The sequence below is a fragment of the Hylaeus volcanicus genome, chromosome 8 (genome assembly GCF_026283585.1).
Source record: "Hylaeus volcanicus isolate JK05 chromosome 8, UHH_iyHylVolc1.0_haploid, whole genome shotgun sequence".
Lineage (NCBI taxonomy): Eukaryota > Metazoa > Arthropoda > Insecta > Hymenoptera > Colletidae > Hylaeus > Hylaeus volcanicus.
In genome coordinates, this window is record NC_071983.1 from 8,788,008 (window position 1) to 8,909,903 (window position 121,896).

Here is a 121,896-nt window from a genome sequence, read left to right on the forward strand (position 1 = left end):
GGCTGTCGCGTAACGGCGACACGTTTACTCGTACGCACTTTCGTTAATGGCTGAATTGGTTACATCTACTAATGGAATATAGGATCATATAAACACTCAATCGATACTTTTAATCTTTATTTTATTTATTTATGAAAGCTTGGAAGAACGATCTTTATTTAACTATAAACGAAAAATAGAGACAAGAAAATACTGGTGAAAATGATCAAGATGAGAATAACAGAAACGAGCCTACAATACGTTTATTATGAAAGATACACAGGTCTGAATATAGTTAAAAACCTATCGATTTTTAAAAACCTATCGAACAAAAATCGAAAAGAACGATCGCAAATATGTGCGAGACGATAGGTACACCGCCTCTTGTAGAATAATTGCTTGTATCATTGGCGTACCCTCACATCGGCGACCATTTATCGCCAACCCTAGCTTCGAGGCGGTTTCCATCAATGATCCCATCGACCGCGGAAGATAGGCGAGCAAATAAAACCGGGCGTAATCGAACATATTTATTACCGTTCATCCATCGACTCTCGTACTCGACTGTGTACCGCGTTTATTAATTAACGAGGCCGGTCAATTATTCCGAGTAATTATCGAGGGGCAAGCATCGACAGGCCGATAAGCTGTTTCTCTCGAAGGCGACGAGTAGTTACGATTCGAGTACAAGCGGTAGATTGTTAAGGAGTCGATGTTGACACGCGAAAGATCTCTTCGTTACCTCGTTTGAACGAACGACTCGACGAATGCGGTCTTGTCGCGGCTCGTGTTGCGCGTCGCGAGATGCAGGACGAAAGAACTTCGATGATAAAAGGTAGGACTTTTCAAGCTCGAGGATCCCGAGTGGCAACGGCCGTGAGACGAAGGACGCTCTCTCCGCGTCTATTCATCTAGCCGTGTCGCTCGTTGCAGCGATCCTCGCAAGAACCACTTGAAAGTCGCTCTTCGTCGGGCAAGAAAACGACCGAAAAAAGTATCCTTCGCTCTCCAGTCGTTGGTCACCGCGAGATCCATTGTTATCGTTTCGTTTGCGTAACCACGTTTATTTTCAAGCGTACGGCGGGAAACACTCGCGCGTAATGGTCGACTTTAACCTCGTACGGACGCAATGCATCCAAACTGCATCGGCTTAGTGCTCGTTTGTCTGAATCAAATTCCAAACTCACTGCTTCATCACTCCTAATAAATTTACACTAGACCTCCCACGACTAGTTAAATGACCGTTTTTATAAGTGCATACAAATCTAATAACAATGAATAAAGTACTATAGTGTCCGAATAATAATACGAGAATGACACGAAGTATTATTATATGTAAAAGAAACCGTATTATTATAATGATTTAAATTCAATCAGTCTCCAAGTTGTCACCTCGGAATACAGGAACAATCGCTCTCGACAGGTTCGAGCGTAACGTTCGAATCGCGTTCCATCGGTAATCGTAATTATTTCCAAAGAATTTGCGAAGGGAAGGAACGCTTCTCGTCGCTCCGAACGAACGGCGTCGAAATAGAATCGTTACCGCGATCGTTACGCTCACCGTTAACTGTCGTTCGAGGAAGAAACTATAAAATTTGTTCCAGTTTCTTTTTCCACGGGAGAGAGAACGCGGCCCGCGGTGGAGATTCAATTAGCGGGATTCGTTAGGACGTATTCGTTAACGAGGGAAGGGAGAAAGCGATTAAAAGTTTCAGGGAATTCACGGTATTCCCTAGATGGGCTACGATTATAGATCGGCAAGCCGTTCCGCGAGAACGATCCATGAATTAACTCGGTAACGATCTTCGATGTTTCATAGTTGCAGCGCTTGCAAGCAACTGCCTCGTTTAATTATCTAATTTAATTGAACTAAAAATTCGGTCATTTCCGTCGGAATGTCACGAATAGGTCGCTCGACGATGTTTTCACTCATGGATATGAGCAAGGACTTTATCAGTTACACCAACAGCCTAGAGTGACGCCGCTGTTTTTTGCGGTTTTAGAAATCGGCCTTAAGGACGGCCGTCCGAACAACTGTCGATTTCGAACGGATGGATTTTCTCGGTCGCGGTAAACGAGAGGTCCGTACGATTGTTCGACAGTTTTGTTTCCAATAAAAAGACGTTAACGCATTCGATCGATTCGTGCCAACGGAAACCTGGTACGAGGAGGATATCAGAGAATTTTATTTGTAAGGGATATATATTATTCCTTAGTAAGTTATTCGTCAGAATCTCTTCAAACTTGTACATACAATTCAATTACAAACACCTAAAAGCAAACGACATAAGTCAGTTTTAATAAAACTTTCATAAATACTTCTTTCTTACACTATACGTTAAATTTGTCACATTGGGATAAGTTACATTTCATCTCCTTGACGTTCATTACGTCGGCCAAAGAGTGCCGATCCATTAATCGATAAGTAACCAGAGCGTTAACGTCAACCCTCGAAGGCTCCATTCTTTGTACATATATTAATATCGAGCCCGGAGAAAATTGATACTCCGCATCGCATCTTTGCTTCGCGATCCGAACCTATAAATCATCGTCGAGAGATCGATAAGTGGGGCGCTTCTTAATTTACGCCTCTCGAAATCGTGGGTCCCGATCAAGTTTCGCTCTCGATCGATAATCGGCAAGCGTCCAGCGAACGCCTCTATTACGCTACCTTCTTTCTCTCCTTCTCGTCGTCGGCCCACCCGTCGTTGGTTCGCGCTGTCAAAACATCCTCCCAGGTGTCGCAGCTCTTTTTACGCGCCGTTTGCGATAGCGTAAATCATGATATCGACCGGCGAGGGATTAATGGTCGACGTTACTTTCGCGGTTCGGATGAGACGGTCAGTCAATTATTTTCGCACCTCGTCGAACGAAAAACTTATGACCGAATACGAGCAGCGGTTACTCATCGAGGGACTGGCCAATCCTTTGGCGACCTGTCGAGGGTTTCCACACGGATGATCCGAGATCGAACGATAACGATTCCAAGAGAGAACCCTTCGACAGGTTCGAATAGTTAATTCGCGATGCGACACGGTCAGTGAATATTGTTAACAGAAATTTAAATTTTATTTATTTAACGTACCTAATTTGTAACGAAACAAACAATTTACGAGATAACGTATTATTTCTGCGTCGCATTAATATTCAAACACTTACCGAGCTTCGATGGTGTACTTAAAAAGTAGATTGAATTATGGTCAGGTGTACATTGCAACAAGGAATAAAGTACTATAGTGTCCGAATATTAACACGAGTCATTGTATATTCGGTTGATGTAGTTTCACGGAATTCGCGGAACGAGACCTCGCGAGCGGCTCACCGTCCACCGTCGCGTCGGGCTGCGAGAAAAAGGAAGATGCTTTTTAGGTCAGGAACGCGGCTTATCCCTCGTTCCTCTCCTTCCTCGGCGCGTCCTTCTGGTTCGTTCCTCTCCCTTTTAATTGAACGGCTGACTCGCTAGGGATGGGAACGAAACGCTACGAAACAATCTTGTTTCGCCACGGCAGAACCCATCCTTCTGATACTCCAATAATACTGAATGACTCCACATCAAAATATTTTCTTAGCCTCAACGCTGCGTCGACGGATGGTCACGAGATTCGAAGATATTCGCGAGCTCGAGGATTTGGCAAAGCTTGTAATACGCAGAACATGAAGCCTGAGAGGTTCTAAATTTCAGGACTGAGTGCGTCGAATTCTCCTAGCGGAGATCAGAAACGCTTTCGAGAGCGGTTCAAAGTCTATCGCGAACCGATTGGTTCGGAAGGCAGCGAGAAATCGTATCGAATGGCCATCGCTACTCGGGTGCACTGGCAACTGGTTTTTGCCGATGCAACCAAGTCGAGCCGAGAGAGCCAGATGCACGCGGCTGTGTCCTCGCGGATGTCGGTTAGCAGTTTCCTGGGAGAGTCAGCGTGTATGCACGGTCGTCCTTGAAGCCGTTACACTCCCTTGCATTAAGGCTCTTGCCAGTCGGCCCCCGAGTTCGCCACACTATTACACCCACCAACACGCCTTTACCGTCTCCGTCTCCGTCCGATGCTGATGGACTTGTTCGGCATCGATTCATCGAAACTGTTCGAGGTGGCGTCACCGGCGATATTCGGTAGAGAAAAACCCTCGTCGTCTTCGAATCTATAATAAGCAATCCGACGTTCTGCGTGTAAATTACACTGATACGATTTTAACGAGCGTCCCCGTTTTGCGTTTGATCGCCGCAGTGAAAGTAGTAGAAAGCGAAATAATAGACATGCGTCGCTCGTTGATGGAGCAGAGCAAAAAATTGATCCGCACAAAATCTCGGACGGGATGTACCAAGTAGAGAGGAAGTGGAAAGAAAACGAATGAAACCGGCACGGAGAAACGACTGGTGCAGGGTCGACTGAATAAGTCGAGTGTATAATTCGTGGTTCTACGTACGGACTAAAGATCGTGAGGAACATCGAGAAATAAAGAAAAAGGTAATATAAGAGCGAACAATTAACGAATAATTTGTCTCTCTTCGCGAGAACCTCCATCTGATCGAATGAAACGGAATTTGGGATTCTTTTCTCCATAGTACTCTTAATCGTGGTACACATCGGACTCTTTTCTCGGTGGTATTGCGTAACTGGCACGATGCACCGGCGCGGAGTCAAGGTGAGCGTTGAAAAAGCTATCGAAAGGGGAATCGCCCGGGATCGAGCAAGAATGGGAATATAAATTTCATTTCCACGGATCGCTTTCGAGTCGCGGCTACGGAGATAAGCCGATATGCGCATAGATTCAGAACCGTTCTATGGAGAGATCCCGCGAATTCTTGGATCGCGACCGATCGATATATGGGCGTGACGACGTTACACGTCGGCTCTGTTATCCTCGCCTTCCTCGTGTGGAAGATCTGATTTCCTTACAATGTATAGTGCGGATCGTGTTACACAGTATCGTACCTACCACGGTGCACATTCGTTATGGTTTATGTAAATTGGCTAGTACATAGGTGACTCGCGCGTTAAAGCGCACGCAGCCGCATCCGCGCGATTAACGCGCGCCGATTTATGGTGTCATCGATTCCACTACCAGACGATAAATTGGACGCGAGCGGTGGTTTCCTTTCTAAACTGAAATTATTATTGTAAAAACGATATAAAAAACCTCGTATCACGGTTAGTATTCGTCGGATAAAATTGCGAAGGTGCAAGTGGAGATCGATAAATTCTCAGTATCGATAGCGCGCTCGTACGGAAAAGCTATTAGTAGATTGTACAGTTATACAGAAATAGATGAATTATATAGAAATGTAGAAATATGTTTAAGCGTATAAGATATTTCTTTCCTAGTCATTCAAAGATACCGTGTTAATAGCATCCGTACCGCGCGTTTTAATCTCCAAAACCTGTGCTAGGAGCCGCCTATACTATCTTTACCACGTGTTGAAATCTCTCAAACCACGTGCTATGCGTCTGTACTGTTCTTGACACGCGTTGAAATCTCCGAATCCCCATAACCATGCGTTGAAATCTCCCAAACCCCATGCGCTCTACGGTGCGCGTCGAGAGACTTCAACGCGTGGTAAGAGCAGTGCATTCGAGCGCGGAGCACCAGCGCCTCTACCGCTGTGCGCGGTAACTTTGACTGTCATATTTCAAGCGTTGAAACATCCATCCAGAAAAGGAAAACGTCAAACGAACAGTAGCAATGAAACCCGATTGATCGCGAAAAATGATTGACTTGTTGGCATCTAATTAACCAAATGACGTCGGCTAACAGAAGAGGACAAACGTCTGATCAGATGCACGAGTAATTACTGCGTAGCGTGTATAAAATGTGGTCGCGCGGTCGTTTCGTAAAAAATTAACAAGCGGCAGGAGTGTTTTACGAGGAGCAAGATTGCTTTCGTTTCACGTTCTGGGATTTCACTTCTGACGTGATACGAGAAAATCTGTGTTTAATACGTACACACGCATAAAATTTACGGTCAAAGCGCGTCCGTGGCGACTCGTTTTTAATTTAAACGCGAACGTCTCGTCGCTAACGACGATCATAATTTTCGAGTAAAGTTCGCGTGCAAGAAGAAAGAAATCTCGTGTCGTTCCTTTAAAATTGCAGAGGTATTCTATCTCGTTATAGAGTCTCTAGTATCTCCATAGTTAACGAGACGAACGGTCCATTTGTACACAAAAATGTCGGGAAACTCAGGTTTACGCGATTTAAATGCGTTCGAGAGCATCGGTTGGGATACATTATTCATGGCTATTAAGTTTACCGTATTACGGAATGGATATTCCGGTCGCGAGCGAAGCAAATAAATATCGACATACGTTATCTTTCCTTAGAGGAGGGATACGCGTAAGGTACGTAGCGGGACGTTCAATCGTGCGTGTACGCGCCGCTTCGCGTGCAATTTCCGATACCGAAAGTTCGATATGCAATTTCGTGGCCAAGAATAAATCCCCGCTTGCATAAATCCCGGCACCTTCGTGTCGAGCTGCAGCACACGTCGCTGAACTTCTCGGCGCGGCGGAGAGAACGAGGGAAAAATCTCGCTCTCGGTCTCCTTCTTCGTCGTCGTCTTCGCTCTCTCCGGTGATCTCGAGCTAGCGAGAACAGGACGGATAGAGTGATCGAAGAGAGTCGGTGTTCACCTACTCGCGAGGGTGTGTACCAAGGCGTGTGCAGCGCCCGTACAACGAAGAATTCGCTCTGCACGAGACTGCGATACCGGTGCAAGGAGGTATCTATCGCTTGTGCAATAGTGAACGTATAGCGGATGTCAAACCGCCACGCCGCTCCGCTCCGCGCGGGCGCACGTATCGCGGGTACACCCCTGCACCGACCGCGCCGACTCTGCATGTCTGCATACGTGCACACACACACATACTCGCGTATTTGCATCGCGGTCTCCGCGGGTTGACAACTCGCGTGCATACGCGTGACTTTCGTGAACTCGCGCGCGCGCTAATTTGCAAACAGGAAGTGGAAAGTCCACCGTCGCGCTCTTCTGTCCGCGTTACTGGAGAAGAGACTTGTACCCACAGCAATTAGGGAGATGAATGGAAGTACTGTAACTACAGTCTCCTTTCTTCTGAAAGTATATTCTAAGAGGGACCATGCTTCGACCTTGCGTCCAGCTGATCCCGACCGAATGGGCATCGAATACAACTGCGATAACTTTAAGTTCTATCGCGTCTTAAGCGAGTAGATCGCATGCTACAAAGAAGTTAGCGTTGAATTCAACAAATATAAAATACCGTGAGCCTTGGTTATGGTGTGTTCATGTTACGCTTGGCTGTGCTGAATGGTAGAACGCCGAACACGAGGACTAGCCTTAGCGAATTCAGTACAGCTTTGTAAAATTGTCCTGTGGCACTCGTTAATCGCAGGTAACGCTGCGCTTCGTTATCGGCGAATCGCTAATTAATCGGCAACTTCGTGAGAACGTTCCTGGAGAAAGAGTCTTTCGTAATCGTCATTTCTTCGGTGTGCAACAATGCCGAGGATAGGCCAGAGGCAGATCGAAGGCTACCGAAAGAATCGCCACAATAGGATAATATTTTACGGGTGCAGATCACGATCGGCCTTGGTAGACCGATCGAACAAGATCGACGAATCGATCGCACGGCGTTACCTCGAACAGATCGCCCGTGTTAACGACTACACCTTTAGAGCATGTTTACAAATATTCCTGCTAATCGTCGTTTCTCGGTGGCTTCGTCGTTGCTAGACAAAGCGTTTTATGCGCGTCTTTCAATTACGGGAAGAACGCATTGCCGAGAAGGATCGAGCTGCAACAGAGACACGCGTTTTTCAGCGATCGATATTCGAGAGGCCATGGGAGGCGCTTTCTACCTTAAACGATCGCGTAAACATAATTCCCGTCGAACGGACTCACGCGCTCCGGGGGCACCTTAATTCGTCGATGCAAAAAGAGGACGCGGGCAAAGAGGTTCGGCCTCCCGTGAATTGTTGAGAAGATATATGTACAGCCGAGCGATGGGATCTGTTTTCGCGCGAGCGGCAAGGACGACTTGTTAGCCAGAAAAAACGTCACGGTATTCTCAAGATTTACGCTCGAATTTCGGCCTAACGAATGCACCGCCGTTTTTTCGAGCGTGGCGCAACCCCGCGGTATCAACGCGTCTTGCGGCTTGGCCGATTTCGCTGATGAAATTACTCCGAATTGTGATTCGGGTTGCTAATATCGGTGTTATGTTTGTAAACAGAAGAGAAACATTAAGAATGTTAAAGAAGAAAAGGGTTAGACTAACAAAATTACAAACATATCTCGACTAAGAGCGATGGTTTCTCGCTTCAAAGATCGACAGATTCGTCCATTCTGTCCCGAATAGAACGCGAAGACGAACGATCCGGCAGCCACGTATAAATATCTACGAGCAAGGTTACGATTCCGATTAATTCTAGATCGAGGACAATCTGTGAGTGCCGGTTTCCGTAAACAGCGCGAGGGATCTTGCTTCGCAATAAAAAAAAATGCGTCTCTGGCAACCAAGAGAGATTAATTATTTAGCAGCGATTTCGCGCGTTTCTTCGACCTCTCGCCGCCTCGCACCCGTAAAAAGAGCCGGATAAATTGCCCGATAACGCGACTGATATATCGCGGCCAGCGATCACGAGCTTTGCTGCTTTACGGCCGGTTAAAAGCGAAAGCGAAAAAGGCTGCGATTAATTCCGTCCGCTTGTCTCGTGCACAGAATGTCCTCTTTCAGCGATTGTTTTCCTCGATCTAAAACATTCAGTACGTTGACGTCGATCGAGCCAAACGCTACCGACACGCGTGGATCCTTGCGTACTCGAGAGGAAGAAATTCATCTCGGTGTCCACCCATTCCCTTCGTTTTCCTCTTGCTTTGCGTGGAAACGCTCGCATTCTCAACGATTGCGCAACGATCCGCGGCATCGTTGCGTCGATCGATCGGGATCTCCTCGGTTCCGACTCGCGGCTGTCTAATTTATTCCGAGCGATCCGGCGGAAACGTGAATAATTTCATTAACGCGCGAGCGACGATTATCGTTTCGCCACGGCGGCGGGTCAGTCCGCGTTACGAAAACCGAACGGTTCTCACACGGTTCGACGATAAACGGCGAGAGCGGCAGAGCGCGTGTAAATTCCTCGCGCGATAAAGCCACGCAGCGCGGAACGGGCCGCGATCGCCGGGATTACGAAAGTTCCGCGCCGCGGAGCTGCGACCTTTGCACGCGACACTGTCGTCGCGTAATCGTATCAAAGAACGGGTTTCCGGTCTCCGCGAAACAGGGTAAAGTCCTCGCCACGGTAAACATGCGCCTCTTTTGTATCCCGCCGCGCAGTTCCTCGATTCATCTCGTAGCCTCGATCGTCCTAATTTGGATTTGGCGGGACGCATAATCGAGAGTGCTTTCAGCCATTCAACGAGAACTACCACAACATCCGAACCGATACCACAAAAAAACTTGTAGAGTCAATTCCAAGACGATTACAAGCGATTCTTGAGACTAAAGGAATGCATCCAAAATATTAAAAATATATTTTGTAATTATAACCGTGAACAAAATTCAGTGTGTTGCCAACCTTAATTGTGCAAATATTTTCTTGACTACGAAATTTTCGTTTTTCTAAAATTATTTTCGAACAGTGAATTATTAACGTTCCTATGTCAACAAATGGTTGCTGTCTGTAATGAGGATTAAAACACGTACATTATATTAAAGTACTATTTCTTCTCAGGCAGTTTTTTTTAAAAAAAACTGAGTGTGCAAATACTTTTATTACCCCTCTATCTACGAGAAGGTTAGGTAGTAAAATGCGTAATAAATAAAAGCCTAATAACGCTCATCGCTCAACCTCTTGGTTACGCTCGACGTGATTATCAATTATCAGTTATCGAGTCGCATCTACGTCAACGCGTGCCAACCTATAAGAAAGATACGCGAGATATAGCTACTAGATACCGCCAAAGGATCGCTTTTGAGGTGATCAGCGAGATCGAATAGAAACATAGACCGTGCGATTACCTCGCGGTGGAATCCGGAACAAAGGCCAGACCTCACCCGGCGCCGACGCTACATTTTTTCTTCTCTGCGGGTGTTGCATGCGGCGTTGGATTTCTCAAGCGTTTCACCGACAAAAGAGACGGCTGGAGGGGTGGGAGGATCGATAAGCCGATCGATTATGATCGGGAGCGCGTTGCAAAAAGCGCAGCGCGCACCTCGGTGACCGCGCAGCCGGCGTATCGTGTGTATCGGTAATTGCATCGTGGCTTGTCGACGCTTATCGCGGTTCTCTCCTTGGCATGAGCCCACGTACGAGGGCGTTGCGAGTTTTCTCAAAAGGAACAGTCCCCGAGCTCTGGTTCTCATAGAAACTGACTTGTCTACGAAACAATTGGGATCAGTACCTCTTCGCATTTTTTGAATGGTTTTAATTCTGCCGAAAACTTGTCCGGAGAGAAAGTAACTTGGGCGTCGAATGGAAGTCGTACTTAACGCATCTCTTCTCGATCGAAGTTGTAAGCGAGCATAATTGTTATTAATTATTCGCTTGGCTCGTTACTTCGGATCAAGCTGAGACCCAATACTTATCGCGGAATCAATAATCGACGTGCACGCGGCGGATGGCCGATCGATTACCAATTAAAAAGCCGAGGATCGAAAAGAGCAGCGGTCGGATCAACCGACTGATTTACGAGCTGCCGGTTCCTACCCTCCGGGCATCGATGTCTCCGCGACGTTCACGCGGTAGCGCAGATTAAGTACTCGAACAGGAGTCGATTACTCGATCGAGAATCAATTATCGCTTTAGAATTTAATTTATAAAGTAATCCTGAAGCGCTGCTCGCTGCCGAACGGCTGGAACTTGACATTCAAGCGACCGTGAAAGTTTAAAATATCGAATCTTCGAGGGATGAATGTTACCTGAATAGATAAGAAACCAATTTTACATTTCCATTGTTAGAGAACAAAGACGATAGAACGTATCTCGATCGTGGAGAACGTAAATCGACATGCTGACCGTTCGCCTGACGAATCGAAACGTAGCTTGAGTAACGAAGCCACGCAACGAACTTTCTATCGAGAGCAGCATTAGACGTAAGGCTCGTCTTTAATAATAAAAAAATAAAACCAAAAAAAAACCGACGATAGGTACCGCTTTCCTTGGCAGTGAAACTGAGAAGAAGCAAAAAGGAGGAAGTACGATCGGAATTAATCTGAGGCATGAGTCGACCAGTCGATTAACGAGCAGGTGTGCTTCGGCCCATAATCGAACGTCCACGTGGTATTTATATTCCGAGCGAAGCCTGCATCCGGTAAAGAGATTCTAATCGTCGTATCGCTCTTCCAAATTGGCTCTACAACGTATACGATTCGCGGAACGGAACAAAAGCGATCGCTGTCCGCGTAAGGGAGAAAAATGTTGCGTTAACGGTGGAAAGTTTCAAATCTCCACGGAAGCGTTATCCATGTTTGTTAGAAGGAAGACGTTGCGAAAGCGACAGTCTCCGTTCTTCGAAACTGGTCGAAAAAGAAACAGCGAAATCGTCCTCGCGCGTGGATCATAATTTATGCATTACAGGCAGTGATCTCGTTACGATTGCACAAACTCGGCAGAAATACACCGCGGCGAGGAACTCGAAAAGAGAGTTAACGAGGTCAACAACGTCACTCGCGCCGCGCCGTTCCGGCCTTCGTGACTGGACGTCTCGAAACGTCTCTCAGGACTGAATTAAAACGAAAAGCAAGGAAGCTGCGATGAAAATACTCGTTAAAAATCACAGCCGACAATCGCTGGTAAGCGCGGGCCAACGATGACTACGAGAAAATCGAAACGGTACGACGTATATCTCTCTTCTCGCTTCTCCACGATGCTTCCAACTGGCTCGTTACGAAATCTCAAATTTTTCTACCATGGAAAGCAGTTAACGTATCGCCTTAGTCTTCTAGTAGTATCTTGTATTTTATTAAAGTATATTGGAATACTAATCGTATCTCTAGCTTACGTTACATTAGGACCATATTTAGGGCGCTTTAATATTTCTAACCTTTTCTACTATAATATGTAAAATCTATAGAAATACATTTAAATCTCTTTGTTTAACACATCTAGTAATTCACAATAATTTTAAAGACTATCGCCTTAGTCATCCGCGGACTCAAGGCATCCTGAGACGCTAAAAATATTATACTCTGGTGCTTCTTTCGTTATTTGTCCATACTGGCTCTGCAGAAACTATTCAACGCAATCTATTCGCGTTACTTATCATATTTGCTATTACGAAGACATTAATAACCAGTGATCGAGATCCTCTAGTGGGGAATCATCGACAGACGCAAGGCGATCGGCCGATCGCTCGCTCTCCATCTCGTTCTTCCTGCTCGCGACGAGCGAGAGTCGCGAAGCTGACACTCTCCGGGCGAGTTTGCGCAGCCGAACGCCGAGAATTAATTCGATCGCAAATTAGCTCGAGCCACGAGAGTCTGTCGGCGCGGGATAATTGACACGTTGTCGGGAAAAAGAAGAAAAAGAAAGGGAGCGAGAGGTCTTCAAGGATGTCCACTCTTCCAAGTGAAGGCGGTTGCAAGAACGCAGGAACGCCCCACAAATCAGTCGCGGTCCGAACGTTCCGGATTCGGTTCACCGAATTTCACCGGAATCTCTGCGCTCTCTTTCATTCCTCGACAACTTTATGACTACGCCTCGGGAAAATTCATCTCGAACGACAATAACTTCTTCCCTTGCGCAATCGTCCAGCGCTAAATGAACGTTTACGAGAGAACCTTCTCTCGTATATCAGGTGGCTCGATCGAAACGGAGCTTTGATTTCTCTGTATAAATTGTGAGATTTTTCACGCTTTTAAAACTATTTACTTGCTTTATGTAAAGACAGACGTCATTTTCGTTTAACCTTATTTTCTAAGGATGTATTTTGCGCAAAAATGAGATCGAAAATTAAGGTCATCTTGTGAAGGAATTAAGATTATTTGGTAAAATGTCGATATATTATCGTGTGACTTGAATGTTACACGGTCTTATACAAGGTTACGATCTCTTCGCTTCGATTCGCTCGCGCTATCGCGTGATAGCCGATCGGAGGATATCGCATGAATTTTACGCATCGAAAGCGAACGTTTATCACGTTGAAATGTATTTAGCGTAAAAACCATTAACTACGCGAACATCCGGACGTTAATTGCTAGGCGTCGTTACTGAAACACAACCGCGTTTAGCTTCTATTAAACGCTCGAGCTTCCGTATTATGAAAATTGCCGGGTAGTAACGCGGAGGCTCGATTCGATTACACGTCCTCGAGATTGAAGCCCGGGGATGCACTTTCGATCCCGGCAACGAGCGCCGGCTACCATGCCAACGATATTGTTGCACAAAAACGGGTTTGCCGCGCTTCGCTGCTTTCTACCAACGACTCGATTGATTCGCCGCCGTGGTTTCGCACTTCATTTTCCAAACTGCAACGTATTGTACGACTAACGAGCTAAAGAGCTAACGCGTGGCCTGTAATTTTCTTCCCGAATAAATCATTACCCGAACGAGCCGACCCGCCATATATTTGCTCTGCCGCCGTTTCAACATGTGTTCTTCGTCTCCCGAGGTGTGAATTAATTTACAGTTGTTTACAGTGTGCAGACGCATACTGTTCACGCATTACATTTTCCGATTAGTTGTTAAATTTCCTAAACTCGTTTCGTTTTCTATGTTACTATTGTAAAGTGTGATGATTGTGGAGGCATTCGAGGTTGATTGTCAAATTAGGCGGATTTGGTGTAGAGTGTGAGAGAATGAGTTCGATAAATGCACAGACGACGGGAACCTGAGGTTTGAAAGAAGACTGTAATCAAACAATCGTTATTTTATTTTGTACGTCCATACCGACAATAGTTTAACCTCAAACCCGCACCACTGTTGTAACAATAATAACACCCCTCGCCATTATCAAATAAAATCCTACACTGTGTTCGTTTGCTACCACGCTAATTTATAAAAAATAATATCGAATGCGAGCAGAAGCAACGAACAAACCGGTTGTTTTCTCGAATCAGCCAAGAAGGGAGCCGCAGCAACAGACGGGACTGTTGCAGCCGATCGATTGCGAATTAGCAGCGGCTCCTCGCCGGTTAGGCTCGCGGGTCGCTTCACACTTTCCGTGATTAATCCGTCGGGATCGTGCCGCCTACTTAACGGCCGGTACGCTCGTTCGAGTAGCGATCTCGACGTTCTTCAGTGGCCTCTTCATGTATCGTGGAACCACACGGGTCACTGGTGTCAAGTCGTGGCTCGGCAACCTCGACCAACTCGCTGCACCCCTCAGCCTCTTCCCACATACTTCCTCCACTACTTGCCCCAACCAATGCACCATTACGTCACTCATTCCGACACTTGGTAGCCTCTTCGTCAGGGAAGAATCATTTATCCTACTACCACACAGTGGTTCCGAGAAGAATGGCTTTCTGAGACGTAAAGTCTGACTTTGATCTTTCTTGCTAGAAAAAGAAACTGCCCTTAAGTAGGAGGTTCGTAGCCAAGTAGGACCAAGTATCAATTTTCAGCTCACCGACAGAGATGATTAACAACTCATCCTCGGTTCTTGGTCTTTCGTGCGAACTTGAACGGAATCTCTGCGAAACTTGGAACACGCGATTGGCTGACCGGAACGGAACGTATCAGTCCCGGCGTTCTCAAGAAATGCTCTCGTGCTAGCGGAGGAAGAAGTCGCTTGGCGAGTCTTGTTTCTAGATACAGTTTTCAGATAGAAGCCGTCGGCCTGGGAGTCAGACAACCAGATATGCGCACGCGTGAGAACTGGGCCGGCAAATAGAAGACGAGCGCGACAATCTTAATCAAACCCGTTAAATTGCATGCGCGCTATCATCCTTCCTTCGATTAAACCGATTAGTCGAGCTGCGAGTACCGTCCACGATTTTTCAACCGTTCGATACCTTTTTGATGATTTTCCAGAGTCGAACAGCAAAGAACTAGTAGGCGTGTCTTATACATCGCGTCGATTAAACTGTCGTTCCACGGAAAGTTGGCAAATATAAGGATGTACATGGAATAATTAATTTAGATAAAAGGTGATTTATTCAAAGAACTTATGTAGCAGTCGGAGTAAAAATTCCTGGAGTGCCGGAAGCTAACGGTTCTCTACGTCTGGGTACCAAAATTTTTCTATCGCCAACGAAGGAAACGTTGATCTATCGGCAAGGTGGCCAACCTTAGCATACCATGCGCCAATTTTGTTCGCAGACAAGTTCAGATGTGCCATACAATTCAAGCACCTTTTCTACCTTCTTGCGTTCACGGTAGTGGTGAAGCAAATAAGAATAGGGATAGGATCTCTCTGTGGCTAGGCTCTGTCGAAAATATTTGGATAGGATGACTTTAACTTCTGCAATGGTCAAAAATATTTGCTATGACATCGCCTCATGAGAGTCCTTATATGTAAATATCTCGACCATTACTCAAAACGAGTTGCAAAGCAAGTACCCCCTCCCTATCTCTCGCACTGTTAATCTAAAAAGCGTTAACGAATCTCATCCACGTTCTTGCCCACCCTGTCATCATCCATCCTTACTAAAATACCAGAAAGGGCTACCACCGATGCATCGACATGCAAAGGCACCGCGTTCGAAAGCTCGGCTCGTCATGGGAATCGAACAAAGCGATCCCCGGCTCACGTGTGCATGATTTTAGACGAAGCAGGAAGACGAAGAAGCAGCGTTCGGGTTCGAAGGTCTCGACGTGAGAATCGGAACGGCTGATCGAGCCACGCCGCGGCGCGGCGCATCGAAGACGCAGCCGCCTCTATCACTCGGCAGGAATACATCAAAGGACACGGGGACAGCGCTCTTCCATCTAGCGACGTCCGTGGTGCCGCGAGGTCGAGAGCTCGTGGAACATCCGAGAAATCGTTCGGGACTCGGGATGTCGTCCAACGGTCGACCGCCCCTCGTCGTCCGGGAGAAGCAGAGGGAAAGAGGGGGACTTGCGTGGCGGGTCAACGATAGCGTGCAGCTTATTTTACAACTACAGTTAGAGATAACGAAGATGGACGAACCAGTAGGCGCGAGAGGACAGCGTCTCAGGACACGTTATCGAGTCGTCCTTGATTTTTCCACGTCCTCCGCTCCGCGAGTCGAGAGATTCAGGAGGGCTGTCGCAAAAGAGAAACACTATGCGGATAAATCGTGCTTCATCGTCTTTTTTCGCTCGATTATCGAGACGAAATACGGTTTACACTGTTCGGTTCGGTGAAGCGCGCCTTCGTACGCGTCGCAACAGGAACGATACGTTTCGTATCGAACATTGATACGTTCGACTCGAGCAGCGGTTGCTCGAGATAAGTAGATCTACGTAAAGAAAGTCCGCGAACGTGTCATTGTTAATTCGACGTAAAGTTTACGCTGTTAGGAAGAAACACTCGGCTGTCCGTTGTTCTATTATTTTTTTCACTTTCTCCTTCTCCTCTTTGTCCACCTTGCGACTTTCTCTTCCTCGACCAAGCGGTGGCTTAATAACAACAAACCGTCGTATCGCTCGTTCCGTTTGGTGCATCTGGTAAGAATAATGTCGCGACGCGTTGGATGTTTATCGGTCCGACGAAAAGACACCGGGGCTCCTGCTGGCAGGATAACGCGAGCGTATAGCTCGGCCGCGATAGCGAGTGGAAAGGAGCTCGACTCGAGAGCGCGGCGATATCACCACGGGACTATAGGTGCTTCCTCGATGCAAAATGCCACGCCTTTCGTCGACACGACGCACACGAGTCCTCGGTGCAAGCTCTGCGACGTCGCTCGTTATCGAACGATGTATTCGCTTGGGTACCGACGGATCGCGATCCTTGTCACTGCGAATATTTAACGCGGACAGATTTCGCATGGATTAACGAGGAACAACGTTGTTGAAAATTGGACGGATAATAGGGATACGGCGAAGCTCTGATAATTGCACGAAAGCTTCGTTCTTGGCACGATGAGGAGTGATGATTCTACAACGAATCATACGCCTGGACTATTATTGGATTGTCCAGAAAGTTCGTGCCAATTTTTAAGAGAAGTTCAAAGGCACCGTTTCCCTACTTCTTGTGTTTTCTTTTATTTGACGTTACTCTTGTGACTGCGTACAACCCCCTACCCCCATTTTCAGCAAGTATCTTGTATTTATTTAACGTGATTAAGTATACAGGCATAGTTCTTACACCAATACATAGTTCTTACTTATTTCCATTCTTCTTATCATAACTTTGTCTTACATGACTCCTAAATTGTTTCAATACTGTTTGCAGTATCTCTTAAGTCTCATACTTGTGGGGACCTGGTAGACCCCTTATAGCTCGGGTAGTTCGGGATAATATATTGAAACATAGCTACAGCCCTTGAGGGCTTTCATCAAGTAGCCTGTATTTAGGTCCTAGCCCTTGGATCACTTCCTCTATATACGACATTTACTAGCGCACTGCAGTGGCAAAAGTCGAGCCACGAACTCGGTCTTTGCTCGACCACCAGCGGGTGGTTACGATTGCGCCTCGAATGAGTCGGGAAGGGAGCGTTAAAAGTCTCGGGTGGCGATATCATGTCGGTGGTATCGGTGCTTCCCGATGCGAACGGGAGAGCAGAGAGCCACGCCTTGCGAGCAGCGACACGGCGCACAATGCAACGCTTGCCACGGCGCGGCCCGGCTCGGCTCCGCTTGCTCGGGGCAACGTGAAACGCAACCGATGCAACGTGCAACTTGCCGGTGCAGAACGTACAGGAGAGTGCCCGTACCCTGTCTATAAAGCCAATAGATGCCGGCAGGATATCACTGCCTCTGTGTGTGCCACTCGACGGTACGTGCATCGAGGCGAGCGCACCGCGCGTGTGCACCGCACGTTCACGCTCCGAAAACAATTTACCGAAGCGAGCGAGCTCGTGGTCGTGAATGGGGCACCGGTGACTCCTCCTCCGTCGGCTGAAAGATCGACCAGGCCAGATTACTTTTACAGCTAAGACAGGCACGCTCGTACCTCGCGAGGGAAATAGAAAAAGGTGTTCGCCCCGTGTTATACACGATACGTGTCCTTTCGTTTGAAATCGTACAAAGTTCGCTGCAGGCTGTACTCTGAATTTGAGACTTTGAGGCTTTGAGGCTTCGAGACTCTGAGATTCTGACTCTAATTTCATCCGAAACTGGTGTCCTCCTCAGGTAATACTGACCTTTGTAATAGGCATTATAAAGCATATGGTGCTTATTCTCAACAGCTTCGAACGGCGGATATTGTTGGGAGTCAAGGTTCGAGGAGTTAGATTCTTCTAATTTATAAGTCCATTGTAATGAGAGACAGAGACATATATCCTTGTGCAAGAAGCATCAGGGACCTCGAAAACTGTGAACATTAGGAGCCCTTTCTATTCAAATAGACGGTTAAGCAAGAATTGGCGAAAATTATTGATGGAAATGTGCGGGTTGCATTCGAAACTGAGACGTATGCGCGTAGACGTACGCATGCAGGTATATAAGCCCGCAATCATGCATTCTGCTTTGTTGGAGCGACAGCGGCGCGGCGCGGCGTGGCGTCGCGGTGCTGCACGTTCTCGAATCGCTCGAACGCGCACCGAGCGATTTTCCAGACGATCTTTTATCGGTTGCCACATCGTGTCTGGATTTATCTGCATCGTTAAGCGGCCGCGGTGCGCCGATAATGCCGCTCGGTGCACGACACACCGTGCCGCGCCGCACAGTCGTCGAAATGCGCGATTGTAGGTGGACAAAAATCCATCGGAATCAAAATAACCCATGAAATGGATGATTGTACGTTCGGGGGGCAATAGAGAACCCTTGGACTTGTTTCACTTTTGGCCAATTAGGTGTTTTCAAATTTAATTTGGAATATAATGCAGAAGTTGGAAACGAGGGAAACCTTAAGTTTTGGTTCTCAATTGCCTTCGACGTTTTTTAATGAAGAATCTCCACGCATAACTTGGATCTATCGATCGTCGCCTGCGAGGTTATCCAGACGCCACGAGACTCCGCACGCGGTTGCCTACGTTTCCGCTTTGTACTCCGTGCAACGAATTCAGAGCCAATTCCTCGTGAGTACTTTTTCAAAAATACCAAGACTTCCAATTATCGCGATCCTGAAAAAAACAGGGCAAGTTTTGTGAATTTTAGAAAGACCCCTAATGGTATCCAATGCCGTCCCGCGCCTAGAATACAAAGCATGCTTGTACGTCTGCGGTACCGAAGAAGTTGAAATACCTCTAGAATGCCTCCATCAAGTATGGAAAGTTATTCGAGAAATGGCGTGTTCCGTTGATAGTAAAACTGAACACGGCGAAGGTATCGATCATTAATGATCGGCGGTAACGCGGCTAGATAAGATCGCCAAGCCCCGCAACAACGTTTTTCAAGTAAAAGCGCGGAAAACGAATCGCGGAATGCGAATGCCAAGGGAGAGTCGCGAAGAGATCTATTGCGTTTCGCTCGCGTTCGCTGTCGGTGATCCGCGACGAGAGGTCACGATGTTTCTGAAATTAATTTATACGTAATGCATCCGTTGGCAACCTTGCGCACTTATAACCGGGATCACGTGGAAGTGTTGCCGAGACACGAGTTCGGAATTTTGATCGAGAAATCGAGCCTCCCCTTGGAAAAACGATTCTTCTATCGGAAACTGCCACTGGAAAGTTTCGTATTCCTCGAATCAAGTTCTATCGAAATTAGACACGTGCAAATTGAACCGACACACAGTGTCGAGAGATCATTGTGCCTCGAGAGACCATTGTGAAGAATATCATCGAAAAATTATATTCCCCATAATTGTTCAACTACGTAGTCTAAACACAAATCAATCATTCATCCGATAAAATTATTCACCGTTCGTCTTCCTTCCTCGCAGGGCGGATAGAACGGTTACACGGGAATGCTCGTTGTTCTCGTCCTTCCTGGACAATACCACCTTTTGTTAAAAGGAGCAATAAACTGGCGAGCCGTGGAGCTGGTGATAAAGAGGTCCGCTCGATGCTGTTAGTCCTCCAGTGAATGCATCCGCGCGAGACGCGCGAATACCGCTCGTAATAAAGTAACGCTTCGCATTTATCTGACGCCTCTACCCGAAGAAGTAGCTCGTGCACGGTAGTCCGATCATCTCCGACGCGCTAGTCGGCAATAATTCCAGACGTCGGAATGCTGCTCCAGATAGGCGTTCTGGAACACACAAATTTCCCGTAAGACGAGAGAAACCGAACCGTATATCTTGGGTTTGGTCTGAACTCTAACTTAGACCATAGCCCTAACTCGATTTAAAACCATTCGAAATTGTCTCAGGTCGCATCCTTTTATTTGGAATTTTGAGAACGTGGTTTTAAGAATTTCTAGATTTCTAGATTAAAAAGTGTTGCAGTGATCAAAATAGATGATTTGCACTTAGTGCAAAGTCCAGAGTGTATGACGTGATAAATGATTCCATTTACATTTTTCTTTTTATTGTTGTCCTTGTTATGTGTGGTCTAATAAAAGATGTCTGCATGTGCTGCAAAGTGAGAAAATTATGGAGCACAGACGATCGATCGATAAATTATGTAATCTCGTTTTTTCGGCTTGGAGGTAACCCACATACGATCCCGGAAAGCAGTCGTCCCTCGAACGAAGCCACAGATGCGTCTTTCGTTAATTAGCGACTTTCTTTAAGAAAAACCGTGGGCATGAATTATTCGGTTAATTATCTGTAATTGCCGACTCATTAATATTAGTCGGGTATGGCCGAATCTCACCAGTCCACAGTATCCGTAAATCATTATACGTTCCTCTCCCTTTTCTTCGTGGATCTTTCAAGGTACTCGGGGGATCGATGAAAATCATTCGTAACACATCTCTTACCGCGTGTGTGTGATCTACATCACAGCGATGACTTTCTATTATCAAACAAATAAAGCTTTCCAAACTTAACGATGGTAACGAACATGTTTAACAAAGACGTTACCTACATGATATTCCTACACTAAACACACAATTGAGCCTACCTCGGACCCAATTCATCGCGATGATCGTTGCACCCGCGAGCAGAACAACATTGCTTTGTTATCTATATCATCATTATTTCGAATGCATCGATGACGCTTTATCGTCGCGAACGTTAGATCAAGAAACCGGAGACATCTCTCTCACTAGCAACGGGACGTCGACTTCTTCCAAAGTCACGTCTGCGAGATCTGTGAATCACGCGTAACCAGGATCTCCCTTTCCGGTAATTCGCCACGAAACAAAATAACACGACTCCTCGTGGACGATAAAAACGCCCACAAATCATAAAAAGTCGAGTCGCGGAATCTCGTGCTGAAATCAAAAGCGAACTGTTCGCGTTACACAACCAAAAGAAAGGGGAAAGAAGCGAAGACGCTCCGAGGATCGCGTTACCCAAAACGCTTCTCGTATTCCCCCTGATCCCCCCTTGCGCGAGTTTATGGCAAGATTCGTAAATGGCAAGATTCTTATGCAAAAACGAGGCGATCCTGGGAGAGGGAGTTGCCTCGCGTCCAATGGTCTGCGGACACCCACGTGCTCTGGACCGACATACATCTCCGGCGACTGGCGTAAATCATCTCCGTGATGAATGCGAGATCTATCTCGCCGCGTTTTCCCTATAAATTTCAGGGGCGCGATGCGCGTCTCAGACAACGCAACCAGGCCTCCGCTGTGAGCGCGTGGGCGTGAATGGCAGAATTCAACGGTAATGGATACGAATATTGCCCAGGTCCTTCCGAGCTTCTACGCGAGCTGGAAGCAGCGGAAAGAGAGGGACGGCTCCGGCGAATTCACGACGCTATTAGTCTTCGCGTGGAACGAAGCCCTTCACGAGGTGGACGCGTCTCTTTGATAATTCAACGACTGATTTCAAGCGTGTTTCTAAAGAGAAATATAAATCTTTTCACTGCAAAGTGGAGGTAATAAGTTGAGTTTTTAAGAGTACAGCTAAGTGGTCCATCCTTATAATTTGTATCGAGTTGATCGATTTGTGCAGTGAACGGATCAAAATCCTCTCTCGTGCATTTTATCTTGAATACACATCGTTGAGTGCAAATTTTTTCTTGCAATAATAAAAACAGTAAAAAATGTTAAGAAAAATGACTTTAAAAATTCAAAAGGATATTTATTTTGCGTGATTACTTATGCAGTTCCGACTGCACATCATCGAGAGCCACGTTATTATTATCCTTGAAACTGTCCGCGCGCTTTCGTTTCTTTTTTGCCGCTCTTCGAACCTGGGATCTCTCGGCACCGTAGGCATCTTTCCGACGAATACCCAGAAGAAGGACCGAAAACTTGCGTGCACGTCGATTCCAATTAATGACTTTCGACTTTTGATCGACTGCCAACGACTGCGTTCACCTGTTACACACCTGTTAGCAATCCGCCAACCTCGCGGCCTACCGAAAACACTGTCTCGAAGACTCTAGGAAAACGTTCCCTTGGAATTTCTTTTTCATCGCGTATGATACATTGTTGTTTGATATTGAACGTAAGGACACTTTACATGTGACTTATATGTTCCTTTGAGTCTCAATTGAAATTTAGTTAATGGCAACCAGATATATTCTCTGGGATATATGTCCCACTAGAGTCAAAAGGAATAACATTAAAAATGACTTTGATCTATACTCTCTGATTCTTAATATAGGACTGTATTTCTACTTCGGTTAACTATAGAGAACTCATTTACGGGAGTGTTGCCTGTGAATCTATGACAAGTATTAGTGTTAAAGTAAGGCCAGCGTACACGTAGTAGAAAGAAGGTAGATTCATCAGACTTGCAACGGTTTGTTTTCAATGTAGAGCACGATAACGAAGGTTTCCGAAGCGTTGCAACCAAAGGTGATACTTCCAACGATTCACACGTTATTAGTTTGACACGAGACGTTGACGCGATCGCGTGTAGAGATTCATTGCGTCGCGGAATTCCTTGGAATCACGGCTACGTATCCGTGTCGGAACACGCCTCATCGCGGAAGGAAGGTTGAACGGTTACGACAAAAAGCAGTTGTCTTCGTTCGATCTCCGCGGAAGATGAAGCGAGAAAGGGACGCTGAAAAATATAAAGGCCTCTTCGCGGAGATTAATGCAAAACGACGAGCGACGCTCCGGATCGTATAATTTCAAAGATATCGATCTGTGTAACGCCTTTAATTTTACCTCCCGTGTAATGGAACGGGTTCAAGGCACGGCAAGGACCCGTCTGGATTTTTCATCGGCACGAAATCGAATCGTGGGAAGCACGCGAACCGGACACGCGCTCCGCCACACGAAAAGAGACCCGTCAAGGCGATGCACAAGTCGTCTCGCGTTTGCACTTCCTAAATGGACGCGACGCGATGACGTACGGGAGCAAAACGCCGATCATTATCGACGCCGATCGTCCCCGGCTCTCTCGGCGTCCTTACCTCCGAGTTCGGCAGACTTTTTGCCAACGGGCACATCGACATGCAGACTCCCTCTCCTCTGGTCCCCAGTTCTGTTCGGTCTTCTGATTCTGTCCTTCTGTAGGAGTTAGTGCATGATCAAAAATGGCCCCTAGACCTTAGAAGCTGTGGTATATTCAAAAATGTAGTATCCACGTTTCCTATACCCAAGAAGATCAGTTCAGTTATTGCGCTCAATCTATACATCATCATGAGACAGTCAATATCCCAGAGCGCCTCGTGCGCGGAACACACGAAGGTGGCCAAGACGAAACCGCGGCGATTCAGCATTCTCCACGCTCCTCGTGTTAGGAGTTCGAAGCGCGGGCTAATCTCGGGACAGGAGTGTTAATTTAATGCTGGATCAACGGTAAATCGATGATATTACTCGTTTCTGGAGGAGACGCCTCTCTCCGGTATCGTTGCTGCGCCGCACAGAGCTGCACACCCGCGGCGTTGGAATTACCACTGGCGCTGGAATTACAGCGATAGGCTACAATGTAATAATGCGTTATTAAAATAATTGTTTGATCACGGCCGTACGGGAGTTGCGCGCAGTTTGGCATTATCATGGCGCACCGCAGTACCCTGCGTCTCGAAGCGATCGTTCTTCGTCCACGATTTCTGATTCGACGCGCGTTAATTATTCGGTCGGGGGGAAACGTGGAACTTCTAAAGTGTCGGCGTTTGACGGGGGGTGAAATCGCGTGGCGTGCTTTCCCGTCGATGGACAACGCGTAATTTCGACGCGAAACGAATCGAAACTCGACTCCATTATCGTTAGTTGTTATTCATCGAGTAACACGCTGTAACACAGTTTTGCAAACTTCTTGTACTCGTTGTTTAAATTTACAAAGCTAATATGCTTTCACTGAACTACAGAAAAGTATGAGGGAAGAGAAAGAGGACGGCTGCGTCGCGTCGCATCGAGATTCGCGGCCTCCATCGGTTAATTTTCGCCGCAAACCTACCGCGACCTTCCGATCGCTGGAAAAATCAATACTTCCATCAATGCTTCAATACGTCCTTGAGACGAACGAGTACGCGATCCCTCATTAGCTCGTTAAACTCATCCGAGCTACATATTCGACATCATCTTGGTCCTGTTGGCGCGTTGCGTGTTTCGTAATTCGATGGAAGGATGTTCGAGCCGACGAGGCGTCACGACAGAAAGGAAGATGCGAGCCTAGAATTAAAACAGTGTCCAGGCGAGGGAAACACTATCATCTCGGTTGTATGCAGCGTTCAAAGACAACTCAACCCTTGATTCCCTGTGGACACAGTGCGAACGTAGTTGTACAAATAAAAACCTTCAAGAGTTTCTCTAAAAAAAGTGTTGTCAGTTAATTCCTTTCGCTCGGAATCTTACAATACTTTTTAACAGCAGTCCACCCAGAGGTCAAACCAGAATCGAGTCGAAGAGGAAAGTTGCGCAGCTTACGCGGAAGATCGGGCCTCGCTACCGCTTTCAATTAAATCGAATTCGCATCGTTCGAAGCAGTTAACGGTCCGAAGATCGTTCAGCGTCCGCAGCATTCCTACGCGAGCCCCTTTCCGAGCGATCGACCACGTCGATCTGCCACAGGACATTCCACGACATTGTCTTAAAAGTGGTGCTCGTTGACAATGGGTCGGTTGGGAACGCATTTAACTGTACAGCTGGCCGTCCGATCGGTTTTAGCCGATTATCCGCGGACAGCACGATGTGCCGTTTGCGCAACCGGTCCTACGCCGTCCTCTCGGGCGCAGGGAGCGAGCCACGACCGTTAGATCTCGGACACATGAGAGCGCCGCTGCCCCACGCCGCGCACCGCCTCCTCCCTCTCTAACAAACAAAGTTAATAAGCAATATCTGGCGATGTAGCGGCGTGCACTGCCGTTACCGATAGCACGGTGCACCGTGCCGCAACATAATGGTGCATGTAACGATCGCAGCGGCGTGGCGTTCCCTCCGACGATTGGCTTCGTGTATCAGTGGCACGCAAACCGGGGCCTCGTTACGCGTGATTCGTCGGCAAACGTCCCTAATCGACGATAAACAGGATGAAAATGGGACGAGAACACGCACTCGATAGGAAGAAGACAACATATGAGTCGTTGTACAAATCGATTAACTCGATAAAACAAAAAGTTGACAAATGCGATGAAATAATGTACATTGTTTTTTAAAATTTCCTTTATAATTTAAATTCGAATAAATATTGAAAAAAGTTCTCCCCTTTTCAGGAAAGTTATTATAAATATAAAAAGTTATACCTATGCCAAGTGCTTCGACATTTAAATTTAAGATTTTTCAAAAAGTGGAATTAATTGACTTGTGCAGTGAACGGCTCGTATAATCAGCGTTGAGAAGACTATATACCGATTGAGACGACGATTACAGGGCTGAAAGTGAAAGATCGACGCTTTCCTGGGTTGCATCGAGTTTGACAGAAGCGTCGTTGGTATTGATGCGAGATAAATCTCGATCTCGTCTCGATCTTGTCTCGATTTCGAGATGTGATTCGAGATCGAGATCGTAGAAATTTCGTCTCGTCTCGTCTCGTGCGCATCACTAGTCGTTGATTAACGAGAAGCGATTCTTTCGAGCGTCGTCGAATCGAGACGATAGCAAAGGTTCTCCAGGGGCCGATATTCCCTCAGCGAAGATTTAAAAAATTATTAAACGAGCGCCGTTAAAAGCGAGGTACGCCAAGTTGTCAGAAATAATGCGGGGTAATTGCTATTTATGATGGGATCACGGCGTTGCGTAAAGCGTTCTTAAACACGCCGGGAGAGCATAATTACTTCTCACGATTCCATTGTAACGATGACAGTTATACTTCTCTCACACCTGCCCCGGCGATTATTAGATCGTTCGCTAGACCGTCTCCACCATCGGGGAGAACATTCCTCCCGACGTTGTTGCTTAAGTAGCGCTAATCGACGATCCACGAAAAAGGATCCTTTCGTACGCAAAGCGATCGACGCTACGAGATGTCTAATTTCGATGAAAAGGAAATCATTCCAGGAAAACGAATTTCCTACTCTACGCTACGTAGCATACCTACAACACCACCGAAAATTTTAAATGTTACATATTTAAGCATTTTCTAGGATTTTAAATAATTTGCTTCTATTGGTTTCTATTTCTACAAATTTTCAGACGAAAAAATTCAACATTAATGGTTCTGACACGTTCGATTCATACGGTTCTATTTCGCACCAACTTAAAAGTTCGTAATGTTTAAATGTGGTGCGATAGTACGTTCCGCAGTGTAAAATCCTCGAGTTACCTTGTAAAACTCTCGGAATTTTTGGATTCTTCTCAACTTTGAGCTCAATTTCGATGTTCGTCGCTTGTTTGTTTCCAAATCAACCAATCGCAAGGAGAAATTTGAGTGCCACTGCGAGATAAAGGGTCGCAAGGAGCCAGCCGGCTGGCATAGCGAGCGAGGTCCACGAGAGTGATTGTACTTATCCGCGCGCGCATAGCGAGGCGGACACGGACGCGCACGACCACAGCCGCGGCCACTGTAGGCTCAATACTCAATAGTTAAGGAACGATGCGGATGGCAGGAGTGAAAGGCCCACGCCCGTGCCTCAGGCTCCTCGGCAAGGGCGACTGGCCCCTCAGCACGCGCGCGTACCCGCACAGAAACACTCACCTACTCGTATACACGTGCTGGCACACGTGCAGCAGGCCATCCGCGAACTCGGCCGCGAGCAGCTTTCTCTCTTTCTCACTCCATCTCACGTTTTCTCCTCTCCAATCTCCAGCTCTATCCCTCTCTGTTCGCCATGGAGCCGTTCTCCGTTCACAGAATCCGGCGCTCTCTCGTTACACGCTACGTGCACGCCTATGCACCGCTCGCGTTCGGCTACCACGCTCGTGGTCGACTTTTATTTTTGGCTCCTCGTCCTGGCCCGGGGCTCCTTCTTACGACGTTTTCGTTACGACGAAATTGCGTCGACGTTCTGTAATCGCTGGTACCAGCGAAATCTGCGCCGGTACGTTATCGGTTTCGTGATTTTGATTTTATATTATCTTTGCGTACGGGGATGGCGCGAATGGTGTCGTAGCGTATGCTGCAAGAGAGTGGACTTCGAGTGACCTAGGTTTTCGAAAATCCTGAGGCTTAACCCTTTGCACTCCTATATCGAGTGTGACTCGACATCAGTTTTTATCTCGGGAGCTTCTCTAAAAAGCTAATAGAATAAAAGGAGGTATCGCGAGGGGCATTCGAGAATGCAGCTATTCCCGATCGCGAGGGGCATTCGAGAATGCAGCTATTCCCGATCGCGTAGGGCTTTCGTTATGATTACATGTTACGTAATCCGCTCGTGACGCGTGCATTTCTCGACGGTTTGTGACGTAATTGTACCCTTTAGCTCGACGTAAGGTTTCATTCTCGCCGGTGTCTCGACAACCACGGGGAAGCGACGAGGAACGCGGCGTGTGTGGAACGGAACGGAACGTATAGTAGGCTCCCAGCAGATGCGCCTTGCGGTTTCGCAATGGCGGGAGCAGATGACGCCCGATGCTCGCGTAGCCCGATCGCACTGAAAGGCGAAGAGGACACGTTCCCAAGGCGTATTCCGTACCGATCCTATAATACAGTCGTCCGCCCCGGTTTAACCCGTTACCGGACACGGGCAAAAATCGAAACGCGCGATCTCGCCGCGAGGAACATCTGATTACCCGACACGACGTCCGCTCCCATCGATCAGGATCGAGCCCATTTTTATATTTCTTGACACATGATGTAAATCGTCGTTATTCTTTGTTTCTTCTTGGAACGATTTAGCTGAATTTCAGGGTGCGTTCAGGACTTTATATCGCATTAACCCTTTGCGTTCCTACGAGGCTCGAAAGAAGAAAAGAAAATTTTAAAAAGAAAATTTACGATCTCCTTTTGCAATAATTCGAGACTCAAAAGGCTATAAACTTATTTCTTGAGTAATTACAATCAATTTGAACTGCAAGATATCTCCTATAAATTCCTATGAAAAGACCTACAAAATCTACAAAATTTGTATTTGACGATTTGTTTTGTATAACAACGAATACTCCACCTGTTTGAAACAAGATTTGCTAGACTACCGTGCATTCCTCGCCGATGAAAAATTTCAGCGTGTTCTCGCGCGTACCAGGACAATCGATCGTCGCCGATCGCGAGAAGACGGAATCAGACGAAACAGAACGATCGATCGATCGACCGATCGGGGTCTCCTTGATCGCCGAAGGCGTCTAGACCGGAGGTAGGATGAGAGTGGGTGGAGCAGCGGATTTGTTGCTCAATGAGCGTGAGAGAGAGACGATGTCCTCGAGAGTTATCTCGATAAGAAAGGCCATCCTAAGGACACGCCTGGCTCCGGGAGAAGGATCCCGATAACGATCGACATCGTCTCTCTCGGTTTCGATCGACGATATTCGATTTCCAAACGCTACCACCGAAACCGCTAACGTTTCGACATTTTTTATCCTCGTGTCTTCAGCTCCCAATGGTCTCGAATACTTGGGGTAATTATTCGTCCGCAACCGTCAACGAGATCGCCCATGCGTCGTATAAACGATCTCAATAATCGCTGTATCCACACCGTAACATATTCCTTCGATCTGAAGGATTTCGGATGAATGATATCAAGAAAAAACCTTCGTTGCACTAACTCACGTGCATGCCATTACATTTAGCAGATAAATGTTCAAACAGTTCGCAGTGTTTCGACTATCCCACATTTGAAATCGTTGGGTCTTCTTACGCAAATCCGAAGACGGCAGTCACGATTTTAAGTAGCGTTCGTAAATTATCGCGTAGGCCGACAACCGACGAGACGAACGCGCGAAATTAAGAACATACTGCGACCGCGTCGACTGTCAACTGAAACGCGACCGTTCGACAGCATTCGTGAACCGACGAAGTATCCGTAGAGGATGCGCGCAATCGAACATGGACTTGGATGTATTCAAACGGGATCGTCGTGGAATTCGGAGCGGTAGATCGAGCAGCCGATCGGGCAGACGCGATCCAGACGAATTCCGATCCTCGAATCGATACGTGTCCATCTGTCCGATCGGATCCTCCACGTCTTTACGCGGAAGTAACGGAACTCTGTCCACGGAATCTTAAGTGATTCCTCGTGGATCGTTGATCCCTAAAATGTAGATCGCTCTCGGAGAGCATCGGCCCATTAGAATGCGATTATGCCGATGGGATTCGGGGCATCGACGTTACGCGTACAATACGCGACCGCAGGTGTCTTTCCAAACGCGTTGTGCCACTGAACGGTGACTGTGTCGAGGTGTCCACGGAAACAATGAGCGGAATCGAGCAACCGAGCGATACAAAAGGAAAAAAAAGTTCCGTGTAGCTGCGAATATAACGAGATGCGAGCCAGCGACAACAGCTCGGCGTCAGCGCACGCGTGTCCTCAAAGAAAATTCAACTGATCTACTTCCTGCTCTGCGTTTGTCATATTCGTCTAAATATTCTGAAATTATTACATCAAGTCTATCTTTCGATAAAAGAAATTAAATCTTGTGTTTACTTTCTATCCCGTATCCCGTTTCTATAACTTTCTCCATTTTTTAGTTGTCATTTTAATTCTATGTTTTCGAAATGTTTGAGGGTTTGATTTAAAAGACTCATCTAGTACTGAGTTGACGTGATCAATAATGTTCCGGTTAAAAAATGTCGCAGTGATAAACATAATGGTAGTCACTTAGCGAAGGGTCCAAAATGTATGGTGGATGGGATAAAAAAATCCATTTATATTTTTCTTTTTATTGTTATTCTTGTTATGCAAGGTCTAAACAAACATGACTTTATATAGTAACGTAAAAGACGAAATTACTTATGGGATGACCTAATACAACCTCTTCCTTGCGCAAGTTCAATTCTACATTTTCTTCAATGTTCTGTTATCACATGATTTTGTATTCTGTATTCGCCTTGCCCGTTCCATCGTTTGCAAATCTTGCAAAACAACGCGACGCTACGTTTTTACATCCGCGTTCAACGATTAAAGTGCACAGCAGCTTCATTTGCTTTCGTTCGAGATCGTACAATCGATTCACGCTCATCATTGTTTTTTATAGGTGTTCTTTGTTCAATGGGTCATTTTTTCAATTTCGCGGTCATGCGAAGCGAGGGAACGTCACCGATCGCTTCCTTGTACGACGGACGACATCGTGCGATTATGGCACAGGGCGTGTAGCGCGGCTTCGCGCAAAAACAACACGGATCGATCGCTCCGCGCTCGAAGGAGTAGAAAGTTCGCGATGTTCGTGTCATTGTCGAACATTTGCAGGCTCCGATCGCGAAATCTGGTCTCGTTCGCGGCTGGGTTCGATCGTGTCAAAATTCGCGAGCGAATCGAGCGAGCTGTTCGAGTAAAAAGGATTAAAATTTCTTTTAAACGATACCTTGAAGAAATAACAGATAAGTTTCGTTAGCTTAGAGGGAAAGAATACCGTTTTCCATTTGTTCTTCAACACACGTGGATGGTATCAATCAAGATCGTTCTCCGACTCGGCGCGGACCACCTACAGAAATCAATTTCGTGGCTCGATCGATCGTTTTTGCGCCGCTGGGAAGACGATCCGGTAGAGACAGAAATTTCGTCCATCTGCGTCCAGGACTTCTCGGCCTTTCATCTTCCGCTAGGCCGACGTTGAGTCACCGCGGGATCCACGACGGGGGATCTATTAAGTTTTTTTTCGTGACAATGCGTCATTGGGATCGCAGAGACGCGCCCGATCCGGCCGGCGAAACGGGCCGAGGCCGTTGGCGAGATCGTTTTTGTCGTTGGAACCGAGAATCCTCGCGGAATCGCGCGGCGCGTAGAGGCAGAAAACGAAAAGAAGGAAAAAGGAACCGGTTCGATCGGCGCGGCGGCCAGATACAGAAAAGAGATTGTCTCGTGTGCCCTCCTCGCGAGCACTGTGTCCTCAAACAACCGCATAATGATAGACTGTCCCGCGCGCTGTTATCCTCGAGCAGAGTTTCTAGACAAGGCCGAGACCGAGGGAGGACAAGCTCCGTGTCGGAGAGGAGACATGGAAGAGGAGCGGAATTAAGCGAAACGCTCCGAGCGACGCGACGGCGACGCTGCCATTTCTGACGAGTGCTCGGTGAACGCAGAAGGTCGTCGTGACGATGGTTCACGGAAATCGGAGCAGGTTTCGACGACCTTGACGTCCTCGACGATGACGTCCCCGCGACAAAAATCGTGATTCGAGACGGCACGGTTGCGCGCTAACGCCGAGATGATTTCTCATCCTGGAGGATTTTTTAACGCCACGGTTGGCCTCGATCCAGCTGACTCGCGACGGATCTGTTCGGCTGAATCTGGATTACGTCAACTCTAGGCCGCGTTAGATCGAACATTTGCGAAACGTGGACGGTTACGTTAACGCTGGCCCGCGGTCGACAGTCAAGATTTGGATTCTCGCGACGTCAGTGGATCTAGAACAGGAGAGAGGACCCTTATGACACTGCTTGGCCATGGGTTCTTTAGAGAATTCATCTAACGCACGGGCCTGCTTTTCGTAAACGTTTGCAAGAAATTTGTGTTGCTGCAACCGAAACCAATGTCCCGACTACAATGGTCCTCGAATATGCGGCAATTCGTCAAATCTCGACAAGTAAACAAATAAACTAGTTTCCTTGCGAGAAAGATCGAGGGAACAACAAATAAATCCAGCGTTTATTATCAAGTGAAAAGAGCGGGCTGCAGATCCGAGTCATGCGACGAGGGTCGGCGAGGTCAGTACCGATTGGATCGTGCAGTTTCCACGTAGAAAATCGATCCGCGTGCTGCAACTGCAACTGTACAGCTTCAACGGAGGCCCTGTCGCAAACCAAGAGAGCCTATTACCGTGATCGGATCGGGTCGGAGCCGCACGATCGACGGACAGACAAAAATCGGGAAACCCATCGCTATCGTCCGTGCCCCCGACGATCTATGATTTAGAGTCCCTTCGAGCGTCCTGTTCGATCGTTAATGAATCGCCAAGCAGGAACGAAACGATGTTATTCAACGTCCAAGGAAGGTTTCCATGCGATTCATTAGAAACGATACTATTATTTGGTGCATTTTAATGCAGTGCATCCATTTGCTTTGAATATAATTTCTCCAATTCTCAAAAGATAATCAAATGAAAAAACTACGGTCTAAAATTACTAAATTTCTGTTTGTCTAATTGCTGATTTTAAGAATGCGGATGCACGAATTAAAGGGAAACCCATGCCGCGACTTCGTGGAACATCGTCGATTCTTGCTGTCGAAACACCAAAGAAATATTCAGTTCCTGGCTCAGCCTCAGCTGAAAATTTAGTTCATCGCGCTTCCCTTCGAGCGATCACTTTCCCCATCGTCAGCCAGCTGACCACAGAAGCGTCCACGTAATACGGTCTAGGTACGGTACATTCGCCAGGGTAAGGCGATCCGAGCTGGCGGCAGAGCAGCCTCGCAGCGATCCAGAATCTAATCCAGTCGGATGCCCCTGGGCTTAGAAAGGCGTGGTGGTGCCACCACGAACGTAGGAGAGAAGGTGTCGTCACAACCGAAGAGGACGCCAGCGAGCGTGTAGGTGGAGAACGCTATTCTCCACGTCGCGTAACGGATGTGTCCTGGCGCTCACGATCACCGGCTCGCAATTAGGTCGCCTCTGCTTAATGGACTGCCAAAATAATCGAGGCTCGCGCAGATACCCGTCCCAGAATCTTCCAGTTTCGCAAGCGCACGTGACCATTAAGGTCACCCCTGGAGGGATCTGACCGATTTCGAGACCACGAAACTATCCAACGCGTAACCAATGTAACTTACAAATGCCTGATCAAATGTAGTTTACGATAGTTTAGCTCTCTTCAATTGAGAACTACAGTCAATCCCACAAATATTCGTACCCTCCATGTCTACCGAAGAAGTTCGACTAAATTTAATAATACTTTTGATAACACCAAATGAATTTTTCAAAATGGATTATAAATATGTAATTATAAATAAGCTTATACGTGTATATATTTACATATACATCAACATATTTATAGAAACTTGCACTTGGAAACATCAAACTTATCATTTAATTTAAACAAATTTCCTCAATAGATAGAGAGGTAACGAATATTTAAGGGACTGACTGTATTGTTACCAATCTTTCCGCCATTTCTTTAGACTAAACAATTTTTAGCCACGACTAAACTGGAATGTACTCCGCTAATTAAGACAAAAGTAAGTTCATTCATTTCCGTAGGTAACCAGGCTTGGAGTGTAAGAATCGAAAGCCGCGAATTCTTACGAAAGTGTGATAAATACAATTACAGACTCGGAGATCTACCACTTTTTAACGCTCCTCGAGAAAGAATTCGCGCGGAAGCGTATTTTTCCCGCCCACGAACCGCGTTACGTAAAGACCTGTGTTGACAATTTGCGAGACGTCGTTCGATCGCTCCGAGAGAAAGAAGCGAAAGAAGCTTGGACGCGGAGAGGGCCCGGGGTTCGTGTTACAACGGGTTACGTATGTTGTGCCGCGTACTTAATAGTTATCGTTTATTACGCGCTCGGGGTACCGATCGAGGGTGAAAGTTCCGTCTCGTTAACCCGGACCCGAAGGAGCTTTATGCAAAACATCGGAGCGGTAATCGGAATAAAGCGAACACGTGGCGGCCGACACAAGACCCGATTGTGCTCGCAGGATCGGGCAACGCATCGTCATCGGATGATTCGTCGCAGGCGCAGCGTCCTGTCATCGGAGTCGCGCGGTACGGAAAAGAAAAGGACTCGCCGCGACGGAAAGAGGGCGGAGGAAGGAGCGAGAGGGAGGCTGCGGGTACCGTGGCACGGTGATGCAACCCAACTCCGCCCCAGTTACTCGCAGAGATCTCGCCATGGACCGAGAGCTAGCCTCAGCTGAGAGAAAGAGAGAAAGAGTGAACGGAGAGAAAGACAGAGAAGAAGGACAAGAGAGCGCACGGACGTGGTTTATTCGCGAGGAACGAGCCGATAACTCCGCGAGATCGTTGCTACCTATTCATTATTTTGCTAAACGTCGATCGTCGAGGCGCCAAGGCCGTCGGTTCGTGCCTCGAGCTCGCCATTGTTCCGAAATATTTCTTCGGTTCAACGAGCACGCGTGACCGACCACGCAACCCTACAAACACGAATGGTTATGCTGAAAAGATCGAGTCGCGGGGGTTGGACGTTCTCGCACCCCCAAAAAGGCTCGCAATTGTTTCCGTTGAGAGTCTCGACTCGAGTTGCGTCAAGCTTCGCGCGATAGTGTGACACTCGTCTCACCTCGTTCTCGGGACGTCTATGAACCAGCGAGCACGATAATCCATTCTTTCGACTGGATCGTCTACTTAATTAAAATAGACGTATAAATAGGCGCGATAGCAGCGCGAACAGACGACTTGCTCAATGCCGGATCTAACAATAAGAGCGACACTAGTGTAGGAAGGTGATTCTAGGCTGCGCGAGGTACAATTATCTTTATTTGCGCTCACCTTTAGCACACGACGCGAAACAGAGGACAAATTCGATCGTTCGATTAATTTCAATACCATCCAGCTCGACGTCCTTGCGTCGATCGAAGAAACGAAGCTCGACGAATCATTGTTGACAAAAATATAAATAAATATAACAAGACTACAGTGTTTTGACACTTAAATTTAAGATTCTTCAAAAAGTGGACTCAACGCTCAAATATCAATGATTTTTTTATAGCCAGAAATAGAATTTGAAGTGTGGTGAATTCACGAATGTGTTGAAGTATTTCTTTGTTCTTTTTTCAAAACAAAAATTCGGTGGTAAGATCAGAACGCGAGTCTGCGTTTGTTTCGCGAACGCAGCAGAGACAAATCGAACAGCGTGACTTTCGCCTGGACGTGCAAAGAAGCCGTTTCTGGTTCGTTAACGTGGGTTACGTCGCGGCGGGGCGAGGATTACGCAGCTGGAGGACCGAGAGGGCGGAAGACGGCAAAGTAGCGATAAATTTAGCTGAACGCTAGAACCGAATCGCGCGTCAGGACTAGGTGTAGGCGGTTATATTGCCTGCGCGGCGACCCACTATAGACTATTGCACGCCGCGGAGCAGTAAAGGAATTTAGCCTTATAAATCAGCAACATGACTGCACCGCGCCACACCTTTCCCTTCTTGGGGCAATCACGAGTCGTCACCGTATCGGCACCGCATCCCCGGCGCTCTGACTTCTTGCGTCGTCTCTTTGTACCCGAGGGGACCTGCCCGCCGCCGATTGCAAAACGCCGGATTCGTTTACGAATTCTAATGAAAAATGGTTGAAACAACGGGTCGTAGACTCGAATAAGGAAAATACTCCTTACTTTCTTTACTAATACTAACTTTTTATTTTCTTTAGCAAGCTGGACTTATACTTCAAGGACATTTACAATTTCCTCGTTGAATAGATCATCGAGGTACTCCTGCCAGATAATAATTTAACGTAATGCAACCAGCTCGACGAACATTTCAATCATTTTCGAAGATATAAGTCAACAACTTAGACGCAGTGTCCCAATATTCCAGTGCCCGCGTGCTCGAGCTATTGTACTCTGGATCTAAGATTCTTGGATTTTCTTCAACGTAGGTAGCGCACGGCTCGGTGGTACCACTCGCCTGATTTAGCATAATAGAGCTCTGGTTTGATAATATTCCACGCGAATGTATTGTTTGCGCAGCTGTTCGACGTCGCGAACACAATGAATCTCGTAACTAGGCGTATCAAGGTATAAAGGGTCATCCGTTAGACCACCTTTGGATTTTCTTTGGGTCTCCAAGTATGATTACAATTTGTCTAGTAACGGACATTTGGTAACCCGTGTTACCAGGGGTGAAAAAATATTATCACGTAGATGATTCTCACTAAAACTCACCTATTGTAACATCATATAATGTGTTAGGATAATAGGTCCCTCGGATGCTTTTTGTTTAATCTTTTAGGTATACAGTTAGTCCCATAAGTATTCGTTCCCTCAGTTGAAGTAGTTTGCCTAAATTAAATCATAGATTTGATGTTTGCAAATAAATGTTCCATTATGAATATGTACACGAATAGGCTTTACGCATGCATATATTTATAATAAAAATTTATTTAGAAATATCAAACTTGACATTTAATTTAAACAAATTTCTTGAGTAGACACAGAGGGTACGAATACTTATGGGACTGATTGTATGGTATACAGATTTTTGGCTAGTTCATTGTAGGGAGTTGAGGGAGTTCACCTCCCTCGGAGGTAAACTGTGAACTCAACGGAGTTTTCCAGTGAAATAGATTGAGGCCGCGACGAATGATTTGCAACGCGAAAATTACAATTGCGAGACGTCCCTTTGGGCGTCGAACCGTGAATCTAGGACAAGGCGAAACGAGGAAGAGAAGCCTGCCGCCCGAGGGACGCGAAAGATTTAAAGAGTATCGGTGATCGATGCACCCCGAAGGATGCATGCGAGCACGAGCCAGTTTTTGCGAAGAGGACGTTCGAGACACGCGACGATCGTTCGCCTTTTATAGAAGACCATCGTTGAATCGCAGCGTAGGAACACCGAGATGTTCCCAACGCGTCGCGTCGTAAATTAAATATTACAAGTGAACTCTAAACCAACCTCGCAACGATAACCGATCGTCAATGTTGCCGCAACCTTGATTTATGTCCGGTGAACCTACGGGAATTGGAATGACTCGCAGACAGAGGAGATCTAATCGAAGATGAACCTCGATGGCTTCGACATACCTTTGCTGTACTAAATTCTAAACTCCATTTAAAATGGGATGACTTCGTGGTCGAAGCTGTTAACACGTTGTTGCGCGGCAATTTTATACAGACGCGACTTCGTGGCACCGGCTATTATTTCGTAATTGAATGTGAAATTCAATCTAATTAAACTTCAATAAACTTTATTTATATTTTACCAACATAATGGATTGAAATGAAATATTTTACATACACAACACGATGAGAAAAGCTTTTGCAATATTCTATATCGCCCTGGGTTTCATAAATTGAAATGGATAATGCTAGTGGAAACACGAGTTTACTCGTGACCGGTCAACAATGTGTAAGTACACCGACTAAATAACATTTAGCCATTCTAATCGCAACGTTTAGTTGGATATTATCTTATCGGAGCATAACACTCTAGCGTTTTGATAATTCAAGGGATCCTTTGATACCGAACAGTTACGTATCCAATAGAAATCTGTTCGCCAAGTCGGATCGTTTCGATAAAGATATCGACGTGCGTTATTCGACTGCCCCCGGGGCAACGCGGAGAGTCACGAATAACCTAGCCGCGAGTATCCTGTTAATAAGATGCGGGGGCGGCAAGGTCTCATTAATAACCGATTTCTCGTTAAATTCGCCGAAGGGCCAACAGAGAGAGGACCGGTTCGATCGGTTAGAGAACTCTTGTCTTAATTGGCTCCCGGGGAGAGCATTGTGCGCTCACAATGGCCACGAGGAAACGCGAAGAAGAGGGTCACGCCGAAGAACGAGAATGCGTAGAGTCCTTTTGGCTGCGCAGGAATCGCGATCGACGAGACTTTGTCCGGATAGACAGAATTTTAACGAAGTTAAATTTTCTTCGCAACTTAACTCGGGAGGACGTTATATTACAATCCGTTACCGAGTAATATTACGTAGCACGTAGCACGTAAAGCCCGACGATGACGATATGTCGTCGCCATGTGTAGGAACTAGCAACCAGCTGGATTCGCATGCGTGACCTGTCCTTAAGTCTAACGTAAGTTGCGATTCAGGCTGGGCTAGGGGTAAATGTTAGGCGGGAGACACGCCGGTCGGGCACAGTGATCTGCATAATTATATTCGCGCGTTACGTAACAGCCGGTTATCCGGTTATCTGGCGCGGTACGTGTACCGTTTCGAGCTGTGAAACTTCGTCGGCATCGCGCATCCCGACCGCCGCGAAGCGTGTGAAAATCATCCGCATAATTCGCTGATAAGGGCACACCGTGGAATTTACATTCCGATTACAATGTTGCCCGCTGCCGGGCGGTTTCTCTCGCAGTTTGCGTCACAGGTTGTTCAATGGGATCGCTCGTTACTTGTAAAGAGTACGTTTCATTGCATTGCGGAAATGTACGATCACGACGTATCTTTATTCTTTTTCCGCTCCGCGCGGCACTCTCGATTTAAACGATGAACGTTTAAGCGAGATGAGAATCTCAAAGGTGTGCTGCGCGATTTAAATGTTCATCGAGCAGCTCTGATTTACGCGCGCTTTACCCGAAAACCGGTTACAAAAATGCAGTTGCGAACGTACCCGGTGAAAAGTGTCTTTTCACCAAAATCAAGTAAAAAATTACACCAAATTAAGATAGGGTAAACAAAGTCTTACAACGTCGACTTTCGCGACTTGAACGTAAAGTTAGTGTCGGTCACCGATGACTGACGTGGCACTCAACGCGTTAAATTTGGGGTAGTATTAAATATACGATTGCCATTCGGTCGATATTCGAGGAAATTAATACGTAAGGATTCTTATACGCCTGCTTTTATGAAAGATAAGATCAAGTATACTGCTCTCGAGTAAAACGTAACGGTAAGGTCGCGATAGAAATATTTTTGAGCTGCATAGTGTTTCGCAACGAGTATGTTCAGCTATTGGGTACTGCAATATTTAGTTAATGGAATAAATGTCGCGTCTGAATCCGTGTACGGTGCTTTTATTCGCCATTTGTTATTCGAATAAAACGTTGCACGTCTCTGCGCGGACGTACTTATGTCACGACTTCTCACCGAACGATTCGGGTTATCGGAATAAGCGAGATCGCGCTCGGCATCGACCCGCCAGGGAAACAGAACACTTCCACACAGCCTCTCGTGAGCAAAGCGAAAAGTAGAGGGAGAAATAGACGGAACGAACGGGGATGGAAATAAAGAGCGAAGAGCGAAGGAGAGAGAAGCGGATTCTGGCTAACGGCAGAGACAGTCACGTTGTCGGTTGTCGGCTCGCTGCTGGCTGCTTTCTTGGCGACACGCCCTGCCCTGATAACACCCACACCAGCAGAGATAAGCCGGTATTAATAGATGTGCGTCCCCGGCGCTTTCGCAATTCCGGGCGCGCGAGCACACGATCACGCGGAAACGCCGCGCCGATTCGAGGCGCGCCAGCTCGAACCGCGATCGACTCTCGAGCGATCTGGAGGGTGCGTTTTATCGAAAAACTCCTGACAACGGTTACAGACCAAAGCATGGAGGTTATTCGCGCTTAGGAATCGCAGACTTCTTCGAATCGACGTACCGGAGGAAATCACTCGAATGGAATCGAACAGAAATAAAACGAAAGCAAGAAATCTGGAAGTAAAGTAACAAAATTCTTTCCTCTTCCTTATCTTCCTTTAAACGCAACCTTTTAAATCGACGCGATTGCAACCTTGTTACTGGATTCGCATGGAATCGCGAACGACCATAGGAAATCGCATGAAATCATTTTAATTATGACGTTACTGGAATCACACGATATCGACAAAATCTAGATCGACTCGTACCCTCTAATCTAGAGCGGATAACTCTCAGGGGGTTGGCGAGATTGCGACGGTGAGCGTAAATCGCGGAAGCCGCGTATGATTCGAGGCGACGCGATAATTGTATTTAATCGCGATAATTTGTAGCGGACTGCTTAACGATTGCCGATAACGACGCTCTTGCGGCGATCCGCGTCGTTCCTTCTACCTTTTCCTGCCAGCCTTATTCAATTTCAGCTACCAACCAGTTTCCTGCGTCTTATTACGAGTCGCGATTACGCCGCGCCGTGGCGTCGTCTCGCTCATCGAACCGTCCACGCCTAATTAATGCGAATATTCGATACGGTTCCGCGATGTGTACGCTTATCTCCGAGCATCGCGATCTCGAACGCGCCCATCTATCATTTACTTTTCGCACGGTGCTAGCATAATACGCGTACGCTCGACACGTTCCGCGAGAGGAAGTAAGTCGCCCATCGGAGCTGTCGCAACTCGCGTCCAGAAATCTAAAAAAAAAAAAATGTATATAGTTTGACCGCCAACATGCAATTAATCGAAATACTCGACCGTAGATTAGATATACGTATGGTACATACGTATGGAGGAATGTCGCGATTAGTTATAGAATTAGTGGGAAAACTCGATCGTTTTATTCGTCTACCGCCGATGATGCTTGTAGCAACCGTATGAAGTCGATCGTTATATTAATATATGTATGTTTGCAAGGAACATTTTCATATCCTAATTCTTATTTGCATACGATTTTTCTCGGAACTACGTGGTTTTTTGCGACATCCAAGAAAGTTCAACTTGAAATTACATAAACAACAGTTTTTTTCGGTTTCTACGTGTGCGAGACCGAGCATAAAATTAGCGCGTAACGAGACGAAACTGGAGGGAAACTAACTCTTAGGAAATTATCAATTAATCCGCGCCCGCGCCTTTCTCTGCGTCTAACGCGTCTTACCGAGGACGACGTTTTCAAGGTGGTGCTCCCCGGTGTTTGCACCTGCATGAATCAGCTTTCCTTCCAGTTCTTTGCATTTTCTTTTTTCCATCTGTTCGGTGAGCGGATTTGCGCGGCACCTCGTTTCGCAAACGGAACTGTTCGCGTCGCGACGTCGACGCGACGACGACGTTCGTTTCGCGCCTTTATCGATGGAATGACAATTGTAACGAAGTATCTGAATATGGCTCTCCAACGCGTGAAATATTATCAAGTAATAGAAGAACGGAGAAGAGTGATTTGGAGTATGCAGCGAATATGCAGCTACAGTACGGGCTTAGCAACCCCGAGGTACCCTAGCTAGATGAGGGTCAGTGGCCTCCAATAGACGTGTACAAAAAACAAGATTAACATACATGTAATGTAGAGAGTTACGATAACGCGAAATAAGCCAAAATTAAGGAGTTATATAAAGCAAAGTAACGTCAAGAAGAATAGAAATAATTGTATCGTGACGTATGGATTCAGTGCAACAACTGAAGTGACAGTTACGCACTTAAAAAAGCCAAGCAAGATTTAGAGCATGTCTTCTTCCGTTTTTCTGTAGATTTCGCACTTTGGTTTGTTTGTCCAGTAACGACGCGTCGCCTCGTATTTCACAAATGAAACTCGTTATTTCGTTACTAGGTTTCCCTGCGATCCATTCGCGACGCGAATGTTAAAGGGTCTACTTGTGATTCTGTGAACGACGTCGAAGGATCGACGCCGAAAGAAGAGCACGTGCGACCGTTTTGAGCGATCTCGAGCGATAGCGTTACGTCGCGTCGCGTTGCGTCAATTTCCATACTCTTCTTGGAAAAAAGTAAGAATAGAAAAACATCTCCCAGTTCTAGTTGATCTCCATGAAATCCTGACGCTACCGCAAGTGGATCGTAAAATATAATTTAAATATTCGATGATATTAAAAACAGAGTCGATGAGTAGAGGAAGTGGTCCAAAAACAGGCTAGCACCTTCATTTTGGTACCTACTGGTGTACCTACATATTCACTCAAAATGGATACTTTTGGTGTTACTTCTAAACGCTAATAGCTGCTAATCACTCTTCCTCTACCTTTAGCTATTTTTTTGTTGGTACCATTCTCGTGATTGCGTACAACCCTCTTCCCCCATTTTCAGCAAGTAGTCTGTATTTAGACCCTAGTTCATTTTTGGACCGCTTCCTCTCTTCCGAGATCACGAATGTCATCGACAAATGTGAGAACAGTGTTCATCGAGTAATTGAACATGGTCGGTTCGAATAATACCGAACGAAAAACCTCGTTTCGCTTTGGGTCGGATTACATTCGTTACGTTGCAATTACAGTTATGCGAACGATCGGGTGAACGTGTTCGTCGGATCCAACGATCCCCGGAGCGTGCATCGTCCAATAGACAATCGACTCGGAGCTATTGCACGTGGGATCGCGCAACCGAATCCGATTAAATCAAAATACGCTCCCGGGGTCCGTGGGCTCCCGAGGTGCACGCCCCTCCGCTCAAATTAAGCAGCTGTAAACGCTGAAATTACGTTGGAATTGCCCGCACAGACCGGACCGATTAACAACAAAAATTACCGCCGAGGAGGAGAGGCCGTTTTCGCGAAGGGACGAAGGTAGCGCGAGGGAAACGAGAAGCTCGGCCAGGCCCGTTAATCGGATTACTCGTTTTCCGTGTAATGGAAGGCCGTCGTGAACCCGCGGAGGAGAGCCTTCGCTCGCGATCGAGGCGAACGGAGTCATCGTGTTGCAAATGACCTCTGCCTACCGCCGGAATTAGCGGATGCTCTTCAATCCGTGGGTAATTGTAGTGCCGGCGTAACAGATGCTTACGCTCTCGGCACCGATTGCACAGCCGGCCGTGTGCAAATCCCTTAAATCGCGAAAAGAAAGGTGCCAGCTGAGATGCAGCAGACGGAAATGTCGGGAACGCGGATAACTAATTTCTCGAGGCCCCCCTTTCTTTCGCGAAATAACATCCCGAGATGTAAGCAGTTACCGTTGCAACAGCGATTGTACGTGTGGATAGAGCAGAGATCGAGGGATAGAGAAATCGAGCGAAGATGAGCGTTTTAAATTATACTCGATAGTTTTGGTGGTGTGCAAACTTTAGAAAAGCCAATTACATCGTTAAAGGCGTTGAAAAAGATTTGTAAGAGATATAGTTTTATTTTGAAAAAATTTGTTTAACGTAACTGATGAAATAATCAATACACCATCGTACACACCTTTAAATAAATAATATATAAATAATTCATATGTAAGTAAGTAAGCATCGTAATTAACGGGAACATGCGCTTTCATTTCCTTCGAAAGGTAAATTATTGTCGATAAAGATGTATGAAAAAAATTATTACCAAAGAGCCACACGGACACCTGGATCAGCTGAACAATGGATAATCGAAAAGAAAGAAATTATGTCCAGTCATATGGATAGTTTGCGCCCAATTCGTTCGAGTTTACCTCGTTTTTATAAGATACCTCTAAAACGAACTAGCTCCAAACAAAGTTATGGCATTAAAAAGGTCGCAAGAGTGGTGGGACATGAGAAGAAAGCAATTTCGATCAGCTCCCACTCAGTCCAACAGTAAATTTAATGAAAACTACGTCAAACCCAAAGCGACGATGAATAATGTCGGTGGCTTGCCAAGTTACGCCCGCGTTGATTAGCAATTGCACGGATTTCGAGCATGAATATTGCAACGAGGAAAATGGAACCTTGAAACGAAAGCGGAGAAATACGGGTCGTGCGAATCGAAGTTAAACGAGAGACCGGTTTCGCCTTCGTGAACGATTACTTTCGGCAATAATTTATTTGGCTGGTAATTCGATACCAGAACGAATACGCTGGAATTGTTTATTATCCGGCGAATCGAACGTTAATTTCCACAAACAGATATTGGAAGAATTCGAGCGGCGATCGTATTTATATCCACGTAATGTACCGATTAATCGTACCCTGTCGCCATTAGTAATCAGTGCCATCGATAGACACCTTTTCATGTATCGCTGCGGCTCTTCGGCGCGTGCATTGTCGCCGTATCGAGTGGGAAAATATTCTTTTTGGGAAACACAAGTCTCTGTTTTTCAAAAAATCTCAAAGCAACCCTTCGTCCAATTTAGAAAAAATTCAGCTCTGCACCGATGCCGTAACCAGCAACGAAATAAACGAAGTGCGTGGAAAGGGCGAACAATCGAGGCGTGGAAGGACGATTTTTAAAGGCGACCTGCTCGCGTATCTGCGTCATAGATCGTTATCTACTCAAATGAATCAGGTGCCGGGTGCACCTTCGGCTTTTTTTCTCGCTTGCTAGACCCGCAGATCTGCTTTCGCAATTAGAACTCGTTATTTCGTTGCGCCACGTTTCCGTGTACGCTCGCGTCGATAAGACGAATGGTAAGGTGGCCGATTTGCGCCATCGGCATCGGCCGCCACCTTCTCGTAAAAGGATCCGAACAGAATCGAAACGAACCTCTCTTAAGCTGGCAGGACTAAATCGGCAGAATCATATCGGACTTTGTGGTACAAATTAGTACAAAATAAGTATTAAATATTCCACTAACAGTAATTTTGTACCTGGTACCGTTATAATCGGGACGATGTATTTGTAGAAACCATAAACAATCGGCGAGATCCCCCTTCTCTAAATAATTACTGAGGATTTAGTACAATCACACGATGTACACTTTACCCTTTACGCTTTACACTTTTTATATCTAAAGATCTTATTACAAATTTGCAGCCATTAGCTCGATATTATTCGCGACGAAGGATTGTTCGTCGCGGCGTACCCCCTTTGCAGTCGACTAAATTCGGAGTTATCTATGATTTCTGATGCTTCAACGCGAAATATGTAGATCCAGCTTTTAAATTCGATAGCTCCTGTTATTGGTTTTGGCTGATAACTCAACCCAGCTTATCGTCGCGTGTCGTTTATCGTGGTTATTACAATTCGAACACGATCGATCATTGAGGAGATCGCAATCAAGTAGTCACATGATTCATGATTCTGTACTTCATTGAAATCGCAAAAAATCGTCCTGTCGCTAATCAATCGGATCCGGTGGTGGGGAAGGCTAACTCGCCAACAACGATTTTTAGCCCTGGTTGTTGCGTTTTTACGACCCAAGACGTTATCGGTTCGCGTTTTACCAATACCGGACAAGAAGTTTGTTATCGCGTAATGTGTCTAACGGGTCCGCGAACACGTAAAGATAGTCCATAAGCTCGGCCATCGTTCCGATCAGCGTCGCCATTAGCGATGATAATAGATTTATGTATAAACTCTAACGTTTAGATCGAATTCAGTAGAAAAACCTAGACTCTGAGCGCTATCGCATGTAATTTATAGCGTAGTATACATGTTTATGTATTTATTTTCGTTATGAATGGATAGTATGGCGAAATTAATGTCAACATATTTGTCGCGACCAATGATGTGCAACTGCGTATATTTCTGTAGCTCCGTTGACTAAGCATCTGAACTCTAAACAAGTCTATGGAATCGCGTGGGTGTAAAGTGAATCGCGGGTGTTATTAGTATCGTAGATTTACTGCGAAGATAATTTCAACGATTCGATCATATTTTAATAACAACGTAACAGCAAAAATGTATTAGATAATTAAAGTTAAACATATTTACATATACCAAGAAGCAAACCTCGGTTAAGTTAACATTACTTATATCTGTATCGAATCACCAGCAACTCTCCGTGAGTTGGTTAAATCGAGCACCGCACAGAACTTATCGATCGTTTTATCGCGTGAAGAATCCAGCGATTAAAGATACCAGGATGAAAATGCTGCGAGTATCGTTTAGAGTTTTAAAAAAAAGCCTGGCGATATTGTGCGAAAATGCTCGGAGCCAGTCGATACCTGGCGAGAATTATAAAGAGGAAAGATCCTCCTGGCTTATCGTTGTCGGCGGGGTTTATGGCAACTTAACGAGTTACCGACTGAGAAGCAGATCGCCGCGCGATAAACTCTGCTCTGCTATTCCTGGTATTTGATAAACTAATTGGCCGTTCTGGTGGCGATCCACGGTTCGTCGTAGCGTTTCAATCAACCTTCCCGTTATCGTCGGTTAACAGGTTTCCACCGCGGACTCCGAACTTCGTTCTCACACGCGCGGCTATCCTCCTTCCTCGTTCGTCCTGCGACCGTTTTTCGATGCAGATTCCCGCGATCCGCGGCTGTGCGAGTCGCCGTCTATGGCCATTGAAAAGATCGCATTTAATTGACCGTTAATTATATGGTTACGGGCATTACGGTCGCTTGGCATAAATAGACAAAAAGTTATTAGGTAGAAGTTACTCGATAACATCGCGCGTATTAAATTCAGCTTTGAGGATTTAAAAGTGGAAACAGAAACGTGTCCGAGAAACGTGGATACATCGCGATGGACACTAATACTCGCAACGACGCGATGTCATCATCGTAAACAGTTTTCTTCGAATTTTCTGCGTCTAGGAGACCGAAGTTGCAACAGGCAACTCTTAGAAACATTAATGAAACATAACATGTTGGATAAATTATAATCAAATTGTAACCATTGACGTAGTCGCTAACAACCTTGTAGTTAATGTGATGTTAAATAGAAAAGTTAAAAAAGAGTCGAAGAAACATTCCAGTTCACCTGGGATTATCGGCAACAATAATTTTATTTCGACTATGCCAATCCTTTGCAAACTACATCCCACGCTTGAATTAAAAATTCTGCAGCATGATCCCCGCCGAATTCGAGCTTACCGCGTAAACATGGAAACTGCGCCTCGGCCACGTTTCCGGATGTATCGCGGCCGCGGACGTTGCATCGATTAATCCTGCGTGGCGGCTTTCACCTGTTTCCATGTGACGCGAAACACGTGCCGCGGCAACCGATTCATAATCGAGCCGAGCCCGAAATCGAGCCGAGATCGTTAAGCGATCGATCGACTTTCTACTCCGCGTCGCACCGCCAACGTCGAGGTTCCATTAAGTAGTTGCAGAGGAGCGTAACAATTCGGACGATTCTGCACGGTCTTTCCTCACGGAACGAGGAAGAGTTTCTGTCTCTATAGGCTAATGGATTCGTATCGTAGCGACGTATTGTGGTCATCGAAAATACGAGGCCCTCGTTTGAACGTTTCCGGAGCACGCGGTTACTCGATACCGATCGCGTTGCCCAACGAGCCACCGCGAGTTTACCGATTCCTACTCTCTTCGTCCACTTCGCGCGAACAGATAACGTAACCCCTTTGTCACGACCACCATTATTGTCAATCGGAAGCACGTTCTCGAAGCACAAAACGGTAACAGCAGCGGTAGTAATCGGTCTCAATTTCACAATGGATGCATTCAGTGGACCGATCATGATCGCTGATCCAATCGCTAGAAACCACCATCACTGTATACTAGACGATTTCAATATTGACATTTTAGATAACGGCAGTAAAAACCTGATAAATAACTTGTTATGAATGTTAATTGTTCACAGGTTTCACTATTATTAATTTTTACTCTTCAGTATATACTTATACTCTTATCTGCCATATCAGCACGCAATAGCGAGGGACATTCAAATGGAGGAAGTATAACCCTTCGCCCAAAGTGACCATGCGTTCGATGCTTATCCCCTCGCGTCGAGGATCGATCGCGAAGGAGGCGGCACAACTCGCGTTTCGTATTTTACGATAAACAGGTGAAAGCCACGCGAAACGACCTACCTCGCGAAAGAATCCCTGGAATCGCGTTGTCTAATCGCTCCTCGAGTTCCCTGAGAGCTCCTCGCTCTGCATCGCGACTCCAATACTAAGTTCGTGGCTCGTAAACCGAAAGAATTCGACCGGGTATCTACTCGGGTTTCGACAGTTTAGCGGCAGGCCCCCATTAAAGTTCTTCCGCGTACTTTTTACCAGACGCGCCTTTCGGTCGAAGCGACATTTAAAGCGGTCCAGGATTTACATCAGAATAACGTTTACGGGGGCGCGTTTTACGAGGGAGAGAGTGTAGCTGAAATGGAACCCAATCAAACGATCGAGCCGATCGATCGGCCGTACGAAGAGAATTCCGAAAGAAGAAAGATATTCGTGGGAAAAGTATACTCCAATTTTGTCCTGGGAAATTCTGAATGCTATAGAGTACGCATACAAAGCCTGTAAACAGAAACGTGTTCAATTGTTAGACTTCCTAGTCCCAAATGCAATCCAGAAAATTTCATAGGATCGTTTCTCCTCGGACCAACGTTCCAGACGTCTGATATCCCGCCGACTAAACAAACAAACAAGTAATTTGCATAGCAGACAAACGATTCGTCCTCGATATAGCGTTCGACGTCGATACCTCGAAAGCGCGTCGCGGGTGTTCCGTATCCCGATCGATTATCTCGATATCGAGCCAAGAGGTGGCAATTAGTCGCTCGTAGAGCACGCAGCCGTTCCTCCTCGATTTTCTTAGCGACCTCTCCCTGGTTGCTTTCAGCATTCCCATCTAATTGCGCTCAGGTTAACGGTGTTAATCGGTCGGTCGACCGCTTCGACGCGCTCCACCTGATTAATGTTCCACACTCCCGCGGCCGCCACCGTGTGGGAGTAGTGCCCCGTCAATTTCAGGATCGTTCGGGTATTCGTTACACCGGCACCGACGTCGCGCGGGATCGGTTTTCGACCTGCCTTTTATACCGCTTTCTAAATCACGAATTTCACGCGATAACGAATCATTGATTAAATGTGCCCGTGTTAAGTGCCCCCGATCGAACTCGTTTCACCGATTTAACTGTGCATACGGCGGAGTTCGGTCGACAGCTCTCGATCGAGCCCGCAGATTCGAAACGGATACGTGATATTATTCCGAAAGGCACCGGTGGCCAATTCATATGAAACTTGGAGGATGTTACGAAGAATACGGGAGGATACCAAATATAAAATTTTAACTTCGGGAATTCATCCGCTTAAAAGATGCAGATACGTTAGAGGAAGTTGCTCACTCACTGTGATCGTTTGCTTCGCATATGTCATTATATTGTTTTACAAATTTGTTTAAATAGAAAGTCGTTTATCGTTTATCGTCGATACGACGAGACGAACGCATACGTTCTTTATTTCTGTTTTCTTGTTTCGAAAGAAAGGAACAATCGCACGAATCCGCGAAGATGAACAATGCTCTTAGGCTCGAAGGTTGTATTTACATGTGCGCCGGGGAGATGTCCGTAGATGGAAAGCAAGCGTGTAGCTAGATAGGCAGAAAACGTTAGGACGGTGTCAGGCGTCGGGCAGCACGTAGGCAGATAATGAGCAGAGATATACGTATCCACGCAAGCATGTATTCGTACGTATTACGGGGATGTAAATGATACGCTAAATACCAACGCAGGAAGTGCCCCGTACGGCGCTATGCATCATCCGCGGCCAGGTGTCAGGCCTGGGACGCAGTCACTCTCCCGTAGCAGCACGACATTGTGCGTCACGACGTCTCCCCGGCGCGGAGCGGCGACTTGCCTCGCCACCGAATCGTTCTTAAGGTCGAGCGACCTTATACGCCCTAGTCAACCTTAACGGGCCGCCTAGCGTATCGCTTCGCCTTCCTTCCGTGTCTTCGGAGCGCACGTGATAACCTACCGTTTCAGGGTCGACTCTGTTTCCGTTCGAACAAACGCCGTCGCTAAATGGGAAACTATTCCGGGCAATTAGCGGAGACGAACGATAATTAATTCCTGGGACCGATATAGGTACGCGGTTGGACCTTTCCCGAACCGATTTTTGAAGAAGCTTCTCAGGCTTCCTCGTCTCTTCGTTACGCTTCGACTAATCGCTTCCCTCGAACGCTAGGCGTAATGGACGTCGGATGAGGAGAGAAAAAAGCGATTCCACCTGTCCATATATTCCAATTAAATCTTTAATGTCAAATTTTCTTCTTTGAACGTACCTTTATACGTAAGAAATGTTTCAAGAACAAAAATAAATTAAATCTTAAAATGATATGGAGTGAAAAAAACCTTGGGTGTTTCAAGGAATCGTAGAAAACGCAGGAGGCAACTGTGTTTAGAAATTCAGCGTGACCTCGTCGTAAAAGGACGACGGACAAGTTCGAAGGCGTTAAACGACCGACTTGTCACGCATCGATGCCGCATCGCTTCCGAATCGATTCCGCTCTTAATCTCCGGAAAAGGATTCGAAGCGATCTGTATACGTATCCAACATCGTCTTCCATCGTGGGAGACGTTTCGAGCGAAATGAGACGATCTAGCCGAAACCGTGAGAACAGACCCTCCGTTTCTTGTCTCACTGCAATCTTCCATCCGACTTTTTAACCGTCTAAAATCCATGTTTCTCCCTGCGCCTAATAGTTTCTCGAAACTCGACCTCCACTCCGAGAGTTCTCCCCCGTTTCCGTCGGCTCGGATCGGCCGGATTTCACGAGAGTTTAGCCATGATCGAGCAGGAAATTACATAAATTTTCGACCACCTATTCCCGGAAGAAGGACAATCCTCATCGAACACGAACGAACCATAGATCTGTTCTCTTTAGTATCGACGTAGGCACGTTTGCCCGCGAAGTTTATGGCACAAACGAACCGAAAAATCCCGACTGTCATCGAGGTATCCTTTGAAAAGGGAACGCTGCGCGATTAATGCCGTTCTCGCCCGGTCGAACATTAATTTAACGAGGCACGCGATGACTTTCTCGAGTCCGTTGTTAATTCAGCGCCGAAAGTCGCGGCTCACGGACAAATAAATCCTCGTGTAGGCAGAATCCCCTTTCAATTGTCGCCCGGTGAACGACCAGCGAAAAAGAAAGGACCGAGGAAGCGGACGTGCTGCGATCCAATTAAATGCGACGACGAATTCGGGAATAAATCTCTCCGTGTAAACGGCCGAGGATAATAATTCGGACCTTCTTCTCGGGGCCGACTCGAGAGCTTCTGGTTAACGATTTCACGTCCCGCACCCACGTACGACGGGTGTCCTCGGTGCAACGACCGTCGCGAATATAGAACGAAGAGAGATCTCCGTTTTTTTAGGCCATTTGCTGATGGATCTTTATTGCGCGAGACCTCGCGTCGCAGTTATTGTTTGGAGAACGCCTCGCTTGATTACGATTTATCGCGACAAAGGTGGAAGTGGACTGCGTGGCCTACAATTTCGTCGAAACGCCTAAATATCGTTCAAGTAACATGGGGAACAGGTACGCGATAACGGTGGATATGCAAATTAACCCATTGTTGACCGGTCACGAGTTAACTCGCGTTTTCATGCCCAAACGTTGTTAACCGGTGACGAGTATGTAAACTCGTGTGTGCACTTGCATTATCTATACGTAGGTGATTGCTACACTGCTTATCATACAGAGTATGTTAACACTCTGTACCGGTAAAGTGTAAGCTCTATAAGAAATATACACGAAAGTTTTTACTTTTAAGATATATGATTACAGAATTTTACGACAAAGGCATTGAATAAAGAGAAGCATGAGCAACCATCCGACTTATCGAAACACGACATCCATACTAATATTATAAATGCGAAAGTAACATAAAATAAATAGTATTCCACGCGGGTAAAACCGCGGGGCCCAGCTAATATTTCATAATTGTGATTTTATCCTCAAATTTCAAGTAGATCAGAAGTTGGAAGAAAATGTCGAATGTAAAAAGGAACGCAGGACGTAAAACGGGTCCGATTCGAGGCCAGAGGCGAAGATTGACGCAGCCGATCGAGGGAGCAGCCGTGGATCTCGATCGTTGCATCCGCGAGCGACGTCGAGCGAATAGTAGGGCGTGGGGTGGCTGACTACTCCAGGGCCTAGATCGCTCCCGCAAGGTGGTCTTCGGTGGGGACTTACGCGCGCAACAGCGGGGTGTGGTGGGGTTGTGAAGGTGCAGGGGGAGAGGAAGGGAGACAACTTAGAAAGTGAAACTGAAAACGCCAAGTCGAATGCGAGAGGACCCCACCCTGGCGTGGTCTACTCGTGCACACCGCGGCGGACGTCCTGACGCGATCCCGTGCACACGTACACGGCGGCTGATAAACGGACACACGTTCGGAATCTCGTAGAGAACTCTCGAAGGTAACGCGCGAGACAAACCCAGTCGGAAAAATCATTCCAGAAACAAACTTTGTCAGGAGTTGTATCGTTAGGTTCACCGTGACCAACCCAAGTTCCCAAAACTCGTTCCAATTTTATCGGTTTGTTTTAATCATACTAGCAGCGATCATAGCGTCAGACCTCTGAGTAGATACAATCAAGATCGAATTCGTTTCATCTGAAAATATTATGTAGAAACGAAGAAGAGAATTAACTCATTTTTTCTTAAAAGTGGACTTATTCCATTTTCAAAATATAATAGTTCATATATGGAAAGACAGAGTTCGCGAAACAGAACCCTGTAGAATCAGACTTGAGGGAAAATAAAGGGTACATCGAAAGAGCATCGTAGACTCACTCGCCTTCATATTTTTTTTTTCTAAAATAGTCGCCACGTAAAAAAGCAGAAAATCGGCGCTCGACTTCGTCCTCGAAGGAGTAGGTGTACCAGGACACGTCGTCGCACGACGAGACCGTTCAGGAAGGGGATGGCGAGGGCAGCGGGAGGAGGGAGGTGATGTTAGAAAGTAAAACCGAAGAGTTAAACTTCCACCGGCGGCGAACCCCACCCTGATGAAGCGGCGCTCCGCTCCGCTTCTGTTGCGCTCTGCGCGTACAAACACGTACATGCATATATTTATGTGGTTCTCTCCTAAGCGAAGAGCCGCATGCACACACGTACGCATGATTAGCGAGCGACTCACTGGCAGGCATCCGTGGAAATGTGGTGCAGTTCGCGGACGATGGGATTCTCAAGAGCAGAGTAAAAGTGGAACGGCGCGAACCACGTCGTTAAGCTTCTTTTCAGCGCTATGCAAACAAGGATCTTCCCCGTGCTGCTCCGTCGAGGGAAATCAGAAACGGTGGCTGAGACCACCGCTAAACGGTCTCGATGCTTTTCCTGGTAGAACTAGCCGAAGAAGGCGACCCAACGAGTCGTCGATCGGAGAATTTACTCTTAATCGTTCTCCGTGGTCCATTGGCGGAATTCTGGCTAAAGAGTTTCTCGCGGAAACTTTTCGACAGCGTTGCGATCTCTGTAATCGAGATTCTATGTAATCGAGACGCATAACCGTAGATCGTACAAATTACGAATCGCTACAAAGTACGATTGGCTATGAGAGGAGCAAGAGTCGGTTTCCTCGTCCAAGAAGAGAAACACATTCCTAGGCTGGGTAATTAAGAGGGGATCAGCGAGTATCGAAGGCAACCGCGAAAGAGCATAAGACGAGGGGAACATATTTACGAGTACATCTGTTTATCCTGTTAAGGCGTATCGAGGCATTCCTAACTGAACCGACTGGGACGATCCACGATCGCGACTGCCCTCGCAGCTGGGATAATGGGTCACCGCTTTCGCACTGGCACACCTGCGTTCCTCCACTTTCCTGTCTTTCGGTTAAATTTTGTACGCCCGAGTGTGCCCTGCATTCACCGTTTCCTCGGTCTCAAACGTTTCCTTGCTCGATTTCAACTACGTCTCGTTATCGTATTGGGCTGTCCAGGAAATTCGTACCAATTTTTAAGAAAAATTCAAAGCCACGTTTGAAATACATACAGTCAATCTCATAAGTATTCGTACCCTTTATGTTTATTGAAGACATTTTTGTTAGATTGAATGAATCGATTGAATTTATAAATATATATTCGTGTATGTTCATATTTATAATGGAATGTTTATTTGATAACATGAAACCTATTATTTAATTTAGACAAATTTGTTCAATGGATATTGGGGGTACGAATACTTATAAAACTGACAGTGTGTACCATCTTGTTCCACAACCTTTCCACTTTTTAAGGGATACATACATGTTATTCGTTCTCAACCATTCAGATATATAGAACTACCTTTTTTAGAAAGCAAGGATCATTGGTGGTAATGGAACGATCGATGAAGAAATGAATCGTTACCTCTGCTCCAATTAATTACACGATGCGCCGTGTATCGATCGTACATTGAAACGGCAATAAACCCCTTTTTCGCACCCACGTTGATTCAAGAGGAGCGATGAGAACGCCGAACCGTATCTCACGCGTCTTCCACCTCCCACTAGGAACTGTACTCTCTGTCAGACATTTAGCGCCCATTGAGAAACATCGCAGACGATGCTGCGCCTTACCACCTTCGTTTTCCGAGCTGCGGTTAACCGCCTCCTAGGCCTGGTTCGTTAATTTATTTTGAACGTCTCTAAATCCCTCGACAGGCTACTTTTCCTCCATACATGGATCCCACCGATGGTTAACCCTTTTAAAGCACGCAGCCATGAATCCCATGTTTAATTTTCAATAAAATTGCGCGATTCGATCTTTCGAAGCTGCGAATAAGACGATAGAAATCGTATCTACACCGAACTCTCGAATACAAAAGTAAGGTTAAAGTAAACGTTATCAATGAGTTAGATAAATGAATTAAAATCCATCCATTCTGTCGTTTACGAAGATAAGAAAGTACAAAACTTTCGTTTGCACGAACCGACGTTTGCACGATAGGTCACGCAAGTCGCACGTGTCGTATGCCGCAGACGGTTGACGATGGAAGACAGCGATAAAGGAGAAGAAGCTGAATGGTATAGTGTAACAATGAAGGCGTCTCTACACCTTTCCGTGACCTCATATTTTCCGCGAGTGCAACGATTCGGAGAACAATCAACGATCAGCGGAGAGGGCTCTTCGATCCTCCCCTCCAATCTCGGAAGGGTTGATCACGCAACAGCTATCCCTGCTCGCAAGCCCGAGGAGCCACACCGCGGAGGATTACGCTTCCCACGACAGAAAAAGCGAAGATTCTCCTGTCCCGTAAACGGTTCGGATGTTCCCTTGGCCCATAAATGGCGCGGCGTGGTAGTGGCGGCAAGCCAAGAGTTCGTATCAGCAACAGGCATCTGAGGCACCGTGTACCTACCGATGTGTTCTTACACGTGTGGGAAGAATGTGGAATATCGCGAATGGAATGAAGCAACCCGGGACACACCATGTGTAATGCTCGCTCGGCCGTGCTCGTGTGCGCAGCGCAACACACGCGAGCACGACCGCCGCGGGACCCATACACGGCCGTGGATGTGCTCGATTGCGCGTGTAAGCGTATAATGACCGAGAACAAAACGCCGCGGATTACTGACTGGCCACCGGCTTCCTAAAGCGGCCTCTTTCGCGGGAACCGCGACGCGTATTCAATTTTCACGCCGCGCCGAGGCGGACGACGCGCCAACTCGTCGCGTCGCGCACATTTTTCGCAGAGTACTGCAGAACTCGGGGGACTTCCGGTTCCTGGAGGAGGAAGGGATCCGTCCTGTCGACTTCCCGACTCAGCATACGCATACACTTATTTGTCAGAGTCTCAGAGTCAGAGTTTCAAAGTTTCAACGTTTCAAAGTCACAGAATCTCAGACGAATACGAATATATATACTCTTACAACCGCTTATAGCCCTACAAATATTAATATAATTTAAAAGAAAAAATTCTTTTTGATGGATCATAAGGGTTGGAGCCAACGTTCCCCGTCTTTCAATACAAATCGGTTAAGTACATTCATGAGATGCACGTATTTTTATGTTGGCGCATCTGGGAAATAGTTCGTCGGTGCCTGTAACAGGCGTTCGACAATGCCTCAAAAGACTATTGGGAGGTAACGACACCCGTTGATCCCGGTGGGAGCCGACACGTGGTAGATCTCTCGTAACGCGCATCCGTCGAGACAATAAACGCGTGCCTACGATCTACTCGTACCTGTTTATAATGCTACAAAATAAGACCATCGACGTGGGACTTGGTAATTACAGAGAAGTCGCTGTTCGCGTACTTTACGTAATCGCCCGTCCCGAATTACTTCAAGATTAACATTCTCGAGTGGTGCTCTCGCTCCCTCGCCGGCTGTTAATCTACTCGGGGATACTTGGAATGCCAGAACTGTAATTGTCAGCCGAGCGGATGGAAAAAGTATATTCTACGGAGCCCGTTCGTTAGCATTCCTCTGGTAATAAATACGTTCTACCACTAAGCAACCCTTCTTAAGGTCGGAAATGACGCCAGGAGAGCAGTCGATGACGTAAATTCATTTCTGGTGCCTTTAATTGAATAATACTAAGTGGTGCCCTATTTCCTGTCTCCGATATCGAGGTATCGAGCTGAACCGGGCATCACAGTTCGGTCTGCTTCAACTTTCAGATCAGTCAAGGTGACATTTTTCGGTTCAAGGAAGGAATGGCTAGCCCGATTGGTTGATCCTCGAAAAGATAGAACGATATTGTCGTGACAAAGGCTGACGTCATTTCGAGCAACGAATGGCCCCGAAGCGTTTCGTACCGATATCGCAATAATTACGGTCGATTCGTAATCAACGCGGTATATCTAGACGCGCCGACCGAACAGAGAGGAAGGAGGAAGCCTACCGTAGAGAGAAATCATTTTATTGGCCCAGTTACACTCCGGACACGAAAAAGATCGGCGAAAGGAGAAGCGTAGCCACGGCGTATGCGATGGTCGAGATTAGTCGGGCGTCGCGCGTGCCCATCGGCGATTTCTCGAGAAGAAGAAAGAGACGAGTTCTCGGCTTCCCTCGGAAACGCTGGTCAACTTTTTCTGTTCGTTACGCAACCGAAAGACACTGCCAGACGTTTTGACGTTTTCTTCTTCTCCAACGATCGATCTGGGCGAAAATAATTCGCGCGTCCAGGAAGTTCCCGCGGCGTTTACGTAACAACGAAAACGCCGGTTTCTCGGCATTCCTTCGTTCGCTTTGGTCGCTCGTTCGCGGAGATTCCTCTTAGCAGGGAGCACCGCCTTTCGGGGTGAAGAGAATGTTGATATTTAAGAATTCCTTCTGACGATACTAAATGCCTAGTAAAAATTATTACCGAACTCTCCGCTGTATACTATGAAAAAGGAATCGTCTGAAAAATCAAACTTTCAAGTTATAATCTAACTCTTCCACTGATAAAATGTGTCATCGAACTCTCTTCCTTGACTCAGAATTGTTTTCAGCTTTCATACTCGATACTCGAATCTCAATTAAAAACATCGCCTTGGGTAAAGCGTTGCTTTCAACTGCGACGTTCGCAACAAGTATCAATTTTGAGTGACAGGTTACGTTTAGCAACTAGTCGGACCACGATTGATAAAAACAGCTTTGTCGTCATTCATTGCCTCGTCTTTCCCTCTCGATCCATTGTATTTTATTTTCCTTACCTCGAGCGATCAGCCAGACCGAGAAACTTGCAACTCATAGCACGATACGCATTTTTTCCAACCGAAAGAGAACGTTGACGTACCGCGTCCTTTTTTCTGCTTCCTGTTGCGAGAATCGAGCGAGCGATCATGCCCGCTGCGATTACTTAAACGTTTCCAAACCAAATTCGGCGTGCAAATCAATCGAAATCGAATAATTAAGGAGTGCCTTATCTTGGACCAAACATAAAGCGTTAGACCGAACATTTGCGCAATCAATGCATTATACCGATCCATCAGATGTTTTTGTTTAATGTTTAATACTGTATAATTATTTTAATTTTGATCTTAAATGCAACTCTGGTTCTTGCAAACCACTTGTTGAGTGGTATGAATGCAACTATCGCGACGTTAAGAATCAAGATAAACCTAAAATAGCAAGAGTATCCACGGCATGGCAGCTTCCAAAGCCTCGCAACAAACTCTCAGGCGGCAATCGACGCCACGACGTTACGAAACCGATAGATCGTAAAGGTAGACATAATATCGGCCGTATATCAGGTACCGTTGCGGCCTCGCGACGTACCTGAACACCGGTGTAAAATGCGAAACCGGAGACGCACCCTATTCCGTAGGAAAAACAATACCGTTTTATATGTAAATCTACACCAGGAACGTGCAGCGAGAAGTCGGGGGGCTTCGTCGTGTCGTCCTCCGCGAGAGACTCGGATCTCAAGTTCTTCTACGAAAGTGCAAACTTCGAAGTCAAAGTTCGCGGTCACTTTGGTTCGCGAACACCTGACGATTAGCCACGAGAAACGTTTCGCTATGAATCACGGTTTGGAATCCAGCGAGCGTGAGTATTCGTTGAAACGTATCGGTAAGATGCCGATAGTGTCCAAAGATCGAAGATCGTCGAGGAAATTCATCGATTTCCGCGTGTTACAACGCTCTACGGATCGTCGCGGTGAACCAGTCGTGCTTCGAGGGGAGCGCCGAAAACTCTGACAAATTTGTGTGACGTAACGCGGCGAAGGTGCGAATAATTGATAAGGTATCAAACGCTACATTGAAATATCGCTCGGAGAGCAGGAGAAAGGTTTCGCGAGGCTGTGGAACAGCGTGCACCGGGTTCCGGAGCCCTTTCCCGGCTCGAGATCGCTATCAGTCCGCTTGATCTATCATTCCGCCACCAGAAGTGCGGGTACATGCATGCACGCGCGTATGCACGAAAGCGCACGGTTGCGTCCACGTAACGCCTCGTGCACGTAATGCATTTTTTACCCGGTCACCTCTGGCCGTCTAATCAAACTGCTATCGTTAATTATAGAAATCGAGCGGAATAATAATTCCGTTGTCGTCGAGAGAGAACCGATTTCGGCACGAAAACCAACACAGATTTTGCGTATGTGTCTGTTTCCTTTCCCAATAACAGTAATTCCGAGTTGAAATACTGCACAGTGTAAAGGTCGTCGAAAAAACCATACTAAGTAAAATCGAGAAGGATCCATCAATCACGACGTGTCATATCTATTTGCGAAACATCGTCGAAAAACATTTCGATAAAGAAAGAGCACGTGTTTCCTGACACGTTATAACATTATAAACGTACCCGCGCAACGATCTTGGATCATAAAACGAACATCAATAATTTTGCCGCATAAAAAGAAGTCTCGCGAACAGCGTAACAACTCGTGGTTTCATTTTTTTGTCCACGTCAGTCTTCCTCGAGATCATTATCGAGGAAGAATCAGCGCGATGCATCGCTTGGCCGCGCGGTGCAGCGCGTGCGATGCACGCGTGCGCAGGCATGCGCTTACGACCGCGAAGAGGTGTAACGACGCAGCTCGTAGACGTTCATCTCGCTGACAGCTACGTAGGCATGCATTATGCACGTCCATATGCATTTACAGAGCATCACATGCCGCACAAGTGCGAGCAGCTCCTCCCACAGTAAATGTAACGCCGTCCCGACCAATCGAGAGGGAACGGTAGTCGTTTTGCCCCTTCCGTCAGACGTCGACGACGCCGCAGCCGCATGTCATAAATTACGGGCGCGGGTCCAGCTATGCTGGAGCTTTTAAACAGAAGATGAGGAATGCTCGTCACTCTCGTTCGATGATCGATGGAAGGGAAGATAGGCCACTGTAGCTTTAAATCTACGAAAATTTGAACCTCGAAACTTCTGAACTTGTCCTCCATTTTTTCTTCATTGTGGTGGTAGCTTGAATAAAAGTCAAAATATCCTTTGTGCTCTACTATCGATACTACCTCTCCTCGCACGCACAATGTTTGCGAACGGGTATTTGCATTTACTCTCCCAAATTCTTGCCTTGACGTAGGTCAGTTACCGCTAAAAATTGTCACATTCAAGTCGAGTCCAGCTCGATCTCCCGCGGTCGTTAATCGTTCACGCCTCGCAAGTGCACGCTTGGCCTCGATTTTTTCCTCCAAGTTGCGGTTTCCTTTTCGCTCGTCAAAGAGGCGTTTTCGTAACGAGACACGGAGCACCAGGATCTACGAAAGTCGAAGTCGTGCGGTCGACCAGACCCTGGGTCCCAGAACTGGACGATCCACATCGAAACGGTTAACCAACGATGCCATTAAAGGAAGATTTAGAGCGAGCGTTCCAGTAAGGTGCCGCGAGAAGCGCAATAACACTGCGGGCAGGATTCGACGATCGACTCTAAACAGGATCGGGACACCCGTGCATCGGTGGTCGAACTCGAAAAGGTGTTACAATACGGTGATTGGCACACCGATATTTCAATCCGTCGATTCCACGTAGCCTTAAACCCTTTACCACGCGAAAAATCGCCGAGTTTGCAATGTCCGCTGACCCAAATGTCTCCCCGTTTCGATGGAACAGAAAAGATGGCGAAGTCGTTGCAGAACTCTTCTTGCTAAGTTTCTATTATAGTTTGACGAGACACTCTGACAGAATACAGAACGGATGATAACATACGTACAGAATTTTGTAGCTACTATTTTTGCATAAAGTTCATTTATAAATTTTGCCTAAAGTGCCTAGATTTTCTCTGAGTAGTATAACAAGAAACATCGTTCATCAGCTTTCGACGCATTCACGAGGAACTCTTACCCAGCGCTGCACTCGCGAACCGTCCACTTCTTGTGTACGATGTTGTCAACGACTTTTCTCACCGCGCACCGCCTTAATTTCGCTTGTCGTGGGCCTTTCGTCGCGACAGCGATGCGACGCGGTAACCGTGCGAGCGCTTCGTTCCCTCCTCGGCGATATTTACGCGTGTAGGCGTCTAATGACGGGTTCTCGCTTTGTGCACGCTTACGTCCCGTGTCGCGTCAAACCCCGCGGGAAGTGTCATCGTACAGGACGGAATGCGGAATGAAAGAATCCATCGGGACGTAGTCGCAAATTCCAGTCCATCTTCGCGAACGTCAAACATCGGGATCAACCGGATCGCGATCTTTGACCACCGGGACGATCCGTTGCTGCTTCCTTCGGAACCGATGCGAAATCAATCCAGGGCTTTCCTTTCGAGAGGATGATTTGTACAGAGGCTTGCAACGATTGCAAACGTAACGAAGAAACCGTTCGAGAGTGACCGGGACCGTCTTTTCATTCGGGGAACTAAAGGTCGCAAAAAAGTCATGATACCGTGAAGCCCGGGAAGGGAGGGGAAGGGTCTTCGAGAGTGGCTCACGTTTCTCGGAGTTCTTTTTTCATTTCTTTAATCCAGCCGTAACGCTCTGACCAGGTAACTGTGTCAGGACTGCTGTGCCCGAGATCACCGACAGCGGCGATCGTTGCGCAACAAGGCGGAGCAAGCAGATCCACGAGGATCCGATGATCTAAGGTCTCGAGACGTATATACCTACGCTGCCTCCTCGATTTACTCGTCGTGCCTAGTTTCTCGGGCGTCTCGAGCAACCTAAAGCTAAGAAGTTAACCAGAGATTGACCCAGAAAGCTACAACTTGGATAAAGTTTCCTCCAAATATGGCGCACGCAAGGATGAGTAACTCGCGCGCGGAGACGATCATCATCGACCGATACACCTCTTAGCCTGGTTAATTACGCGCGCGTTTCGCGTTTCAATCGCCTGCTGTTCGCTCCACGCTCCTTTTGGACTCCCATCTGCTGTGGATTGGAATTGACTACGATTTGTTTCAAAAATTGATAGCCACCTGTCCGGAACGAAAAAAACGATGTCAATAGCTTTGATACTGGTAATGGTACGTATACAGTAAATACGTCTATCTTAGGAAGACCTTTTGATCAAGTGTCAACAATTGCGAGAATCGGTAAATAATTGTACACTCACGCGGGCAATAAATAAAATAAAAGTATCGATTAAAAGTATCGATCGAGTGTTTATATAATCCAATATTTTAACCACAATTTGAACTTTGCAGAAATTGCCACGAGTATTAATCTGGCAGTCAACGTATTAATGGCGATCGAGAACGCCCTCTTACCGATTTCATCGTACTGGATGGTCGAGAGCGACCGAGCGAGGACCGTGTAATCGATTTGGGAGACCCTGAACGAAACGGTACCGTGTCTGGCCCGGTCCTAGGGCAACCGGATCATTGTCGCGAAGCGCCGAGAACCGGCAGTCAAGACACGCGTGGTAGGGAGGTGGTACAGTTGCGGAGGTAAATTAATGGTCCAAAAGCGAGCAAAGAAACCGGAGCGGGCCGACAGAGAACTTCCAATAATAATTGGAGCGGGTCCTTGAAAGAGAGGGTCGAAGGTGGACGAGCAGGAGGTGAAAACGTTGACGCAGCGTTAAAATCGGACCTGTCCCAGCGAAATTCGATAAAATCGAAACGAAAGCGCGCGTACAGCGAATGGACCGACGAACACAATAGCGGCGCGTGGATGTCGTAGCGTGAATCGGAGCGGAGAGAACGATGATTTGTCGAAGGACCCAAAAAAATGACGATGGGATCGTCGAGGATAATGGAGAAGAGTAATTGCTTGGGCCGATCGGAAAAAATAATTGCTTTTACCAATCTTAACCCTTTACACTCGGATGTCTCTTCTGAGGAGTCATCGTAAGTCCAGCAAGCTTTATTAGTGATTACACAAGATAAACTTGTGGGAGCAAAGGATTTTTGAATGTGTATGGTTCCTTGAAGGTTTCCATTCAAATATCAAATCAAAATATGTTACATATATTGAGATATATTGTATAACAAATATGAGCTCGTGCTATATAGAGACAGAATATGTGAATGTGTCACTCATTTTGTATCCTTATCAAGTACAAGCATCTACTACGTAGAAGCATACGTAGCCAAATCAAGTTTAACCAGCCATTGTTTTCGGTGCATTAGTCACGAATTCTCTGATCTAATCAGCAGGGAGAAAATCTCACCACACGACGATCGTCGCCGATCGGTATTCGCTTATACAGAAAATGAAATGAAAATAATGAACAAATAAAGAAAACTTGCGATACGATGAAGTGGACTAGGTGGGGTGTCGATACAGTTTCAAAGGTGAATTGGCTCGCCGGGAGGTTACAGCGCGATTAACGATAGAGAGGAGATAGCGAGCGTCGCTAGCTGTTCCTCTCGATTTCTTCCTCCTTCAGCTCCGCACCTCGCCGCGGTGTGCACCAGGAGGTGGGAGGATTCCGGTGTGTCGGTGTCCACCAGGTAGGAGCTGGTGCCACCAACACCAGCGTCGGCATTGGTATATTTTGTACATCGCGCTCTCTCGTTTCTCCCTTCGCGACGGTCGAAAAGAGGGAAGGAGAACGCCGAGGAGGAACCTAGCAGAGGAAACAAGCCGAGTTAGAAGGAGAGGCTCCTCGCCGCTACGGCATAAGGAAGAAGTGACGCGGGAAGCTGATGGCGAAAGACGAGGTGGGAGAGGGCAGGTCGCGTGCCGGCGTGGTGCTACTCCGAAGCTGATAGAGAGGAGAGCACTTACATACCTTCCCGACATCTCTCACGGTTAACACGCAGGGGAGCTCCTCGCTATCCCGACGCGCACACCTTCCTACCTTGATCGCACCAACGTCCACCGTGTATGTTCCTCGTGGTTCACCTACCTACCTACCTACCTACTTACCAACCTACCCGCCACAACCTACGGGTTCAGTCTCCCCGCCCAGTCCGCGATACTCTTCTCTGTGTGCGCTCTCCTCGTCGCTCTTTTTCCCATCTTTTCCCTCTGTTCTACCAACTCGCGGCTCCCTCTCCCCCGTATCGCACGTACACACACTCCCCCACACCTCCCTGCCACTCCCTCTCCCTTTCCCTCTACCCTTGTGGTCTACTTTTCCCTTTTTCTCGCTCTCTCGAGCAGCGTTTCTCTCCTTTGCTCCGTCTCTCCCCCTCTGTACGGTCGCGCGACGCAGCTTTACTCACCGACATACACTCGGCTTACTCACCACCAGGTACACAGCTTCCCGTCGTCGTCGCGCCACGCCGTGCCTCGCCAAGATTTCCTCCCCACCTCTGCGCGGTTCGGTGAGCCACGACTCGCGGCGAGTCGCGTCTCACGAATCTCCTCGAGAGCGCTCGCTGATATTCCGCTTCGTCCACGAGGCAGCCCGACGGGGGGGATATCACACGCCTCGAGAGAGGACCTGGACAAGGAGCAACCAAACGATCGCCGGACGGTGCTGAGCAACGTGGTTGACTCCTTCCGTTTCTCCGCGCAGACCCGAACAACGAGCAGTCAGGACTCCGCTGTCCTGTCGACACGACACGCGATCGATCGGACGCACCGCGGGACAAACGGATCACGATCGCCTCCCTCCTGCGGAACAGTGGACGAGGATACCTCGGTCGCGCGTGCAAAAAGACCGATCCTGGATGGATCGCTGAAGATTCCTGCGTTTTTCTCGTCGACGACGATTCGCGCAGGGAGGACCGTCTAGTCATCCGAAACCAGTTAACGGAGTTAACCAGTCGAGGAATACCGTCGCGTCGATTCGGTGAGCCGATCGATCCCGGAAACGGCGCCCGCGCGTGAAGAACATTTCCCGCGTGAGATCGCAGAGAGCGAGGGACGCGCGTCGCGATCTGTCGTTCGAACACGTGCTCGCCACGAGGTACCGCTCGCGAGCAGAATCCACACGCGGATCCACGAAAGTTCGTCGGAGATGTTCGAACGGACGTTTCGATCAGGATACCTGTAACACACGGTCGAGAGGATCGATAAACGAAGAGGAAGAGTGCTCGAGTGTGAGGATAGTGTGCTGTTGTTGAAACAAGAGTGCTCCTTCCCCTGTTTCTCGTAGAATCGTGGTGAACTCGCTGAAGTTGCGCGTGAGAAGGAGAGGAGTAAAAGTAAAACGAAGTTCGCGAAGGAACAATCCAAGTATCGGGTGGGAAAGTGAGAACCGTTCGCCGCAAGTGCAGCCAGCTACCCCCGGCTTCAAGGTCGTGGAATGACGCATAAGGTAAAACCGATTTGTTTTTCTTCTCTTCCTCGTTCTCTTCCTTCCCGTGGCAAGAGTCCAGCAGCGACCGGCGCTTCTGAATATTTATGAGCCCGCCCCTCCGATCGCGTTCGAACCACGCCGTGTGAATCGAACGAACGACCACGACTAAGAAAACGCGGGAACCTGAAATTGATTGAGACGTTTCGACGGGGCTCCCTCGCCCGACCGCCGAAGAAATCTCGGTTCGTACTCCTGCGGTCTCATCCTTCAACTCGTCGCCCTTTTCAACCTGGGATCTCGTGTCTCCCTGAAACAGAATTTTCGATATACTCGATACGATACTCGAAAAAGGACAACTAATTAACTCCCTGATCTTGGGAGAATGTAAATTGAAACTAGAAACGATCCACGCTTCGCGGAAACTTTACGTTCCATCGATTCGCGGAACGTCGATGATAAAAAGGAGAATGACAAATAGACCCATAGATCGTTTTCCGTAACGCACGAGCGACGAACGCGTTTCACTCGGAACGGCACCTCCGGGGCATCTAATTCGCTCGGAACCAGTTTCGAAGCCACGCTTTGCGATTCCTCCGCTTGAAAAGTAAGCATCGCCCACGCTTGTCCTTATATCACCGAACGGTTCGTTCCGCCGCTGGGGCAACGAGACACCGCGAAAGCTATGTTCCCTGCGCGATTCTCCGGCGTTTCCTCGTTCATAAATTTACGCGCCTCCGGACTGGCGAGGGACTGCGCCCATTCGCGGGACCAAACGCGAGATAACCTCGCGCAAGGTGATCGCCCGTGCCAGACGTTATTTGTATCGAGCACATTTTCATCGGTAATTTTCGTATCGAACAGTGGTGGATTGGAATGACGAACATTGCGGTTGGTTGCATTGGACGTTATCGAATAGCATTGTAATACTTGGTACTGTTTGTTTACATCCGCGATGATCGGACCTCCACCCAACGTAACATATTGGAAACGGTTACTTTTACGATACATATTGCTAAAAAATTGTATCCTAAGAATTATCAAGAAAGGGGTGGATTTCTCTAAAAAATTTATTTTCTAACATTGTTATCCTAATATATCCGAACATCTTGGAAACGGTTATTTTTAGAATACATATTGCTAAAACATTGCATCCTAAAAATTAGCAAGGAAGGGATGGATTTCTCTAAAAAAAATATTGATATGTTTAGAAACATGAAGGTCTTAAAAAAAAATGTAAATTGTAAATGAAAGCTTTCTTCTGATAATGTTGCCCTCTCGAAAAGGGATCTCGCAAAAAGGCGCGACATTCCTCGTAAGGCGTACAGAAGGAGAGCACGTGGTTCGCGATCGAGCAAGGAAACGATGTGCGGAAGATTCTCATGCTCTCGCAGGAATATTGGAGGATGCCGCATAAATCTTGCCAAAGTCGGTCGTCCGTCCGCTCTTAACGATCGAATGATTAAATGCCACGAATTCCCTGAACCGAGATACATTATTCATAGAGAAACAGGCCCGGTGTTCGATAGTGCACGCAGCACTTACGGGTTCCGAGGGCGCAGCAACGTTAACAGTTAATTGATAACAGGTAAGCAGCCAACGGCTGGACGAGGCGCCTCGATTTTTTGTTGTAGGGGCCACGCCGATCGAAATAGACCGACAACACCGTTACGTTCGCGCGGAACCAATGGGATCAGCGTTCTCGAGTTCTCCTCTTCGCGCGCTCCCATTATTTTCTTTCTTGCCGACCCGTGGCCACCGCCGCGACGCGATCGATTTCGCCATTAACGATTCCTCGCGGCTGTCTCCCTTATCTGCGTGCTAATTCACCGCGATCTTTTTCCACCAATGGATCTAACCGGTTATTTACCGTAAGTGGCAGAAAATTGATCCTAAAACACGCAATGTTGTATTAATGATTTATTAACAATTACAGTATTTTTCTTGAGAGCATACAAAGCATGCTTCTTGTTATCGCTTACAAAGTTACGTACATTACAGCCATTTCTTTTCTTTCGATAAGAAAATCTGTTATTATTTTCACGAGAGTCAAGAGAGAGATTTTCAAACGTTTTCGACGCGGAGTGCCTGATAGTAAGATCTTGAACAGTATTTTCAGAATACGTAACGCCTGTATTACCCCACAAGAATCCCTCGAAACGATCCGACGTATGCTCATTCTTCTGGTGCGTGTGTTCTACGGACAGAGTACCGCTCGAACTCGACAGTATTCCAAGTGCTAATTTTCAGGAGATCGTATAGATATAGTCGATATCGTCTTTCTTCTTCGCGATAATGGAAATCTGAATAGTAAGTTCTGTCGATCTCTGGGACTTAATTTGAATCGAATGCGACACGACGCGACGGTATCAAGTGGAGCAGAGTTGCGCGATCGGCTCCAGGTCGCTTCCCCATTTTTTTTTCCTTTTTTTCTCGATTGCCCAACGATCGCGATGCGTAAACGTGTGCCGACATTATTTGAATACGGCCACTATTACGAGAATGGAAAGGCACGACAATCATGAGAGATTCCCAGAGGTTCGAACAATGTCCTCGACTGTGCACTGGCGCAAACGGTAATAAAACGGTTCCTGGACGACAACATCGTCCTCGAACGCTGTCTTTAAAGTCCCCTGTCTGTCATCGTGTTATGTTGTCATCCGCCAGCTCGGAACTCGTCGTTAAGTAGCGCTGCGTTTTCAACCCGAGGCGCTGTTCACCTCGACACCAAAAATTTCCTTCTTCGAATCCGTTTTTATTAATTTTGTGGTTGCTGTTCTGTAAAGGGAGACCGAGAGAAGGGAGGAAAGGAAGGAAAAGTTTCGTCCTGAGCCTGCTAGTGGACTCTAGCAGGCTTCTACAGATGCCGGGATGTTTAGAGAATTTTTGTTTGTTTGTTGGATTCTCTTAAATGATGCTGCGGTGCCTTTGGAGATTCCTTTGTAACCCGCTTTTCTCTTTGATTTTTAAGTCTATTTGCTTCTTGGAGTTAGTGTGGAGTCGATTCTCTTGTGTGTTGCAGGATAAAAAGTTTCAAAAAACCTGATAACAGTGAAATTTGGGAATCCTGAATCTGACATTGAGATGTTTGGAGGTCGGTCGAGAATGGTTTATATAGAAAAGTTAGGCATTTGTGAGAAACGCGCGGTGTCTCTCTAGTAACGAGAACAGGATGTGGCACCAAAATTTAAATCGTTAGATCAACGCTAGTCTTTCTTCCAACGCGACTCCACACTTCCATGTATCCACAAATCGTGGTCCAAGGACCATAGTTCGAGGAACACTCGTACGGTTCGCTCTGATTGACAAAATTTCCCGAGCGGTCGCGTTTGAATTCCGTACCAAGCGCTTCTATTACCAAGATCCGAGGAAAATGGAAATCGACTCGCGGAAACGACTCGAGCACGGATTGTTCGTTCAAAGACTAAAGTTGGAACGGCTGAACTCGGGTAGAATATCACGTTTAACGAGAATTTATGCGTTCTTTTTTCTAGAAGACGCTCGAGGTTGTAAATGCAAATTCGACTCGACGGCAAGGAGGGACGGCGGATCTTCGGTGGCATAAAGCTGCTGCGTGGGCACGCGCGCACCGAGTATGTCTATTTATACGTCCGCGTGTACGCGTGCACAATAGGGCTCGCTGCTTTCAAATTAAATTCGAGCAGTATCGCAATGCCATTGTTAAGCTCATTGCCGTCGCCGAGACCCCACCTATCGTAGACAACCGACGCGCGCCCACGCTTTCCACTCGGACAAAATTCGCAACCCCTAGTCGATCACGCGCTCGAGGACGAACTACACGTCGATGGCTTCCAATTATGCTTTCAGAGAAAACGCCAGGCTTTCTTTACGCTTTACGTTACACGTAGCAAGCTTTCAAACGAGACTTTCTTTACACCGTATGATTACGTAGTAAGCTTCCAAACGAGACCATATGCGAGAAGAGAACACGACAATGTATAAAGTTGGTTTAAACCGGCGCCGTTCGGCAAAGAATCATTTCGGCTGGAAGGCGGCACCGCTTGTGACATTTTTACGAGCGCGGTGCAAACGTCCGACATTAGCATGGGCATGCAATTTTTTCGCGCCAGTTGATTTACAACCGACGGCGTTGTAAAAACTGAACCCGCGCCTGAACCAAATTGCACGTTTGCCAAACGTTCGCCACCTGTATATTCGCGGCCGTGAGCGATTCTCATTGAAAGCTGAGACGAAGAAATCGTTCGAAGCTAATTACCACGGAGACGACCAAATCTGTTTGCGAAGTGTTCAAAGAAAGCGCACCGTCGGCGCTTTGTTCTTTTTCATCGTTCTCGGATTCGCGCTGGTGGCTCTCCTACCTTGGATCGTTCGATTAATCATGCGACGACGGCCTTGTTTGGAGGGTATATATGTCCGAACGGACACTAAAGAGACTTAGATTCTTATTAAAGAAAACAAAGTAACCGATTGAAAAAAAGGTCCATGCATTTTCCATTTAAAACTTTCAAAGATTTTAAGTCACGTGCTAATGTCAAATTGAGAGCTCAAATTTTGTAAGAACCTTAGTCTATGTATTTGCAAGCTATTTGGGGTCTGCGTAACATAGATTTCAGGAATCGTTAAAATAAGGACCACTTTAATATATACGCACACACACACAGACGCGCGAAACATGAATTAAGACTGTTATGGTCTCTCTCATGGTCCGCTCGCGGGTTCAGTTTTCTCTCGAATCTCCTCGTTTACGTTCGTTCCGTAAATGATCGGCTACCGAAGACCTCGAACCGACGCGAGAACGTGGACCCGATTCGAGTTAATCGGTAGCCTAGCAATTTGGAAGTAGAACAGGTAGCCGAATACCTATTCGCTGAGAATCATCGGGCTTCCAGGAACAGTATCCATCCTCTCTTTTTCTGACCGTGAAGCGATCATCCGATGCACGGCCTCCAGTTTTTGCGAAGCTTCCGGGAGCTGTCCGCGGCGTTCGCAAAGGTGCGAGAATAGCATCGACGCGTTGTTCTCTCGCGGCAACGACAGAAGTAACGCGACTGCTCTCGATTACAGTTTCCATGGAACGCGCAGTTTCCGCGAGAGGAGCCGAGAGCGATTATCGTCCAGCGAGGAAACGCGCATAATAGCATCACGACACGGAGTAGAGCAGCTAAGAAGAATGACAAAACGGTAAAACGGTTTGCGTCGCTACGTGGAAACGCGGCGATCCTGTGTATCCAAGCAGGCCTCAGCCAATAACGTCTAGAAATACATATATACAACGATCAGCCCCGAAATCAGGAATAGATTTTCATGAATGCTCGCTTCGGGCCGGTTGTCGAGCAGTCGTTGCGCTGGCCTGATTCTCTCCGTTTCTTCTTCCTCATCCCTCGATCACCATTGCGGCGTTGACTCTTCAACCGTTTTCTCATGTAATATTCACGCAACGCGGGTCAAAATCGTCGTTTGTTAGTCAACCATCCCTTCCCACTTCTCGTTCGTCCTCCTTTCGCGTCAGGCCATCGCCATCCCTGATCGATTTCTTTCTCCCGCTCTCATTTACACGGAGAAGGATCTCGTTCGATCACTTCCGCATCGCTCCGGTCACTTGGGTCTATACAATTGCGTTCGGTGCACGAATCGAACTTTTTGAAAAATCTTAAAAATCCCAAGTGTCGAAGCACTACGTATAGTCATAACTTTTCATATTTCGTCGCATTTCTCAACTTTTTGCTTTATATAGAGGTAATCGATTTGTGCGATGAACGGTTTAATTAACCCTTCGATCGATGTAAAATTAGTCCAAAGATAAGCTCCTACACGAATACCAATCGCTCGAAGTCGACGTTGAGAGGATAATACTTCTGTGATGCATTGTAACTCATCGATCTGCAGACTGCGAGTAACAAAGCGTGTTACGAGAATTACGACTCGCAGTCGGTCGCGTTGGAACGATTACAATTAATCACGGGAATGATGAGCGCTTTATTGAACTGAATCTATCCGGAGGCCGGCGCTCAGCTCCTCGCGGTGACGGTTAATATCGGACGCATTAATTAAAAGACGCTTTCTAATACGTCGAATTGAATTACAGTAGGTCATCGATCTCTCGTCATGCCATCGCTCACGGGCGTTCCCTTGTCGTCCATTTTCTACACTGTCGCGTCGCTCGTTTTCTCATCTGCCACGGGTTTCACTCCTTTTAAATCACAATCGCCTATTAGAGCCGGAGAAGGTGCGCTCCCGTACGTAATTTTCGTATCTCGGTCACGAGCGGACGCTCGGAATCGCTCGAAATCGTTCAATTATATAATCGATCCGCGTCGACCGTCCGCGTTTGCGACTTCGCTCGTCGAGGAACTCCAGCGGGCCGATTAGGAATCCAGAAATCTCGTTTCCTTCCTCACTAGCCTCGTTACGGGCTTCTAATCGTGACAGGTGACATTCGAGAGCACCTATGCGACGCTCATGCATCCGTGACCACTGTCGCCGTTCGCTCGAAAGAACGTCGAGGGATCTCGCGAAATTCTCGTAACAGCTGAAAGCGAAACCGCTCCATTATCGACTCATTTTGAAATCGATGCGAGCAAGACACCCGATAACTTTCCTCGACGCTCGCTCGCCAAGTTTATTAGTTGGAAAAAAAGTAGTGCACGTCGCGGTGTACGCGTCCACTAGCGGCACTTTCAAACGAATGGCAAAAAACGACCGCATCGAACACGGCGTTCCAACGCGTGCGTCGCGAGGTGAGCTGACAATACTTCATGGAAAAGAAGAGAGAGGGAATGATTATAAATCCGTCGAGATTTGGAAGTCTAATCGATAGGGAGAATCAATGGTTTTTAACTCTTTCAGCATTTGAATTATTTTATGTTCTATTAAATCACTAACATAAATTAATTTTTAGGGTTAACTTTGACTATAATTAGTATGGAAAAAATTGAGAAAAACAATCCTAATAGTGTAGTTTTCGAGGAAAGCTGGTCTTTCTTCATGTACACAAACGACATACCCCTATCGATAGTTCCGTAAATTTTGTGTCCTCGATTGTGGACACCAGGTCCGAAAGCCTATAACAAAGTGTGAGACACGTGATCCGAAATTCGAGTTGAACATGAAAAACACGAGTCGGACACGTCGTATGAAAGTGCATAAGAATTTTATACCTGGGCAAATGAGCAAATGGTTACAGTGGACTTGGACTGTCCTGGATTCCACCTGTTGAAAATTGCAAATACTCGCTTAAAACCTTCCTTAGAAAGGATCTGTTTACTGGTATTCGTTGTGATGAAGCATTATAGAGTTATTCTTAAGCAAGGGACGCAACAGTTTTTCCTTTGATACTATCAGGCTGAAAGCAACAATGGGGGTCGCGAGGCTGGCGTTATTCAAAACATGCCATCCACGGTAAAATCTATTCCCGATGAGGTCACGACGACATGAGCCACGGTTGGTTCATTAAATTCCGCCGCGGTAATCGCGATAATTACGAAGAGCGAGCGTCTCGAAGGAAGTCCTTTCAGCGACTTCGCCTCCTCGCGCGAGCAGTCACTTTCTTTTCTCGTTCCTTCCTCGCCTGCTTCTTCGCGTTGTTCCCCATTCCACCTGTTATCGTGTAATTTGCAGACAAATGGCCGTTACTGTTGTTGCCAGACGCGGCTTAAACGCGTTGCGCGATCCGTGAGAAAGATTCTCAGCCGAGCACTGTCGAGACCCCGATCTAACGTCTATAAATGGCATAATCTTCTTCCGGCGCGGCGGAAATATTTGGCGAAATACAATCCGTCGGTCTTCCATTGAAAATGAGGCGGGAAAGCGTTCAGTATGTTTTACAGCGATAAACTTTCTCGCAACGAACATCCGCGAAGCGTCCAACGGCCAGAAACTCGAACGAAATCTTTCTACGAGGAGCAACCACTTTTAGTAATTACTTTCATTTTATATTTCCTTTACGTTGGATTAAAGCAAATAGGTATGTTCGGGGCGCAGCGTCCAGAATCACTCTGCATACGTTCGCACGTTCGAGCACTCCTTGGTTTCGCATATCTTTTATCCTCCGCGCATAATTCTTTTTACACTTTGTTTCTATCGACCAGTAACGCGGAATTCAAGGCTGCTCAGCGGTGAGAGCATAACGCGAAATTCCAACGGCGTACCGATAATTTAGGTTTCATAAGGAAACGCCTGAAACGAGTCGTCGTTTATCTAAATCATAGAAAGACCGTGGTGAAAACTACCGAATGTTCTATCTCGTGCCGTGGACTATGATATACGTTATTCGGACGCGAATCGTCTGAAATTCTGCGAATCGTTGCGTTGGAGAATTCTTCGTGCCGACCAATCCTCCGTGAGCGTGCCTAGATTCTCCACAAATTTTAGTCAACGGATTCTTGTTCGTCTCATTTGGTATCCCTCGGTCTTCTGGTCTCGACGCTTTCCAATTCATCCAGGGTGAAGTTCCCAACCGAAAACACCTGGCAACTGCTTTCCGCCGCAATTTCGTTTTCGCTCCAACGACTCGCAGTTAACCCGCTTCTTAACCACGGGTCAAATTGGTCTCGATACGAGCGAGTGAGATTGGATTCGGCTTAACTTAAAAGTTCCTCTCAATTCGAGCTCCCGAAGATCTCTGTTCCTTACTTTCACGCGTACCGTAAAGTTAAAATATTTTGAGTTAATTGTTTCGATTCGTTGATTTAATTAAAAACAGACTTTGAACCAGTGACGAATCGTCTGTCGATATTGATGTAATGTTTTAGAAAGTGTTCAGGATAAATTATTTATCGTCTTTATCGTTGCTTATGTATCTGAGATTATAATGTTTAAGGCAAAGAAAATAAAAAGCAAAGGATCCGCGTTGGTTGATCGATTTTGTCGTGTTTTACGAGTTGGGGAACGTAAGGGTCCTCGTTGATGACGAACGTAACAGCTCGTGACCTGGTCTCGGCGTTCTCGTCGTTGGTTGACGCACTGTTATTATCGAGAGGATGTCTCGAGCGGACAGAGGAGTCACGGATGATACGTCGCTTCCTTGGAAGCGTGATTGCAGTCATCGCTGACAACATTGTTTTCCCTCGATCCTAATAGGCAACGCTTATTAGGGTCAGTGCGTCTGTAAAAGTACCGGAAGCCAGACGAGAACCTTCCAAATCCATTCAACGCGGGTCGAACGGAGAGAAGAGATCGCTGCGCCAACCGATAAGGTTCGCGAAGTACGAGTATGCGTTTCCAAGGAAATGAAACAACGAAAGAAAAAGGAATCCTTTCCCTCTCGTCGTGCTACGAGCTTCGGAATAGACGCGAACACCAACCGAGTATCCAATTAAATCGTTGAAAATTGTATAAACAACATAAATTCATTATTTGGAAACATCATCCGCCCGTAATGAGCGTTTAGAGTATTCGCTTCCCGCATCGTTCAGTTCTTGGATTCAAATTATGTGAAATGCGTTCGAAAACGCATAACCGCAACGATTTAGTACCCTACCGCGAAGCAGAATCTCAGTTTCAGGCGTGTCCGACCAGGGACGGTCAGTTTCTACCGAGAACGGACACTTTCTCGACGCGAGTGAATCTTTGATTTCTGAGAGAAATGTCTTGACTCGAAATTGCATCTGGAAAACGAATACTTGAAAACGTGTGACATATTCAAAATTGAATATATCATGCGTACATAATGATGCGTGATCTAGGTTATTATTTTGATAATAAATAGTGATATTAAATTTTTTGTTTCAAAAAGACAGACGCAATAACACAAACCTACTTTTGAAACATAGTATAAAAGGATCGTCAACTGTCAGACACTGGTCTTCAATTGAGAGAACCTAGAAACTATGTATTTCGTACTTTTGTTGCTACTACTGTAAACCCCAGATAATGGGTTAAAGGAAGACAGAGAAGCATCATTCAGGATTTGTAATTCAGCTAAGTTCTGATTTTCTTCTTGAGCTAAAGTTTTTCAGTTTTGAGCTCCGTATGAGTTTGTCCTCTTTATCTCTAGCCTCCATAGTTCAACTTTACAAATTCCTCTAGAATTATAAAAGTTTTCGAGAAATCAGTACTTTTAACGACTCTTTGCTTTGTGCCAAACGTCAAAGAAATTTGTGCGGATCAGTTCGGAATGCGCTTCGAGAGAAGAGATACGGTCCTCGTAATATCGTTCTTCCTTCGTCACCCTTCTGTTCGTTTTCTTTCCTGCCGAAACACGACGCGTTCGAGCTGCTTCTGCAATGCTCCAGGCTGCCAAGGGGTGCGTGGGCGCGACGTCCCAGCCGCAGGAAACAACATCAAACTTTTATGTCACAGAGGCGAAATCATAAATAATAATCGCCGGATTGTCGGCGATGCACGCGCGCCGCTTACGTGTACGCGGCTTGGCGAAATGTTGTCGACAAATTAATTCTGCCAGACTGGCCGGTGCTAGCGCCACGAAATACGAAGCCAGATGAATAACGAACGGTGTCGCATGTCAGACCGAATGAAAGTAACATACATCGAAAACGATTAAGCGCAGGAACGGAAACCAGCGACCTTATATCGCTTTACCACCTTTCACCGAACCTTTTCACCCTCCTTTCCCTCGACCATTGTTCATCCTCCAATTTGCTTGCAATTTACTCCTGGACATTCGTTGTTTTATTTATTAAACGAGTAAATAGTCGTTATTATACACAGTACACAGTCCATAGGAATTGTACGATATGAAAAATACATTATAAGAGTTCAAACGAAAAATGAAGCACGGAGATTCGAAAAGCCACGATCCTCGGATCCACAGTCGACCGCTTTTCCTACACGACCAATCACGCACCTTACGATTCGCGTTCTTCTTTGACTCCTTATTGCTGGATATGGGGGGCGCGACACTACGCTATATTTAATCCTCGATTATAGCATTCGGACGCGTCGAATTGCAACGATAAACGAAAGAAGACGCGATGTCATTCCATTGAAAACTCGCAAAGGCGATCTCTTACACGTGGAGCAATATTTTCACGCCGTGCAATTTATCTCCGACGACACGGCGCTTAAAGCGACACGCGTCATAATTAAATGCTGGCACCTCTTGGCCCCCTTATCGGCACGAATGATCGCGTTTCGCACGGAGGCTCGTGCAACACGAAGTGACACGGATCGATCCATTCGGAGGACCTTCGTTTGTTCCTCTTTTCATTCTTCAAGAAGAGGGTGGCACCAAGACTGAAAGGTAATTCTTAAGTTTTTTCATAGAGAAAGTAAGTAAAAGTCAGCATGACAAGAATTTTTCTATAGTCTAAAGTAACTGGACAAGATAGGTTGAACAACACGTAACAAGAACGAGGCCTATTTGAGTAACAAGTGGCGATCGGTCGCACGTGTTACATGACCGGTGTTTACCACGGTGCAGGAAAGCACAAGTGGCTCTGAGAGTTTAGTGATTATTTACGATCAAAGAAGACCGGAACCAAGGTCAACGGTGGAGACTGAATGTTAATTTAAATCACTCTTTGGAAGTTATTAAATGTAGTTTGTGTTTAACTGGAAAATCTGGAAAGTTCACGTCGATTTTTTGTCGATGGTACAGGTTAGAATGTTTGAAAAAACATACATCCCTTAAAAAGTGGAAAGGTTGTGGAACAAAATGGTACCTATAAGTCCCATAAGTATTCATATATTCTACGTCTATTGAAGTTTGAAATTGTATAATGAGTTTGATGTTTTCAATCAAACTAATAAAATATGTTTTATTATAAATATGTATACGAATAAACTTTACACATGTATGTACTTATAATGACTCATTTATTTGGAAACCAATCACTTAATTTAGATAAATTTCTTCAACAAATGTAGAAGGTACGAATATTTATGGGACTGACTGTATACCTATATTAAAATTCAAATGTGCCTTTGAATTTTTTTTAAAAATTGTTACGAACTTTCTGGACAACCTAATAGAGAGCACAGACGATGTTTGGACTGCACGAGATTTTCGTCGAAGGTGAAGCGGTCTCCTGAAAATGCGAGACGCGATATATGGCGTTGCATCCAGCGAGCATACGGCCCTGGAGGCGCACTTATGGTACACGTAGGTGAATGTCGGGAGGGAAACCATACCGGCAAGGACGACGGAGCGAGAGGCGGAGGGTGAAAGGGAAAGAGAAAAAGAAGGAAAGGGAGACGAACCACGCCCGGCTCATCCCGACTTTCTAGAAACCGAAAACTGGATCGTGGCTGGTAGCGTGGATCTTGGCCGATCTCGAGCGACGTCGGTCCGGCTTGATTCACGTAACAGATGTCAGTCCTTAAGGATCGTGCTCCGCCTCTCCTTCTTCTTATTTGAACTGCCGTTCCACGGAACCAGCTACCGTTTCCCGAGGACATTACTCACGAAGTCGCTCGGTGAAACTCCACCTTTCGGGAGATAAAGCGCTGTCTCGGGCTCGCTCGAGGGAAACGAAATTCCGAGAAGCTCGCCGCTCCGCGATTAAGTTACCGGAAATATCCGAAGGGACGTCCAGGGGTACCGCTGCGTGCTCGTTAAAACGAACGACGATTCGAATTCGCGATGGAAAATATTCCTAGGCGAGGCACGCTTTAGATCGCGTTATCTAAAGTGGACGCTGTTACGTCGGCGCGCTGTTTCCCCGGAAAAATCTGATTAGGACACGCGAGTTTCTCCTCACCGATCGGGCTATCGAACGGGAACAAGGGAAAGTACGATATGTAAATCGAACTTAATCAACCGTATCTGCGTGGACGGATGAGACAGTGTCTATCGCTTTCGAGAGAGAAACAGCGGCGCGTCTGTTTCTTCTCGGTGGCGATTTAACAATGAATACTGAAATTTTATCGAACTGGTTCCAGCAAGCAGCTATAAACGTTTCCTCGTTCGAGAATTTATCTCGATATCGGTTAACGACTGGGGAAACGAGCCGCGCGACTCGTACAGATCGTCAAGAGCATCGCGATAGATAGTATCGCTGCGTTTGGAACGCTCTGTATACTTTCGATTCCAGTCGGACACCACCCAGTCGTCTTCGCATTCTCCGCACTCGCAATTAACGCTTTTCACTATTGCCGGTCGCGAGCTTCTTGCTTTTGCTCCTTTTACGCTGGAACGGGGTTCTTGCTTCTCTGTCGTTCCTCTTTTTTCCCCTCTGCTCCCCACCTCGCCGTTCCGCGAGCCACAGCCCCGGTCCCTTCCCCGAGCTCCTGTCAACGTCGCGAGCGGTTTTCTCTTTCATTGGAACCGGACAACCAGCTGCGAATTAGCTTCCTCGGTAACTGGATCAATTCCCGTGAAACGACGTCGGCTCGAACCGCACAGTCGATCTCGAATCGAGCGGAGCTTCCTCGATGACAAAATACGATCGCAAAAAAGGAGAACTCGGATCAAGGGATGCTCGGAGATATTCGCGGTGCACGGTGGTCGCGCTGCGGTGGAGACTTTAACGCGCGCATAAGTAACGCTTAACGCGGTGATTTCGATGCTCGGTGAGACGGGCGTTAACGCCACGGTTCGCGTAACTTCTCGAAATTGCTGTCGCGCTGCGATTGAATTATTCGATGGAGTTCAATTCTCTGGGCGCAGTTTGATTGCGAAATCAATCGAAGAACAGTCGACTTTCGCGTGGAAAGGCCTCAAGGATGGGACGGTTTCAATGAAAAGGAACGAAGGCGTTCGCAAAAATTATGCAAACAGATCTCCTCGGGGATCGTACCTCTTTCATAAGCACGAAACGCGATTCATTGATCAAGTTGGGATTGGTAGCACGCGCCAGGAGAAAGGGACTCTCGAATCGACAGCTTAAAATATTCATGTTTTACATGAATAAACTTCACACATATAATAACATAATTATTTCGAAACACGTAGCATTCATTTAAATTAGACAAATTTTTTCAATAAATATAGAGGGTACGAATACTTATTGGATTGACAGTATGTATACCCTTGTCACGCGTTCGGTGGTTTCGATGATATTATCGTTCGATCTAGCGTCGAGATGTAATAAATGCCAGAAGCTCGGGAGGTCGAGAAATCGTTTTTTGCGGATTCTAAAATCACCCGTATCCGCCGCCTCCAGCCAAAGGAACATTTATCACCTCGCGGTTGACGCTTGATCCATCGAGCATCCGTTTCTCTCGACTCCTCGTTCTCACTCCGATTTACGCGGATACACCGCCTAACCGAATCGAAAGGAGATCCTTTCGCTGATGTTTCCAAATCGTCATTCTTCAGCGGCTCTAATTCGATCGTCCGTTCGTCGCTTCCTTTGCCGCGGGTTCGTCCTGTCGGATTAGAAAATGAAATTACATCTAAGACGTTGGTAAACTCTCGAAACTCCAAGTGAATTTCTAATCGTACCATTCGTTATAAAAATGGTCAGAATCCTCTACGAATTTCCGCAAGTAATGATTGTTTTGTTTCTTTCTTTATTTTGTAATGGTACATAATCTGTTTTCCATGCGCGAAATAGGAACAGATACAATATTTCCAAGTACCAGCGGCGTATTGCACTATATCTTCGAAACGTTTTAAACGAGTATATTTCGCGACATTAACGCGAATCGAGAACAATTTAGCCGTTTAAAATGAAAGAACGTCTGCTGTTTCGATTCCAGGTTACCCCGAGCGACGAGCAGGAGCAAGAACGCGGGTGACAGAGGCGGTGTGATGAGCGGATATCTCGGTAGCGTCACCCTGCCCCCGACGTTGCTGCACGACCCGAAGTATCCTCCAGCCATGCGGGAGAAGGACTCGAGTCCGAGGAAAATGCCGGGCCACATTAGCCCGAAGCAAGCCAGCATATACCCGCTGAGCGTCCGCGTGCCGGACGTCGAAGAGCTGCCCTACGACTTGAGCCACGGACACGGTCGCGGCCTCTCGAGTCCCTCGAATCAACAGCAGCACCAGCAACAGCCCCACATGAGTCCCGCGGCCAGACCGCCCCAGCCGCACCACCAGGACGACCTGGAGTGCGAGCCGCTCGATCTACGCGTCGATCGCAAGAAGGAGAGACTCAGAGACGAGAATCAGAACGAGATAGAGGTGCTCAATCAGAACAGCCTCGGTGGCGCTCTTCCTTATCACACGGTACTGTTCCCTCAACACCACGCGGTCCACCCGTTGGTCCTCGAAGCCATGTACAGGTCGCACCATCACGGTTCACCGGTCCCGGAACTACCCAAGATTCAAGTCAGAGCCTTGCCTACCATGGTACCGTTGCCTCCTAACAGATTCTCCTCCACGACCTCGACCACCTCGTCTTCCTCCTCTTCGCAGCCCGCGGCGAGAATACCGAGTCCTGCCAGCGGTCAACAGCAGCAAAGCCATCCGAGTCAACAACAGCACCAACAGAGCCACCCGAGTCAGCAACAGCAGCATCAGCAGCAGCAACAGCAACAACAACCACAACAACAACAAACCTCCTCCAGTCTTCCACCCTACTCCATCAACGTCCAAGCAGGTCTAAAACCCAAGGACAGATACTCGTGTAAGTTCTGCGGCAAGGTGTTCCCTAGATCCGCCAACCTGACGCGGCACCTGAGAACGCACACGGGCGAACAACCATACAAGTGTAAATACTGCGAGAGGAGCTTCAGCATCTCTAGCAACCTTCAGCGTCACGTGCGGAATATCCACAACAAGGAGAAACCGTTCAAGTGTCCCTTGTGTGAGAGATGCTTTGGCCAACAGACCAACCTGGACAGACACCTGAAGAAACACGACGCGGACGGGCCGACGATACTGGACGAGGTCAGGTCGAGGTACCACGGTCAACTTCCCAGGGCGGACGAGTCCTATTTCGAAGAGATCCGCAGCTTCATGGGGAAGATCACCTCGCAAAGACAGGGGATACCTTATTTCTCCGGACTCCTGGGCCACGGACCGGACGACTTCAGGAGCGACAAGCAACAGCTTCAGCTCGAAGAGAAGAGGGGCGACTCTTCGTACTTCAGCGATCGGGACAATCTCAGCTCGAGGTCGAGCAGCACCACCAGCAGACCCGAGAGCGTTCAGGAGGAACAAAGGGAGGTCAATTCCCCACCCCTGTCGCCTGGGAACAACACTTGAGCCCGAAGACACGATCGCGGGTCCGACGAGTACTCGAAGGACGCGCGATTAGTTCAGAGGTCGAAGTGTCCCTGGGACGCGCTACGATTCCAAGGGATTCAAACCTTGGCGAGTCCGGGGTGAGAGGCCCCAATCGTCGTTACCGATTAACTAGACGCATAGTTCGGTTAGGCAGGTCCACTTGAACTGCCTTCGGCGGTAAGATTAGACTTAGGTACGATTAGTCGTCTTTTGTTCGTTGCGAAGCGAGCTATTAACACGTTCCGTGCCGCGTGGGGCGTACGCGCCATGCGTTGAACTTTCCGTTCGAGCCATTAGGTATTGTATTTGTTCAATTAATACCTAGAAAAATAAATTTATTGCTTTGTTATGTATCTTACAATGTACACCTTGCCCTTGATAATTACAATTTTGCATTATTTTCGTCACTCTAAGGCATACGCCAGAAACAAAACTATACAATTGTAAAGCCTGAACGAAAAGTTTTCAAGAAACAGTCTGGCAAGGAACGTGTTAACCCCTTAAGCTACAACCACGTGCGAGATACGTGATATTTGGATATTCGGGCCAAAACTGATTGTTACGAGCCTGGCCCGTGGTGTATTGTTCGGGTCAAATGTAAACATCACATTTTGGTCCCAGTCTGCTGGAGCTTAAATCGTAGCTTAAGGGGTAAATATGGACTCTTGCTCTGTCTGTACCGTCGTACAGCCTTGGAACTTTAACTTTAAGGTTCTGCGTGAATATTCAAGTTCACTGCGAGAATTCTCCGTCGCTGCTCAAAGACCAACAGGTGCCTTAAAGGAGTACCTGCGTGAACTGCTCTCTAGAAGATCGGGTCGAGCATCTAGATTAAGTAGAGGATAAAATTCGTCCTAAGTACCAACACTTTTCATTACTTTCGAGTACCCGTGCACGGGTCAGCGAGGAGAAAGACTAAGAAACAACGCGCGATTCCGTCGCTGTAGAATATAACTTTGCTCTTGTTCGGTTATCAATCTCAAAATTAGTTAACCCTTGGAAGCCTGATACACCAAATTAAATTTAAAAAAATATCAATGTATTTATTGTTTGAATATTGACAGCTGACATTTATTTTTTTAACTTTTAATCAAAAGAACATTGTGCAATGGTAACATACACACATCCAAATATTAAAAAACAAACCAATTGCAAGTATACAATTCGATTTAAAAGTCCGGTATCAAATTTGAAACTTAGGCCATTCAAGGGTTAAAATATTGTCCTTTCGCGATCTTCGAAAACGGTTCCATTTCTCTCGTTCTCGTCGACGTCTTCCGTCCAGCAAAAAGAAGATATAACCGACACAGAAAAACTGCAAGCAAGAAAGACGGTGTTTCAGCAAGAAAATGACATTTCTCGACTTTACGAGCTAGAAAGTGAATTTTGATAGCTCGACTACGTCTCCTCGGTCCGCAATTCCCAGTACTATAGTCCGACGAACACGCTAAAATAGAGATCATCGAATCGATCTGCTCGGTTCTCGAAACTTTTGCCGAAAGTGACAGGGAAATTCGGCACTTCTTTTTTAAAACAAAATTAATTTTTATTTATATCTTTGGGTGATTTCAGTCTTACTGAATTCAAACTTCACAGTTACGAAAACCTAATAATGGAACTAATATATCGGTCGCTTTTGACCCGACCGTAGGAGAGGAGGGTTAATAATGTAGTTTTCGAGGAAAACTGGTCTCTCGTAGTGTGCACAAATAAGGACATCCGCCCTAAACGATAGTGTCGATAATTTTTAAATTTTGTGTCCTCAATTGTGGGCGCCAGATCTGAAAGGGATAAACAATAAGCACGAGTCTGACTCGTGGTATTTCGTTTGGACTTCCTACTTTCCTGTTTACTGTGGCCCGAGCAATCGAGAGATAACGTGTAGGTCAAGGGGTTAATAAAATTACCTCTTCCCTATAAAAAATGAACAAAATTAAATAAGTATAAGTAATGCTTCAGGATTTGGAAAAAAAGATCTCCGAACTCGAATAGCACCGAGTTGCTACGCCCAGGTGATGTACGTGACGCGGAAAAGCGACGTGTTTCCTGCCGGCGATGATTAGCAGAAAAAAAAGAAACGACCGAGAGGAGAGGCTGCTGGAAGCCTAAAGCGCTGTCAGCAATCCCACACGCTTACGATATGATCCCCCTCGTTTCCTGCGGACGGTCGCTGAAATCTTTACCCGGGGCGAAACGATCTAATCGTCTTCCGCTCTTGACTCCGCGGCTGCGAATCATACCGTCCACTTTCTAACCGTTCAGCTACCAACCAACATCGACGCGAATGAGCGGGAGGTGCTTCGACCTTGGTGGTAAGTGGCTCGCTTCGATTAATTACGCCAGATCTGATTCGAACGGGCAGAAGCACAGGCTTCGGTCGTTGAAAATCCAGGAAACGACAACCAGCACTCGAGAATCGGTTTGTCAGCCCTAGTATCGCTGTTATTCCAAATCTATACGGTACGTAGACGAACATTGATCATTGTAATGGAAGATAGGAGAGAAAAATACAGGGAAAAGTGAAAAAGAGTGGAAGATACGAATTCCTGTTCGACGATGAGAGCAATTCATCCGCACTTTCTACCTTGCATCAACATTCACCGCAAGTAGCGCAGGTGTGGATCCAGTGTATGCATCGAGCCACGCGGTCAGGAGATCTTCTTGACCTTGGTAAACGCGATCGACCAGTCACGAGACGAAAGCACGCTCGAAGAAAGATTGAATGTCTTCATCCTCGGGAGGGTGTGTTGCGCCCGGATGAAAATACGACTGCAAACGGTGGTCCGGCAACGCGTGAGAAACGACGAACGCTTTCTAGCTTGGAATGCCAGCGCTCTGCTAAACGACTGGAGACGCCGGTCGCCTGGAACGCGAACGAAAAGTCCTTCGACTTCGAAATAAAACGAAACAGAAACGATTCGAAACTCGCCACGAGGAATAAGATAAAAATCGCGGAATTCGTAAAAATGGAAAAACGATGCCGATGACCAGCTCGGGTTTCGATATGAAGTTGCAACTGCAACGCGCGTCCGATTACGTATTCCGTTCGGCGTTGAATAAGAAGCGACGCTCGCGAGAGAAGGCGAAACATCAAAATTTATTTTGCGACTCGGGGCTGACGAACGGGACGAAACCGCTCCAAGCATGATTCCTCGAAGCTGGGAAATGGTCAGTCTTTATTTCTGTCGACGAATCAGCATGCGCATCGGAAATGGCAGAATTCGAGTCTTCAAAATCCATTTAAAGGAGATCGACGCGGTGCGACGCGATAGGATGCGACGCATTCGCTTTGGACAGACTCGTCGACGCTCCGCTCGAAGGTGTTGCGACTAATCGTAAGCTTCTACGGTGCGGAGATCTCTCCTCGACGTCTGACGCCGGGAGAGGATGGCAGGCCCTGTTTTTCTTGCTTCACGCGTATACGATCACGGCCGACGATGGCCTCGGACCTCTCTTGCGTTACACTTTTGCCACGCCCCGATCGAACGGGCAAGCTCATCGCGAAAGTGAAACGCAATAAAGGAGCCACGCCGAGGCGAGAGAGCGATCTCGACAACCATGAAACGCTAACGGAGAAGTACCACCCGACAGAAGGAGAGATCCGATCGATCGAGACCTCGAGGCTTGGAAATCGGTTTCCTCACAGTCGACGATCCGCGCGCGAATGTGTTTTCGTCCGAAATCCTCCGGTTCGACGTCTTGAACCATCGATCCTACCCTCGATGCGGAACATCTCGCGTATTCTCCCCTCGAAAACACAAGAGATCGCGCCTCGTTGCGAAACCCTTAAATCAACGCGTAAAACTTAATCGTTGAAAGCGAGATGACTCTGGAGAATAGATCTGATCCGATAAAAAATGGAGCTCTGGCTTAAAATTTGAATTTAATAAGTTTAATGTCACCCAGAAATGAATGACGGGATTTTCCATTACAGATAATAAATCTGAAAATAAATCTAAGGAAATAATCTGTGTAGGATTCGTGAATTTGGTATGGTTAAGAAATTAAATACTACGACAAGTGTTGAATTACCTAAACTGCTAATCTTCGATAACATCGAGACACGATTTTAATTTTGATAACAACAGTAATATACAGAGAAGAGGGAAAGAAAACAGTATAATGCGAGAAACATATGAAGAGAGGATACGTGTGATAGAGTTAAAGAATAATTCTTCCACTAGGGGGTAGAATAGATCCTCAGTTAGTCTGCATTCAGATATCCGCTAATATCAACAGAATCGTTGATAAATAGGTTAAAAGACAGCGTACCCGAATCGAACTCTTGAGGAACGCATGAGCAAGCAGTAATCTCTTTGGAGTAACAATCATAAAATTTTACGATCTGAGTTCATCCAGGTATAAAACCAGATAACCAGGAGAAGAAAGTTGCATGCATACCAGGGTTTTAAAGTTTCTGTAAAAGAACGAAATTTTTCACAGAGTTGAAACTTTCGCGACAATCACTGTACATGATGTCTACTTGACAGCCTTCTTCCATATCGAGTAAACTAACCAGATACAAAAGCATCTTGCGAAGATTGGTAGAAATATTAACAGGTAATCTAAACTCACCCCTGATGCATTGGATTGTCCAGAAAGTTCGCGCCAATTTTTAAGAAAAACTCACTTGATACCCCAAATGTGGTATAAACAAATAGAAAACTGATTCATAGGGGTATTCACGACATTTTCTAAAAACATTCAGGGAATCGTGCCTGCGAGAGTGTTCCCACAGGTGCGCCGATATGACAGGCGTCGACGTTTGGCATGAAAAATGTCGCGTCTCAGTCGCGAGCGATGGCTGCCAGTTTCCACGCTAGGCATTCCCTCGACCAGTTCCTCGACGAAGAAATAAGCCGCGAAATCTCTCGAGGGACGAGTCTCTCTATCCGCGAAATCGCGCGTGCCGCGTTCTCACGTCCGCGCGTTTTCGATCTCATCTCGTTCCAGTTTACACGTTACACGCATGATTTCACTGGTTGCGGAGACAGGTCGAGCGTATTCGAAGTGTGACGGCCTGCTAGAAAAAAAGAAGAGGAAGAAAAAGAAGAATGAAAAGGAGACGAAAATGAAAAGAAATGAGACTTTGAATAGGAAATTCTGTTTCATCGTCGGGTACGTTAGACGAATGTTGCGTTCTTTCTTGCCTTTCTTAGATTTCGGCGTCGAATTCGACGGCTACCCGTTTTATTATTCCTAGCGTCGCGTTGGCACGTACGAAACGTCGTTTTCTCGTGGAGATTCGCAGGACCTTCGATTGAACACGTGGAAGTAAGAGATGACTTTGTAGTCTGAATTTTTGACACTTCAACGCCATAATATTATACAGTAAGAGTTTAACCCTTTCAGACGTAGCGTCCACAATTGAGTATTGTTTAGGGCGAATGTCCGTATTTGTGCATACGAAGAAATACCAATTTTCCTCAAAAATTACACTATTACGATTCTTTTTTTATTTTTTCCATATTAATTATTAATATGTCGAAAAGTAAATAGCTTTACTGCTGTTTCTTATATCCAACTAAAGTGTTGTTTCATTTAGATTATTTCAAGCTCTTTTGTCCCATTCAAACATCTCAACTCTATGAATATAGAAGGGTGCTACCGAGGATTCGATCGAACACGAATATTAATATTTATGGACCGCATCGAGGTGCCATTTAACTCGCGTTGTTTTTGTTACAGTATCGCAACTTCGTATACATAAACGACATTCCCTACGCGCCAACCCAACGCATACGGTTTCAGCGGCAGCGACGCGTCGTCGCCTTGCGAATAACGTTAAGCGAACCAGAATTATTAATTATAGTATAATATATACACATGTACACGCGTGTACCTATAGCTGCTAGAATTTGAATCGAGGCTCAATTTAGTTAGTCGAAGTCGTTGTAAAAATATTAGTTCCCCGCGCGTCGACGAGACCATTGCGAATTTTGCAAAACGAGGAAATGGAACGGTACGTTTCGAGGATTAACAAACTTTCGCGATATCTTCGAACTCGTCGATGCGCGATACAAACGGCAGCTAATTATCCAGGATGGTGCGCATGCTGCCCTTTTTAGGTGAAATCTGTTTCCTGTTGGTATTACACATACGATTCAAAGTGTTGTATAATCTGTAACAAGGTACGTTGTTTTAATTTAACGAAGAAAAACAAGGATGCCACAGAAGAGTCGTTAAAATATCATCTTTCTCAAATATTCAAAAATATGAAATGAGACGAACAAACTAAGAAGGGCAGCGACATTTCGGCGAAACTCGTTTCAACCCTTTGCACTCCAAATTTGTTTATTTCGGTACATTTTCGTCGAGCGTCGCTCGACGTATGATCACAAAGGGTTAAAATGCACGCGTGCCCAACGCAACGGATACTATCGGATCCCGATTGAAACGAGGGCGAGAGAAGGGCGATGGACGTCTCCTCCCCCGTAAAGTAATAGTCAACCGCGTGCGAAGTGTACCAAGCGAACTGTAAAGAATACGTTTAATTTTGATATATAGTATATACGAATATATATATATACATACAAATGATATAGATATAATATATATATGTATATGTATATGTACATGGAAAACGTACCACGATTGTGATTTCACCGAGGTTACCGAGTTATACGTATTTACTGTTTAGCCACGAAAATGCAGCGCCGTGAGCCGACGAAGCTGTCAAGCGCTCGTTACCTTTTAGAACCGCTAGATCGTAAGCCGTGCGTTCAGGTGGGTCCAAGCTCAGTTCAGCTCGTAGAGAGTTCTTAATCGTACGTTAACAAGTTAGTCAAAATAATCGACGGGGACGCGAGCGGCTCGCGAATGAAAACGAAAACGACCAACGCGTGTAGCTTTCATCGCGGGAATCGCCCCCTCCCTTTTCACTCTTTCCTTTCGAACGATCACGCGTGTTGAGATTATGGCGTACAAAAAACGCATTCGCGCGATTGCCGGTGATCTTGTCGCGATGACAAGGTTCGTTTTTTTCGTGGACGATCGTCGTTCGTCGCTCCTACTTTTTACACGTTAATACTGTTCAGCCACGTAAGTAGTCCCGCGTCCCGTAGCATAGTGGTGACTGTATATATGTTCATATGTAACATTCGATTAAAGAGAAACAATATTATATATATACATACGTTAGGGTGGTCCTCGCGCTTCGGCTTTGAAGTTGCTTCGGAGGAACCCTAAAAATAAATTTCTATCACCTGCGGTCGAGGACCACCCTAATGTATGTACGTATATGTATGAGTGTGGCTGTGCGCGAGAGTGTGTGTGTATGTGTATTTGTATGTACACGAACAAACGTACACGTGAAAATTCATTTTAAAGGAACTTTCGTCTCGTGCTTGCGTTTACTTTCTCCGCTCTCCTGCCGCGTACCTTCCATGTCCCTTCCCCGTATGGCCCCATAAATGACCCACACACGGTCGATAGTTTACCAGAGGTTTGTCCGTGAGTTTGATGGACTGCTCTTCCCGCGAATATCGCGAAGGCGTCTTTCTTTCAAGGATCTTTTGCAGAGCGAAAAGATACTCTGATAAACGTCAGTCGTGCATGGGTTGCTTTAGTGTATCGTTAAAGGGATTTACTTTTTTCGAATTTCTTTGATGAATCGATTCTCATGCGCTCGATATTCCAAAGTATACAGTCAGTCCCGTAAGTATTCGTACCTTCTATATTCATTGAAGAAGTTTGTCTAACTTCTTCACCGATAATACAGACATGAGAGATATACGTATTTATAATGGAACATCGATTTGGAAAGGCCAAACCTATCATTTAATTTAGACAAACTTCTTCAATAAACTCAGAGGCTAGGGATGCTTATGGGAATGATTTTATTAGACTAATTCGCTTACAAATTTCAGGAAGGTCGATTTCATGTTTTAGGTAAGCAAGGGATTTCATTTTGTTTTCTTTGAACAGACGAAGTATATATGTACTTCAAGGAAGTCAAGGACGAAATGCAGTCGTACATAGTATTAAGTAAACGAATGTATAGTTGAGAAATGTCAAGTTCAATAATTCCGAAATCTTCTCTACGTCATCTGCATATTCCAAGTCAAGTCACTTTTAACCACCAATGATGATCATCGATCTGGCTAAGTTCTATCGAAAGTACAACGATATCCTGACACAAATACCATCATTTCGACCTACTTCTTGAAAGATGGCCCTGTTTCCAGAAAACAAACGTTTCTTTCCCCTCCTGGAGAACGCGTTCGTAATTAACGCGAGAAACGTTAGGTTGTCAAGGGTCATAGGTGTGTGAGAACCGGAACACGCGATAGGTGAGACGAAGACGTGACCGAGTGGACAAATAGCCAGTCAAGATGCCACCGGAACGCGCAGGACGATTTCGATTAAATCGTATTCCGCGACCACGCATTTTTTTGCTCCTCTATATCGATGGCATCCGTATTCAGATCAACAGATTTACGAACATCAAACGCTTCTTTTTTTCTGGTCAATATCAGACGTGAATATTCATGGAGTTATGTAAACATGTTGATGCAATTTTTATTAGAACTGTGATCTTCGACACTGTCCATCTTGGAAAATTAGAGATTATGAAATCTTGTTTAATTTTAAGTCGTCAACGGGATTCGAGAGTAATGGATTACCCTTCCAGGAGATGAGAGAATCGAGAAGACTCGCGGGTCGTTTAACGTTCCCCGCGGTTTCTTTGCTCGTGAAACAATACCGATCCATAAATAAAGACTCACTCATCTCAGCCAAACTTGGCCTGGAGGTGATCGTATACAGTGAACGAACAGGGAGACTAGGCCGCCTCGAGCAAAGTGGCTTCTTGGCCTTGCCGAGGACGTGACTTTGACCCGGATAGCGACACTATAACAAACAGTCTGACGGATACGAATTCACGTTGTTTGTTTAAAAATCACACTGCGCTTCCGGACATAGGAAGCTTCAGCAAATAACTTCGATACTGTTTAACGTGTAAAGTATATTTCCATTGCCATGCAAGGTATCCTATCACAGACTAAATATTTAAGCTACTGTAAATAGTCACTAGAAATGTTTCTTGCAAAACTGAGTCCATTTTTTAATATAAAAATTAAATACTATAATATATCGAGAGTGAAAGTATTTTTTTTTTACTTAACTTCGTTAGCTATAACGAGGAATTTATATTTTAATTAAAATAGCAAAAATATGAAATTGGTCTGCCTTCACTGGACACTGTATACGAGTGTACATTCTTATTACACCCTGTAATAACTCCAAAGGGAAAGGGTACTATGGAATATTTCAAGTACGCAACTATTTCATCGCTGCTCTCGTATCTAGAAATTCGTTTAATATCCAAATATTCGATACGAGGATCTAATGCACGATTCTATTTGTCCGTATCGTGTACGCGGAATATCGTCATCACGGCAACCTTGGCGACGATGACGATAATGATCCGTCACGTGTAACCTTAGCCGTTCAGTGAATCACTGGCAATGAACATCATCTTCGCCAAGATTGACAACAAATTACCTGTTTAAGGAATTTCTAAATTAGTCCGCGAAGAGCAGCACACGTGCGTTCATTTGAAACACCACCAAATCGGTCGATAGATTAGCTCAGTCTCGTCGATCATTTTCTTTACTTCTTTTTTTTTTTATTACACAAAGGTTTCGTCGCGATTTCGACGAGTAACCACAATTACCTTACAATATAAATATAAACATAATTGCATCTCAAACGGTCGTCGAGAATAAAAATAGTAGAAGTAATTTCTTAATCCTAATTCATAACCCCGTGCAAGTCTTTCGCACATTTATTTACAATGGATTCGACATCCACGCGTACAAAAGATCCTGATAAAAGTACGTAGAAAAATATGATTCCACATTTTCAGCTGCTTCGTGCCGATAAAGTGCTGCAACATCTCACAATAGTATTGAATATAACAAAAAGAGAAAAAAATACTGGTATTATTACTTCCATGGAACCGATTCCAGCATCCACTGCTGATCGACGTCCTTCGTGCAGACAGCAATCACAGGACTCTCGCCGTTGCTCGATTGCAGACACATGCCAGAAGAAACGTGCAAAAATGCTTTCGTCTGAAGGGAAACCGATCTGTTATACCCATTCTTTACGCGCGTAACGTCCTAACGTATATATTCTTTAATCTAAAACTTACTCGCTCGTCGTACTCCCATTTCTGCTTCTTGTGGCCGCTGCACGCCATTATTTTAACTTTCGGCGTCTTGTGCTGAGTATCGTGTTCAGGAGCATCCAAGCAAACGCTTTCGTCGGTCATTACTATACCATCCTTCGTCATCACGAACATTTGACCGAGTATTGGTCGCGGTACGCAACCCTCGAGAACCGCGTATCCCGAGGGCTGCGAATACGTACCCTTCGCAGTGGGACGCATGATACATTTTTTGGTTGAGATGTGTACGATCTGGAAGCAACATTTCAGAGTTTGCTTGAAAACGTAACTCAACGTATGCGTCCCTTTGCGATACTATTGACACGAAACTTTTAAATCTTAACGTTAGGGCTACCAAACCAGTTGCTTTCGACTCGTTTACTTTAGACTTCTTTCTAAAATGACTGGATTACTCACAATGTTTCTACTCGACTTTTTGATGGGAGTTCTTTGAAACGAGGATCTAGGTATACTTCAAAGCGAGTGTCAATATGTTAAAGTCATACTTACCCGACCGAAAAATCGATCGTCCGTGGGGAAAAAGTGTTCTGGCCACACGTTATCCAAATACCACTGAAAGCTCTTGCATTGCAGTTTTTTGCGTAACTTCAATCTGGATCGAACTGGCTGCTTGTATCTCAGTCTCGCCGCCTCTGTAACGAAGCAACGATGCAGAATGGACCTTGTCGGCGGGCTCTTAATTGCAATCCTGCTACCTGAATGCCCTAACTTAACAGAGCGCTACTGAAAATGAGTTTTATGAGGTGAATGTAGAAAATATACTGGGATGATGGAACGCTGGGAATCACAAGCATCTCAGAGGAATAACTGGGAATGAGGGTGCAGTGGTGAAATCTCGGTGTCCCTGACCTATAGACCTCAGTTGATATCCTAATAATAATGATAGTACCTGGATTAAACTTGAAATAAAATTCTGCCCAGTCGTCCATCCAGACCAGAGCCACTCGTGCAAGGTTTCCGTACAGTATTTCTCCGACACCCCCTGGGAAAGTGTACGGCGACGATTTTCTGAATAGATGCCCCACGTGGGAGCAAGGAGCGATTTCAATGCTACCCCCACACTGCCACACACGAAACGACATCTCCAAATTTTCCCCACCCCAGATCCTCATCTGGTCGTCGTAGCTTCCTAGCTCGAAGAAGTACTTCCGGTCCATGGAGAACAGACCTCCAGCCATAGCTGGCGTCCTGAACGGTTCGACGATGTTCTCGCGTCTCTCCTTCAGCAAACGACCGTTCAGCGTCAACCAGCGGAAGTGCATGTCCCAATTGAATGCTCCCCAATGCAACTCGAAAGACCTGCAATGTTGCATTTATAAATAATCATCGATCATCGAATCTGACAGCGGTACAGAGAAATAGAAATACATCATACCGAGTGTAGCTGAAAGTGTCGTCGTTTATGATATCGATAACAGGAGAAATAACTTTCGTCCTGTTCTTAGCGATCGCCTCCAGCAAAGGTTCCAACCATCCTGAAATTCGAAACAATATTTGAAACTGTATTCCACTTTTCTTCGAGGCTCGTCGCGTCCATCATAAGAAAAAGAGCTCACCTACCAACCGTGCATTCGCAATGGGCATCGAGGAACGTGAGGACTTCGCCTTTGGCGTCGTTCGCGCCCAACAGCCTCGCGTTTACCAAGCCTATGCGTTTCCTGGAACGAAGAACTTTAGTGGGCACTTGCAGGCTCCTTACATGCTCGTCTAGCGGGTCCCTCAAAAAATCTAACGGGGAAAAAAGAATATAAATTTAAGAGAGACGAAAAAAACATAGATTCGAAGAAGGCGAAGGGGACTTGGAACCATCCTTTCGTCTCACCTCTGTCGCTGTCATCGTCGACGAGAATGATTTCCTCCAGCAAATCCCGCGGCGATCTATTGATGACGCTGTGCACAGTCCTGAGCAACGTACTCCAAGCTTCGTTATGGAAGACGACGATTATCGAGGTCTTTGGTAAGCTGCCCAAAGTCGAGTACCGGGAGATACATCTACGTAATCGTTTAATTAAGTCCACATGGCATCGAGAATATGTAAGCAACGCGAAAGGAAAATTACCCCTTTCTCCTGACATCCGGTAGAGTTCGATTTAGGGGGATTCTGTCGCTAGCCATCAAGTTGAATCGATTAATTTGGTAGAGTTGTTGCATATCGTGGAAGTTCTTCGCTGGCACAAGAACAGGGCTGCCGTTTTTCCCGTCGTTTGGTCGCGGATCAAACATGTTCGTATTGAGGAGCTCTATGGAGGAGTACTAGAAATGTACGCTATTTTTTAAGTACAGTGGAGCCTTCTCTACGTGAACAACCGTTACGTGAATATTTTGTTATATGAAGTGTACATTTCCTATTATAATATCGTATGTATCTAAACATTCAAGTGTTTACATGTATCCTTCTATAAGATGAAATGCATTTACGACGACGTAATATTAAATTGGCATAACAATGTCGCCAATAAAGAAACCCGTAGTATTGACAATTCAATTTGTATTGGATATTAAAACTGTGATGTAATTAAATATCAGCCTAAACTAAAATAAAAAGTCTTATTCGAAGTTGCACTCTTCCTAAATACATTACAGCTGAATGCAGTTGAAGTATTAAATAAAATCAGCTGCTAAACACTTGTCATTCTATTATGTGAAAATTCTGTTATCTAAACACCCTTGTCTCCCGATTAATTTGAATAACAGAGACTTTACTGTCTGTACCTTTAGTAATGTTTGGTGTTTTCAAAGGATCCACAGAATCCCCGATGTAATGGCCGACCACCACGTGTATTCCCCTACGATCCATGTAATCCCTGTCATTCCCTAAAAGCCTAAAATCAATGAATATTGACAACGTTTTATTGGAGAATCCGTAGAACGTTTGTACGATCAGTTTCTAGCTTGGCAGACAAGCGACCTCGCGGAGTTCAACGCGATTTATCTGGAGGTCAAGCGATACTTGGTCCTTTCGAATCGCATGTTACCATATTTGATACATTATACATGTTTACAGAACGTTTTAACGAAAAGAATTGAACGCAAAACTTTTTTCACGATCTCTTCGAGAGTACGAAAGACTCACCGCAGAGAAGCATAATCGCTGCGATCCTCGGTCTCCTGGTTCTTCCTCAACCAAACGAGAAGCATCCCCGTCAGGATGACAATCGAAAGAACCATCGGGATCATCCGATGCCTCCTCAAACGTGGCCACATGGCGATCCTCATGGCAGAAACGCTGCCTCGAGCTCAACTAATTTTGGGAATAGTTCCGTTTATCTCATTGCGTGAGAATTGGCCGTTATCGTCGTAGCCAGATGTCCATTATCACGGACTTCTCACGACGGGTCATCGTGAGAAAAGAAAAAATCTCGACGTCTACCTCGTACTGGAACAAGTATGGAAAACCACGGTATATTTTGATAACGAATCATCGTCGTTCATGTGTTAGCAACGCTTAAAAGAATGTTCCTTAATTGGTGGAAGGAGGAAGAGAGGCAATCCTCAACAGAAGGTATACGATTTTAAAGATATAATTTATTATTCGCTGAGTGTAACATTCTATACACGGTTTCGTTCTTCTATTAAATCTTGATAGGGAAATGTATGTTTTATTGTGATTTTTCCTAGCTGAATCCTACTTGGATTCATAAATCTATTTACAAAGAAAAGAAGCGATAGCCGTCTAACTTTTAGCGGGAAATATTTAAAATAACATGGGTGGCGCCATCGGTGGCAAAACGCCCAAGTTTGTTGCCAACTAGTTTCCCAGTCCTATTGTTAGATGGCGATAGGGGTTGCACTTTATAAATTACAGGGATCTTTTAAAAAAAAAATACCGTGGCGCCATCCGTAACAAAATACGTAAGTTTATCGCCAAGTAGTTTCACAGTTTTGTTAGTAGATGGCGATAGGTGTTTATACTTGTAGCGATCTGTTGTTTTCCTTGTATTGTCAATCAACGATCGGTTCGTTTAGCAACGGTATGTCCTATCAGAAATACCTTAACGATCCATTCACTAATTAATCTGCCTGTTCATTGAATTGATAACCCTATCAAAAAGTTTAAATAACACCATCTAGGACTTCATTTGCGCAACAGCACACAAAATCTACCCGGCCCTGGTGTGAAGAACGGGTCGTGACTTCTCCTTAGCTTCCCAATGAATCAGTGTCAACGAATATACACAAATTTCGTGTTCAATTATCGCAGCAAATCACTGTACACGTGGTTACAGTTTCAATTGCAACAAATGTGTAAATAATGCGAAAGAACAGTGTCTCATAAATTAACAATCAACTTGTATAGCTTACCGTAATTTTCATTAAGAATTACAAGGATCCCATCGACGAAACACACAGTGTACAATTCCACGTTTCTTTCCCAAACGGGTATGAACTAACAATGAGATGATTGCCTTTGTTTTCACATAATAAACGCTACTTTTTTTAACAAAATATATCACTTTACACGAAAGATTTTACTTGTCAATCCTGCTACAATTTCGATTAATAGATCAAAGACAGTCGGCGAAAAAAATATTATACTCCTACCTCCTTTAACTCGAGAACTGGAATGAGCTTCAAGGAATTATTATGTCCCCGTAAATAGAACAGTGCTGTAACAAAATGATTCATAACCCTACTCCTGGTCAAATCAGACGTAAATCTTTAGTACAACGTTCTCTTCTTGACGCTCCGTTTTAGGTTAATTTTTAACAAAATGCTCTGTTACAATTCGAAAACAAACATGCTATTTCACGACTGATCAATCACTTTATCAAAAGTGTGGACCAGTAACCTTAACCGAGACCATATACGGACTCTCACAAGAATCATATTAATCAATCCCACTGTTCTGCGTATTTTTTTCATTCATGATCGCAAACAGATTGTACTACGTAGTAGATCGAATATCAATGAATATTTACGCACAATTTTTTGCGAGGTTAATAATTCCGCTGTTGTATTGTTGATAGACACCTACGCTTATGGAAATTTCATGGTACGGTCTGCTTACGAGTCATTTGGGGCGAACATTATTTAAAAAATCATTCTGTCGCACATGATTTTACACGCAAGAGTTTGAATTGAATTAAAAGTGGTAAGGATAAACAATAGATAGATGATCGTGCTGAGTGGGAGAAACAGTTTTCTTCTCCCATGAGGGTAATATCCATCAGGAGAACGACTTATCAGAGTGGACCATACTAATGGTCCACGAATACCGAAGAGGTCAGCACTATTCCCAACGTACGGTTCGCCACGTTGGAAGAACTTGACGGCTGACTGCTGCTTGTTTGACGTTAGAGGTTTCTTTCGGTACATTTCGTTCGGTTATTGTTAATTAAATACGTTAAGGTGAGAAAATGTCGTTTAAAAGGATCGTGTGTCTTCTATTCTGTTTACGATAATGGTACAGCTCGTACGTAACACGTGTTACTCACGTAACAATTTGAGATATCAGTAGGTCGCTGAACTTTCGAATTATATACAATTCATTTGTAATGTTATTTACGATTATACAGCTTGTAACATAACGTGTTATCTTAACTAAAAATCCATGATACGATGAATATTCGAATGTATCGTTGTGTGCTGATAATTAGGCGTGATCGTTGTTTAGAATAGTTCAGATAAATTTTAGAAACAAGCAAGTATGAATCAATGATAAAATACAATACACAGTGCATTATTTTTAACTTGCTCTGTTTCTTGCAAAAAAAGTGCTCATGATATTTGTGCTGCAGCATACCAAGGATGAAGGTGAAGGAGTTATTGAAGACAGTCAATGTAGCATGGTCACCACCTGCTCAGCATCCCATATTATTAGCTGCAGGAACTGCAGCTCAACAACTTGATGCAAGTTTTAACACATCTGCCAGCTTGGATATATATTCGTTGAATTTACAACAAGCAGGATATGATTTGGAATTGAAAGCCACTATTGCAAGCGATCATAGGTAGAACATATATCTTTCATGTGTAATCAAGTGTTATCTAATAACTACTACAGTTTTGTATATGTATGAAATTTTTTAGATTTCATAAAATAACATGGGGTGCATATGGTAATAGTCCATCTGGTATAATTGTTGGAGGCTGTGATTATGGCACAATAAAGATTTATTCGGTGGCCAAACTGTTGGCTAATGATAATAATTGTTTAATAAGCAGTCCAGACAGACATACAGGTCCAGTCAGAGCATTGGACTTCAATCCTTTCCAAACTAATTTATTAGCAACAGGAGCAACTGACAGTGAAATTTATATATGGGATATTGTTAATACAACTACTCCAATGACTCCTGGATCTAGGAGTCAACCATTAGAAGATGTACAATATATTGCATGGAATAAGCAAGGTTCTCTTATTGTATACAAAATATCACATACTTGTGTGAATTAAAATTAATGGTTCATTATTCTCTCTTTTGTAGTGCAACACATTCTTGCTTCCACATTTTCACAACGATGTGTCATATGGGATTTAAGAAAAAATGAACCCATAATCAAGCTAACAGATACAAATTCCAAAGTACTTTTAATTATATTTTTGTCGAATTTTTTCTTTTTTTAATATTACAGTCTGTATAATTGCAATGTTATGAATAAAGGTACGATGGAAAGTAGTCCAGTGGCATCCAAATGTTGCAACACAATTGTGCTTAGCATCAGAAGATGATCAAGCTCCTGTAATCGAATTATGGGACTTAAGGTTTGCAACATCACCATTAAAAATGTTCCAAAATCACCAGCGCGGCGTTTTATCGATTGCTTGGAATCCATGTGATCCAGATCTACTCTTGAGTTGTGCCAAAGATAACAGAATATTATGTTGGAATCCTAATTCTGATGCACCAGTATGTTTATTAGTTACATTCTAATATTCAAAGTTATATTTTGTATACTTAATTTGTTTCTCTTTTTTTTATTCACAGAATGGTGAAGTGATTTGTGAGTTAGCCCAAACAAACCAATGGAATTTTGATGTTTCATGGTGTCCAAGGCATCCAGGATTAGTTGTTGGAACCAGTTTCGACGGACACGCGGTAATTTATTCCTTATTGGGAGGACAACAACAAATGTCTATGGAAACATCAAACAAAATTGTAGACTCTTTTCCTGGAATGGACCCCTTTACTCAACCACCTTCTGTAATGCAATCAGAACCAGCAGTTATATTGACAAAAGCTCCCAAATGGTTAAAAAGACCATTTGGGGCTTCTTTTGGTGTAAGTATTCGTATCTGATGTAGATAATCATTTTACTACTTGTACTGCAAACATTCTATAAAAACGGAAATATTTTTTTAGTTTGGTGGTAAATTGATAATATTTGAAAATGAGCCTATAGATCCGAATCTACCTGCAAATTCAAATAGAAAAGTTATTATATCCCAAGTGATAACGCAACCAGAATTAATTCAACGTTCCAAGGAATTAGAGGACGTTCTTAAAACTGAACAATATAGCGATTACTGTAAAGAAAAGGCTGAGAAAACAACCGATGTACATAGAAAGAAAATATGGAATTGTGTCGGGGTATATTTCGGTGAAAATGTAGCAAAAGAAATATTAGAATTACTGGGTTATGACATAGAAACAATGAATAATAAATTAAATCAGTTGGTCCCTCGAGAAGATATTAACAACATTACGGAAGGTGTTGGTAATCTTAATAATGTAAGTTTCATTTATTTGTTATAAATAATAAAATACGTTTTGCGCATCATAAAATATAATTCCTTTAGGTATTGAATGGAAACGTTATAAATGGAAGTGCGGCATTTGATGCCATTGCACAAGATCAAATTAACAAGGCAACCGCGGTTACGTCAATAAATAACAATTTTCAATTAAACGTGTCCGATGGTAATTGCATATGTACTTTAAAGCGATCAAATTTTCTACTTTCCATTGTGACTTGTTAAGATTTAATAGCTTGATTTAATGTATTACAGATGAGGATGGGCTTATTACTCAAGCGATCCTCTTAGGAAATATTGAAGCTGCTGTGTCTTTATGTTTTGCCAACAAAAGGTACGCAGATGCAGTCATTCTTTCAATGGCTGCTGGACCTGACTTACTAGCACGTACCCAGTACAGATACTTTTCAGAACATTCTGGAGCTCTCAATTCTCTTATCAATTCGTTAGTTAGTGAAAACTGGGCTGAAGTTGTTAATAATACTGACATAAATTGCTGGAAAGAAGTATTAATTGGAATATTTACCCATTCGAATCCACAGGAGCGATCCACTTTGTGCGGTATGAATTGAATTATACATTTATCGCGCGCGTAAAAATACTGAATTCGTAAATATTTTTATTTCTTTGGATGTTACAGATATGCTTGGAGATCGTTTGGCGTCATCTGATAATCCAACTCATAAAGAGCAAGCTCAAATTTGTTACATCTGTTCCGGAAATTTAAACAAAATGGTAGAATCGTCCAATGTTGATATACAAGAAGTAGTCGAATTGGTAATGATAATGCAGAAAGCCTTGGAAATGCAAGGTATCAGAGAAACTCAAATAGAAGGAAAAATTGCTAGCGTTTTGTCTCAGTATGCGGAAATGTTAGCATCAGAGGGAGACCTTGATGCTGCATTAAACTATCTCGGAAATAGTCAGGACGAAAAGATTGTCATGTTAAAAGATCGTCTTTATAGAGCGTTAGGATATATCGAAGAATCAAAAGGCGTGGCAAAAACGCCAGCAATGCAAAATTATTATGCTCAACCGAGAAGATCTTTGCAGAATCCACAAAATCCGTTACTTGCTTCAAGAGAACAAACGAGATCTTTCATCGATCCTAACATCGCTCCCGCAAAACAACCTTTGGCCTCGTCTACAAATCAGTTCCACACTCATCAGCCACAACAATCTTTCGGGTTATCCCCTCTTCAGCCACATGTACAATCCTCTATGCAATACGATCAGTACCAAACGTCTCATTACACTCCATCATCCGTTTCTCAACCACCTCCTTTACCACCTCCTACAACGGGATCAAGTGGAATCGGTTCACGACCACCAAGCGCCGGGCCTCAAGCAAGATCGAAATACTTAATAGATCCATCTGTAAAATCTACTGCAACATATGGTCAAACTGGGTTTCCTCAACAAACAATGTCATATAATCAGCAAATGTCTCCAATGACAGGCTATACGCCTTCGAATACGTATCAGCCTCAGGTTCCTATACCAGGAAACACATATCCTGGACAAAACTTTACGACCGGTCTGCAAGAATCAGAACCATTTAAACCTGTTCAACCTAGTGGATTACCGCCATTACAGAATCTACAGCAAAATGAGATGTATGATCCAATTAGAACACAACCTGTTTCTCAAGCTTATGGAAACGAGAGTGTCTATAAACCATCACTACAATCTGCAGGGTGGAATGACCCACCAGTCGCGAAGTCTAGAATACAAGTAGGTATCTTCTAATCTTTCGTATATTAGTAATAGTATAGGTCGGCGTTCGCGATATGTTGGTAATTTGTTTCGCGCCATGTTTTTGATTAATGAAGTGTTTATGAACCTTGTACTGATGATATATGTATATATATCCAAATGATACAGCCAGTACTGGCATTATACACGAAAAATGAAATGTCTGCGGAACATGCCGGTACCAGGAAATGGAAAGCAAAACATTCGAAGAATGTGAACATGAAGGTAGAAAATTGCGAGATTGAGTGCTGGTTTCAACAATTTCAGAAATGCTACTTATTTTTGAAAAGAAGACATTTTCTTTATATTATTAAATTTAAAAGTTAGATTTAATTGATTGCAAATAACGGTTTCATTTTCGTGTGATATTAAATTAACTAATCCACAGTGTGAAATACACAAGAACACTTTCAACTGCTTTCATAAGAAGCAATTAATATCCTTAAATGTTACACTTTAAAGTATATAGACACTGCTACTTTTATTGCAACAATTGCTTAATAAACACATGAAATGTACCGCGCATAAACGTTTAATTGTTTCTAGTCAAAACAGGAATATCAACCTCAAAATCCTATTTTGCATCCATTGAGGGGTGCTGTAGCACAACCTGAACAAAACGTAAGTAATATTATTTAAATACTCTAATGTTGGTATTCAAACATTATTCCTTCTTTTAGGTTTTACCCCAAGAAAAGATGTATGCTGATACACAGGTCCCTTATAATCCACAACAATATAACCAGAGCATTCCAAATATTAATGCTCAATTTGCCAAGCCAGTGGAGCCTTCACAACCAGCAGGATTTGCAAGAGGATCAGAACCTGAGAAACCGAAAGCACCAATACCAGAACAACACATACATTTGAAAACAGTGTTCGACGAATTGAAGAACCAATGCTACGAAAACGCTAAAAACCCAGTAAGATGAATTTTCCGCTTGCATAAACGTGTAATACCATATCCCATTTTAATAAGTGTAACCAATTATACTCGTTATTTTTCCAGCAAATTAAAAGGAAAATAGAAGATGTATCGAAAAAACTTGAAGTTTTATACGATTGCCTTAGGGAAAGTAAAGTACGTATTTTTTGTATTCACATTTTGCAATTATGAGTTTTAAAACACATTAAATATTTTGACGCATGTTTTACAGTTGTCGCAAAACACATTGCAAGGATTGCATCAAATATCGCAAATGATACAAAGTGGAAATTACACTGGTGGCTTAGATCTTCACACGCAATTAGTGTCAGGTCCAGATTTTAGTGAAATATCTTCTTTTATGCCAGGGATTAAAGTATTATTGCTGAGTGCCCTTCAACTGAGTGTTTATATTAGATAGAATGCAATATATACCTAGAATGTTTATTCTGTTCATTTATTTTTATAATTCGAGACTTTTATAACCCTTATTAAATGAGATATTTATGTTGTATTCATTCATTGGAATATTGGATAAAAAGAAATAATCGTGTACGAACTTTATCGCTTAATTATGTCATACGCAATATGGAGTTATTTCATGTTCTATATCTGACTGTGGCTTATCAAAGTTCGATGGACTTGTATTATTATTATTCCTGTACAACTAAACAATTCATTATGTAAGTAGCTTGTAAAAAGTAGTTGGAAATATCGGAGCAGAGGGCATCTGAAGCGTTCCCATACAGATTGTTAATCGATTTTTTTCTTTTAACTAATATATTGTATATATAAAATATTAAAGTTGGCTTCAAAGGAATTGTGTGTATATTTTTAAATAAAAAAATTATATTATTACTGGATGATCAAACTGTGTAAAATAGCAGCTTTTTCGTTAATAATAAACTTTTGCAATAATTCGTCCAAGGGATCGATTCCGTCACGAGCTGCTTGTCGACGCATCGCTTGTTTCACTTCTTCTCGTACTCCTTTGTCAGCTCCGCGAGTAGTAATGCGTCTAACTGTAATATTTCCACGACAATATAATGCGAATAAAGATAAAACAAATGTACACACTTATAGAAAAAACATAATATACTTTGTAAAACCCCCGATGCTGTGGCTATATCCAAAGACACACCGCCGCCATGTTCTGTCCACAGATACGTCAATTCCTCTAAAATATCCACGCATATAATGTAAGCTTGAAACAATGGATAAGTAAAAGAACCACGATTGATAATTCTTTCTGTGATTGTGGATAAAGTACTAGCTTCTTGAGGCCAATCAATTTGCATTAGTACCAACGCATGTCCTATTGCCAAGTCCCCGACACCGCCAGGTAAAGAAAAATTCTCCTGAGGGAACAAGTTCCGTGAATATAAAAACAGAATCGGAAGCCACAATATTAGGTTAATTTCAATTACCTTTATGGCGGAAAGAAGTAATCTGCAACAATACTGTACCACGGGAAATCGGGCAATTGTTAAATAGTGTAAATGTCTTGCACAGGGAACTGTCAAATTATGCGATATTTTCCCACCTGCCGTGGGTAGCGCGCTAACTACTAAGACTATGTACTCTAACATACCCTTAAATAATATTATATACTTACAAAAATTCACAAGACATTAATATACGAATAGAAATGTAATAGCATAGAAAAACATAGTATACCTTATAATCTTTTAAGAAAAAACATGTACTTGCTAAACGAAGATGAGCAGATAAACTACCTGCTTCTTGTGACAACCTTGCTAGTACTTCGTGATGTAACCCTTTGTACATAGCTAAATCTGTTAAAAATGAGTTTAACCAAGCATCTAATCGAAGTTGCTGATTTAATTTTCCGATTTCTCTTTGCAAGTAATCGCTACTGTGTAACAGGTCCCATAATTTCACGGCTAATCCCAGACCACTACCGCTGTAATCACCGTCGCTCGTTACAGCAATCCCGACATTGTCATCTCTTTTCCGTTTTTTCAGTTTTGGTTCTACTTATAATTGAAACAAATAAATAGTAGGCAATGGTGTGGATTCTAGTACTATATACTATGTCTCACCTGCAGACGAATGTACACATTCCCCAAATGCTTCTATCAAACAAAACATAGTTTCACCATTATTAATAAGTGCATTGTGTTCATTTAATATTCGTAGTAAAACCACAACAGTACACATTAATAATTGTCTAACTACTAATTCTTCGCATAAATTTGAAGCATGTGCCATTGCATACTGATGCAGCCTTTCACAGTAGGTATCTCTGTTCCAAACCAAAGAGAATAAACTACTCAATTCCCATCCTAACTTTTTCCCAATTAATTCTACAACTTGAAATAGTCTGTCCCACGGATGCTGAATTTGATTGTCTTGAGGTTGCTGTATGTATGCCAAATAAAATTCTACTGCCTTGCAGAGCAATCTCAGACTGAGTCGCGGATTTAATTCTACTGGAGCAGTGCCAAGTAATGGCAATGCATCACAAGCCAACAGTCTTCTAAATCCATTCACAGTACGTCCAGGATGACTGTGCTTTTCTGCAGTGAGAAGTGTTTCTACTAACCGTGGCTAAAAATGCAACAAACTAAGAAGAGAAACAACTGATAAGAATACTTCAAAGATAGTAGTACAGATATTTACTCCATGAGTGGCAATAGTCTGAGGAAATCTACGTAGTAGTAGGAGTAATAATTTGCAATGTTCCATTGTATCTTCACTATGGTCAGCAGTCATGACAAGCAGTCTGTGTTGAAGCTCTTGTGGTATATGTTGAAACATTTGGCATAAAAATTCTGCTTCTGGGTCGCATTGTTCTAAACGAAGGCACGCCGTCACCGTTTCTATTTCCTTCCATATATCTCGATCGTCCGGAAAATTCTGAAATCTATGCATGCATTTCCATGACTCTAAACATATCGAAAAGTTACACTTTACTTCAAACATTCCCATTCTGTCGAAAAAATTTGAACTCACATTTCGCTGAAACATTTTGCCGCCTCCTTCACGTTTTTCGAAAGCTTCTCGATTCGATATGCTTCGAACTAACAAATAAATAATATATTACACTTTATTACGATACAGTTATCGTTGAACGCATCTTACAAAATTATTAATAATTTATTATTATTATTATTAATAGTTTCACAAATGAATCGAAAATGACATGTGAATGTCTTCCTAACCTGAACTTTTGCGCTATGAGGAAACAACGATTTCGCTGTAATTAACCAAGATTTGGCAGCGTAAATGTCCAGTGGCAGTGCATCCTTTGCACGCATAATTAAGTAATCTTCTTTGGACAATTGATTATTATCCGTGACAGATGATTTTTCCAACATGTTTAGAGACGTCAAGCTGTTGCTAGCTCTGACACTGGTTTTATTACCAGTGGCGCTATCTAGCAGAAACGGTAGGAACTATTTTGACTGTAAACTTGGGCGTTTTGTCACCGATGGCGCCATTAACTAGAAGGTCGATAATTACTGCTGAATCGATTAACTATGCATAAAAATGATAAATTTGATACATTAACTAATGTATTGTAGTGTTATAGGGCAAAGAATCACCTTCATTATGCATTCGTGAAGAATAAAGATAATTTTGATTATAAAGGTGTTGATTATAACGGTAGGAACTATTTTGACTGTAAACTTGGGCGGTTTGTCACCGATGGCGCCACTAACTAGAAGGTCGATAAATACTGCTGAATCGATTAACTATGCATAAAAATGATAAATTTGATACATTAACTAATGTATTGTAGTGTTATAGGGCAAAGAATCACCTTCATTATGCATTCGTGAAGAATAAAGAAAATTTTTATTATAAAGGTATTGGTGGCGCCATCATGTAGGAACCGTAGAAACTAATTTTATTACAAACTTGGGTAATCTTTCACCGATGGCGCCACCGATACTAAACCCCATTCGCCATCTGGTGACAACAGTGGAAACTATTTACACTGCAAACTAGGACTGAATGTTCCATAATTAGTTCATATTTTTCACCGCGAGATGGCGATACCATTCCGGTGTCCATGAAACGCAACGCATGTATCTATATCACCAATGGTGTTAAGACCCGCGAACTGATAACTTTGAAATTGACAAAAAAATAGTAAAAGAGTTCATGAGCCCCCATCCGTTATCTACCGATTATTATAATGTAACGAATATATTCTGCACCTTATCTACATTAATATCTGTAGCAGAGCACCACAATCGTTTCGCTGAAAGAGTATCTTACCGTTTAAACTTTTGAAACGAATAAACTTTCCTTGTAATTAATAAACAACATTACTGTCTCTAAGAAACACAATAAATACGTCGATAAATAGCGAGCCTAGATGTATTTCAGCCTGAATAATTCTTTTACAAATAACAGTATTAATAAAAGCAACGAAATAATTTCGTCACATATCTATAAAATAGCGAAAATTGGAGGTTTCTTCGATCGATTTTCTTTTTTCTTCATACACGGCATACTTTATCATGATGTCGCGAAACAATTGCGAGCGTTTGACCTGGTAACCAAGCCCGTTAGGTCGTCGCAGTTTGGACGTGTCAGACGCCCGATGTAGGCGTAACTAAAATTTCCAGTAAATTATCAATAGAATCAACAATGTTTTCCCGGGCCGCTAAATCAATCGTGAAAAGCATCGGCCAGCGGAATTATCACGCAGGCGAGGAAACCATCAAGGTAGGTGAATCAATCGGGAAGGAAATCGATGGAAGGAAGCAACCATTGATACTTCATCGTCCTAATTCTCGACGAAAGGCTCGATCTATCTGCGAATTCCACGATAAAAATCCGTCACAGGTAGCGATGAGCGGTAGCGCAGGAGAAGTTGGCCGTTCCCTGTCGCCGATGCTGAAACAGAATTCCAGGTTGGACGTTCTAGCTTTGCACGACATTCCTGCGAGCAAGAGATACTCATCAATGCCTGCAAGGATTCGCAGCTTTTCTGACGGCGAATCGGCGAACCCTATCGTAAGGCTTTCTAAAATTTAAGATTAAATCGATAAGCGCAAAAGGAAAGAGAATGATCGCGCGTTATTTCAGATCTCACGGATGTTAACGATGATGGACAAGTCTCGGTACACTGTTAAGGACGGTCAACGTAGCGAGGGAATGCAAAAATCCGTTAGTTATTCGTCGCATCAGTCATCGAAAGACGCAAAGGTATAGCGTTTACTTTTATCATTGAAAGCCTTGTCTGTTTCCTCAAGTCGAGCATTGCAAGTAGACTCAACAAATAACATCTTGATACTTTGAGAAATTTTTCCTCGTTTCTCGATAAAACACTGTGCCTACATTTTGTATTCTTTCAACATGCAGAAGGAGACGGACGAACTCGTCGAGGCACTGCATCGTCTGCCAATCGCAGAAGAAGCTGTCGCGGGCCAACCAACGAAATCAAAAGTGGTGGCGTCACAGGTAAGAGATTACTCTAATTAGTCGTCTATTTTTTCTTCGAGTCCCTTTCGTTATTTAAACGTTCGTTGTTCACTGCCTTCTCCACTTCACTTTTTCTCCTCCTGCTCCTTTCACGTTATACTACCGCTTTCGTTTCTTTTTTCCGTTCTCTCGGCCGTGTTACTTTTCAAGTTCCAATTATCACATCGCGTGGTACTTTTTCTCGCGAAACTATTCAAGTTTCGTCGCGCAGAGCTGAAGGTAGCGAAACGACTATTCGGAAAATATTTCATGCGAGGCGGGAAAAGAAAGGGAGTCCGTTGTCCAACGCTTCGAAAGAAGAAACACGCTCGGAATCGATCCGAAATGATGAAATGATTCCTTCGCGTCATGAAATGCTACTAAAAGAAAAGCATGGGGATTTGGCCCCCGAATCTGCTCGATCGTGGCACATTTCGATCACCTTCGTGGGTTGAGCGCGTCCTTCCGTGTATACGCAAGACGAGAGACGATGGACGGGAGTGAAAAGAGTCTTAACAAACGTCTGAGGCTCGATCAACGCATTGACTGTTGCATCGTTCTGTTTACGACTTACTTTAGCGTTTCCGTTCGTGTGGGGCACAGCAGTTGCATTACCTAAAGCGAATGAAAGGCAAAAGAAGTAGATATTAAACGAATCAATGTTGCTTTTCAACCTTGCCTTTATTCATTACCTCAAAATTCAGAAGCTAGAAAAGCTAGAGTGGTCCTCTCGTGAAAGCTTTCATAAAGCTTAACAGACGCAATCAATGCGTTGACGATTCGCCGAAGCGTACGAACGACGGTTTTCTTCGATTATCGTCGGTTCTATCCCCTTCTTTGTCCCGGGGGATACGAACAGAAAAAGAAATCGCTCGAAAAAGAGAACGGAAAGAAGTGAAATATCGAGTCACTGACCTTGAAATCGTCTCTCCGTCTGTCCTCAGGGGGACAACGCGTACACCAGCGAGCAACGAGGTCCTCGAGTTCTCGGTGAAATGGGGCCCTTCGATAAGTTCCGGCACGACGGTCGCATCGTTTCCGAGATTTATAAGCAGTTTCCAAATCTCGCGACGTGTTTCAGCAAGAGTAGCTCGAAAACCATGAATCGTGCGGCGTGGCGACAGGTCTCGAGTTTTCCGACGAGAGGCTTCTCGACGACTGTGGACGCGACGACGAAAAACGGGTCGTGTGTCGAGCGAAAACGATTGAACGACGTTTTGCCAGGCTCCGAGAGCAACACCTCGAAATACACAGACGAGTTCCTCTTAGCAAAGAATAATTCAATGAGGAAGAAGATTAAAAAAAGGGGCCAATCGGAAAATACGAACGCTGACAAGCTGACAGCGTCATCCGAGCTCGCAGTGGGCGAGAGTCACCTCGAAGAGATCGTGGACGCTCAATCGGCGTCGATGGAAGTGCCCGAGAAGAGGAGGATTCGAGACGGCAAGTCGAAGGCGTGGAAAACTGTCGAAGGAACGACGGCGAAAGTGGAAAAGCGTCCAGCTAACCGAGGAAAACCGAGGAACTGGTCGATACCGGCCGTCTTGTCGGACAAAAAGCCAAAGTTATTGTACGGCTTGGTTCAACGAAGACAAACGCCTGCCTCGTGGTTCTTTTCGAAGCTATTCGACGCCAAGAACACAGACGCGATCGCGGACACTCGGAGCAACAGGTACAGAGGGTTGGTATCGGAGGCTGGAAAATTTGGTTCCGTTCAGGCTGAGAGGTTGTTGGAGGAATCAAAGACTCGCGACGAGGGCAGACATAACGCTTCCACTTCGACGACCAGTTTAGGGTTTCCAGAGAAAGCGATGCGTTCGACGATGGAAGGCAATTCGAGATCTGCCAATGAAGTCGATCGATGGACGCGACAAGATCCCGACGGTGTGGATAAGAAGACGCCGTCCAGGTCGAGCAGCGTCAGTTCCGAGACAGAAACCATAAGTGAAACGAGTACGTCGAGAAACCCTCTACGAAACGTATCGTCCAAAATCGTTCTGTTCTTAGAGAACCTTAGGACCAGCAGGCAAAAGTCGCGGTCTCTGTCGAGCTTGGCTTCCTACAATCTAGATTCTCTGTTCGCTCCTCGGGAAGCAGCACAGGTGGCCTTCTTTTCGTCCAACGGCGCCAATTTCAGTCTGAAAGACAAGTTCACGAAGAAGTTCTGTGGGAAGAAGAAAACCGACAATATCTGCAAGAAGAAGCAGCAGCCTTCTTGCAATTCGAAGAAGAGAGACTGCAAGAAGGACGACAAGGTGAGTTGTTCGAAGAAGAACGAACCAGCGGACTGCAAGAAACGAGACGACGACGGTAGCAAACAAAAGTGCCGATCGAGTTGCGGCGAGGGCGCGAACGATCCTTGTAAATCGCTCGAAAACAAGCATCACGATTCTCGCTGCAAGGAGTACGAGGCGGACAAGGAGTATGGGAGCACGGAGGATCCGTGCAAGAAGTACAGGAGGGAGGATATTTACGGAAAGTCCTGCAAAAACGGTGACGATGCGTGCAAGAAGCACAGGAAGGAGGAAATTTACGGGAAACTCTGCAAGGAGTACAGATCGGAGGCTGGGTCCGAGGACCTTTACGATAAGTATTGGCGGGACGACATCTACGGGTCGCGGTGTAATAAACGGAAGCAGAAGAAGTCCGATCTGTGCGACAGGGAGAAGAAACAGAGCAACTGTAGCACTGAGAGGAAAGAGGGTAGCTGTAGCACAGAGAGGAAAGAGAGTGGCTGTACTAGTGAGAAGAAAGCGACTAGTTGTACAACAGAGAAAAAATCAACTAGCTGTACAACTGAGAAGAAACCAATCACCTGTACAACTGAAAATAAACCAACCGCCTGTACAACTGAGAGGAAACCAACCAGCTGTACAACTGAGAGGAAACCAACCAGCTGTACAACTGAGAAGAAACCAACCAGCTGTACGACTGAGAAGAAACCGAGTACCTGTAACACTACGAGGGCTGCAAGGAGTTGTAGCACAGTAAAGGAGGCGAGAAGCTGCGATAGAGACGTTGATCCTTGCGGTGACGGCAAGGAAAAGAAAAAGAAGAAAAAGAAGGAGAAGAAGCCAAAAGACTGCTGCACCACGAAGAAGAAGGAATGTCCGTCTGTATTTCGAGCGCCAGGTTGTCCGAAAAACGATGGGAAGTCGGGCGGAAGTGGGAGCACTCCTTGCTGAGGACGCTTCGGTCTCGCATCGAGAATTCGTCCCTGAAACGGCTCTTGTCGAGAATCGTTCCAGCCAGAGCTTAATCGCGAACCAAGAAAAATTGCCAATTGGAAAATTGCCCTTTCCGAGTTGAGCTGGAAAAGTTCTGGGAATATAAACAGCTCCCTTTATTCTCCCGCCAATGTATTTGCTCGTTTCGATTAAGGAAATGATGATTATGAAAGTTTCGTGTAACGTGAATGAATCCTATTGCGTCAATAAACGTGTTCGTACCCTCGATGCGATTTTAAATAATATTAGCACTTTACCAACCAGTAGCGATTGGACATATAATTAACTTCAGTTTTATTTTATCTATTAAATTTATATATAACAAATTTTGGTTATCCTGGTAAAAACTTTATTAATAGTTTACCGGTCGTTAAAGTGTCAATGGCCCACAGCTTTCCTGACTCATCGATTAATGCCTTCTAACTTACGTAATTTCGCAAGTGCAAAGCCCTGTAATATATTCTCTAATCGTAGTTTCATCGAGAAATTGAAAATGAAATGTTTGGTTTGTTTCTAAACACAGCTGGAGACTACATCGGGGCCCCTGAGCAAGCAGGAACAGAGAAACGTCATCGAAGTAAGTTTCATAGAGAGTATTCTGCTCACGTTTCAATAAACAAACGATTTTTCGAGGCACCGTATCGAATCGTTCGCGAATATTGGATAACTGTACGTTTAACGAACAAAACTGGGCGAGACTGAAGTACTTGTCCACGGGACACATTCGACGATTTGAGATAGATCCTTAATAGAACTTAATCACGAAACTCGTCGCTATGGCTCCACCTCCCTTCTGCCTCTTCTTCGTCATGAAAATTTAACCGTTTAAGATTAACACGCGTAAAAGTTAAAAGCATAAATCGTTCGAAAATGCTGGATCATCCTCTCTCCCCGCAGAGAACGGATACCGCTACGCACGAAATTGAGGGCTCAGTCGCGCGCGCTAAGGACCAAAGGAACAGGGGCCCTTTGTCAATGACCGCGATCTCGGAGGGATCCATATCCGCATCGACGCTCGATCCGTCCAAATCTCGGAACGCCGACTTCATCTCGAAGAACGCAACCGATCCGTGGCGCGATTCTTTCGTGTTGCACGACAGGGAACGCAACGACGACTATTTCCCCCAGGGCGAGGAGTACGAGGACGAAATCGGCCAGAACTACGTCCCCCACGCGCCTAGCAGAAGACCGTCCCGCGAAGAGGAGTCGGACAGCTTCACTCCTGCCGCGATGTTTCCTAAAACTGAACAGCCCGCAAAGAAATCTCCGACGTTGACGAATTTGTTGAACACGTTATCCTCCAAGAATGAATCCATGAAAGAGAAAGTGGCCTGGTTCAAGCGACAAATTTTTCAGCCCTTGTGGATCCCAACGGACGAGCACGATATTAGGAATATCGGAAAGCTCGTCGAGCATCGATTACAGCTTGGCCGTGTGCTGTGACGTTTCTTTGTAGATTTTACTCATAGGTCACGATGACTGTTTCGTCGCGGATTTCGCTTTGCGATGGTCGTTATCGTTGTAGAATACCGACACTGGTACCATTCGACGATTCTTTCTCGAGATCCATTTTCGAAAGATGGCGTCCAATTTTCCTTCGTATATTCCGGGCTCTCGATAAGTTCGGCGTAGGAGGGAGGTGGGCCAGGCGAGAGGCAAGGCGTTGCTCAAACAAACAGGACAAAAACGACAAAGCACGAAATAAAGCAGCGCGATCTCATATCCAGGGTGTGAGAAAGGGGGAGTTCCGATTGGGCGAGCCCGACTGCGGAGAGGATCCGCCGTGCTGGCCGGAGAAGAGTCCTTGTCATCCGCCAAAGGGCCCCTGTAAGCCCTTGGGTCCACCGGGCTACCCCTCGAAACCTAAAGCCGAGAAGAAGCCGTTCTGCATAAAGTGTCCACCCAAGAAACCGTGCAAAACGAAAAAGTGTTGTTAGGTATGCCGGGTGAGAGACAGAGGGTATGTGGAAATAGCGGCGGATCAGAGGGTGAACAGTCAAACTGTATCGATCAAAATGTCTCTGTTCTCTGCATCGTAGGCCAAGTACGATCGAACCGGTTGGTACGATAGAACGGTGTCATTCCCGAATCTCCTTCCACCGAAGAACCAGTACAGCTTGAGATCTTCGTACGCGAACAGTTCGTTTGGTTCATTGAGAGGAACGACGTCGAAGACGTTTAACATGGGTCTCGTTTGCGCGAGAAATTTCACCACCGCGTCGAGGGAACCCGTAAGAATCGTTTCCTTGTCGAAAGAGTTGACTAAATACCTGGGCCAGCAGCAGAGATTTTTTCGAAACACCGTGACCATGATGAATCGCGACTGCGGGGATAGACCCTCGAAACCCCCGCCATGTGATTCCGGTGCATCCAAGTTCGCACCGGATTCGCCGAAGAGCGGTCAGAACCAACAAAGAGGATCGTGCAGACAACCCTACGAACGACGAAAACCGTGCCCTTCGCTAGAGAAGTGCGTCCCACCCAGTCCGCCTTGCTGTCGTCCACGGCCCAAGAATCCGAAGTGCGCGCAGCTGGCCCAAACGTGTCCACCACCTTGCCCTTTACCGTGTCCCAAACCACCGGAGAAGCCTCCGCCACCGAAGATATGCTACCGAAAGTGTCCTCCGCCACCGAAGCTACCGAAACTTCCAAAATGTCGGAAGATCCCTGCGCCGCCACCTCCTCCACCGCCACCTCCGTTGCCAAAGCTTCCGAAGTGCCCTCCGCCATGCCCACCGCCTATTCCGCCACCTCTGCCTACGTGCCCTAGAACTCCGAAGTGTCCCGAATGCCCACCGCAAAAAGAATGCCCACCCCCGCCGCCTTGCGAGCCCTGTCCATGTCCGCTTCCATGTCCGCCACCTTGCTGCCCGCCACCACCGCCTTGTCCGCCGTGTCCACCACCGATTCCATGCCCTAGACCGTTACCGTGTCCACCACCGCCCCCGCCGGCAGTCTGTCCGCCTTGTCCGCCGTGTCCAGAACATCCAAAGCCTCCACCGTGTCCACCGCCGCCTCCTTGCTGCCCTTGCCCGTGCCCCGAGCCGCCTCCGCCACCTCCGTGCCCAAAACCTTGCCCACCTTGCCCTCGATACGAGCAAGCAACCTGCCCCAAGGATGTTCCGTCTTGCCCTAAATGTAATAACAGCGGAAAAGGAACGAAGAAAAGAAGAATGTCCACGTATTGCGGATCTCCTCTTCGGCTCCTTCCGCTCGGAGACGTTCGTCGCAGAAGGCTACACATTAGCTGCGTATTCCTGGGAAAGCCACCTAAGTCCAACAACACTTCAAAGTGTAAATCCATGGATGATCTGTGCAAAACCAAGACGAAGGGTTCGTGCGTCAAGTCTTGCGAAAAGAAAAGCGATTGCGACACGAAGAGACCTGTATGCGAGGATCAGATGAGAAAAGACACGAAGAAAAAGAAGAAGACGAAGAAAAAGAAGGAAGTGTGTCCAGACATTTGTATCCCAAGGGGAAAATGCGAACTCCCTCGTGTCGCTCCTCCGCCGAAGATGCAGTATGGCGTGGTGAAGTGTCCTGATCCGAAGTTCGCTACGCCTACACCCTGTCCAGACGTGCTCGAATCGACACGCGAAGACGAGCCGTGTGAACAAGTCGATTCTTTTAAAAAACAGAAGAAGGAAGTCTGTGTCCCGCCGCCTCTGCCGAAACCACCGACCGAGCCGGTGGTACTCTGTCCTTGTCCACCGCCGCCAAAAATGCATCCTGGTCCTTGTCCTTGTCACGAGGTGAAGCAAGAACCACCGCAAAAGATCACGATGCCACCATGTCCCGGGAAGGAGAAGTATGTCTGTCCCAGACAACCGCATTACTGCCCGCAAGAGAAGCAGATCTGCCGGATGGATAAGGCTTGCGATCCTAGCAAGAGAAAAAACAAGAAGAAGAAGAAGTAACCCTCCTCGCGACGATGACATTTTCTCTTCTAAAGTCACGTCGTTTCCTCTGCGTACCAAGGTTAAATTGCATTTACACGTCGGAGATTTGCTTGGGAATAGCTGCTCGAAGAGGTCTTGAAGCTTGATTTGCTCGCGAGAACATGCTGCGTGTAAGTATAACAGGTAACTCTTTGACTGCGGGACGATTTTTGCGGGAAATTTTAAGAGTCGTAGAGGTGTGAATTAAAAAAAATATCAACTTATAGGGAATGATAAGACGGAACTTTTTTATATTTACAGATTATTCATACGACCTTTAGTCTCAGAGATAAAAATTGAAAACTTAGAAGACCTTTTTCCTAAAGTTCAAGTTTTGCAACAATCTTCAAACTTTTCAATTTTTATTGTCAAAATTAAGCATCCTATGAATAAACTGTAAATATAGAAAAGTTTCATCTCATCATCCCCTGTAAGGTGATATTTTTTAAAACTCGATTTAACGAATGCAAACATTTCTCCGAGCTCATTTCTCGAGAGCGTTACATATATAATCGACTCGTGTGCAGGTCAGTTATTTTCGTAGTAAACGCTTTCGTTAATTTCTCAGGGAAGGAAAAGCAAGGACCACGGAGCAGAGAATGCATCCCAGTTTTCGACGAAGTCTATAACATAATGATATTCGGTCTCAGGATCGATGGTCGTCAACTATATCTGGCCGATTCGATCGCCTGCTCCCGGTTTTACGATCTGTCGAGCAACCATCAAAATTTGTAACGCTTTACTCTCGTCCACGACTGCTCCAATGGTCAGAAGAAGAAGAGACGTATGGCGATCGAACCAGTCGCTCGTGTGTGTCCTCTGTCGCATGTCCAACGTTGCGCTTTCGTCTCAAATTCGTTTTACGTGGTCCAGTTATAGTGAGGAAGACTGAGAAGTCGCCAAAACTATGCAACTAGAAGTTTCAGATACGATCGAACGTTCTACTCGCTTTTCTGTGCTTCTGGATACGACGAAGGAACCTGGTCGGACACGCGACACTCGCGATGCACACGCGATTAATTTTTTTTAGAGAGAGTCCAAGTCAAAATTCGTATAGACTTCGCGAGGATCCAAAACAGGCGATGCCTTTCTCGACATGGATGGCAGTGTAACAGACCAAATGAAGATTAATGGCCATGGCCTCGGGAAAATGCCATAACACAATTTCTGTTTAAAAATTTATCGTATCTCATTCAAAAAGTGAAAGTTCCATCGACGAAACTAATGTGCCAATTAACTCGTGAATAAATCTTACTGTACTAAAACAGTGTTTCACTTTTGGCGAATAGGACTATCGTTTACTTGAATTGGCGACTTGAATCTCGAATCTCGCAATTATCGTTGACTTTACGTCATCGTTCCCGTTTCAAGTAAGTTTGTACCGACTCCACGAAGATTTCGAGCCATCGCTAGAGACCGCGGTATTCGGATGGAATTCCAGAAGCGGAAGAGAATGGCGGCCAGTGGTCGTAAACAGGAAATCGATCTCCATCGCCGGAGAATCGGTTCCATCGTTTCGTTCGATCTTGGGTGTGTCGTACGAACGCGGACTAGTAATTGCATCGCTTGGCGTGTGATTCGCGCGAGGACTTAGCTTCTACAGGAATAAAACGAGAAGGAAAGAAATATTTGCGACAGATTGATGGAATTCGTTTATTTTTTGAGAGGAAGAGCTCTCCTTCTGTCTTGTACATTGCATCGCGTACAGTGAATTGCGATCTTTTTTATTATATTATTTTTATACGTTTAATTTCAATGAAGGAGTTGAATCGAGGTAGGTTAAGTCGATTAGCATCACACGAAGAAAAAGAGAATTAAATGAAAATCTTTGGCTACCTCTTTGGAGTTCATGCCAGCCGGTAGCCATAAATTGGAAAATTGATTCAACGAATTTGCGACTGTCCGATTGGCTGGGCTCTTCTTTGAGTAATAGAGCGCGCGGAAGGAGAAATTGCTATCAAAAGCGCTTCGTTACAATAATATCGACATTTATATACGAGCTGGCTCCGGCCAGAGGAAGCAGCACGGAGGTGGGGGAAAACGGGAGCGCAGGGCTAAGGACGAGGGTTCTTATCATTTTATTATTGGGGTGAGCAGCCCTCCGTTCCAAGAACGACGCTTTACTTTTACCTTCCATTGTCTGTCCCCTCTCGTAAAGGCTTAAGGGCCGTTTCCAAACGCTCGATTCGATTATCCTCGACGGATTTCTCTTTTTCCTCCATTCGCGACGCTTCGTTACTTTCCTTGCTTGCTTCGTGGAAACGTCTAATCGACGACGCGTCTCTATTATTCCTTTCCTATTTCAGTACTCATCGAGGCGGTGCCTTTGTCTTGCTCGAATAATCAATCGAATAATAACCTTTGAAAAGTAGTTAGTCCTAGTTGAATTTGGAATTATCTTTGCATTATCTTTGCGACTCTGGCAGTATCTTGAGGTGGTCCTCGGTTCTCGGTATACCTTTACGCTTTTAATTATAAAAATAGATCTTGGATTACGATTTTATTTGATAAGTAAGGAGATACGCAATGTATCGTAACATTCGAAAGGGTAACGGATCCGTACTCCGGGATGTCATTGTGGCGGGTGGTTTTGTCGTAGTCTGTACTGCGGGAGATATCGCGAACATTATCACAGCCGTTCACCGTGATTGGTCGGATTCGAGGGTATCCTCTCTTTTTCCTCCCTTTCGTTCGACCAATAAGTGACGTTTCCATCGGAGAAAGGGTCCGAAGGAAGGGAGCGCGAGCGACGACGAAGGGGGAGAGCGTCAGTCGAGGACTACGAAGCGGAGGATGAGGACGGAACCAGCGAGAGGAGGGTGGTCGCGGGGGTGGAAGCTGCAAGAGGGCAGAAAACTCCCCGCGTGGAAGAGAGTCGAACGGGTCGAGGCTGCGGATGGAAACGAGCGGGATGGATAAACTTCGAAGCGACTGTCCCCGAGGCTGATGCATAATTCAGGAATCGTCACCGGCGAGGATATTGCCAATTTGGCGTCGATGAAAATACGATCGGATTTGTCGGCTACCCCAGAATGGCTCGTCCGACGTACATCCAGTGAATTTAACACCTTCGGCCGACGTGCCGCCACCGTACCGTGCGAAATTACATCGGAGCCAATCGCCGGATCGCGCTGCGATCGCCTCTCTAATATCCTCCTTGCTTTCAGCCCGATCTCCGGTTAATGGCTTCCCGTCGGGGCGCTTATCTAACCCCGTGCTGTTCTTACCCCTACGAGTTTCGCAGTAGGGACTTGCGACGATACTGAAAATAAAGACGTTAGAGGAAGTGATCCAAAAACCAGCTACCACTTTCATTTTTGTATCTACTGGTGTATCTACTCACTCAAAATTGATACTTTTGGGTTTTATTTACTTTTAAAAACTATTCCGAGGGTGATACAAGGGTTCAAAAGGCTAATAACTGCTAACTACTCTTCTTCGACTTCTAGCTGGTTTTTTTTTTTTTTTAGTGCCATTTTCGCGACTGCGCTCAACCCTCTGCCATATTTACAAATGTAACATACATACATACATATAAAAGGAAAGAATATATATTTTTCCAAAAGGTTATCGATAACGAGGACGATTACCTAACTGATCAAAAATGCAAACTTCTTATAAATTTATTTGTTTGAATTTAATGTACTGTAAAAGGAACGACGTTACTCTCTGGTCTTTTTGCTACAACGAATTTCGTTCAAAAACTTTATTTACTACCATCTTGTAATTTTATAAGGGAAGATACTAAAAAAATCCCATGAAAATTATTCTGCGATTTAATGCGAAAACTATCGAAAAGGTTCGATTGAAAAAACGACCTTTCACCCCGGCATCAATCTAACAGTTTGATCGGCTTTAGAATTATTAGTTGAACGAACTCCGCGGAATCCTTTCATCGATTTCAGATGAGCCCCTTTATGCGTATTATATATCCATTAGCGATGTAAGGCCGAGCGTAATTTTTTTCACCGACCGGGATTTCCATTTTCGAGAAAAGCTTCCTTCCATCCCGATGCTGATCGATGGAAGATTATCGGTTCTTCGTGCTTCTCTCGTGAAAATGTTTCGAGGGTGTGTCGCGAGCCGCACAGACTGGGGGGGAGGGGGGGGGAGGGGGGAAGAGGATTGTCGAATGTTCGTCGATTTTCCATGGATACGGGGATCCCTGGCCGGCATGCAATATTTATGACGAAAACGTCGGGATACAGGCACGTTGAAAGGAATACATTCGGAACGGATTCAATTTGTCAACGTGCCGCTAATCATCTTATTATGCGATCCTCTTAGATCTACGCCCAGTCCGTAAAGCGAAGAGTCGTTAAAAGTATTGATTTCTCGGAAACATTTATAATTCTGGTGGTGTTTGTAAAGCTAAACTAGGGGGTGTAGAGATAAGCACAAATTCATATAGAGCTTAAAACTGAAAAACGCCCGCTTGTGAACATACAAAAGTTACCTTAAGAAGAACATCAAGAGTTTAAAGCTACTGAAGCAGCAAAGAAACGATATATAACACTTGCATATAAAGTATTTTTAATGACTTCAAAAAATTGCACAAACTGAAACAACGTAAAAAACGCACGAAGAACACTTCGGTGTTTGGGGTGAGCAGATACCCAGAGTTATCTTTAAATCTATCAATGCCTTGAAAAATCATTAATAATTTACAAATTAGTTATACTGTGTCTATAAGATGCCACGACTACCCTACACCCTGTGTCCTCGGTTCTAAGGATCGCGATCGATGTCTTACCACGGACTTCTTCACTCGAGAGAGACACAATCGATCGAAAAGGACGGCGAGCTGGAAAAAGCGCGATCGCAAATTTATTCCTCGACCAGAGTGAGTGCTCTGTAAGTTAGCCAGCGGGTACGAGAAGGCGGGAAGAGTTCAAGATTTATGGCGCCGGATGCGCAAATACGGTGGAACTTCCTTGTATCCGGTTTGGCGAAAACTTTTCTCGGTATACGCCTGCCGTACTTTCCCCTTTTTTTCCCTACCCTCCCATGCACACAGAAGGGGGATCCTTTTTACCTTCATCGCTTGAATTTCCATCGAGATCGGGAAAAAGGTTGACGAGATCAGTGGTATTTCAATTAAGAGAAAAACATCCTTCAGCGGCAAGGAAGTAAATATTCGAGAGACCAATTTTTCTAAAATCTAAACATGATGTCTTAAGAAAAAACAAACGTCCAGTTTCTGTTTCCGTCTAAGCAGTTGAAAAAGAACAAAGCTGCGACTTTTGTAAAGCAATTTCAACCTGCTACATTCTGCTTTTGTGGAAATAATCAAGCACTCCGCTCGGATCTCCCAGATGGCTCAGCGGGTTTTTCGAATCGTGAAGGTTCTTGCCGACGTCCGGTTTACACGGGAGACCCACGGAAGGGAATTTCCAGGCAGGGAAAAGGGCCACGATCGGACGGGAGGTTAAATTAGATTTCGTACTTCCGGGACGCTACAAGAACCTTAAAAGAGGAGGTAAGCGTGGACAAACGTCCTTTCTCACCGAGACGTTCGATACTTCTATCTTCCTTTTACTCCACCGCGAATGTGGACTCTCTTAACCGCACTTTTAACTTTTCCTGACACATAACGCGACATTAAAGCGAATTAATTTATTACTATTTTATCAGCTGTATACCTCTGGATACTAGGAACTTAGGTTATACCATTAGTACGTGCTGCAGACTGAGTCAACATTTAATAAAAAAAACGAGGGAGATTACCTTCTTTTTATAGCAGTTAAAGGTATATTTCACATATTAATTTCTGTAGCAGAAGAATAAGTGGATCTTGTTGAACGATCTAATATTTTTATATATTACTAGATTAACTCCACCACGACTGATCCAATGACTATATATTCATTGTATGCAATGCATGAATTATATGCATTATATTGTTTCATGCATTACTCAATTCAGTTCCACGTAAATTATTTTTGCATTTAATTAAAAAAAATATATCTCTAAGCGTAGTAAAAATACCCCATTACGGTAAAAATAGTTAGAAATGAATATTGTTGGTAAGTTTAATATTAATTTAGATTTCTTTAGAGGAAGTATTACTTTACTTCAATTGCAAATGGGTAGAAGAATAACCATTATATATCACTCGTGAGTGAATACTGTACACCTAATATATATTTATATTATTACTTCTATGCAAACGAGTTTCCCAATCCGTAAATAAATAAACAGATAAATAAATACACATCGGATCCTCGGACTGAGAAATTCCCCGTTAGACCTGCAAAGTTTCAGTCATCATGGAGCGACCTTTCACCCGTTCTAAATCTATTAGTTGCGAACGTATTACTCCGTCAAGGAGGCTCTTCAAGGTTGCACTCGACGCTCGCAAACCGGCTCCTCTCGAAAAGTCGAGGGGATCGCACCCTCGAAACGTAGCCGATGCGAGTGTCGATTTCTCGTCGCTTCGTGGGAGCCGTGTTTCAGGCGTTCACTTCACAGCCAGCGCGAAGAAAGGGTGCGCTCGCGAAGAAAATTTTAAGGACTCGACTTCCGTAACACTGGACACGTTATTGTGTCGCCCGTCGAAGGAGAGAGGGGAAAGAAAGAAGGGATTTCTGAAGCGAAACTGTGAACGTGCGACCCGGAGCTCCGACCCGCCGAGGAGATTTCGTTTCGAAGCTTTGACAGCGATTATAAGCGGATTGGAAACGAGCGACACCACGGTAAAAGACTCTTACGGGCTGGGTGGTTGTTCACTTTACCAATAGGGTATCGACTAGTGCATCGTTCAATCGTCCATTGAAATATTTATTGTATTTCAGTGGGAAGCTCTCGCTAAGCATTGTTCAAAGTCAACTTTGTTATATTATACTAATAGTTATTAACAACTTTTGAGAGTACTAGGCATACTATATACAGCGAGTTAAAAAATTATTTGAATTACAGGGGTTCGTACAGCGATAGCGATCATTTTTCCCATAGACCATTATTTACATTCATACTCGAATGTTTAGGATGAACCTTCCGTTTTCTGATCTCATATACAGTGACATGTATTAATATTCGGACAATATAGTACTTTGTTCATTATTACAATGTACAGCTGACCATAATTCAGTTGATACATTTTTTTTTTGTAATGGGCAATTTTGACTCCATTAATAAAATAATAAAATAATAAAATAAGTATGGTCGTTTGAAAATTCGCAGAGTCTAAGAAATAACCAGTTTATAAGCGCGCATAATAGTACCGTGGAAAGAAAATATTTGTTCGAGACGCGATTTGCACCCCCTCTCTTGCTCGCTCCGCCCTGTGCACCCACGAGGCAATCTCGCACCCTTAAGCTTATCCGTCCGACCGATTACCTGGCCGCGACATGTAATCTGTCCGGAAAATGAGACTCCGATAATCGATGCTCGCTTCATTGGCTCCCCTTTAACCCCTTGATATTTAACCCCGTAATTAGCGCGGAGTCAGTCCGCTCCCGGGGAATCCCCAAGCGTCATGGACTCGTCGCACAATTTCGCGTTTTACGCGCGCGGAAGCACACCGACAGCCACGGGGATCGACGTGTGCGAAAGACATCCAACGGGGGTGGGAGACGCGTTATGAGAGACCGTGCTGGTTCGCAGGCTCTCTCTTGCAACCCCTCCGTTGGGGGTTTCCGCGGTACCGTGATTTTCTGATTAGCAGCGAGTCGACTGGCTGCGGTTAACCGTTGTTAGGTTGCCGCTCGATTGGTATGCATGGGCTGGGATTCGTGCCCGCGGTACAGCCCCTGAACCCAACTAACCTTCTCTACCCCCATCGTTCTACCGTACGCTCTCTTCCTCTCTCCTACGCCACCGACCAGACAAAACCGAGGACTACTTCGTTGGTTATCGAGCTCGCATGACGCCTTGCGGATTGGTGGCCACTTTTAGGCGTTCGATCTGCCTTTCAAATGCTGCAGGTATTAAAGGATTTTTGAAATTTAAATAAACTTTACGATCTACGGAGGGTTGATCGTATTTATGTTTGGAGAATGAAATGAGAGAAATGATTGAATCATCAATTAATACTATACGTTCCGGCACTTTATTATATACCCATTCGTATTATAAAGGGTTGTTTGATCTCCTGTGAAATAAATGTTGATTTTTTAAAAGAACTTCTCAACTTATCGAAGGATATTGAACCCTTTTAGCCCAACAATTTTCTCATTCCCATTCTACT

At 45.3% G+C, this 121,896-nt stretch overlaps 5 protein-coding genes across 9 annotated transcripts; 3 read left to right on the plus strand and 2 right to left on the minus strand.

Annotated features, from left to right (window-relative positions):
* The first annotated feature begins 64,365 nt into the window (after positions 1-64,365).
* Positions 64,366-87,868, plus strand: LOC128880616 (transcription factor hamlet-like). Its single transcript, XM_054130887.1, has 2 exons — positions 64,366-64,500; positions 79,063-87,868. The coding sequence occupies exon 2, from the start codon at positions 79,115-79,117 to the stop codon at positions 80,513-80,515; it is 1,401 nt and encodes a 466-aa protein (XP_053986862.1). The 5' UTR covers positions 64,366-64,500; positions 79,063-79,114; the 3' UTR covers positions 80,516-87,868.
* A 125-nt stretch (positions 87,869-87,993) lies between these two features.
* LOC128880615 (polypeptide N-acetylgalactosaminyltransferase 1-like) lies at positions 87,994-95,452 on the minus strand. Its single transcript, XM_054130886.1, has 11 exons — positions 95,031-95,452; positions 93,802-94,104; positions 93,441-93,550; positions 92,788-92,968; positions 92,551-92,720; positions 92,289-92,456; positions 92,104-92,203; positions 91,618-92,027; positions 91,218-91,360; positions 90,693-90,959; positions 87,994-90,612 (listed from the first exon to the last, which is right to left on the minus strand). The coding sequence occupies exons 2-11, from the start codon at positions 93,942-93,944 to the stop codon at positions 90,484-90,486; spliced, it is 1,821 nt and encodes a 606-aa protein (XP_053986861.1). The 5' UTR covers positions 93,945-94,104; positions 95,031-95,452; the 3' UTR covers positions 87,994-90,483.
* Positions 95,453-95,900: 448 nt separating this feature from the next.
* LOC128880613 (protein transport protein Sec31A) lies at positions 95,901-101,924 on the plus strand. 4 transcript variants are annotated; one of them, XM_054130879.1, is made up of 15 exons: positions 95,901-96,077; positions 96,467-96,679; positions 96,759-97,081; positions 97,157-97,254; positions 97,334-97,579; positions 97,658-97,951; positions 98,033-98,401; positions 98,470-98,590; positions 98,680-98,985; positions 99,065-100,158; positions 100,309-100,404; positions 100,726-100,800; positions 100,860-101,102; positions 101,189-101,260; positions 101,337-101,924. In XM_054130879.1, exons 2-15 carry the CDS (start codon positions 96,477-96,479, stop codon positions 101,523-101,525), a joined length of 3,729 nt encoding a protein of 1,242 aa, XP_053986854.1. In that variant the 5' UTR covers positions 95,901-96,077; positions 96,467-96,476; the 3' UTR covers positions 101,526-101,924. The 4 variants fall into 4 exon arrangements, with proteins under 4 accessions (XP_053986854.1, XP_053986855.1, XP_053986858.1 ...); XM_054130880.1 differs by having other exon boundaries at positions 95,915-96,038; XM_054130881.1 differs by lacking the exon at positions 95,901-96,077 and adding an exon at positions 96,108-96,373.
* LOC128880614 (integrator complex subunit 10) lies at positions 101,535-104,511 on the minus strand. 2 transcript variants are annotated; one of them, XM_054130884.1, is made up of 8 exons: positions 104,290-104,511; positions 104,081-104,148; positions 103,748-103,991; positions 103,168-103,675; positions 102,782-103,101; positions 102,532-102,696; positions 102,204-102,462; positions 101,535-102,126 (listed from the first exon to the last, which is right to left on the minus strand). In XM_054130884.1, the coding sequence occupies exons 1-8, from the start codon at positions 104,443-104,445 to the stop codon at positions 101,960-101,962; spliced, it is 1,887 nt and encodes a 628-aa protein (XP_053986859.1). In that variant the 5' UTR covers positions 104,446-104,511; the 3' UTR covers positions 101,535-101,959. The 2 variants fall into 2 exon arrangements, with proteins under 2 accessions (XP_053986859.1, XP_053986860.1); XM_054130885.1 differs by having other exon boundaries at positions 102,782-103,098; positions 104,290-104,507.
* Positions 104,512-105,610: 1,099 nt separating this feature from the next.
* Positions 105,611-109,787, plus strand: LOC128880894 (uncharacterized). The gene is made up of 5 exons (XM_054131433.1): positions 105,611-105,805; positions 105,926-106,096; positions 106,169-106,288; positions 106,445-106,543; positions 107,488-109,787. The coding sequence occupies exons 1-5, from the start codon at positions 105,728-105,730 to the stop codon at positions 109,726-109,728; spliced, it is 2,709 nt and encodes a 902-aa protein (XP_053987408.1). The 5' UTR covers positions 105,611-105,727; the 3' UTR covers positions 109,729-109,787.
* The last annotated feature ends 12,109 nt before the right edge of the window (positions 109,788-121,896 follow it).

Bases quoted from the DNA above. Each gene is read 5' to 3' on its own strand.
- LOC128880614 (XM_054130884.1), bottom strand. From the start codon at position 104,445: ATGTTGGAAAAATCATCTGTCACGGATAATAATCAATTGTCCAAAGAA. The intron at 103,676-103,747 runs GTAAATATCTGT...TTGCATTTTTAG, and splicing joins AGACTATTGCCACTCATGGA to CCACGGTTAGTAGAAACACT. The intron at 102,697-102,781 runs GTATACTATGTT...ATATTATTTAAG, and splicing joins TTTTCTTAAAAGATTATAAG to GGTATGTTAGAGTACATAGT.
- LOC128880894 (XM_054131433.1), top strand. From the start codon at position 105,728: ATGTTTTCCCGGGCCGCTAAATCAATCGTGAAAAGCATCGGCCAGCGG. The intron at 105,806-105,925 runs GTAGGTGAATCA...AATCCGTCACAG, and splicing joins CAGGCGAGGAAACCATCAAG to GTAGCGATGAGCGGTAGCGC. The intron at 106,097-106,168 runs GTAAGGCTTTCT...GCGTTATTTCAG, and splicing joins GCGAATCGGCGAACCCTATC to ATCTCACGGATGTTAACGAT.
- LOC128880615 (XM_054130886.1), bottom strand. From the start codon at position 93,944: ATGAGGATCGCCATGTGGCCACGTTTGAGGAGGCATCGGATGATCCCG. The intron at 92,457-92,550 runs GTGAGACGAAAG...TTTCCCCGTTAG, and splicing joins CGACGATGACAGCGACAGAG to ATTTTTTGAGGGACCCGCTA. The intron at 90,960-91,217 runs GTAAGTATGACT...TGTTGCTTCCAG, and splicing joins ACGATCGATTTTTCGGTCGG to ATCGTACACATCTCAACCAA.
- LOC128880613 (XM_054130879.1), top strand. From the start codon at position 96,477: ATGAAGGTGAAGGAGTTATTGAAGACAGTCAATGTAGCATGGTCACCA. The intron at 97,952-98,032 runs GTAAGTATTCGT...ATATTTTTTTAG, and splicing joins CATTTGGGGCTTCTTTTGGT to TTTGGTGGTAAATTGATAAT. The intron at 98,402-98,469 runs GTAAGTTTCATT...TAATTCCTTTAG, and splicing joins GTGTTGGTAATCTTAATAAT to GTATTGAATGGAAACGTTAT.
- LOC128880616 (XM_054130887.1), top strand. From the start codon at position 79,115: ATGAGCGGATATCTCGGTAGCGTCACCCTGCCCCCGACGTTGCTGCAC.